The 144,179-nt window shown below is 41.3% G+C and overlaps 2 protein-coding genes and 1 non-coding gene across 5 annotated transcripts; all 3 read left to right on the top strand.

The window, feature by feature from the left end:
* Window positions 1-32,964: 32,964 nt before the first annotated feature.
* Window positions 32,965-33,101, top strand: LOC121315210. The gene has a single exon (XR_005950216.1). It is a non-coding gene; the product is annotated as a small nucleolar RNA SNORA9 (small nucleolar RNA).
* Window positions 33,102-34,459: 1,358 nt separating this feature from the next.
* Window positions 34,460-46,259, top strand: LOC121314668. The gene is made up of 5 exons (XM_041248153.1): window positions 34,460-34,590; window positions 35,191-35,225; window positions 36,150-36,347; window positions 41,910-42,007; window positions 43,319-46,259. Exons 3-5 carry the CDS (start codon window positions 36,164-36,166, stop codon window positions 44,660-44,662), a joined length of 1,626 nt encoding a protein of 541 aa, XP_041104087.1. The 5' UTR covers window positions 34,460-34,590; window positions 35,191-35,225; window positions 36,150-36,163; the 3' UTR covers window positions 44,663-46,259.
* A 9,286-nt stretch (window positions 46,260-55,545) lies between these two features.
* Window positions 55,546-142,753, top strand: myo1g (myosin IG). Of its 3 annotated transcripts, XR_005950127.1 has the most exons (24): window positions 55,546-55,933; window positions 78,641-78,849; window positions 83,038-83,131; window positions 83,945-84,110; window positions 85,540-85,593; window positions 85,935-86,030; window positions 86,230-86,346; window positions 86,886-87,092; window positions 88,587-88,732; window positions 88,940-89,054; window positions 89,286-89,456; window positions 93,397-93,467; window positions 103,835-103,909; window positions 108,168-108,300; window positions 110,119-110,285; window positions 111,336-111,543; window positions 112,003-112,226; window positions 112,590-112,734; window positions 116,831-116,935; window positions 117,287-117,400; window positions 119,516-119,653; window positions 121,740-121,897; window positions 135,771-135,939; window positions 142,416-142,499. XR_005950127.1 is itself a non-coding variant. In XM_041248151.1 (23 exons), exons 1-23 carry the CDS (start codon window positions 55,839-55,841, stop codon window positions 142,573-142,575), a joined length of 3,168 nt encoding a protein of 1,055 aa, XP_041104085.1. In that variant the 5' UTR covers window positions 55,547-55,838; the 3' UTR covers window positions 142,576-142,753. The 3 variants fall into 3 exon arrangements, 2 of the variants coding, with proteins under 2 accessions (XP_041104085.1, XP_041104086.1); XM_041248151.1 differs by lacking the exon at window positions 135,771-135,939 and having other exon boundaries at window positions 55,547-55,933; window positions 142,416-142,753; XM_041248152.1 differs by lacking the exons at window positions 119,516-119,653; window positions 135,771-135,939 and having other exon boundaries at window positions 55,548-55,933; window positions 142,416-142,753.
* Window positions 142,754-144,179: the final 1,426 nt, after the last annotated feature.

The raw sequence follows: 144,179 nt of genomic DNA, 5'->3' as shown, positions 1-144,179 counted from the left end.
AACATTTATTATTATTATTATTATTATTATTATTATTATTTATTATTATTATTATTATTATTATTATTATTATAAATCAGAAATGCAGGCATGTTGATTTGCTGTAGTTTATTTTGGTGCCCGCAGCAGCACTCAACAGCTTCCATCTAAACTGCAGGATGAATCGTGCACACAGAATATAACTGAAAATGTCTGTGCTGAATAGTACCCCAAAACCTTCCATGAAGACGTGACTCATACTAGCCTCTGGGGGAAAAAAAGTTAGGATAATTAAGACAATAGCGATAACCGTTGGCACCACCCACCGACAGCTACAGTGATACAAATGTGTAACATCTGCAAATATAAATGGGAAGGATATTATCATTGTTAAAAAAAATAAAAATAAAAACTTTTGAACCCCTCTGGACCCCTCCGAGTGCAATTGTACCTATTGCAGTTGCTATTGCTCTGCCATTGGTGTCACAGCCTTATGCTCTCCCTGGTTAAATTGTATCATGTGAATTTAGCCTATGCTAATTCTCAGCCCGTAGTGAGAATTAGCCTAGGCTAAAATTCATGTAAATTCATACGGTAAAATGTGTAAGCCTTGTTCAATATACTAACGTTACATTATGTGATATTTATTATATTGCTTAAAAATGTGCAGAGTAAAATACTTCTAGCTCGCCTACTTTATTTCATTCATTATGTTTATTCATTATGTTTTGTGTGGTTCTTGGTCTGTTCATTCAATTTTAAAGTGAACTATTCCTGGCCATTGTCATCATGACACAACACATAGGAGTCTGCTTTTAAGTCATGCAGCCCCTCTTTGCCAAGTCTGGCTATGTTCAAGAAAAGGTGTTAAAACCATGCCTTGCCCAGGACAACTGGAAGCTGCTAGAGACTGGAAAACATTGTTTTGTGATCTGGATCAGCACACTTTGTCCATCTGGTGGAGTTAACAGTACCAAGGGAGGGTAACCGTGGATGAGACAAATGAGCAGCTAATATACTCAGCTACCTGTTGAAGCAGAGCAACGAGGATGGAGAGTCCGGATTTACCCAGTGGAGGTGGGTTGTCGAGGATTTGTGGCACACTCTACAACCCGGTTTCTCAGAGATGTCGGGTTCAATTGCCAAGAGTTATGTCACACAGTGAAGAACTTATCTGAAGCAACAGAAAGGAGCAGCAACTGGAGGTGGTTGAGATGGAAAAATTCTGGCTGGGGATCTCAAGCACAATAGAAAGAAAGTAATGCTGATATATGGGTAAGTAAGCTGGGCTGAGTTGAGTGAGGGACAGAGTGGGGCGATGCTGGGAGGCCAGAATCACTGTCTAGCCCTCTTGAGGTGTCGTGGGCTAGTTAACGAAACACAGATGATGGAAGGTGCCCACTTGAAGACCCCAGAGATGTACCCTACTTGGCTCAGTCCAGACAGTTGTCATGCTGACGTGCTGGGGAGACCGCACTATGGTTGATCCCCGGAGCCAGCATTGCAGCCGTTGTATGTGTTGATGCGCTGGGGAGGCAAAATAAGCTGATCCCTGGAGCCAGCATTACACTTCAGCCACCAACATCACACAGAAGGATATCTACATCATCAGATGGAAAGAAATGCAAATGGATAGAGATGCAGATGGAGAGAGATGCACATCCCTAAAAACAACATCACTCTAAAAGACAATCTCATCATACATACAATCTGGAATCAAAAACATTTACTCTTCAATAATTCTTGGAACCTACTAATTAAAATAAATGTAATAACCATTGTTCTTCATTTAGCTGAAAAGTACCCAGTGTAATTGCCTTCTACAATTAAGTGACATTCAATTTAAAGAAGCCAGTGACTGGCAGTGATGGCTGCTTTGTTCATTAGTCGATCCAATTTTTTTAATTGCTCAGCTCTGCCTTTAAATCATATACTGCCTCTTTGCCAGTCTGGCCATGTTCAGCTCTACCTTTAAATCTTGTTGCCCCTTTTTGCCAGATCTGGCCATGTTCAGCTGCATGTCAAACCACACCTTCGTCACCAGACCTGCAGCAGTGCTGGGTGACAGCGCTGGGGATGTTTTTTCAATTTTTTTAAAATCGTCTTCTGTGATCCAGGGGTAGTAGCATGCAATATCCATACAAGATTTTCAGTACAGCTTTTCAGTGGAAATAAACACATTGTTTGCACTCTGGAATACCGGGTCATTTATCAAATATATATAACTGACTTTGCAGTCTATGGCTAGACTATTTAAAAAGTGTTTTAGACCAACTTGTTGTAGGTTCACATAGCTTGAAACTGAATACCCCTGTCCCTCTAAGCTAGGGACACTGGCATAAAATTCCTGTAGCAGATTATTTAGGTCAGGCAGAGGAAGTACTCACTCTATTGATTTTTGTTTTATCCAGTCAAATAGGACACCCGATGCTCAGGCAGTGTTCCTTTGAGTATTGTTTTCTTCTTTTCATTTATCGATGCCCAGAAGCTGCGCTTCAATAAGTTCAAAATGCCTAGATATTTCAGGTTTTGTATTTCAACACTTGAATTTGTGTCATTGGTGTCTGATTCATACGAGTTGAATATCTCTCCTACAGTCTGATTACCCAAAAGGTCAAGATTAACATTAATCTGGTCAGTCATGTTTACTGCAATACATTTGAATATGGCTACCTTTTTTAAAATTCTAGTGGAGTATGGAAATCTATGAGTGATTTGCCCCTTTTTGAAAAGAAGTGCCGACCCATGATGATATACTATAATAGCAACACCACCATGTGACCTGTACTGACCAATCAGGATACACTATTTAAAATTTTATAATAGAATTCAAGATGCCTCTGGCCTCAACTGCCCTTTTCCCTTTGTTTGTTTCTACCACATCAATAGTTTCAATAGAGTCTGAACCATTTTAATCCTGATATTGCAGTTGTGACTAAAAACTGGTTGAAGAAATCTATCCCAGATTGTGAATTGCAAGTTCAAAATAGCTAATGCTTTTTTGAGCTGACTGAGCTTCCAAGGCTGGTGGAGTAGCAATATATGGAAAAGATCATTTAAAAGAACACTTTGCAAAGGGGAATGAAATCAATGGTTTGCATTTATACTAACTGCAATCACAACCCATGCTGATAGTAGTTTGTTATGGGCCACCATCTGCCCTATATTCTGTCATTAATGGCATTATCTCAAGATCTTTTTAGGCACTAGTGAATTGGTACTCGTGGTTCATTTTATTTACGATTGGCTTTCTGCAACTTGGCTGGTACATTTTGTAATGCTTTTAGCAACCACAATATGATTCAAGGCCCTCATTTTTCTACATTTAAATCTAAAATTACCTATAAAAGAACTTTCAAGAATTTTAATTTCGGACTATTCCAGATGTCAACATTGCTTGGAACTTTTTTTTGGATGATTTTACTTTAGCTATTCATGATAATGTGCAAAAACATACAACCATCCCTGCTTTACTCGTAGTTTAGAGGCTAGGGACCAATGTTGGGCTTGAGCATGTAAAACAAAGAGGAATAAATGTACACATTTAATTAAGAAAACTAAATGTAATTATTATGTCACAGGTGGCCTCGGCGTGTCCCTTTTGTTCTATAAATCACTGGAACCCTTTGCATGGCAGGGCTCAGTTGCTAGGGTGAGCGGTTCTTTAATGGACCCAGATTCAGTTACAATGAGTCTGCCCACTGATGATGTGCAAGAGAAAATAGGTTGGCAACCAAGTGATATGAAAAATAGTGAATTCTAGCCCACACCTGTGTTTTGGATGGAGGGTGAGCCTCCTAAAATAACCATCTGTGAACAACATGGCATGTGTCAAGGAAACTGTTACCAGAACCATTGTTCATGGTACAGAGCTGATTCTGAGCAGAGCAGTTGAAAGCAATCCTTTTCTAATGCGTGGATGTGACCAGTGCAGAGGCGGATCACCACTGACCAGGTGCAAACCTTGCCCAGCCTGTAGTCACTTAGTCAGACACTGTCAAATTCTGTTTAAATGTAATAGTCCTGAAGGGATATCATTTTCACACTTGAATGTGGATTCATGAGATGTAGAAATTGAATGTGTTGGTTGTGGCAGTGGTCATCCAGTGACATGGGCTCATTTGGTTAAGCTAGAATGTAAGGAGGGTGTAACTGCCAAATGTGTACAAGTGTCTTGCAGGTATCAAGTAAAGACCCTGGTCGCCCACACCTGTGACGTAAAATGCTGGATGCACAGGCCTGTTGTGGTGTTCGCAGAGCCACTTTGAGCTGAGCCAGGAGGATTTTTTTGAATTTTGCGGGGAATGAGCTGACTTATTAGATCTGAATTGGATGCTATACAATGACATACATTGCTAATAGTAATGTTGGAGGATCCTGTATTTTCTATCATTTTTAATAAATCAGTGTAAGGTCTAGAAAAGAGCGCTCCAGGTATCAAAAGGTCAGGCCTACCTGCTGAAAGTTCCAAACCTCCCTTATCAGGCAAAAGCATCTTTTTTCATTAGACTCAGAGTTCAAACATTCTGATCCAGCGAGAGCAGAATGGCAAACTCTATGGAACAGAGTTAATATGCCAGAAGCAATCGAACTAGAATAGGTATATGGTTTGATTATAGTAAGAAAAAACAAAAGTATTTAAATAATTAAGAAACCTAATATAATAAGATTAAGTAAATGTATGAGCAGTCCTACGTTTTAATATTCAAGGTTGCATTTGCTGCCAAGCAGGTGCCTAATTAAAATGAACCTCTTGCCTTCTGTGTATATCAATGAAGTAAAATAAAATTACAGTTTCTAGGAGAGACTGCTATATTGATGTATCTGAATTAGAAATACATGTTATAAAATTATTTAAACATTAAACAGTTGAAAGAACATATAAAAAGTGTATTATAACAGAAGAGTTGATCTGCTTGACACTGACAATGCTGTAAACAAATTGTTAAGACACATCTGAGATAATGTTAAATATACTTTATATTGGTTTAAAGGAATACTGTAAAGGATACTGTAGATTATATATATATATATATATATATATATATATTATAATATTATATATAATATATTTATATGAAAACGTTTTTGAAAAGTCCAGTATAACAGTAAAAAATATGTATTATAGAGTGTGTGTAATTCTGTGGCAAGAGAGCGCACTGGTTTGAGGTCACGCTGACAAAAAACACCACGTGTGAACTTTTACTCGCTTCAGATTTAATAAAATGCTGGTGACGACTGGTGCTGGTGCAGAAGCCTGTAACCTTGGCAGAAACAGGCATCTGAGAGAACTAAACACAGAGGCTAGGTATTGAAACTTGTCAAAAAGAAAAAAGTAACCCTTTCTAGATAGAACAAATGTTCTTAATGTTATACCTATTTGATTTTATTTGATTGTGTTGTTACTAAGCATAGAGGTTTTAAATAAAAAAAGTATTCTGATCTAATAACAGAGTTACAGATTATTTCTCTAATACAAATAGACTGTAAAAGCAGGAGCGAGCATTTAAATTAATTAATTTAAGAATTAGTTCAGTTTTTGTCTTCAACTAAACAAAAAGTCTTAGACATTACAATATAAATTAAACTAAAGAATATAAATGTTTAGTTTATATAATGGTTTTAATGTAATAAAAACAGAGGAACTGTTAAGTTTGAATATAAAACAATAAAGTGTAAACTGTGTTTAATAACTTTAGTAAACAGTAAACTGACTGAAGGAAAATAACTAATTTTGTGACCTTGTTTTTACCTGCCTGAAGTAAAAGCAGTGTTGGAGATGACTAATTGGTTTTGGCTGTTGAAGCGGGAATTTTTGGTGATCAGAAACTTAAAAGCCAAGATACTTTCTATAATGAGTGATCTTGTTAATATTAATAAACAAAATACCTTTTGGTACCAGAATAAGGGAGTATATGGGGCAATGTCCATTCTCTTCATTATATTATAGAAATTAATGAAAACTTGGCAGCCGAAGCGAGCATTTCATTTAAATTAGAAAAGTTGTCTACAGTAACAGTTCTTATCAGAAAGGTAGTGACTTTAGTTGGGATGATCTTTGAGACAAAAATGACTTCATGCAGTGAATTTGGAAAAACACTAACAGTAGAGTTTCATATTCATATTCATTAAAGCACTAGCCTTGGCAAGTAAATAGGGTGTCTGAAACCTGCTTGTGCATGGGAAATTTTTAAAAACAGAGAGAAGTCAAGCTTAGTCCAAGCATGATAAGTTAATATGAGACTATTATACTTAATATGTTAATATATAGCCTAAATTTAAATTAAAATAACAGACTTGCCACTGTATGCTTAGTGATAAACCCGTACAGTCTTTGTCCAATATTGTGTTAACACACACCTGTATATGAAAGTAAACTCATCTGAAAAGGTAACATAATATGCTGCTAAGAGTGACATAAATTGTAGACCCAGGTTAATATAATCAAACAAAAAGTTGATACTATATATATAAGAAGAACATAAGAAGAACATAAGAAAGTTTACAAACGAGAGGAGGCCATTCGGCCCATCTTGCTCGTTTGGTTGTTAGTAACTTATTGATCCCAAAATCTCATCAAGCAGCTTCTTGAAGGATCCCAGGGTGTCAGCTTCAACAACATTACTGGGGAGTTGATTCCAGACCCTCACAATTCTCTGTGTAAAAAAGTGCCTCCTATTTTCTGTTCTGAATGCCCCTTTGTCTGAACTCCATTTGTGACCCCTGGTCCTTGTTTCTTTTTTCAGGCTGAAAAAGTCCCTTGGGTCGACACTGTCAATACCTTTTAGAATTTTGAATGCTTGAATTAGGTCGCCGCGTAGTCTTCTTTGTTCAAGACTGAACAGATTCAATTCTTTTAGCCTGTCTGCATATGACATGCCTTTTAAGCCCGGAATAATTCTGGTCGCTCTTCTTTGCACTCTTTCTAGAGCAGCAATATCTTTTTTATAGCGAGGTGACCAGAACTGCACACAATATTCAAGATGAGGTCTTACTAGTGCATTGTACAGTTTTAACATCACTTCCCTTGATTTAAATTCAACACTTTTCACAATGTATCCAAGCATCTTGTTAGCCTTTTTTATAGCTTCCCCACATTGTCTAGATGAAGACATTTCTGAGTCAACAAAAACTCCTAGGTCTTTTTCATAAATTCCTTCTCCAATTTCAGTATCTCCCATATGATATATATATATATATATATATATATATATATATATATATATATATATATATATATATAGTAGCAGGGAGAGATCTGTGCTGACTCTGTTGGCGTGTTCACAGTACTGCAGGAAGAGGGCGGCAGCCTTCCAACAACCGCCTGTGAGTCATGCCAGTGACATGGGGAGGTGGGAAGGTAGGTGTGTGGACTTTCCTCTTCTCTGAATGGCTGAGAGGCGAGTCTTGGCAGATTGCTAGCCCTATATAAAAAATGCTCTGCTGTTTCCTCAGGTCTGCCTTTGTAGACGCGCTGCGTGTGAGGAAGCGCTGGTCGAGGACGGAGAGACCAGCTGAGAACAGCGAACAAGTCAGAGAGTGACAGCAGGGAACCCTTGGGCAGACCCTGAACTATTGTTTAGAGCAGACAGGGAGCCGACAGAGTAGGACAGTGATCCGGGTCATGCGGGTAGCGACGACCGGGATAACACTGCCGAGTGCATCACCTTTTATTTGTAGTTTTATTACTGTTTTATTTTCCCTTGTTCTTTTCGCCTTCTGTTTTCATTATTATTTCTTTGAGCACCTGTGAGAGCACTTGCTGTTCGCTTACCAACTTTGGTATTTCCGTGGTGCTGTCTATCATCGTTGATAGGCAGCCCACGGCCAACAGTGCCCTCTGCCGGGGAAAAATAAGAACTGGCCTAAAAATAAAACTGGGCACCTGTGTGATGTTTTCAATTACACCTGTCTGTCTCCTGGTCAGTGAATTACCCACACCCCTTCCACACGTGGTGTTAGAAGTGGGATTTACTGGCACTGCCCCAAGCAGTGCATATTCAGAAGGAGCAGACTAGCATGGATGCTACCCAGTTTGCCACAATGATGGACCTCCTGTGCCAGATGCTCACCGCGGCAGTGCAGGGGGCAGCTAGGCCCGCAGCTCCAGACCACTCCATCCAGAGACCCACCAAAATGACGGCCGAGGATCGACCGGACGCCTACTTGGAGGTGTTTGAGGCTATGGCAATCTTGACCAGGTGGCCCCAAGCCCAGTGGGCTAGCTATGTGTTGCCCCAACTCACCAGGGAGGCTCAAGCAGCTGTGAGGACACTGTCCCCAGAGCACATGGTAGATTACCCCCGGCTGAAGGCAGCCATCCTAAATCGTGTCTAGCCTAGGGACCTTGGCTGTGGGTCCAGCGGCAGGCGCCAGACACGCTGAACCTGGCGGTCGAACTTGCCGAGCAGTACCAGGCAGCAGAGCCAACGCATGTGAAACTGCTCGGGAGGAGTGAGGCTACTGGATCATCCCCTCAACTGGCCCCAGAAAGGGCGAAGGGACTGGGGGGAAGGGGTAGTCCAAGATTTGGTTGGGGGGAGCTCCCAGCCTGGGAACTGGGGCAGGGTGGGGATACCCACGGGCTGCTGCAGTGTCGGATCGGGGTCTCGCACGGATGCCTTATCGGCGCGCCCCTTTTATGGCTCCAGTGTTTCCCCCTTTTGCCAAAACTTCGGGTAGAGAAACCAGCCCACCGAGGTGTTGGATGTGCAGGGAGGTGGGCCACCTCTCCCGGGACTGCCCCGTGATGGAGTGTGACCTCAGCCGACCAGGTAGGCGCGTTCAATTACCTCAGTCACTTCAGCACAAGGGTTATGTTATTCCTGTGACAGTGGATGGTACAAAAACCCAGGCTCTCCTGGACTCAGGGTGTGGTCAGTCTCTAGTACAGGAGAGCCTAATCTCACTGGGGCATAAACGAATATTGGGACGGGTGCATATTAAATGTATTCATGGGGATGTCCGCTCCTATCCCAAGATCAATGTGTGTATGGCTATTGGCCAGCAGGTGACGCATGTGCAGGTAGGATTATGTCTTCGATTGCCGGTACCAGTAGTTCTGGGATGGGACTGTGAGCAGTTTAAAGATTGGTTGGCTGTCCTGACAGCCCCGTCCTCTTTATTGGCTAAGAAAGAGGAAGTAATTGGAGAGATTTTTCCCTTTCGCGATCCAGAATGGTTTTGCCATAAATTCAAACCTCTGAAAACTAAACGGGAGCGCCTGATTGCTAAGAATGAGGGCTGGCAATGGAGGGAGTCGGAGAAGTTTCAGGTGGGGGCGGTTGGTGAAGAGTCCGGGGGGGAGGTCGCGGAGCCAGCGCAGGGGTCTGGCTCGGCTGCCTCTACTCGGGATCTACCTGACCCCGAGTTGGAAGCCATGGGAGCTGATTTCTTAGCTCGCTCCCGTGACTTCCGACTCGAGCAAGGGCGTGACGACGTGCTGGGCAGGCTCTTTGACCAAGCAGCGGTGGTTAATGGTCAGGTGGTCGAGCCCAGACGCGCTGCCACATACCCCCACTTTGAAATTTATCGAGACCTGCTGTACCGTGTTGATAAATTACCCCAGACCGGTGAAGTGCATCATCAGTTGCTCATTCCTCAGCCCTTTAAGGAGGATTTGTTGCAGCTGGCTCACGCTATTCTCCTGTCTTCTCATTTGGGAAGGGATAAAACTAAAGCAAAGCTTGTGTCATGGTTCTTCTGGTTGAGGCTGGATGGCGATGTCAAACTGTTTTGTGAGCGTTGTGGGGAATGTCAAAAGGCCAGCCCTAGAGCCGTTCCACGAGCCCCACTGGTGCCTTTGCCCCTAGTGGAAGCTCCGTTTGAGCGTATTGGGATGGACATAGTTGGGCCATTAGAGAGGAGTGCGGCACGATACACCCACCTACTTGTCATTCTGGATTACGCTACGCGTTATCCAGAGGCAATTCCCCTCCGATCTATGTCCGCTAAGTCTGTTGCCAACGAGCTTGTAAAGGTTTTCTCCCGGGTGGGGATTCCCAAGGAGATACTAACTGATCAAGGCACCAATTTTATGTCCCGGCTAATCCGCGGAACATGTAAGCTTTTGGGAATTAAGACCATTAGGACCTCGGTGTTTCATCCTCAGACCAACGGTTTGGTGGAAAGCTTTAATAAGACCCTTAAGAACATGTTGCGCAGGTTTATTCGTAGTGATGTGCGTTACTGGGACCAGCTGATTCCTCCCCTTCTCTTTGCGATCAGAGAGGTTCCCCAGGCTTCCACAGGGTTTTCATCATTCGAGCTGTTGTATGGGCGGAGACCCCGGGACGTGCTCGATCTGGTCAGAGAGATGTGGGAGGAGAAGCAGGACAATTCGACCAATACCGTCCGGTATGTGTTGGACCTGCGCAAACGTCTTGAGTCTGTAGGGAAATGGGCGCATGACAATTTGCAACAGGCACAGCACAGGCAGGAGATACAGTATAACCGAGGAGCCCGGTTTCATCAGCGCACATTTCAGCCGGGGGATAAGGTACTTCTATTATTACCCAGTTCTGAGTCGAAACTCTTGGCTAAGTGGCAATGACCCTTTGAGGTTACACGCCAGGTTGGGAAGGTAGACTATGAGATCTGCCAGCCGGAACGACGGAGAGAGAAACACATTTACCATATCAATCTCTTAAAGCCTTGGTTACAACCAGAGGCGTTGTTAGTGGCGCATGCAGATGACGCCACGGACCTGGGACCTGATCTTTCTGTGTTGGCAAGAAAAGGATCGGTACAGATTGCTGAGAATCTGACACCAAAGCCGAAATGTCAGGCTTGCAGTCTGGTGGCGAAGTGTTCTCTTCCGTCCTGGGGCAGTCGAGTAGCCTATCATCACATTGATATTGAGCCGAGGGTGCTAGTTCGCCAGAGGCCGTACCGTATACCTGAGCGTGACAGGTAATAAAAGCGGAAATTGACGAAATGTTGAGACTGGGAGTAATAGAAGAGTCCCAAAGTGACTGGAACAGTCCGATTGTTTTAGTCGATAAGCCAGACGGGTCAACTCGATTTTGCATTGATTTCAGATGAATCAATGAGAAATCGAAATTTGACGCTTATCCAATGCCCCAGGTAGATGAGTTGCTGGAGTGTCTAGGCACAGCTCATTTTATGACGACACTGGATTTAACGAAGGGGTACTGGCAGATACCCCTGACTCCGGAATCTAGAGAGAGGACGACGTTTTCGACTCTCTTTGGGTTGTACCAATTTAGGACCATGCCCTTTGGGTTGCACGGAGCACCCGCCACTTTCCAGCGGATGATGAATTGCATCTTGCGGCCCCATCAGCAGTACGCCGCTGCTTACATAGATGACGTGGTTATCCACAGTGAGGATTGTCCGAGTCATCTGTGTAAGGTGGCGGCAGTGCTGCAATCCTTGCGGGAGGCGGGGCTCACTGCTAACCCAAAGAAGTGTGCCATTGGGAAGAGTGAGTCGGAGTATTTGGGGTATCGGGTAGGGGGCGGCCAGATCAGACCTCTAGTTGCTAAGGTGAAAGCCTTGACTGACTGGCCGGTTCCTACAACAAAAACCCAGGTGCTTGGGACTAGCGGGCTATTATAGAAAATTCATCCCGAGCTTCGCTATGCTCGTTGCTCCCTTGACAGACCTCACCCGGAAGGCTGTCCCAAATACGGTTCAGTGGACGGAGTCGTGCCAGAGGGCCTTTCTCGCCTTGAAGCGGAGGCTGTGTAGTAAACCAGTGCTATGCAGCCCAGATTTTGGTAAGAGGTTCACCCTGTAGACGGATGCGTCAGAGACAGGTCTCGGGGCAGTGTTGTCGCAGGAGGTTCGGGAAAGCGAGCACCCAGTCCTGTATATCAGCAGGAATCTCCTTCCCCGCAAGAAAAATTATAGCACCATCGAGAAGGAGTGTCTCACAGTAAAATGGGAAATCGAGGCACTCCGGTACTACCTCCTGGGGCGACACTTCACCCTGGTTACAGATCATGCCCCTTTAGCATGGCTTCACCGGATGAACGATAGCAACGCCAGAATCACACGGTGGTACTTGGCCTTACAGCCCTATGCCTTCAGGGTAGTCCACCGAGCAGGAAAGCTGCATCAAAACACAGACTTTTTCTCTCTGGAAGGCATGGGGGTGTAGGAGTTTCGAATGAACCGGTGGTGTCATTCTGAGGGGAAGGATATGTAGTTTTTTTTAATTTTTTTTATTGTGTTTGTACTTTGCAATTGTTCTTTTTATTGTTTTCCAGAGCCGCCTTGTAAATGAGGCCTTGTCTCCATGGGTAATTCTCCTGGTTAAATAAATAAATAAATAAATACAAATACATGAGAACCTACTGAATTATCCCCTGTGATATCTATATTACTTCAACCAGCAGTCTTCTTTTGAATATGAATGACCACCGGGTTGATTTGTTGATTGCTTAAATTTTTCCAGTCATTTTTAGGATCCTCTTTAAAGAGGGTCGATAACATGCTGGGCATGTTTTTCTGTCCATTCATCATGATGAACACAACAACTGCCTTGATTTTGCACAAAACCAAGACGAGACTCTGTCATTGTGACAGCAATATAATGAGTTCTGGTTGTAAATCTCCCTCCTGACCTGTGAGGGCGCTAAGTAGCGAAAGGGGAAGTCTTTGGAACTGTCTGTGTTTGTGTATCACTAGACAGCTGGCTGGATCATCACTGCACTAAAACTGTCATGAGAAATAATAAATTGTTATCACCCACCACGAGCATTACTGCACGTACCGGGATGGGTGAATGTGGCAAGTATTGTCTTTATTATTTAGGGCTATAATCCCTGTTTTCTGTTCTCTGTGTTTTACACATTACTGTGTATTAACAGAGCTTATTTGGTCACCAGACCAGGATTACAAATAAAGTGATTACACCTTGTCCTTTTTTTCCCAAACTGGATTACAATTGGTAGATTATTTCTGCACTGCACCACCTCTGCACCTGTTCACTATCAGCAGCCACTTATACACCCCTACCCTCCTATAGATGTGTCAGATTGCATCTGGCTGTAATCCAATAAGCTCTTTATTTATGCAGATATTTTTTACCTTGTGCAGTTGTTTTGTGATTGTGAGAACCTTCTGTATTGTATGTCTGGTTTAATTTAAGATGTTCGTACTCTCATTGCCTGTTCCAAAAACTTCTCTTCCCACAGTGATTATTATTATTATTATTATTATTATTGCGAGCAGTTACGTTGATGTTGCAGCATTTCAGATTTGTTCTTCATTAAGAAGCACTTCTCCCTCTGGTTCACAACTGAACCAGTTCCCTCATTTACGAGGTCAAAATCCTATACCATGCCATGAAAATGCCCCCAATAAAGAGATGTAATATCACAGCATTCCAAACCTATTTCTTCAACCTCACAGACAGATCTTCCTCTTCACTCTGCAGTGGAAGTGGTTTAGCTGTCAGGCATCTGTTCACAGAAGCAGCAGCACCACTGAGGCAGGCTGCAGGACTGGAGCCCAAGGATATGGCTGGTCCCAAATCTGTCATTGCAGGTTTCCATTTCTTTCACTCCACTATTTCCTTCTAATGGCTTTCTTTCTTTCTTTTTCTTTCCAGAAGCCCTTAAATACATACTGTTGTACAGTAAAACCTGAATTAACCAGGTCTCTTTAGCTTGCAGTGTGCAAGGTCACTGGTTCACGCCCAACCTCTTCCCTTTTTCATATATATATATATATATATATATATATATATATATATATATATATATATATATATATATACACACACACACACACACACTGTATGTATTTTTTCTGAAAATACATTGTTATATGTTTAAGATACAAATATATTGACAAAATATTTATAAAAGTAAACATATATTGGAAATTTCTTTCAATAAAATACAGTAAAAATTGGATTTAGAAAAATATATATTGTAGATATTTTTTCTTCTATTTAAAAAAAAAAAAAAATATTTGAGGAAACCTTTGCACTGCTTATGTTTCTAATAAATTGCAACACTTAGAACCTGGTTATTTTCAATCGTCAATTAATGCACACGCCTAGCACTGTCCAGCTGGCTCCCAATGCTTCTGTGGGTCAGGAGACACAGTGATGACACAGGCACTACTTGGAGCTGGCAGTGTGAAGTCATGAGTCAGCACTATGCTGTACCAAGGCATAGATAACACAGGAGGGGAAACAGCTGATTCAGAGACTGAGCCTGAAGGTGACTCGACAAAACCAGTATGGATTTTAACAGAAAGGGCTTGCTCCTCTAACCTTCATAGGTGATTTCACTCTTTATTGCCCATCAGTTATCTAGAATTCATTTTGTAACCTAAAACAGTTTGATTTCCCTTTGATTAATCTGCCCTGTAGTATCATTTGATTGATCTCTTTTTAATTCAAAATCGATGTTATTTTAATATTACAATTGTGGGAGTTTTCACACCACAGCCACGAAGATCGTTGTTGTTTAATATTATTTAACCTGAATACCTTTGGTGTGTTCAATCAAACAGGCAAACAGAGACTTGGACAGACAGCACCCCCTGGTGGCTAACATCAGGAAATTAACTTGCACAGGAATTAGTTTTAAAAATGAGTTTTGAGAAAAAGTTTAATTCTTTGTTTCAGTTGTAAAAAATCCTTCTGGATGAGATATGCATATAATGACAGTAATAAAAGGACCGGAAGCTAACCATAACCCTGGCTCTTTTGACTAAACAGACAGAGTATCAGTCTCAAAATGAGACCATATTTTTCTTAAATTTTATTTAATTAGAATTTAATTTAGAATGGCTGGTGTCTTCTTTTAAAAACACAGTTATAAAAAGCTATGAAAATGGTCTGTGATGCAGCAGCATGTCCTTTACCTCTGTCAATCCACTGTGCTGTACACTCCCTCAATCAGCAACTGCCTGCCCTGTATATACTGCCTGCCCTTGGATATAAGCCTGTCCTCAGTGATGGGAGAAGCTAGTCTGTTGTGCTTGTGTCTGTGCACTGTCCCCCAGTACCCTGTGCCAGTCCAGCTCGTCCACTCTGCCAGCTGAGAAGTGGGTCTCGTCCATCTGCACCTGCAGCCAGAAGAGGCAGAAGTGTCCGTTGAGCCTCTATTCCATGGACTCGCCCCCGATGGACTCCTCTGTGATCAGGACAGGCTGCTCAGATTCTTGGAGCTGCAGTGGGGGGTGGGTACCTCCACAGTCTTGCTGAAACTGTCAGGGGAGCAGAGAAGAGAGGAGGAAAATATGTCCTCCCTCATATTTTCAATTGAGTACCAAATGGTGGCAATTGACTTCTGCACTGCAGGACCCTGACATTGTTACTGCCGTACTGGGGTATCATTGTATGGAAGCCTATTTTTTCTACAGAATCTCCCTTTCTTTGTAAACTTTGAAACACATATTGAATACACCATCGACTTTCCTCTATTCACTGCCTCTACAGGAATGCAATCTGCAGAGACTCAATGAACTGCCCCTCCCATTCCCAGCCCCCTCTCCCTTCCCTACCCTGCCTTCCTGACCTGGTGAAGTCGATTTGGAAGTCCATGGTTGTGCTGGCCTGGGACAGCTTGGGGATGAATCTGTGCCCCCTCTTGATCTCCCCGGGCAGGTAGGAGATCACGCTGTAGCTGATGGTGGTCTGCATCTGGAGAAGAGGAAAGGTGCAGACGGAGGTGACACCCGTTGTTGCCCTGCTGTGGGGCTGTGTTCCCCCTCTGGAACACGATGATCCACCAGATCAGACCAGACACCATCCAGCACGAAAGGTGAGCAGGAAGGAGGGTCAGGACATGTCCATAAAGGTGCTGAAGGGGTCCTGCAGCGAGTGCTGGTGCATCTTCATCTGACCCGTGTTCTCCTTGCACTGCAGGTTGCTGCGGCCTGTCTTGCTGATGAGCTGCAGTGGCCCAGGCGCGGATTTAGAGCGGGTCACGTGAACCAGCCAGAAAAAATATAACTCAATTGACTGTTGACATTTGAGATGTTTTTATTCATTTATTTTAAATGAAGTAACAATTCGGATATGGTGTGTTCCAAAAACAACATTGCACCGGTGCTTTGCTTCATGATCTCACCTCTTCTTACCTGTAGTCTGAGAAAGTTGATCTGACTGGCCAGTTGTAGAAAAGATCTGGATCTCGAGCATGATGCAACCAATGAGTTCAAGCAATCAGAACGTGTGTACTTTGTTTATACTAGGTAGCAGCAAGGCAAGCAGCTCCTCAGACTGAAGCGTTCTCGGATAAGAGGGAGTTCCATGGAAAACGTTACTGTGGCACTCTGGCTATTGAACGCACCCCTGGATGGTTGTGAAAAGATCCCCTGACAAGGCACAGAAAAACAAATTACACTGCTTTACACCTTTAAGGTTTTTAAGCTATTAAGTCTTATGAACCTGAAATGAAACCATAAAGTTAGTTTAATAAAATTTAGTTGCCAATGTAATAGTTGATTAGACTAGAAAAAAAAAAAAAAAAATTTATTTAAATGCAAAAGATTTTTTTTCTTTTAAAGTTTTTTTTAAACACATGTCACTTGCATATTATTGATATTTGGCTTTTTACCATTTTTACATATTTTAGATTTAAAGTTTAAATACTATTTTGGAATATATTAAGTGTGAAATTACTGTGGTTCTCTTAAATCACTCCACACACGCTCTTACACTGCCACAAATAATATGCAAAAATATATGATAAAAAAAAAATAATTTCATATGTTTTATTTTATTATTTTTCTAAATAAAATATACTGTAAATCTGATGGCATTTTTATTTATGCATTTTTCAGTGAAAGTGCACTGAAAGAATGTTGCCCTCCCAAAAAACAATACCGGGCTTCTAGGCATTGTGAGCTGTATAATTTACTAAATGTTTTTATGAAATAAATATATAACAGAAGTAAACAAAAGAAAAACAAACTTTCGTCTTTGTAGAATTAGATGCTGAGAATGGAAATTGGGCAGATGAAAAGCGATATGAGCTTTTTATGCAGTCATGACAGCCTTATGAGAAATATGAATTCCCAAAGTGTGTTACAACAAAATGGCTTACAATTTCCTTACTTGCTTTATTCAACAGTTGATAAATTGCAAATATTGTGTGATTTTTGGCAGAAAAACAAGAAAAAAATGCAGAGAAACTTGAAAGGTTATACAGCCGTCCTTTAAAAATATGAGGCTCATCAGTTATAAAACTGAAAGAATGCCAAGAAAAATTAGAATTCCAGAAAGCAGCAGTAATATTTGGCAATAATTTAATATCTGTAATGCAACACACTAATACACCTGTACATCAGTAGTTGAACTAGAAAGAGTGGAAAAAAACAGACAGATGCCTAAATATGTATTGAAAACAGTGATTCTTTGAGGCAAACAAAATGCATCTTTAAGGGGTGTGGCAAAGTGGCTGCTGATTGTGTACAGGTGATGGGGTGATGCAATGCAGGAATAGCCACAGGCTGGCAATTGTAATCCAGTTAGAAAGACTTTATTTTTGTAATTTCCGGTCTGGTGAACAAAACAATAAACCTCCTGCAATACAGACTTTTGCGTAAAGCATGGAGGATATTTACCCAAACAGTTCTGCACAACCAAAATAACACGGTATTTATCTGCCCTACAATAATACAAGACACGGTCACCAGTCCGGGTGCGTGCTGTAGTGCTCGTGGTGGGTAATAATTTATTAAAGACAGTGAGTGAAAAGTGCAGCGATGATCCGGTTTAGTGCTGACTCAAGGCGACAACTCCGGATTCGTGCCTAGCTGTCTCGTGATTACAAAAAGACACAGGCAGTTACTAAACACACAAACAAACAAAACACTCACAAATTATTTTATATTTCAACGGACAATCTCCCGGTCCTTCCTGTTCCTCGTAAACCAAGCGAAGGAAAAGATTAGCGTTTACCCCTTGGTAAACAATTCCAGCTGCGTTTATTGCTTGCAGCTGCTACCTCATTTACCTTCCAGGTCAATACGTTCCTGCAACAGAGTCTCGCTTCCTTCCAGGCCGACCGACTTCCCGATCTTGGAAACGAATTGTCAGGCCAGTCCGTCCAGAGATTTCTCCTTTCGCTATTTAGCGCCCTCACAGGGCGGGAGGGAGATTTTCAATCAGAACTCATTGTATTTCTGTCACAAGGCGTCACAGAGATGATGCAACATGTGATGCAGAGAATGGGAATGTCCATGCCCTGCTAAACTTTAGAGTTGACGCAGGTGACAGTCTTGGAGGAGCACTTCAAAACAGCCAAGAAGAATGCCACGTATCAGTCAGTCCAAGACAATACAACATGAAATCATTAGAATCTGTGGATCTTGGATTCAAACATAAATTGTCAGTGATATATAGCAGTGTGGCCAATTCTCAGTTGTTACTGACAAAGCCATTGATTCAAGCAACACAGAGAAACTGCCTCTTGTTTTACGCTATGTAGACTAAAACAATGATATCAGATTTTGTGGGATTTTGGGAGCATGGAGATGGTGTCTCAGGCAAGCAGCTGCAAACTTGATTTTAAAAATAATTAGGATTTTTGGCCTGGACAAGACATGCTGCGTAGATCAGTACTATGGGAGAGCTGGAAACATGGCAGGCACGAACAAAGCTGCCTCAGCACTCACTGGGAATCAGTATCCACATGCTTTATACACTCATTGTATACACACCTTTGTGTAGTTTAGACTTGCAAAGTTCAAAGCATTAAACACATGATAGATTCAACTGGTGAGCGTCAGTCCCTGCTACAGGAACGAATACTGGAATTGCTTCCAAATTCGAAACTAAATAAAATTCTTGATGTAAGCCAAACCAAATGAGTTCAAAGACTGAATGCCTGTGTATTCCACACTCTATGAATCAATACTAAATACTAAGGACTGGACCAAAGGAAGTGGAGACCAAGAGTGGAATGCTGAATCCAAATTCTAAAGCCAATGGATTTTACTATTCAATGATGAATTTTGAATTCATCACTGCACTAATACTGGCATAAAAATTTCTAGCTTTTACTAGTGGCATCACCACCAAGTTACAGAGAACATCACTGGATAAGACCACTACCTACATCAATATTGAGGATATTAAATCCACCATATTAGATGAAAGAGCAAACATTGATTTTCACCATTCAACCTATTTTACTTCAGCAAGTAATCTGGTTGAGAAGATTGTAACAGTAGTTACCCAGCCTAGAATTTGTGGGAGACAGACACACAGACGTAACACAGAAGCAGAAACAGATCAGTGTCAGCAATCAGGAGGCTTAAGACATACATAAGAAGTACCATGAGTAATGAAAGACTGACAGGTTTGGCCTTCATGCATGTCCATTAGGACATGGACATCAATTTAGAACATACAATGGATATGTTTGCAAGACACCATCCAAGCCGCCTGGAATTAGTCAACAAACTCCAGGACAAGGAAAGCTAAACAGGAAGGATGTAAGTAGAAAAGAAAAAAAAAAAATCCTATTTGAATAACTCCAAGTAATGTCCTTGTAAATTTATTCTTAGTATGTTACTGAAATTTGCTTGAAAATTATTTGTGGGATGGGGTTACAGACAGTGGTTCCCCCCTCTGGGGGTCAGCGTCATCTCCAGGAAGTGTAGTGAGGGCAGGCTAGTGGGAGAGTTGAGGGGGAGATGGGACAGGAGGGGGAGAGGGGGGTATCAATGCAAAATAAAATCATCTGTGGAAATGAAGAGGTCTTAACTAAGAAACTAAGTCATGTAGCTCCTGACTCGCCCCTGCCCCATAGCTGCTGTTACTGGTGATGGTACACAGCAACTTATGAGCCGTGGAGCCTCTCTTCAGGGTACACAATGGAGTCCTGGGGAGAGAGAGATATGCATTAAGAGAGGGAGACTGAGAGTGAGGGTGGATAGCCCTTATAAAAGTTTACCACTGTTCATTTTGACAGTAATTACATAGTTTTCCCATGCTTTATCCTATACATTTAACATAGTTTACCATGGTTTGCCATATTTATTATTATGCTTTACCATAGCTCTCTGGCACAATGCTAACATTTCATTATGCTTTCACTATGCTTAGTAAATGTCGCTATGCTTTTACTATGGGAAACTTTTATAAGGGGCAGATTGAGTGAGCGCAGAAAACCACTGGGGGTCTAAGAGGGAGTGTTTATCTGAATGGCAGGACAGTCTATTTTATCTTCTAGTCACTGACACTAGCCAGCCACTGAGCAGCGTTTCACTTACTTCAATGGGCAGATAGATGCATTACACATCCATCATGTGTTCTCTGTATTTAATTTATTAAACAAATGTCACCTGTCTGACTTTTCTTGTACACCAGTGTAACCACCAGCAGACTGACCAGCTGAAGGTTTTGACATTACAGCTTTAACTGATTACAAAAAGTAAAACATTTGTATTAAATAAAACCAATATACTCACAGTCTGCATTGAAAGGACTCAGTGACATTAAGCAGCTCTCTAAAATAACCATCAGTAGTAGATACTGCATTTAATTTGAGCAAAACTGAACCCATGCCAGCGGACTGTCTGGCTATAGACCTCACAGAGTGATCGCTAGAAACAGCTGGATGTTTCCTGAAGCTCAGGACTAAAACTGAAAGCAAGCTGGCAAGAGAAGAACAGCCTTACCTCCAAACCTCTATCCTGAGTCAGCCTGCCCAACAAACAACACCCTGAAGATTATCGTTTCAGTCAGCTGTAATACAATGCAGCTAGATGATCTGCTATGATGTCTTGGTGCAATTCCATTGCACCCAAAGCACTTCCTGTCTCCATCATGATCGCTCATTTAATTTGGACTTGCTCCCCCAGCAAGGGAGCAGGCTCTCCTGAGACTCACCCTCCGCAGCTCTCGCTCACACGCAGGGCAGGAGGCCCACCGTACTTAACAATCATTTTGATATAAAGGAGGGATAACCAAGGCTTTGAAATCCATTATTATTAGTGTGGGCAATCTTAATGCTGGTGCCTCTTTCACTGTGACTGAAATTTATTTACACTCCATGTGTTATTGACAAGTGATGTAGCCCTGCTTGCTTGTCTGAATGTGATTAAATTTTACGTGCATGTTATGTCATTTTTTTATTATGCAATGGCTGGGTACAGTCCTCTATTCCACCACCCGTACCTTCTATACCTTTACACCCCTCTACTCCATTCTTGATTGCCCACTGTTAAAAGACTTATAATAATGCTGTCCAATGGTGGGCCTATCCCTCTCTAACTGACATAAAAACACCAATATGTACAGTTTCTAACTAGTACACGAAGAAAGCTCTAGCTGAAGCATTTGTCTACTTGACATTGTTTTTATAGTTGGGTACAGTACCTTTGTGCTGAGCTACACTGTCCTCAGTACCAGCATTCACACAGATGCTTCAGTGTATTCAACATGTTACTGGCCCCATTCATATTAATGGCCATACTTTAGACTTAGTCATTACTCACGGTTTAGATATTCAAAATCTATTAATTACAGACCTCGTGTTTTCAGACCATTCTGCCATCCTTTTTGGAATATCACAACCTAGTTCTACCAGGCACACAATGTGCTAAAGTAAATTTCATCCTTATAACTCACTAACTACTGATATATTTTTGGAAGCCTTACCTACTCAAGCTCCCATTCAGTCAGGATCAGTTGATATGCTAGTAGATAATTATAACACTATCCTAAGCGATAGTTTTCATACTGAAGCACCTATCAAAAATAAGAAAGTGGTTTTTAAAAGATTCTCCCCATGGTTTAATGAAACTACACATTCACTTAAACGTACATGTTGGAAACTGGAACATAGACGGAAAGACACCAAATTACAGGTCTTCTTACTCTTCTGGAAAGATAATATCTTGAAATATAAGGCTGCTCTGTCTTCAGCTAGATCAGCCTATTACTTAAATAGTATAGAAACAAATAGAGATAATCCTCGATTAACAATAGAGAAAATAACAAACCAGCAGAAGGAGCCCTCGTTGGGTGCACTGTCACCAGCAAGTAGTCTTGATTTTGTGAACTACTTTAATAAAAAAAATAAATCCTTGATATAAGAAAATCAGATATTTAATAGTACAGGCAATTTAAACAAGCCGTCCTACAACACTGACAAAACTACTTCTTTAGGTCCTGCTACACCGGAACAAACCTTTGAATACTTCACTTGAATTAATCAGCTAGATTTAATTGATTTACTTGGTAAGACAAAATCCAGAACATGTGCTTTAGACCCCATTCCTACTAAACTGCTTAAAGAAGTTTTTTCTAGGATTAATAATACAGCTTTAAATATTATTAATAGCTCTCAATTCCTTCAAGGTTGCGGTAGTACAACCACTGCTTGAAAAACCAACCTGGATCCCAAAATCCTTAACAACTTTAGGCTTATTTCTAATCTCCCCTTTCTATCTAAAGTTTTAGAGAGAGTGGTAGCTAACCAACTTAATACCTTCCTAGCAGTACATGATTTATGAGGAATTTCAGTCAGGTTTTAAACGATTAAAACGTTCCACCAGACCGTTCGATTGTGGATGATAAACGGATGTCCTGATGGGAATTATTTTCAATATTTTGTACACCTGCTGTAACGTATTGGACAAAAAATTGGTTCTGTGATCGGTCAAAATCTCCTTGGGGATCCCTACTCTAGCCATAATCTGCACTAACTCGTGGCTATTGCAGCGGCACTAGTGGACCTCAATGGAACTGCCTCCGGGTATCGCGTTGCATAATCCACCACCACTAGTATATGCATATACCCGGAGTCAGAAGGTAGCAAAGAGCCCACTATGTCCATTGCAATGCGCTCGAAAGGAGTGGAAATAATCGGCAGTGGGACCAAAGGGGCGGGGTGCACTCGAGCTGGTGCTACTTGCTGGCAGTCTGGGCGTGTGGCTACATATTTCGACACATCAGTACAAAGACCTACCCAATAGAATTGAGCCAATATCCATTCCCTTGTCTTGTCAGCTCCGAGGTGCCCCGCAAAAGGCATATCATGCACCAGCCTCATGACCTCGATCCGACAAGACTGGGGAACCAACAATTGTGTTACAGGCTGTCCTATGCCTGCGGCTAGGTTTACCCTATACAGTAATTGCCCCTTGATACTGAAATGTGGATATACTAGCACCCCAGCGCCATCAACATCCTTACCTTCAATGGACTGGACCTGTCCCCAAGCGTGCACCAGTGACGGGTCGTTATGTTGGCCCCACACTATGTCCGCGCTTGAGTACCACAGGTCCGGTACATTGAGAGGGGCTGGAATAACCTCTTTCCTAGTTGGTCCAGTAACCTCGCCCTCTCGGTCGCACTGCGTTCCCACTCCCTTCGACTGGCGTTTGTTACCATTGCAGCACTCTCCCCCCAGACCCCAGCCTTGTCTCAAAGACGTTCCCTCCCATTTCACAGTTCGTCTCTCCTTATTTGTTTTTCTAGGATGGAAAAGAAGGAAAAACATTTCAGTATGAAAAGGAAACTCATCACCAATCTGTTCCTTTTTTCTGCCACGTTTACGTGTGTGGCTAAGACTGCCACTATTTGCATCAATTGTTTGAATTTTGGCCAGTCTCAGCCCAGAATAACTGGGTGTGGCAACCTTTCCGCCACCCCTACTACAAGGTGACGTTTTATCAGTCCTACTGATAAATATACTTTTAATGTGGGGTATGCCGCCATGTCTCCATGGATACAGAAGATGGCCATCTGACCTTGTGGCTGCCACGACACACCGCCCAAGAGAGCTGTCCTAATCAAAGTTTGCTCACACCCTGTGTCCACTAACGCATGGGTTTTCACATTCCCTAAAACAACGTCAATCAGACAGGGCCCCTCCCGACCATTTTCCCCATGCTTACCAGTTTCAAGTGCCCAATTGCACGCAGCCACGTCACACTCCATGGCAACGGGGCATGACCTGGCCCTGTGTCCTGGCTGGTTGCATCTGAAACAGAGAGGGGGGACAGAAGGAACATAGGTCAAATATCTGTCCCGCTGCTGGTAGGGCAACGGGACAGGGGAAACACCTCTACCCCAGCTGGGGGCCAACCTCAGTCTCCATGGGGGGGCGGCAAGGGGGCCCAATGGGGTCGGCGTTCTTGGAGGTCTTGGTCCTGGAAACGAGGGTGGTGGTGCTGGTGCTGGAGGAGAGGGAGGGATAGGTTGGTTACTGCAAAGGGCAGGGACTGACAGGATCCTAACCCAGGCCGACGTCAGGGAGTCCTCAAAATCTTCGGCCAATTTGACCGCCTCCCCCAGGGTGTCAAGGTTGTGGCGCTGTATCCACGCCTGGGTTTCGACGCCGACCACATGGCAGAATTGCTCCACCACAATTGCTTCCCCCATCTGTGAGCGGTCTTCTTCTCGGGGGTCAGCCAATGGACCACAAGGTCGCACAACCGCTCTGCGACCACCTTGGGGAGTGTCTCCGGGGCTCTCTGGAATTCCCGGAATCGCGTCCGATGGGTCTCTGCAGTTATGTTGAGGTGGCGGAGGATAGCCTGCTTGACCAGGTCATAGTCGGTGGCGTACTGGTCACTCAGGGCTTGGTAGGCTGCCTGAGCCTCTCCAGGCAGGCAGGGTCCTACCTGGCTTGCCCAGAACTCCAGCGGCCATCCCGCCACTGTAGCTAGCTGCTCAAACGTCACCAAGTACACCTCCGGGTCATCCTCCACCGTCATTTTCATCGCCTGTGCCTTCGGGGGCGACATCAGCGATGTTGCGGTAGGGGTCGCTACTGTTGCAACGGCCAGCCCTACCTGTTCAATGAATGCTGTGTAGCGCTCCTCCCTCCTTCTCTCCTCTGCATCTCGCTTGCTTTCTAGAGCCTGCAGCAGCTCCTCTAGTGCGTTGTGGTCCATCCCGGATCTGACACCACATGTGGCAAAGTGGCTGGTAAGGGGAACAGGTGTAGCGGTGATGAGGTGCAGGAGTGATAAGCAGACAACTGTGATTCGGTGAATATGTGTTTATTTTGTTCTCTTTTCCAGGTCTGGTGACCGTCAAAGAATAAATTCCCGGCAATACACAACAATGTGTAAAGCACAGGGATAACGAAAAACAGGGCACAGACCTGAACAAAAACAACGACATGGTCACCAGTCCTGGGTGAGTGCAGACATGCAGGTGCTCAGTGCAGTGATGCTCCGGACAGTGCTTATTCCTAGCGACAGCTCCGGGGTGTGCTTTAACTGTCTATTTGTGAGACAAAGAACAGACAATTACACTGACAGACAAAAATAACACATAACTCGTATTTGTTTTTTTAAACTCCGAGAGCTCCTCTCTCAGTCCTTCTCTCTCCCACCGTTTAACCCAAACGAAGGAAAAGATCAGCGTTACTATATGTACTCCCACATGACATCTAGGTAAACGGTTGCAGCTGCCTTATTACTTGCAGCTGCCCGTCGTTTACCTTTCAGGTTAATACGGTCTTACAACAGAGTCTCGCTTGTTTCCAGGCTGAATGACTTCCCGGTCCCAGAAACGAACTGTCAGGCCAGCCCTTCCAGATACTTCTCCTCCCGTTCTTTAGCGCCCTCACAGGTCGGGAGGGAGATTTATCACCAGAACTCACTGTATTTCTGTCACAAACCTCCTCCTCATATAAGTGTTAAGTTTAACCATTAGAGCTTTGAATAAAGTAAGTTAGTTTGAAAAACTGTACACACGTTATTTGTAATTCAACAAAATGTGACATTATTGGTATGGGGTGAATACTTCTGCAAACAACTGAAATAATAATAAATAAATATATATATATATATATATATATATATATATAGTGCCTATAGAAAGTCTACACCCCCTTTCAAAATGTTCACCTTTTATTGTCTTATAGCCTGGAATTAAAATGCATTAAAACAGTTTTTTTCTCATTTATCTACACATCCTACCCCACAACTTCCAAGTGAAAAAAATATTCTAGAAATTTGTAGAATATTAATAAAAAATAAAAACTGAATTAGCTTGGTTGGATAAGTGTCCACCCCCCTTGTATTAGCAATCCTAAATTAGCTCAGGTGTAACCAATTGTCTTCAAAATCACACACCAAGTTAAGTGGTATTAAATTGTAGTGATTCACGTGATTTCAGGATAAATTCAGCAGTTTCTGTAGGTTCCCTCTACTGGGTAGTGCATTTCAAAGCAAAGACTCAACCATGAGCACCAAGGTGATATTCAAAGGCCTTGAATATCCATCAAGACGATTGTTAAGGAGTGGAAGGTGTATGGCACCACTAAGACCCTGCCTAGATCAGACTGTCCCTCCAAACTGGATGACCAAGCAAGAAGGAGACTGATTAGAGAGGCTACCAAGAGGCCAATGGCAACTTTACAAGAGCTACAGGCTTTTATGGCCAAGACTGGTCAAAGTGTGCATGCGACAACAATATCACAAGCACGAAGTATGGTCCAAGGAAGTCATTACTCAAGAAAACCCACCTTGAATCTAGTTTGAAGTATGCAAAAAACCACTCAGGAGATTCTGTAGCCATGTGGCAAAACGTTTTGTGGTCTGACGAAACTAAAATGGAACTTTTTGGCCTAAATGAAAAGCGTTATGTTTGGTGCAAACCCAACACAGTGCATCACCCAAAGAACAACATCCCCACTGTGAAGCATGTTGGTGGCAGTATCATGTTATGGGGATATTTCTCATCGGCAGGGACTGGGGCACTTGTTAGAATAGAAGGGAAAATGAATGGAGGAAAGTACAAAGAAGTTCTTGAGGAAAACCTGCTGCCATCTGCAAGAAAGCTGAAACTGGAACGGAACTTCACCTTTCAGTTGAGAACATAAGAACATAAGAAAGTTTACAAACAGCAGCTTCTTGAAGGATCCCAGGGTGTCAGCTTCAACAACATTACTGGGGAGTTGAACTCACAATTCTCTGTGTAAAAAAGGTTCTGAATGCCACTTTTCTAACATCCACAGTGTGACCCAAAGCTACACTGGAGTGGCTAAGGAACAAAAAGGTAAATGTCCTTGAGTGGCCCAGTCAGAGCCCCGACCTAAACCCAATTGAAAATTTGTGGCATGACTTGAAGATTGCTGTCCATCAATGCTCCCCAAGGAACTTGACAGAGCTTGAACAGTTTTGTAAAGAAGAATGGTCAAATATTGCCAAATGTAGGTGTGCAAAGTTGGTAGAGGCCTATTCCAACAGACTCACAGCTGTAATTGCTGCCAAAGGTGCTTCCACCAAGTATTAACTCAGGGAGGGTGGAGACTTATCCAATTATGATCTTTCAGCTTTGTATTTTTAATATAATAATTTCTCAATAAACACCTTTTTTCCCCTTAACAGTGTGGAATATGGTGTGTAGGTAAGTGGAAAAAAAATCCTTATTTGAAACTATGAGGCACTGACAACAAAATGTGAAAAAAGTTCAAGGGGGTGTAGACTTTCTATAGGCACTGTGATGTGTATATATATATATATATATATCTATATATTATATATATCATAGATATCTATATATATAATATATTATCTCTATTATAGTAACGAATTGCCTGCTGTCTTTCTGGTTAATGACCTTGTGTGGTGTATTATATAAGAATATAAGCTGCCCAAGTTTGATCTGGAATGTACACTCCATCACAATGTATCGTACTGACTTATAACAAGCGGTGTTATCTTGCGTTACACCTTATTGCTGTTTCATGGTTGTTTTCATGGTTTTTGCAGTTGAAAACTGTTGTTTTCTGTTAAGCACCTTGAGATTGTTCTGCCATGAAAAGCGCTATACAAATAAACTTTGATTTGAATCAGAGATGAGTCACGCATCTCCAGCTATAGAAACCTGACACAGTGACACACGGGAACCTAGAATAACATGTCTAACATCTGTATACCGTCCACCTGGATCACATCTGCGTAATTGTTCTATTTTTTAAAAACTGGCTTTTTATCTTAGTTTTTGTTGTCTTTTCACAGGGGGAAAGATTCAAGCAATAAATAATGTGTCAGTGTTTTTTTTCCAGTGCTATGGTGGCGTTATATCAAACTTCCTACAGGTGCAGCACAGTATATGATTAAAAGAAGGGGGGTTTGGAATTTTTAACATAGCAGTGGTGTGTTTGGGGGATGTTACAATACAATATAATACTGTAGCTGCCTTCTCCCATGCATGATACACTGTCCCCTGCTAGCCTCAAGTCTGCCCCGGACTTGCTCACCAGGCTGGGTACCTACGTCCACTTCTGACACCAGTGTAGCAATCTTGGTTCCCGCAGGCAGGAGCATCACACAATGCGAGGCAATCCACACACAGGAGGAGGTCGGGCTCGAATCCTGGACCTCTCGCACTAAAGCATAGTGCAGATACCGCTGTACAAAAGAGTCTGCTCCTTTGCAAGGAGCGTACAGTATATCGGGCTTATGTCTTTGTATGTGATTACGGCACCTACCAGCCCTGCTGCTGCCTTCCCCCATGCAAGCTACAATACATCTCACATTTCTATATCCCCTTTCATCACAAGAATCCCATATAGTGCTTCACACAAAAAAATTAACAATTAAACAATTAAATTAAAAACAGTATAATTCAAAATTTAATAAAACAGAAATTCTAAAAATATGATAATTAAGAGTAAAAAAAACATAATACAACTGGAATTAAAAAAGTAGTATAATTAATAACAATCAAAAATAGTATAATTGTAAAATTAGAAAAGCTGAGATAAAGTCTAATTTAAGAAAAAAGAAAAGAAAAAAAAACATTCATTGGAAAACTAGGATAAAAAAAAAAGCTATTTTGTAAAATTACATTATAAATCTCGATTTAAAAGAGTCTCAGCTTCCCTGACAGAATTTAAGAGAGTTTAGGAGCTTTACAAGACAAGGCCCTTCCTCTCGTATTATTTTTATTCACCCTGGAATAACCAGCAGTCCTGCATCCTGTTATCTAAGTCTGCGATTAGTAGTGTACAGGGTCAATAATTCTAGGTGTTGAGCTTTCTCCCCTCGCTCCCCAAGTAACCGTTTGCTAATCCATTCGGGACTTTATACGTAAAGCTGTATTTTCTTCATAGTTATCACGAATTTCACAATTTCCATTAAATGTAGTATGTAAATCTCCATAAAAATTCCCATTTCTGAAAGAATAGTGTAAAGATTATATATATATATATATATATATATATATATATATATATATATATATATATATATATATATATATATATGTAGTGTAAACATTTCTTATCACTTAAAAATAAGTTACATTGCACTTAGGGACTTGGCAACTTCCTGTAAATGATTGAACTGCAGGATTTCTTTAAAATGATGTAGTATTGAAAGAAATGTTTCTGTTAAAAATTGTTCTGTCCATTACAGGGGACCTGTTGTTATTTTTTACATATATCTTTGTTTTTATTTTGTTAGATAATTCACTTGATGGAGAAAATAGAATGTGTTTAAAAGGTGAACATAAATATGTGCAATATTCTACAATTTATCAGTTACTGATTTTCAGGTAGGCATTTCAGTATGTAGAAACATATATTGTATAATAACTCTAGAGAAAATGATCAATTTTTAATATGAAAAGGCTATTTCTTTGGACCTGTGCATGCAAGCCGTTCAGCGAGCCCATCTGTGGCACTGTCCTTTCCTTGAGTGCTGGCTGGAGAGACACTGGGGTGGTTTGAGGCCTTGGCATGCCTGATCCGTGACAAGGTTATAGGTAAACCTCAGACAACATCACTTGTTCCTAGATTGTCAGATTGACAATATAAGCTAAACTTCTGAAAAGTCCAGTTTTGAATAGGTCACTTTCATGTCTGACCATCTTTGTCCTTGGCGAAGTGAGTAGAAATTTCACCCAACTGTATTGATGCTGGGGTGACTGAACCCAAAACTAACATGTGTTTTGTTTTCTAGGTTGAATTGCATTCAAGTTGCCAGCAACTGCATCTCATACAGGAGCACAGTAATGTTTACAAGGTAATTTCTTAAAGGTTTTTAAATGTGTGTGTGTGTGTGTATATATATATATATATATATATATATATATATATATATATATATATATATATATATATATATTAGCAGCATTTGGTTTATGCCTTTACTGAAAGGAGCAGAGCTGGATAAATGCCCTTTCTGGTTAGCAGGCTGTAGGGTCTGTAGTAGCGTTGTGTGCAAACTGCTCAACAAGAATGACTGCTGTGTTCAAGCTGGCTTAAGTGTGCATCCTTAACAATTATTACTGTAACTGCAAAACTGACTGAATCTCTTTTTTGCAGGTTGCTCTCTCCAGCAAGAGAATATTGAAGAAAGTGCTGCCTGCACCCCCAATGCAGTAGTGTGAAAATGGAACACCAATTGGTAAGCTTTATTGGAGAATTTGAGTGGCACCCCAACATGCCTGCTGAAAAGTGCAATGTGATTGCCATTCACGTAACGTGACTGACTACCAAGAAAAGATGAACAAATACATCACTGCCCAGAATACACAAAAAGCAATGCGTTTGACCAATCGGAAATGCTGATCAGACCCCTATATTTTTTGACATGGCAAGCGACTGATATGCGTCTTATATACGAAGGAACACAGTAAATTGGAATGTAAATTACTCAGTGATCCAAAACCTGGAGCACTGGATGCATTTTTAGGTGAATATGTGTAATGCAACTTGGATGAAGGTGCTTTTACTATAGCTTATATGGTAGTATTAGTTTTACAGATTTATTATGTCCCTTGGGTGGGCTGTTTTGGTGGGTGGTGGTGGGCGGGGTTGATGTCGGAGCCCCCAAGCCTTCTTTGGTTGAGGGGGCCCCGGATCTCCAAGGTAGTATGGCGACGGCGGTCAGGCTCCCTCTGGTGACAGAGGCGGCGGCAGCGGACCCTCTGGAGGCGATGGCGGCAGCGGACCCTCGGGAGGCCTAGAAAACTAAAAGAAGACACCAGCGGTCCCAAGTGATGCGGAGCAGCAGGCAACCCCAGGCGATGTGAAGCAGCAGGCAACCCCAGGCAATGCGGATGCGTCATCCCTGAACGGTGCAAGGCAGGCATCCTTGGGCGGTGCAAGGCAGGCATCCTTGGGCCATAGCTCCTCCCCTCTGGGCTCTGAGAGCGGCGGCTCCTCCCTCTCTGGCTCTGAGAGCGACGACTCCTCCCTCTCTGGCTCTGAGAGAGACGGCTCCTCCATCTCTGGCTCTGAGAGAGACGGCTCCTCCTCCCTCTTTGGCTCTGGGGACGGCGGTTCCTCCACCAATCTCTGGCTCTGGGGACGGCGGCTCCTCCTCCCTCACTGGCTCTCGGGAAGGCGGCTCACCCCTCTCTGGCTCTCGGGAAGGCGGCTCACCCCTCTCTGGCTCTCCAGACAGCATCTCCACCCTCTTTGTTGGAGTGACCGGGACATCTCCCTTGTCTACCGCCAGGTAATTAACCACCATGTGGGCAACCTCTGGGAAGGACGTCGGGTGGTGTTGTTCCTCCCACTGCTCCCACTGCTCCCACCTCTCCCCATCTCGACACCACAGCATATTGATCACTATGGGGAGATCGTGGATGAGGTCTGCCTCAGGGTGCATCAACCAGTCCCAGATCTCCTGGGACGGTGGTGAAGGTGATGGTGCTGGAGGTAGTGGGGAGGCCCCTGATGCCCAAGGTGAACACTGCACCTCTTCCTGGGCCTGGTTGTAGGGGCATCCTGCCCAGTTGTGGCCGTCCTCACACCGGCCACACTAGTTTGCCGGTGGCACATCTGGGCAGGACCACCAACGATGGTCCTCCTTCCCGCACCAGGAACACCAGGGTAAGAGTCTGGCCGGGTCCTCCTGCAGTGGCTGCAGCAACTTACATTTCTTCAGCTGCTGCTGCTTTTCCTGCCTTTGCTGCTGTCTGCTCTTTCCCATAAAAAAAATAAAAAGATAATCCCCAAAATTCAAAAATAAAATAAAAATACTGTTCTGAGCCTCTAGGTGGCGCTATCCCACTGCTAACACCAAATGTGGCAGGTTGGTGAGTGGATAGAGGCCCAGAGACAGTTTATTATAAATAAACACAAAAATGAAAGGGCACAAGGGCCAAAACAAAGCGATTTAAACACAAAAAGCAAAACTAACAAAAATAACAATTTCCAGGCTGGGCAATGCCTTCACTGGATTTATCAAAATTCAAAAAATCACACACAAAAAAACCACCCACCTGCTTCCTCAGCTCCCTCCTCCTTTACTGGGAGGCTGAGGCCTCCTTTTATGCCAGGTGGCTAAAATCCACCCCTGCCAGTATTTCCAAAGGCAGAGCCCTGCTCTGCCACACGACTATTTCAGCAGAAACTGTCACGTGACCCTGTCCTACCCGTTTTCTCCCACCCAATCCCACACAAGACTGGCGGCCCATTCACAACACCACTCAAACAGCACACAGACTACAGACAAACACGCAAAGCCAACACACGACGTCACCACACATCCAGGAGAGAGAGGTCCTGCCGACGGGTAAAACACACAATCACACTCACAGTAATACAACACAATACACTGCCGGAGCCCACAAACCAGTACACAAGCAACTATTTACATATTTTCCCCTGTTTGTCCACCCTCTCCCACAGTCTCAACAGTCCATACTGTATTAAAGCTGTTGCAGGTGGGGCTTATCCTGGAACTGGGGTTGGGGTAGGGATTGGGACTGAATCCGGGGGTGTGCCTGGAGATAGGGCTGAAGCGAATCCTGGGTGTGGCTTTTCTGAGTGGGTTGGGAAATTGACTTTGCTTCTGATTGTTCCATTTCACTCTAGTCACTCGTGACTGGCGGGGGGGAAATTAGAACACAGTTGTATTCCTGTAGAGTTGCTCACTTCACCCAGACTGGCTGCTCGCAGTCGATGCAGACACAGTCCTAGATTCCAGTCACTTCTAAATTGTTCACTCGTGTCCAGTGTAGATCTACCTTACGATTGCAGGTATAAACTATAACCAGCTTGGAAATTAAATTGCTTTGGGAACGAACAGTCATCCTGATACTGTGCTGCAGACTGTTGTGTGCAAGCCATTCAGCGAGGCTGAGCCTGTCTGTGGCACTGTCCTTTCCATGAATGCTTGATAGAGAGACACTGGGATGGTTTGAGGCCTTGGCATGCTTCATCCATGGCAAGGTTATAGGTAAACCTCAGATAACAACCAGAATAAGCAAGTACGCAGTATCCAAACCCCAAAACAAAAAATGTAGCTTGAAGGACCCAGCAGCTTGTTTGCACATTAACATATGTTAAACTAGTAAGGTACTGATAACATGTATTGCTGCAATTTACTTATCTCTATCTATCGGTCAATCATAACACATCTGAATTTTCATTTTCCCGGATCAAAGTGTGAGCTCTGTATCAAACCACATTGAGGATCATGGGATTTGCCAGTTTATTGAGCTGAAGAGAGAAATAACAGAGGTCATTAGAATCTCACTGCACCAGAAACATATGCACTGTATTTCAAAAAGCAACAAACTTTATAGAATTAATTTGTTTGTTTCTTTACATGCACTTGACTACCTCCAGAACTGAAATATAGCCTAGGTAGCTGTGCTGGGGGGGACAGGGGCGGCTCAGGATACTGTGTGCCCAGGGCCCTGAGAGTTCTTTATCTGGACCTGAAAGAGAGGATCTTTTAAATCATACAATTGTGGGAGTTAAGTAGTATTTAATAATAATAAAAAAAAAAATTCAAAAAAAGGGAGATAAGTGGCAGTTTTACAGTTTAGTCTATACAGAGGCTCTGAAAGATTAAGTAATACATCACTAACCAGAATATGATGTCAAAAATTGATTAATCTTTGCATGGGGATTTACAGAAAGCTTTATTTGGGAACGCTTTGAGCCCTGTAAAAACAAACATGGGTCAAGCTGGAAGGTGTCTGTCAGGGAAGTAGGATGCTTTCCAAGACCAAGGCATTAAAACAAGCTTGTCTTGAGAGGGAACTGCTAAAACTGGCTGTGTATGCATTTGAAGTAAATGTATGATTGGTTTAAATGTTGCACTCGCTAGGAGGTCTTGCACAAACTTATTCTTATTAAAACATAAAATATGTTAAAATGATTAGTTAAGTAGTGGTGTGTAGCAAGACCCCCACTGTTTCGGAGGTCTGTGGTGTAATAGGCTACCCTATTGGACATACACTGTACCGAAACAGAAGAGAAAGATGCAAGAGGCACTTACAAAAGTTTAAGTAAAAAAATAAATAATTAAATTGTGGTAACATACACCATAGGTATAGTAAACCATGATAAATGCAGGGTATACCAGTTGTAAAATGTTAGCCATGGTGGGATATGATGTTTTGTGTCCATTCCAGGTCCTAAAATGAGATCATGGCTATTTAAGGTTCTGGATGGAGGTTTAATTGGTTCAATTAAGTAATACAGAACAGGATTGGAACAAAGACTTTGGCAACCCGTGTTCACCGGAGAAGTCTTACCCAGTCAGTAAGTACAGTAGTTGAACGCTGGGCTGGAATCCCAAGCTCCGCCTCTAGATTCGAATAAAAAGTTCTGACGACGAATCGTGGGAGAGTCAGTTTTACTTTCGTTTTTGTTCTGGTCTTTACAAGTTCACGGGTTTAGACATTGACAAGGGAGAAACACCGCTGCTGCTGGTTGGACCTATTTGGGAAAGGTAGACATTTTAAATTTCCGGATTCAATTTTTATGTTTTGGAGTTTACGTTTTACTGTAGTTTACCGTATGTTGTTTTTTAACCATGATGACAGTCAACATTTTTTATCCACCAAATACAGCAATAGTGTAGTTTAGTTTTCTTAACCCATTTTTATTAAACTTGACTGAAGTTTGATCCCGACATACCGAAACTGGAAATAATTATTAACTTTGATGCATAGTACTGCCTGGTCCTACAGTACTTTGATATCCATGTTGTGTGGTTTTTAAGGTCTCACTCACGTCTATTAAAACAAACAAACAAACAAACAAAATACAAATTACAGACTTGTTTTGTTAACCATTTCAGGTCCTGTTGACTTGCAGAACTAATTCAGACTGTCTCTGTGCATTGGAATGGAAGTAGACACACCTGACGTACATGCGCACTTTTTAGTTTTTTTTTTTTTTGTGTGTAATTTATTATTATTATTATTATTATTATTATTATTATTATTATTATTATTAAACGGACAGATTCATGTGTTATGATGAGTACAAAGGGTGTGTGAGAATCCTGTTTATAATAATGCATGAACGTGTGCCAATTTCTCACCAGGTTTCGCTTTGTGAAAGAGCAGCTTTTAAGAACAAGTATGGGATCATTTTATTTATATACATTTTATTTCCTAAGACAAGGCACAAAGTTTATTGTATGTATGTCTTTCCATGAGTCAATATAATGCTGCTTCTTTTGAAAAACAATCCAATACATGATTGAGATGCATCTTTAAAATACAAAGGTGCAGCCACACCCCATAAATATTAAAATATTAGCCCCATAATGCTTTTGTAAAATATTTTTAGTATACAGAAACACCAGCATTTGTTTACATGTTTGTTTTTCTTCCCTGAGATGAACTTGCATGGCACTCCTGCTCCGCTTGCTTGCTGCTGAGTTTATTAGCATGTTTAATTCAGTCACAGGGTGGTCTGAAAGCTTTAAGCAGGGAGGAAGATTCCCTTATAAAAGTTTACCATAGAAAAACACATCAAAGTGCATAACAGGGAGGTATGGTAAACCCATGTTAAACTGTGGCAAATGTACTATATAGTACAGTAGTATTATTGTGGGAAAAGTATGGGAAAACTGCAAAATTACAGTGGAAATTTACTATGGTAATCTTTTATAAGGGAAGCTACCTTCATAATGATGACTGGTAGGTAAATCAGCAAAGTCTTGTTCTGGGTGCTGATGGAGTTCACAGAAGGCTAAACTATAGACTATATTTAGGTTGTAGCTCACACAGGTATCATATTGTTTGGGTAGAGCTGCAGCTTTAAATATTGATAAATATGTTTATAGTCCTGCAACATGTTGATGATGATGTTTAAGCCTTCTGTGTAAACAGCCATTTATACATTAAGACTGACACATCCATTTTCAATGAGAAGTATACTGTACAACCTGATTTAATATTAATAGCTTTTGTATTTATTTCAAATGTTTCATTGATTACCGTGGTTTACAATGTATAAAGACACCTTGGAAAGTCACTATGTATGATTGCCCTGTAGCCAGTGGGAGGACCATGGCTGCAGACAGACGCACGCTCCAGGTCCTCCGTGTTCCCAGTGTCCTCTCCGATGAGTGGATGATCGACAAGCTGCTGATTCACTTCCTGCGGCCTCGGAATGGAGGAGGGGAGGTCCTGGGGGTGAGATTCCCCACCGGCACACCAGGAGAGGCGCTGGTCACCTTCGAGCAGGAGGAAGGTGCAGCACACTGAGCTTCTTTATTCTTTATTATACTACTTTCCCAGCTAATGTGTCTCCATTGGTCCTCTGGTAGAAAATACGGTAGTATAACACTGACCGTTTGTTCTGTGGCTGTGGTGCACAACTCTGGTTATTGAGATTTGTTCCAGTCTGGGTTTTTGTTCTACTTAAGTCCTGCAAATAATGAATTGACCAATAATTGGTTCAGTTACCTAATTTTTGACCTGCATGGCATTAAAGGGAACCTGTTGTGGTAGTGAATATAGAATCATGTCAATAGAAAACATGAGGTTGAAAACTTTTGACGCTATTTAAAGCCCCTGCTTGACCAATTTCCGATATAAAGGCATTAAAATGATGTTAAGCTTCTATGCATTGGGTCTCTCATGTGGCGCACAGGATATGACGTCGGGTCGTTGATTTCACTAGGATATGATGTCGGGTCATTGATTTCACTATTTCCGAACACTGCTAGTCTATAACTGCAGCTAACAAAATAATTTGTGACAGCATTTATCCAATTATTATGAAAAAAGTCAAATAGAAGGGCACGTCTATGACCCGTCGAGGTCGGACTACTCCAGTTCAGTAGAAGTGAATATTCAGACAAGATAACAAGGATGGGTCTGCAACCAGCCTAATCCAAAAAAAAAAAACGAACAAAGAAGGCTTCAAATACTTGGTGCACTTGTAGTAAGAGTGTTTTGTATAAAACTGACAAGGAATGTCTGTGCTGTCAGGAACACAGACTGCTTGCTGACATTTTAAAGACATTACATTTCAAATGCATTATTGACAAGGCTGAACTGGACACCAACATCTTTCACAAACCAGCACTGGAAATGGCCTACACTGACGCCATGATCAAGCGGCAAGTCAAGGGACCTGCACCCGAGGGAGAATTATCAAATTGGTATAAATGTGCTAATATCACATCATAAAAATATAGGCTTAATTGCATAATAACGGTTTGGCAAATGTATAGACAGTATAGGCTAATGGCCTATTGTGTGTTAACTAGATACACCCACCACGGCAGCTCCTAAGAAGGCATGTAAGAAGTCCCCTAGCTTTTTGTGTGGAGTATAGCCACAGAAAATAATAACACAAATACACGAAAACAGTGAAAAACTGAAGCGTAACAATTTCCAAACTGGAAAACGACAATAAAAAGAGAAAGCAGAATACTGATCTCTTTGTTCTATAAATCATATAAGTGTTCTACGTTTTTATGCTTGTACAGTGGCTCTCAAAAGTATTCACCCCCCCCCCTTGGACTTTTCCACATTTTATTGTGTTACAACATGGAAAACGGATTTGATTAGGAGTTTTTGCCACTGATCAACACAAAAAAGTCCATAATGTCAAAGTGAAAAATAAAATCTACATATTGTTCTAAATTAATTACAAATACAAAACAGAAAATAATTGATTGCACAAGTATTCACCCCCTTGAGTCAATATTTGGTAGAGGCACCTTTGGCAGCAATTACAGCCATGAGTCTATTTGGATAAGTCTCTACCAGCTTTGCACATCTGGACACTGCAATTTTTGCCCATTCTTCTTTGCAAAATTGCTCAAGCTCTGTCAAGTTGGATGGGGACCTTTGGTGAACAGCAATTTTCAACTCTTTCCACATATTCTCAATTGGATTGAGGTTCGGGCTTTGACTGGGTCACTCCAGGACATTGATCTTTTTGTTTTTAAGCATTCACACCGTGGCTTTGAAATTCCAAAATTTTTTCCAATATTACAACAGCAAGAGAACATTCCAGTGGAGATTAAATGTTTAAGAGATACAAATGTTTAGGGAAGAAAAAAAAAATCAAATATGTTAAATGATTACTTTTCACAAGTTTTTACAAAGGAAGATACTGACAACATGCCCCACATGTCATCCAGTTCCTATCCAGTTTTAAATAACTTTAGCATAACTGAGGCAGAAGTGTTAAAGGACTAGGAGCTCTTAAAATAAACAAATCCCCTGGGCCGGATGAGATCCTCCCAGCTCAAAGAAATGAAAGAAGTTTTACAAACCGCTAACCAAGATCATGCATTTCTCTTGACTGTACCGACAGACTGGAAAATTGCAAACGCATCCACAAAAAGGGAAACAAAACTTTTAACTACAGACCAGTAAGCCTCTTCTATTATATGCAAACTTATGGAAACTTTCCAAAATGGAAAATTACCTATATGGTAACAGCTGGGAGAGAAGCATCCCTAACATTTTTTTGAGGATGCAACATCGATGCAAAGCATATGACATGGTTTATTTAGATTTCCAGAAAGCTTTTGACAAAGTCCCGCACAAAAGATTAATTCTCAAACTGAACGCAGTTGGGATTCAAGGAAACACATGTACATGGATTAGGGAGTGGTTAACATGTAGAAAACAGAAAGTACTGATTAGAGGAAAAACCTCAGAATGGAGTGTGGTAACCAGCGGTGTACCACAGGGATCAGTATTAGGTCCTCTGCTATTCCTAATCTACATTAATGATTTAGATTCTGGTATAGTAAGCAAACTTCCACACAAAAGTAGGAGGAGTGGCAAACACTGTTGCAGCAGTCTCAGACAAGATTCTCATGGCCACATTTAATAGAGAAAAGTGTAAGGTACTGCACGCAGGAAATAAAAATGTACATTAAAATATCTATGGGAGCTTGAAATTGATCTATGAAAAAGACCTGAGTTTTTTTGACTCAGAAATGTCTTCATCTAGGCAATGGCTATAAAAAAGGCTAACAAGATACTCGGATACTTTGTGAAAAGTGAATTTAAATCAAGGGAAGTAATGTTAAAACACAATGCACTCTCCATAAAGTTCTGGTCACAGTATTGCTGCTCTAGAAAGAGTGCAAAGAAGAGCGACCAGAATTATTCCGGGCTTAAAAGGCATGTCATATGCAGACAGGCTAAAAGAATTGAATCTGTTCAGTCTTGAACAAAGAAGACTACGTGCACAAGCATTCAAAATTCTAAAAGGTATTGACAGTGTGGACCCAAGGGACTTTTTCAGCCTGAAAAAAGAAACAGCCAGGGGTCACAAATGGAAGACATTCAGAACTAGGAGACACTTTTTTACACAGAGTTGTGAGGGTCTGGAATCATCCCCAGTAATGCCTGGGATCTTGAAGCTGCTTGATGAGATTTTGGGATCAATAAGCTACTCCCTGGGCCGAATGGCCTCCTCTCGTTTGTAAACTTTCTTATGTGCCTTATGTTTGGGGTCTTGCCCTGCTGGAAGATGAATCTTCTCCCAAGTCCCAGGTCTCTTGCAGACTTCAGCAGGTTTTCCTCCAGGATTTCTCTGTACTTTGCTGCATCCATTTTGCCCTCTATCTTCACGAGCTTTCCAGGCCCTGACGCAGAGAAGCATCCCCATAGCACCAGTTGTTTTGGTCTCATCAGACCATAGAATCTTCTTCCACTTGGTCTCAGATACATGCCTTCTGGCAAACTCTAGCTGAGATTTTATGTGAGTTTTTTTCAACAATTTTCTTTTTGCCACTCTCCCATAAAGGCCAGTTTTGCACCCGGGCTATTGTTGCCGTATGCACAGGTCTCCCAGCTCAGCCATGGAAGACTGTAACTCCTTTAGAGTTGCCATAGGCCTCTTGGTGGCCTCCCTGACTAGTGCCCTTCTTAGGACGGCCTGTTCTAGACAGATTCACAGTTGTGCCATATTCTCTCCATTTCTTAATAATGGACTTTACTGTGCTCCGGGGGATATTCAATGCTTTGGAAATGTTATTATATCCTACCCCTGATTCTTGCTTTTGAAGAACTTTATTCCGGATTTGCTTTGAATGCTCCTTTGTCTTCATGATGTAGTTTTTGTTAGGAAATGTACTACCCAACTGTGGGACCTCCCAGAGACAGGTGTATTTAACCTGAAGTCATGTGAAACACCTTAATTGCACACAGGTGGACTCCATTCAACCAATTATGTGACTTCTAAAGACAATTGGTTGCACCAGAGCTTATTTAGGTGTGTCATAGCAAAGGGGGAGAATACTTATGCAATCAATTGTTTTCTGTTTTATATGTGTAATTAATTTAGAACAATTTGTAAATTTTATTTTTCACTTCGACATTATGGACTTTTTTGTGTTGATCAGTGGCAAAAACTCCTAATTAAATCCATTTTGATTCCATGTTGTAACACAATAAAATGTGGAAAAGTCCAAGGGGGGTGAATACTTTTGAGAGCCACTGTATAAATGGCTACAACTGACAACAAATAAAGTAAATCAAAGTGTGCAATTAAAAGCCTATAATACTAGAATCTCGGGCTTCTGGTGACATTTGGTCTTGTCATTTATCTTGCCCACTTTGATATAGTTTATTCTTTATTGTTATAAATACAATTGAGCTATACAGTGTACAATGTCCTACTTTTTGATGATTTTGTCGTGCTAAACGATGATGCCGGCTTATTGTGTGACTTTTCTTTTCTTGTGGGCAAATGTTGTTTAGTCTCGTATTGCATTCATACCCCAGAAGCTCTGCCTGCATGATCCTTTCTTAGCATTCAGGTTTAAAGTGGTTCAAAATTTTAACGAATGGGAAGTTTTTCAGTGTATGCCCCTTTCTGAAGTTATGTAGCCATTTTTTTGCTGTAATTGTCCATTCTGAATTAATAGGCTTTGGCACACGAAATAACCTTTTCGTCTTGTTTTTATGCTTATTATTCAAGTACCCCAAAGCTTTGCACTCTGCCATGTCACATGCTATGGGTTTTCACCGCTGTATCCCATAAACCCATGCACGCAACTTTTGGCCTCTCAGGGAAATCAATCACTTGACGTCATGTCGCTGCCTGAAAGGCTCCAATATGTGAACTCCCTTAAGTGTTACTTGACCGAGAAAGTTGACAAAGAAATTGAAAACTTCGCTAAACGCGCGACTTGTTGACCAAATCGGTGCAGCAGGAAGCATTTATTTGATATGCAGAGCATTTACAGAGCTTTGCTATTTTTGGGTACAGGTACCCTTTAAGACCTGGACTGGAATTCAAAAACCCACAGGATTAGAAACTCACACTAGTGCTACAACCAGTCCTGGCATGCATTGGTATGATATTGAAATGAACAGTGATCAGACCCTTGCTAAATCTGCTTGGAACTGAACGCACTTATCATAGCACAAATAAGTCTCACCTGAGTAAGATTAACCCTTTACTGCCCTGGGTATGTTCCCATACCTATTTAATGCTTATTTCCATAATGTCAAATATATTGGACAGTAGGCTTAATATTAAAAGCAACATGGGGAATAGCACTGCAGAGAAATTATATTTTGTGACCATGGAGCAAATGGTAGGACCACAAATCGGTGTATAGGAAAGGTTTAAGTACGCACTGTGCACAACATTTACTGTTTTACTGTTTTTGCTATGTGACTAACACTTCAAAAATCGTGAAATATGGAGGGGAGCGAATTAATGAAAGGCTCCGTCCTTTACACAACTTCTAACCAACAGTGAACCAAACTTTTGCAATAATGAGGTAAGACTAGTCTAAAGTGTTTCTCCCTCTGATCTCCCCTCCAGTTGCAGACAGGGTTCTGCAGCGCACTCAAATTCTGGAGCTACAGTCAGGGAAACACCCCCTGGAGGTTAGGAGAGTGGGGAGTGAGGAGAGTATAGAGGTGGGTGCCACACTATATAAGCAACAGATTGAACACAAGTGGGCTGCTTTTCTTGTAAATTGATCAGGACTTTTTATCCTGGTTCTGAGGGTGAAGATTACAGCAGTCCCTGTAGGTAAAAATCTGACCTGTAAAATGAATTTCACCATTGAAAAGACATCTTGCCATTCTTATAACTTGTTTTCAGAGCCTTGCTAGCAATAGAAATGATGATACAATGGAGTGCAATCTCAGGTACACACAGTGATAAAAAAAACTAAACACTTGCATGTCTTAGAATGGATACAGAAAAACTTGTTTTTGTTTTTCAGACAAGTTTATATTTGTAGCTGACAAAATGTATATTTCTTATCAGTTTTTGAGGTTGCAAAAGCACACGAAACAAACAAAACGGTTGGCCCTGTAATTAAAAATAGTGTCTAGTAGCATACATATGTTAATGCAGATCGTGCTGTGTGTTCAGTAACTTGATCACAGTGTGTTCATAAAGTTTCTTCAAAGTCTCCTGGCTTTGTTATAGGAGAGAGCACTGTGCCTGTGTTGTTATGATATGCTAAATAAAGTTGCTGAAAGTAATGACTGCATCCAGTTGTCTGATTTCTACAACTTGTTATTCAAACTGGAGACCAGTTCCTATTGCTGTTGTAGTTACTGTATTGCTGCAAACACTATTCTCGATTTTTTAAACTGCATTTTCTATACTAAATGTAAATAGACAGACTTAATGTATAGGACAGCTAGGAAGAGGCGTTTTAGTCTACATTGAAAGACAATGGGTATTTACCGGGAGATTTTTTTTCATCAAGCAGAGAAAAGGTAAAATTACATAAATTAATACTGTATTTACATATTTTCCAGCAGATTGATTTGCAACAGATTAAACATAGTTTGAAAGATAGTATTCAATGTCCTTTATCAAAGATTGACCAGTCAGGTTAAAGAAAATCTCTGATCCATTTCTAATATTGTGGATTAAATATAATCAAAATGGAGGGCTATGAATTAATTACATTGTCAGAGAAATATTAGAAGCAGGTGAATTGATTTACAAATGGAAATTACACCAAAAGTGATACATATAGGCGATAGTAAACTGCAGATGAAACCAGCATCCTTAGTTCTTGTAACAAGATGAGATTGAGTTGTAAAGATTGTTTTCATGGTGCTATTGGAAATGTGGCATAAGAAACAGCTTCTGGAAATAGTGAAACAAGACACTCTGCTAAATAGTTACATTAGCCTGGAGTCAGACTCTGTCTTGATGCACCTTTTCCGTTGAAACACTTCTAACCACATCTCAATTGTTGGCAGGTTGATATGCCCGTGAGAACGAGCCTAAGACTGGAGATGTTCTCAGACCAAGGCAGGGTGAAAGAGCTTCTTGAGGAACACCGCTTCAGGGTTACTGAACTGCCAGGACGAAGACCTGAGGAGCTGCAGATTGAGGGCTCCTTCACAGAGCTAAGGAAGCTGAGGACTAAACTCTGTGAACTGCTGCCTGCGTCTCCCAGGGATGTCCGGGGACCTCCGGCCAGCCGATACCTTTATACTGCAGATGAAGTGAAAGGGCTGGAGAACAGCACTGGGGCCAGACAAAACAGGGTTAACGACTCGGGGAGTGGGGCAATATCCAAAACAAAATTCTCAAATTCTCCAGGGCAAAGGAAAGATCCATATTCTATGGGAGAGAGACGCTCCAGAGCACCGCTAGTCACCTTACCTTTGTCACCTCAAGCCAGTCAAACCCCCAGAAAAACCCAGAGAGTTTCGTTCAACATTGACAAGCATGTGCTGAGGTATGCAAAAGCTTTCCATAGGCAGGAGATGTCAGAGATCCTGGATAGCCAATGTGTGGAAATGAGCGAGGAGGAGAGTGATGAGATCAGTAATGTGATCTTAACTCCACAGATTGGCCGTGACAGCCCTGAAAGTGTTTTAAAAGTAGCTCAGGAACTGCTGTCCAGTCTGTTATTTGAACTAGGACATACTCTACGGACTCAGGAAATTGATCTCTCTTCCTATGACCGTCAGCAACAAAGTCAGATTCTGGAGCGGTCCAAGATGTTAAAAAATATTTACAAAGTTCTAGTGATCTGGCCTGACAGGGGGAGCATACAGCTGGTGGGACCTTCGCTGGAGAGCTATGAGTTGAGGCAGCGGCTGCTGGGGCAGGCAGTTAATTCCTCAGTGGGGGAGCAGCTTGCCAGTAATCGTCAAGGACGATTACTAAGAGGTGACTTCAGGCGCAGCTCTTCCCTCCCCCGACAGCCGAGCAGAACGGACCTCAGGAGTCCCATGGAGGGGACTGCCAGTGCTCAACAGTACTCCCCAGAAAAGTACGAAGGGGAGGGACGGCTGGATGTGGCAGGGCTGGAGAAGGCGAAGGCAGGAAGCACACCCAGTCCCAAAAAGATAGAGAAGAGCCTCCAGAAGAAAAAAGCCTCCTCGGAAAAATGGGGCAAAACAAAGGATAGCCAGCGACCCAGGATAGAGCGCAGTGTAGAAGAAGAAAGAGAACCTCCGTCTGGACAGGGCGGGCTGGGTGTCGAGAGCAATGTGAAATTAATGAACACTAAAAAAAAAAAGAAATGGCCAACTTTGAAGAAAAGTATAATCAGTTTACCAGCCAAAATGTTTAAGCAAAAGAAAAATTAAGAACATAAGAAAAGAAGATGAAAGCAAGAGCAGCTTGTCCGGTTTCTAGTAGCTGGTTGACTCAAAACTTTTTCATGTTGGGTATTGAAGGATCCAAGGGATTAGTTCTTTAAAGTTGATTCTTAAGTCAAGGATCTGCCTATAGAAAAAAGTACCGGAGGATTTGCTGTGCACGATTATTTGATCACTAACCTACACGTTAGATACCAGTTTTATAGTAGTTAAGGAACGCTATATGATACTATACAAATAAGGTACAATGAAAATACAGTGTGTTTGAAGTAACCTGCATATTATGTATCAATTGTTATTTATAACTCTAAGCTCATGCATGGTGGTGGAATGCACGGGTCATAAATGTTGTCATTGTAGAGCTGACAGTAGATGTCACTACTGTTTATAACCAGAGTGATGATTGTATATAGTTGTAGTTTTGTGACAATGAAGCAAACAAAACACATAATCTGGTGTACAATATTTTGTTTATAAGTTTATTATATATATATTGAAAAGGGATGGCAGCAAAATTTCATTTGCCTAGGGTGGCAGAAATCCTTGCACCAGCCCTGATTGTGGACAGCAAAGTCTAAAGAAGGTGTTGATAACACCTGTGCATTTGGGGGGAATACTGTAGTTTACTACAAAAATACATGGATAGAGGGCAGCCAATAACAGAACCAGAATGTAATTTGCCTAGTAAGTGCAGGGTTCCAGAATGTCATTTGCCTAGTAAGTGCAGGGTTCCAGTATGTCATAATGCAATGTGTCGATTGGGTTAATTTCAGACCTTTTCTTTGAGTGGTAGAATTCTTAATGTGTTGGGGTGACTGGGTTCAAGCACATATTCTGAAGATGTGCAGGCCCACTATGTTTTTTAACCTTGACCAGCTTTGTTTTATGTGGCTTTAAGATACTTGCATCACATTTGGAGTACAACTTTATACAATACGTTTTTTGTAATTCTACAGCGTGAATAACCAGATCTAATTTTAAAATCCATCTCGCATTTCTTCAACTCCAATGATGGAATGACTTAAATTCCCATTTCTGAATCACATATGAAGCTGGTTTATAACCACAGCACTCCATCAGCGGTATATAGGTATCGTCTCTGTATTTATGGTTCTCTTAATCGTATGGATTATAAAATAGAAATTCATAGAACTCATTTGACAGAGCTGGCATTGCCTAACTGACTTCAGCTTCAGGTAAAATGTATCAATAACCTTGAACTTGATCTCCTGACGGAATAAGGCAGAGACTATTCTGATTATTTCACAAAGCTTTAAATTATTAAAAATATTATTAAAAGATCACAATGTGTTTTCATAAATAAAATTAGCTAGAATTGTCTAAAAAGCCTAGTAAAAAAAAATTATAAATGATGAAATGAGTCTTATTTGCTTTTTTTTTTTTTTACAGTATGAGCTATTGTATAATAGGAATAATGCACTCCAGGTTGTGTGTTGTGCTGGGATAACATCACTTCTTCGGTGTTGGATGCACTCTTGCCCAACCACCTGAGGCGTGATGTTATCCCAGCACAACAGACAATGTGACAGAAATACAATAATTCTTGGATGTAAATCTCCCTCCCGACCTGTGAGGGTGCTAAGCAGCGAGAACAGAGTTCCCTGGGCGGGTTGGTCTGACAGTTCTTTCCTAGGGTTCAAGGGAAGTTGGCCAGCCAGGAAGGGGGCGAGACTCCGTTGCAATAACGCATTGACCCGGAAGGGAAATGACGTGGCAGCTGCAGATTGGAAAGGCGGTTGCACTCGTTTACCAAGGGGTCATGTGTGACGGCATAAAAGGAGATGGAGAATCGTAATCTGTTCCTTAGTTCCTTAGTTTTGGTTACCATATTAATAACAGAAGGACCTGTATTTTGTATCGTGACTGTTTTGTGTTTGTTTGTTGTTTGTTAGATGGCTAAACATCACTGCACTAAAAAGCAAAATTCACCACGAGCATTAACTAAAGGACTGGTGACCGAGTATGTTTTGTCTGTGTTTGTCTATTTGTGAACTTGTATGTTTATATTTGGGACTATCCTGTGCATTGTTCATACAGAGCAATACCAAGCATTGTGTACTGCCTGTATTTCTTTATAAGTTGCTGTTGGTCAGTTTCGACTGCTGGAATATAAATAAACAACCATCATATCACCAGAACTGTGTTTGTCGTTGTTTGGAGTACTGCATCACCTCTACACCTGTGCACTATAAACCACTTTGCCACAAACACCTAATATCCACACTGGTTTTTTTTCTTTACAAACATGTAATGACTGCAGCTATAATGTTGCTTCTTACAGAACAGCTTCTGTGTGATCTGTTTCAATATTATTAGCATCATTAGAATTATTGCTGGTGCATAAAGGAGCGAGAATCCCAGAACTCATTCCACAGGATTCCCAGATGGGAGAGCATTCTGACCACTACACCACTTACTCATTGTCAGTGAAAGAGAAGAAAGTGGGTACCCTCCACAGCAGGGTTTAACTTATTACAGTATTTGCTTTACATTAACTTATTACAGTACATCACTGTTTGTTCTGGTGTATTTCACGTTACCTGCATTTTTTTGGCAAAGGGAAAGAAATTCTGTGACTTGGAGGTTTATTCCTCAGAACAGGGTACCTATTAACTAATTATAAATCACTTTACTTAAAATAAGGTGCACTGGAATGTTCACAAATCTGGCATTTTGATTGGCAGAAAATGGTTTCATGATTTATGTGTGTTAGGGCTGCAGTTTTCTCTGTAATTGCATTGCATTGCTATAGTTCTGTAGTCAGCATTGGAAGAGTATTCTGCAGTCTAACTTTCCAGTGTCTTTAAATGGAACCACAGGAACTGTGGTTGTGGGATGTATATTTTTAGGCAACATGTTTTACATTAGTGAGGTGAGTCACTTTCCAGCAGGACTCCTATTGTTGAAACATGAGCTCTGAAATAAATTTGGAAACTACCTTCAGAGGCCACACGGAGGCAGCACCTGCCAGCAGCTACACAGTCACAGTATTGAATGTCTGGATATTAAAATGCACCGAGTGAATAGCAGGGCAATGGCTTTCTAGATTCCGTGTTCAGGTCAAGCCCAATCCATGTAGCATAATAATACTATATTATTGTTAACTGTTTTCATGTTTCAAAATCTGATTACATTTTGAATCTAGAAAACAGGTTTAATTGAGATGTATATCCTGACATGCACACCAAATTAGGTGAAATCTTTTTCAGTTGTATTGTGAGCTTTCATTTAATACATGTAGAAGAAAAAAAAAAGACTTTTCCTTGAGTACAATAGCTATACAGCATTAGTGAAAACGAAAAGCCTTACTAAAAAGGCTGTGATCCTACTGCGAGGTTCCAGCAACAATATTAAACATAGGAGCATTGTTTGTTTACTCAAATGCTACTGAATGGCTTGACAAAGTATTCCTAAATACTCTTTTTTATTTTTACGCCGTCACTTCAATGACAAAAACACACAATTACTGAACTGTCAACAGGACCCCATTTAAAGATATAGTAAATGGACGGCTACCGGTACTTGGTATAGGGGAGGTTTATAAATTTGGCTGGCTTTCTGTGTCTTTGGTGTAAAACAATGAATCTGGAACTCAAAAGCAGACCATCAAACATGCAGACTGGAACATCCTTTGGCCTAAACACCAAAGGAAGTAAATTATTGCAGAAGTTGCAGTTGTGAAACTATTCATATCCTGCAATTAGAAGCAGAAGGTACTGTAACTGCGACTGAAGCAGGGAGATCTGATCAAAACACAGGAATAATGTCAGAGAAGTAGTAGACCCCCAGGGGTCCACGGCAAAGCTTCAGGGGGCAGCAAATATGTAAAATTATTGAACAAAAGAAAATTACGTGTGAAATATTTAAAAGCAAATCTTAAAATTTAAACAAATCTTAAAATTCATGCCCTCGCGGCCCCTGCCCTGCATATGTTCTTTGAGTGTCGTTGGTTGCTTGTTTCGTGCTTAAAGTATGTATCTTTATCACAAAAGCAGGGTGAATTGTAATTACAATTTAAATAAACAACTATAGCCGCGACCCTCACCAGGAGAAGCAGATCGATAATGGATGGATGGATGGATAAACAGCTGTATTAATGCAATTTACATAATGAGACTACAATTAAATATAAAGCAGAATTTCGAGGTATGACACAGGCCTGGTTTTTGGGATGGAATCGCATAACAGTCTCATGTTTTGATTGGTCCTTGTCTGTCACATGAATGTTGTCACATGTGTGGAAAAGCTTGCAGGCATTTTTAACATTATGATCAGAGAGGGAAAGAGAGCGAGAGATCTGCTTTCCACAACCTGTCAATTAAAATATAACGTGGTATTTTGCTGAACTAATATAACAAACTATGGTTTATTACTTTATATGAATTATCATGTTATGTATGAATGTAAGAATTGTTTTTTCTGTAGTAGTGTACCCCCCCCCCCCCCCCCCCCCCCCCCCCCCCCCCCACCCCCCCCCCCCCCCCCCCCCCCCCCCCCCCCCCCCGGTTATTTAAATAAATAATTTATGTCACACCGTTGTGACAAACCACTGTTTGTTTGCCAAACCCTGTCGGGGCCTCACAAACAGTAGCCTTAATTCTTAAAACTTTTAATGCAAGTATTTGGATGCACAGAATTAAAAAGACAAGTATTTTGGTCCTCCTGTCATACCCCATAAGTCCACAAATCCTGGGCCAACAAACTCGGTAGTACTCTCTTTAGATGCACAACAGTCTTAGCTAAAGAAATTGGGTTCCTTCAAGTTCGTACGACCCACGACTGCCATTTGCCGAGCCTTACCCAGATGGTGTTTTTATAATGGGATTTGCCATAGGGAGGGGGTGGTCTCATCGTACCTCATATCTCCACGACCCCTGGGGCAAGGAACTAGGGAGCACTCTCTTCATGTGCACATGACTCTCAATTAAAGAAAATCACCAATCACCAGCCAGGGTGCTATATCTCAAGTTTCAGGGGTCGGATATAGAGAGTTCCAAAGTCCCGTCGGTACTGGGTTCCACCTCGGGGCCCCTGTCGATCCCTCCAAGCGACGTTTCCCCAGCTGTAAAGGATGCCAATTTAGACTTTTTTTTTTTGCCAACCTACAGTTTAAAAGCTTTTGGAAATCCAACCTTGACATGCCATCATGCTGCAAATGTGAAAATTTGTTGAAAACGTAGCATTTCAAAATGGGTGGCTCCCTGTGAAAGAGGGGCCCCAGACATGACCCTAGGAAGTTTAACCCGGGTTCTAGGCCCTGGGGTCATTGAGATATGACCCCGTGAAGGGTCGTTTTTAAACATTTTTGACAGGGCATATCTCAGGTTCTGTGGAGGTTAGGAACTTGATCCTCAGGTTCTGTGGAGGTTAGGGGGTGATCCCCCACGGTGCCCCCACACAAGGAGTCACCGTTTTCAAGGTTCTAGGTGCCAGGGACAGCTCAAAGCAGCAAATTCTTTTCGTCACAACTTGAGTTTTTGGGGTGTGAACCACTGCATCGTTTTAGGAGGGGTTGGGGGCGCTTCCCTGAGTCTATATCACTTTCAATGGTGATTCTACACGCGAATTCAAGAGATATGCTATGAAAACGATATGTTTTTACAAAAAGTGGGGATAGTATCTGAACTTACGACTTGTGGGAGTTATTATAAAAATAAAATTGTTACTTAATTCATGGCATGTTACGTTTCCGGCTACAATTCAGTCTAGAACCACGTTAAGGGCTGGTTCAGATGACCACCAAGATGTACTTGACCACCAAGGGGGTTTTGCTACGCCGTGTGCATGCGTGGGTTGGGTTGCAATGGTGGTCTGTAGTGCTATGCAGGGGTGCATGCCCCCCCCAAAGGGGTTGCATGGTGGTGTGTGTGTGCAGGGGTTGCACGGTGGTGTGTGCGTGCAGGGGTTGCATGGTGGTGTGTGTCTGCAGGGGTTGCACGGTGGTGTGTGCGCGTGCATGCAGGGGTTGCACGGTGGTGCGTGCGTGCAGGGGTTGCATGGTGGTGTGTGCCTGCAGGGGTTGCGCGGTGGTGTGTGCATGCAGGGGTTGCACGGTGGTGTGTGCGTGCAGGGGTTGCACGGTGGTGTGTGCGTGCAGGGGTCGCATAGTGGTGTTTGCTTAAAAACTCGGCTGTCCGCTGAGTCCCAAAAACTGGGATGAATTTGAAAACTATCTAAAAACCAAAGCGGCCCAGAATTTGGGACGTTATCTGAAAAGCAAAGCAGCCCAGAATTTGTAAATGAAAACAGGAGCAGTCTATATTTACAACTGTGATTACATTTGAGATAAACTAATGTATCCTGTAGCAAAACTGTAAAAGTGTATATATTTGATATAAATTACATCGTGCAAATGATTAGAGATATATGCTATTTGAAAGAAAAAAGTACACAACTACAGAAAAAAAAAAAATTCTTACATTTGTGCATAACATGATAATTCATATAAAGTAATAACCCACAGTTTGTTACATTAGTACAGCAAAATACCACATTATATTTTAATTGAAAGGTTGTGGAAAGCAGATCTCTCGCTCTCTTTCTCTGATTGCAATGTTAAAAATGCCTGCAAGCTTTTCCACTCGTGTGACGACATAGTCATGTGACAGACATGGACCAATCAAAACGCGAGACTGTTATGCAGTTCCATCCCAAAAACCGGGCCTGTGTCACAAAAAAAAAAAAAAACAATTATATAAAAGGAAGTTGAAGATTCTATAAAATAGGAGGGGGGACACCCCCCTCCCTGCTGTTGATAAAATAAAACATTCCACTTCTGCACATGTACAGTGAGAACTCGACAGAGTATAACAGTCAAAATGGAGCGGTTTCTGAAACGCCAACGAAAGGAACCTGAGCAAGAAATGAATGAAGTGATGCTTCCATGAGTACCACTGCCACAAGTACCACCTGTACAAACGAGCAGTCATCCTCAGTGAAGGCATCAAAATCTCAAAAATATGATGCTGAGTACATTCAGTTCGGGTTTTTTACAAAGAAAGACGGCCTTGATTACCGTGATGTGCCTCGAAATCTATCTAATGAGTGCCTCAAGCCGTCAAAGCTAAAACGGCATTTACAACAAAAACACACAAATGAAGCTGGGAAATTTATATATGTTTTTAAAAGAAAGGAATCCCACATTTTAAAACAAGTGAGTACTTTTAAGCAGCACGTTCCTATTCCAAAAAGGGCCTTAAAGATGTCTTTTCTAGCCTCATACCACATTGCTCGCACAAAAAAAAAAAAAAACAAACAAAAAAAAAATGCATAGAATTGGGGAAGAGTTCATTTTGCCAGCGACTGTTGATATTGTTTGTGAAATACTAGGTGAGGAAGCAGCCAAAAAACCAGCCAGGATTCAGAATGTTCTGAGGGGCCTTGAGCTGAGAATGTTTGGGAACCCCTGGTCTAGGGTCCCTTCATATACTCAATAAGAATGCTGTAGAAAAATAAGCCAGAGACATGGAATAGACAGAGATGACCCAGCCTTACCAGGGTCCATGGGATGTTCAGATAGAGACCTCATGGCACTACTGTAGCCTATGGTGGCCAAGGCAAAACCAACCAACCAAGAGCAGCTGTGAATCATGCATCTGCAAGTGGTTCAGCTGGCGACATCAGACCATTTAATACTACTACTAAACACAGTGCTCCCGGCCTGATTAGTTTGCAATCTGATGTACAGTACAAAGCAGAAGATCATGAAATATTGAAAACAGCAAATTAAATAAATTTGTGCATTATATATACACTGAGTGTACAAAACATTAGGAACACCTTCCTAATATTGAGTTGCACCCCCTTTTGCCCTCAGAACAGCCTCAATTCGTCGAGGCATGGACTACAAGGTGTCAAAAGCATTCCACAGGGATGCTGGCCCATGTTGACTCCAATGCTTCCCACAGTTGTTGGCTGGTAGTGGATCTCTACTCTGAATAGCTTGTTCCATCTCATCCCACAGATGCTCAATTGGATTAAGATCGGGTGACTGGGCAGGCCACTGCAGTAAGCTGAATTCACTGTCATGTTGGTGGAACCATTCCTGGACAATCCTAGCCTTTTGGCAAGGGACATTAACCTGCTGAAAAAATTTCCATTAGCAGATGGATACACTGCTGCCATGAAGAGATGCACCTGATTGGCAATGATGTTGAGAAATCCTGTGGCATTCAAACGTTGCTCCACTTTTATCAAGGGGCCTAATGTGTGCCATGAAAACACACCCCACACCATCACACCACCACCACCAGCCTGCAATGTTGACACGCGGCATGATGGATGCATGTACTCATGTGGTTTTCTCCATACCCTAGTCCTCCCATCAGTGTGAAACAGCAGGAACAGGGATTCAACAGACCAGGCAATGTTTTTCCAATCTTCTAGTGTCCAGTGTTTTCGTTCCTTAGCCCACTGCAATAGCATTTTCTTGTGTTTTGCTGAAAGAAGTCGAACTCTGTTAGGTCGTCGGCTGCCATACCCCATTCGTGTCAAGGTACAATGAGTTGTGCATTCTTTCATGGGTCTTTCGGCACCAGTGTTGTACTGGACTGTCAGTTGACTAACTGTAGCCCGTCTGTTGCTCTGCACAATTTGTGTCAGCCTCCTTTCGCCTCTTTCATCAATGAGCTGTTTTCGACCACTGGCCTGTCATTGGCTGGATGTCCTTTGGGTGGTGGACAATCCTTGATACACACAGGAAACTGTTGACCATGAAAAACCCAGCAGCACTGCAATTCTTGACACAATCGAACCAGCGCCTCTGACACCTACTACTATACCCCGTTCAAAGGCACTTAAATATTTTGTCTTGCCCGTTTACCCTCTGAATGGCACACATACACAATCCATGTCTCAATTGTGTCAAGGCTTAAAAATCATTCTTTAACCTGTCTCCCCTTCATCTACACTGATTGAAGTGGATTTAACAGGTTACATCAATAAAGGAGCATAGCTTTCACCTGGATTCACCTTGTCAGTGTATTTCATGGAAAGAGCAGGTGTTCCTAATGCTTTGTACACTCAGAGTATATATATATATATATATATATATATATATATATATATATATATATATATATATATATATAATCCTGTGTTTTGATGTTGACACATTCATGTTTGAATATGTCGACTGACATCAAATGCCTTCTCATTAGCTTGCTAGTACAGAGAACAAGAAATGGAGATAGGAAACTGATGTCATCAACCTGGGCCACATACAGAGACAGCTCTGAACAGGATGCGAGTCTGTACCTGCAGTCTCACCTCTGTACTGCATTGTCACCCACATCCACAAAACAGAGCGGAACTGAAGGACAGCATCACAAGAGATGCAAGCAGCCAAATACAGACTGAATGCCGAGGTAGCCTGGGCATCTCGATGGGCTGAAACACCAACCTTTCACCACTGAAAGATGGGTTCAAATCTCCATTAGGTCATATATTTAGAGGGTCTTAATAGACAGTAGTCAACTGTACAAACCCCCTCCCCCTCACAATCTGGTGAGAATGTTCATGAGAAACCAGCACTAATAAGCAGCGAAGAAAATGGGTTTGTATTATTTAGGTGTATTGGATTATTGAGGTGTATTGGCCAAGACTTCAGAGGATCCTCCAGAGGATCTTAAATATGAAAATGCTGACGTTCATGACCATTTGCGCTAAATGGTGTCAGTGCCTTCAGTTGAGGCTCCCCACTTGCTGATGAAATGAGCAGTGCAGACTCACTATGATTCATTTCCTTTGCATGTCGACATAGGCAGCATTTCCTGTCAGAAAACCAACTGTGGTTAACTGCAAATAAGGTGCTGAATTGGAGAAGCAGGGTGTAGCAGTGGAGTTAGATTGCACTGTAACAGCACTGTAACTGCATTGCTGCATTTACACAATACTGTATGTTACACTTACATGTTTCTTATTAAAACTGAATTTAAAGAGCAACTTGTTACAAGGATAAACTATCTGAAATATCTCAATTTGTGTATCTATTTGTTTCAGTCATCACCTACTGGTGACTTTTGAAAACTCCCCTGTTGTCTCTATAGAGCTTTCAGAATCTTCTTTATTCAAATAGACCAGCTACACCCCCCAGGGTAACCATTAATCTCCCCCATTGTAACACTCTGCCATTAGTGGATCTAACAAATGCATCAGTACAGTGTAATATGCCTTACACCCACTAAGTTCTAAGTGTTGCATTGGTGGGGGCATCTCAGGTTGTTCACTCTAGTGTACCAGCTGTACTTCGGGACAATACTTGTTTGAGAGCTCTACAGAAGCTACAGAGGTGTTTTTTTTATTTCTTGTTTATTTAGTCTCCAGGATGTGATAACTTGAACAGAAATTATCTCAAAAGTGATTTGAAACACGAATACTTTTGTTGTGATATATTTCAAACCTGTAAAACATCACTCTCTATGAAGAATCTGGTTACGAGTAACTTAACAAATAATATGTTAAGTCTGCTTTAGCAGTATTCCCTCAATACACATTGAACTGTTAAAATGCAGGAGATTGGGAAGTGTGTAACCCAGTAAGACGATATGATACTGGATAAAAATAGGATGGAATGTAATAAGAAAATTCAGACACTAAATAAGCCCTTATGCCTCAATCTTTACTGAACTTTTAAATTGCTTTGCCATGTTTTGCCAAAATGTATCATGTTTTCACTATTCATTAGTAGATTTAGTAAAATCTATTATGCTTTCGCCATGGTAGAACACGTCAAAGTAACGTTTCCATGGGGAGATGTATGGCTACTCTCAAGTTCTACTGCAATACACATCTTTGCAGGCATGAAACTAGAAAGACAGTGACAGGGAAAGACTGGAGCAGAAGGCTTCCGATCTGCCTATCTAGCAGCAGCTTCTGTCTCTGACCTCAGCGTCTTTTTTTATAAATCTATGTGACATGCTCTAGCATGTTACCACAAACTACTGATACTAGCTCACTGCATAGCTCAGCCCAGATATATCACAAACTTTTTGTTACACCACACCCACTCACACACCACAAGCAAGCCCATCAGCAGTCGGCACACAAGCCCTGTGCGCTCAACTGACAGGGCCCTCCGCTATCGCTCGCTACAAACTGTCTGTCTGCCAGTGTACCAGAGTGCTAAAGCTGGGCGAGGGTAAGAATGGCGGAGCTAGACAGCCTGGAGTTTGGGAAGTCAGACTTTGTCCTGCTGGATGAAGTGAACATGGAGCAGTTTCTTGACAATCTCAAGTTAAGGTAAGTGAAGTTTAGCTTTGAGTGTTTAGTGCTTTGGATAAGCGGGGGTAAGAAATAGGGTAGAGGGAAGTAAAGGATAGAGATAAAAAGTTAGAGAGAAAGAAAGGGGGTAAAGGAAACATAAAAGTAAAGAGGGAGTAAACAGTGCCTTGCTGGTTTCACTTTGTCTTGTCAGAGATTACATTTCTTTTTGTGATTAGTGGGTGCAGTAGCTGGATCTGGTGCTCTAAAATAGAATTGATAACTGGTAAATGTTTGTCAAACAATTTCACAGCCCCATACTCTACATAGTAAAAACCATTCTTTCATTTATGCCTGGTTTCACAAACCGATTAGCATTAATCTTGAACTACTTAACATGAATGTCTTGTTTCATAGACCCAATTAGCTCTAATCTAATGCTACATTAAGTAGTCCAAGATTACTGTGAACCTGGACAGATGTAGTCCAAGGTTAGTGCTTATCATGGCCTGTGAAAGCAGTCACCAGTGTTTTCATTGTTTGAATAATCCCCTCCAGATCACTGGGGCATGTTAGCACAAAGAGGGGGTTCCCCAACCCGACTTGTTGGTGATATTGGTGGGGACTGTCCCCCTCGGGTCTCAATCCTTGACCTTTTACTACAGGGACAGTTGGTGCTGTCTGTTTTTAAAATGCTTTGACACATGCAGTGCAATAGGGCCTCAAGTTTGCAAAGAAAGCAATGTTGAAATGAGTTTTGGTTGAGATTTTTGTCACTGGGTTATTCGTTTACAATCTGCTAAGCAATAACTTAAAACTTGTTTCAACACTGAAGACATTGAGAAATACTTTGGTATTTTTCACCTTTGGTTGTTTTGTAGTTCTGAATGATTCATCAAGAAATCAGACTGTTTTCTCTGCAGCTTTCTGAAAGGGCAAACATACCTTTTTCATTTTAATGAATTTATAAATCTACCGCATATTCAACCGGTCATATCATATTTGTTTAATGTTATGATGAACTATTGGAAGCTATATTGAGTCAATATGACTTTTTTTTTTTTTTAGGTTTAAAGTAAACCTTGAAATAATTGGGTCTATTGAAGTAGTCTTAACAATGCAGGGTTTTCAATTCAAGTATGTGGTGCTTACAAGGCAGTAGGGGGCACCAATGTCATGTTCCAAGTAACGCATTGGGGGGGGGGGGGGGGGGGGGGGGGGGGGGTGCGGGAGGGGATTCAAATGGTGCATTCTGCTGCATTTTTGCATGGTTTAAGCATGTGCTATAGCAGTGGCCTGCTTGTAGTGTCTGACAAAGTCCTCCATTAATATAACAAAGGAGCTTTATTCCATCACTGTCCATAGTAATGCAAGATCAACAAGAAGGAAAATGGACTTCGAGCATCAAACACAAGACTGGCTGAAAATGTGTGTGGAATTGGTGATCGCACCTTTAATTGTGTCCACTTGTAATATGGGAAACAGCATGCTGCAGCTCCAATGCTCATTGTTAGTGAAGTCCTGATCTGTTACTGTTAATTTTTCTGTAAAAAAATTTAAATTTCATCAAGTTCATTCTACTATTTACAATATTAAATACACCACAGCAAGAACATGTCAATACATTTGAGATATTTTCATTAGCCCAACCCGAGAGCTAAATTTAGTGATTTGATTTTTTTTATGCAAGCAAGTAAGCTGCAGTGCTTTTTGTTTTTAATTCCCTAAATGTTTATTTTTTTCTCAGCAGTACAATTCCAATGTAATGTTCAAATTCACAGGGTGTCTGCTGGGCTGTAAGGACAGAGCAGAGGAAGCAGAAACAAGCTGTTAGTAAGACAGTATCGAGTTGAAGATGCTCGGCTAAGGACAGAGGAACAAGCCCATAGCTCGGAATTAGGTGCGGGCTTAGAGAGGCCTGGGCTTGAAATTAGGATAGAAAAGAGATCCCTCTCCTGTTGCCAAGGACAAAGCTTGGTCGAAGGTCACGTTCCTTAGGATCTGAAAACATACAAAAGGGCTCTGCTCAGCAGAAAGTGAACTCACATTCAGAGATTTGGGTTTCATAACTCCAGTCTTCTCTTAACCCTTTGCGGTCCTATGTCAGACCAGGTCCTACATTACAATTTTCCCTTTCCAGTCTGATGTCGGACCCTGTCCAACATTATCAAAAAGTTGTCAAGCACAGGTCTCTGGTTGTTTTTTCCACTGGAAAAAGCAGAGAAAACCTTTCAATGGCCAAGTGAGACCGATAGGAGTCGAGAGAAGCCGATAAAAAAGGGGGCGGATCTCACCACTAAGGGTTAATAGTGGAACTCCTTAATTCATAATCAAGACAGATTCCAGTCTTGTACCACATCTCTCACCATGTGTTAACGTTTGTAGTATTTGAAAGGATGAGCAGACATAAGACTAGATTGCTGAGGAAGTCAAGCGGAAATGGCTGCCATGATCTGAGTATTGGAGGTAAGCTGGAGCATTGGAAGCTCTGGAGGAGGACAGTTGTAGATTTAAAATGGTAAACTAAAGCACCTTTTGCCTGCTGCAAAAGTGAGCAGATCTGAAGAGGGAGCTGAGATCTGCTGTAGAGGAGCGATTAAGAGTAGAGGGTGGAATCGGCTGAGCAGTGCAGAGATCTGAGGAAGTAAACGATGGAGTGCTGTCAGTAGTGTGCAGTGGCCCAGCTGTAGAAAGCAGAGATCTGCTGAAGCAATTAGCTGTACTAATGAATGGTGGACTGCCATCGGTAGTGTGCAGTGGCCTGCTGTAGAACGCAGTGATCTGCTGAATGTGGATATTGGTCTTTGAGTGTTAAGGCAGTTTAAATGGAGCTGAAGATGGGGCTGGCTTCGGGCAGAAATGAAGAATACAAAGATCTGAGGCCACTGCAGAACCTGAGAATGAATGCATTGCTCCGAGGCTGCTGTGAAACCTATTGATTTGATTAGGAGCAGTCTATGAGTGTATTGTCCATTGCAGGGTAGGAGGGCGCCATGACTGAAACGTTGATAATAGTAGCACATGGTTTCCATATCCAACATGTGTCTCACATCGAATGAAATATTAACCTCTGAAGTAAAATTGATCCTGACTTTCACAGTGAAAGAGGACCCGCTAAAATATATAGAATTTGAGGTGTTATACTGCCATCTAGAGGTTATGATTAGAACTAGAGTTGCCAGCAACGTTACGGCTTCCAGTAACAGTACCAGTACCAAACACTACAGCAAATTGTACAAAATGCCAGTACCAGTACCAATCACTTTAGCAAATAGTGCAGAATGCATTCATGGGTTACTATATGTATTCCATAGTAACCATGGCCCTATCTTCACCCTACAAGGAGATATTAGCCAGTTTTGTAAGTTGATGATGTCATCCAACATGGCTGCCATTTTTTTTTTTTTTATTGTAGCAACTTCCCTTGACCAAATCTTAAAGACAACCATACTAGGATCATGTGTGTCAGTTTTTAGTTCAGTCTCACTTTCGGAGAAGATCTTGACGTCATGCAGCATGGCCATCATACCACACAACCTATCAGCTTCTTACGAACACCAGTTACTCTTGGACTATCTTGGAGATGCCTGTTTTAAAAAATAAACTTGACAAAAACAACAGTCAGCCATTTGTTTTAGTACTTGCAAGCAGTCTTAAATTAGAACTGTACTCTCTTTCAGAAGAATAAATCAGAAGGAGCTGGAAAATAGCTTTGAGAATCTAGCTGTTAATGTTACAAAAGTATTGAAAGTAGAAGCCATATGTGGTCGCTAGGGAAGAAACGATTTTTCGATATGACTATATATTGTGATTACGAATATTCGTGATAATCGTATCAGTTTTTAATTATTCGATAATCGTTGAAAACGATAGTCACATACTCGCTAAACGTGGCTGGAAGCAGAACAGAGGGCTGCTACGATTAAATCAAAAGGCTATTTTTCGATCGATTCCATTCCTCATTATATACATGGGTATAAATACTGGATAAATGATTCAATATGACTTTTTTGTAACGCGTATAGTTAAGACAATTAAGTTTATCAACGAAACTGCACCGAACGCCCTACCTTGCAGTATTTCTACCAGACAAACAGTGGGCGTGCTCTTGTTTTCCTGCTCGTGTTAACTAGCATCTGATTAGCTGGTCCAATCCTAGCAGCAAATCAGTTTTGAGAAAATTCTTTGTAAGTACGCCCCTCTGTGTGTTCCATGTGGAAACCCCCCCCACCCAAAAAACAAAAACAAAACAAAAAAAAAAAACAAAGAAAAACCCAACGTGACATTATTATTAATACTATTATGTTTTAGGCCGAAATTTCCGCATTGTGTTTCACAGATAGTAAAGGTTAGGTTGTACAGTATTAAGAAAATGCAATGCGTGATGCTGCAGCTGTCGCTGAATTAAAAAAAAAAAAAAAAAAACTGTTTTACATAAACTCGTGTTTAGTTTATATAGCTTACATTCCAAAGTACTGTAATCTGTTTGGAATAAATATATTAGTAACACTCCTGTAGAATGTTAAACTTGCTAGACTTGTTGCGAATGTTGTGTGTTGTTTTTCTTTTTCTCTTGACGCTACCCAGGCGTAATTACACCTCACATTCAGTTGTTGTGCACACGCTTTTACTAAACAGCAATGGTATTAAAATAATAACGTCACGGGGAGAGGAATGCACCAAAAATGTGTGGTGCAATCACCGATATTTACTAAAACGATTATATTTTGTGCGCCCATATTAATCGATTGCTATTTTGAGGCTTAACTGACAGCCCTAGTGTGTACTTTAACTATATATATATATATATATATATATATATATATATATATATATATATATATATATATAATAACCCGAGATCCAAGATGCAAGAGTATAACTTAAATAACAGTGTCTTTATTAGAACCATCTCTGTTGAAACCTACACATCAGTGTTCTCTAAGGACTTCCTCGACCCCACGGTATCCTAGGTAGAGGGTAAGTATGTAGGGCGCTACTGACCTCTAGTGGCATAACTTGAACTGCATTAGATACATAAACATTCACATTACTACATTCCCCCCCCCCCCCCTTAAGATTTCAGCTTCTCTAAAATTTGGAAACAGTTTAAACACAGTTATAAACAAAATGTAATGCTAATACACTAGATGTCTCTGAACTATTGCTGTAACAACAACTACACAAAATAGTCCATCCTTAACTGTACATAAACATTTAATTTCAAACTTTTTTTAAATTTTTTTATTTACGAGTCAAAGTCCTTCAGGTAACCAGGCTTTTTGACAGTTCTTTGGGAATGATGCACAGCTTGTGCCATGCTTTGATTGTCCCTGCCCACCTCTGGGGAACTCCCAGTTTGTTCCTCTGGTTTCAAAGCAAGCTGCTCTGAGACAGTGTCCGCATTGTTTGGAACAAGTTCATCTGGCATGGTTACTCTAGCTGGTGGTTGTAGAACCTCTGCAGGTGTGTCCTGCACAATATCCTCTGACCCAATGGTGTTGTCCTGTTGTCTAGACAGGATCTGATCTATGTGTCTGCGTACTATTCTGCCATCTCCCAGCATTACCTTGAAAGATACAGGACCAGTCACTGTTACAATGACTCCTGGTATCCACTTGGGACCGTAACTGAAGTTTCTTGTCATCACAGAGTCTCCGTCTCCAAAACTCCTCCCCTTTGTGTGCTTGTCGTGGTGTTCCTTTTGTTTATTCTGCTTAAATTCCACTTTTCTCTTTAAATCGGGATGCACTAAATCAAGCGTAGACCGAAGTTTCCTCCCTAGTAACATCTCTGCTGGGGAGAGTCCTGTGGTAGTTTGAGGTGTTAACCTATAGCTGAATAGTACCCTTGACACTTTAGTTGACATACTTCCTTCTCCCGCTTTCTTCATCATCGTCTTGAATATTTGAACGGCTCGTTCTGCGAGACCGTTGGAAGACGCATGAAACGGGGCTGATGTAACATGGACAATGCCATTTTTGTTCATGAATTCCTTGAACTCTGAGCTGACAAAACAGGTGCCGTTATCAGAAACTACCATTTCTGGTAATCCCTGATTGCTAAAACTTTTTCGCAAACAGTCAATTGTAACAGCTGATGTTGCTGAAGTTACCGGGTAAACATCCATCCATTTGGAATGAGCATCTGTGAGTATCAAAAACATCTGCCCGATAAATGGTCCTGCATAATCTATGTGTAATCGCTTCCAGGGTCTGTCTGACCACTCCCAGGGATGTAGCGAGGCTGTGGCTGGTGCTTTCCGGTGTTCCTGACACTTGCTACATGCCTTTACCTGTGTCTCTATCTCCTCATCTAGTTTGGGCCACCAGAAATAACTTCTGGCCAGAGCCTTCATGCGCGAAACCCCTGGATGGCACTGATGCAGCTGTTCCAACACAGCCTGTCGTCCTCGCTGTGGGATGATGACACGTGCCCCCCACAAGACACAACCATCTTGCACACTCAATTCTGTCTTCCTAGCAGAATAAGGTGTAAAATCTGTTCCTTCCCCCTGCTGTGGCCACCCCCTTAAAACGTACTCTCTCACCCTAGACAGTATGGAATCTTTACCCGTCCACACTCTCACCTCCTCTGCGGTCACCATCGCTATGTCTTCCATCATCAGCACCCTGTCTTCCAGACCTGTGGATTGGGAAGTGTCCGGCAGTGGCACACGACTCAAGGCGTCTGCGTTGCCGTGGTCCTTACCCGCCTTGTAGACTATCACGTACTCATACGCCCGCAGTGTCACAGCCCACCTCTGGATCCTCGGTGACACCATCTGTGGCACAGCCTTCATTTCGTTGAAAGAAGCGGTTTATGATCTGTGCATATGGTGAACTTTCTACCATAGAGATACTTGTGAAACCGTTGCACCCCGAAAATCACAGCCAGTCCCTCTTTATCAAGCTGAGAGTAGTTTCGTTCAGCTGATGTGAGTGTTCTTGACATAAAACCTATGGGTCTCTCCCACCCATCCGGCATGAGGTGTGAAAGTACTGCGCCTATCCCGTAGGGGGAGGCGTCACAGGACAGAATCAGCTCTTTCTCACTGTCGTAATGCACAAGTATATCTGTGGATTGCATGAGCTTTTTAGATTTCTCAAAAGCAGCCTCCTGCTCTTTTTTCCATTGCCATTTTGTGTCTTTTCTCAACAATTTGTGCAGTGGAGCCAACAGTGTTGACAGGTTAGGTAAAAACCTGTTATAATAGTTCAACAGTCCTAAGTAAGCCTTAAGCTCTGTTATGTTGGTAGGTGCAGGTGCATTTTGGATAGCTTGTACCTTGTTCTTAAGTGGGTGTAGTCCTGTGGCATCCACTTTGTGACCCAGAAACTCAGCCTCACTTCCCAGAAAGGTACACTTACTTCTCTTTAGCCGTAGGCCTGCCTCCTCCACTCTCTGAAGTACCTCGCTTAGCATCTGCAGGTGCTCCTGATCATTCTTGCCCGTCACCATGATGTCGTCCAGGTAAATGGCTACATGGGGAATTCCCTGCAGCAAACCCTCCATAATTCTCTGAAAGATAGCTGGACTGGATGAAACCCTGAATGGAAGACGGTTTACAGTAAATAACCCTTTGTGTGTGTTTATAGTTACGTACTTTTTTGATTCCTCATCCAATATTACCTGTTGATAGGCATGACTCATGTCCAATTTGCTGAATTTTGCCCCTCCTGAGAGCTTTGCAAAAAGATCTTCAATTCTGGGAATGGGATACTGTTCCAGTTTGGACACCCGATTTACAGTAAGTTTGTAATCTCCGCAAATCCTCACAGAGTTATCAGGCTTTAGCACTGGGACTATGGGAGCTGCCCACTCAGAGAATTTCACTGGTTCAATTATTTTGTCTCTCAAGAGGCGGTCCAGCTCAGCCTCCACCTTCAGTTTTATAGCATAAGGCACAGGTCTTGGCTTAAAGAACCTTGGTGTTGCCTCTTTATCAACATATATTTTAGCCGGTGGGCCTCGCAATGTCCCCAATTCCTCTTTGAATACATTCTCATGTTTCTTCAACACATCCTGGAGTGTTGTTTTGTCTCTACCTATCTGGTTTACAGTGCCCCAGTTTAATTCCAACTCCTTAATCCAACCGCGGCCCAGTAGGTTTGGTCCTTTGCCAGACACTAATACTACTGGCAGCTGTTTAACGGTCTCTCTGTACTGTACAGTTAAGTTTGCAGTACCCAATGTTTTCACTCTTTCGCCTGTATAGTTCTGAGATGCAGGGAACATGTCTTTAGCTCAGGTACTTTTGCCCCATTCCTTAGTTTGGAGTACTCTGTTTCATTCATAATTGTAACACTGGACCCCGTGTCAACCTCAAATTGCACATCCGACTTGTTCACTTTTAACTGTAATGTGATAGGCGCTACCTTGGGAATGCTTGTCTCTGTTACGTTATTCATAATGAACACGTCTTCACCGTCACTTGCATCTGTCTCAGGATTTTCGCTAATGTGATGAGCCCCATGTTTTTTTTCCACTTTTCCTTGCTTTTGTTTTCCTCCCCCTCTAGGTTTGGTTTTCTCCACAGGTGAGTTCACCCTGCACGCCTTCCTGATGTGCCCCTTTTTTCCGCATCTGTGGCACATTTCCTTAAGAAAACGACAGTCATTCGCCATGTGCTCACCACCGCATCTATAACATGCCCTCATAGTTCCGCCAGTTCGTGGTTCCCTCCACGTTTTTAGCTTTTGCACTGTAGCCTGGCTAGCACGTTTCCAGTTAGCACCATTGCTTCCTTTGCTTTGCCATTGTAAATCCTGAACGTCTTTGTTCGCTGTCTCCAATGCCTGAGCAAGTTTCAGTGCTTTTTCAAATGTTAACTCGGTTTCTGCTACCAGCCTGCGCTGAATACGATCATCGTCTACACCACAGACTAGCCTGTCCCGTAGCATTTCCTTTAGCCTATCTCCATAGTTGCAATGTTGAGCCAGTTCTCGTAGCACTGCCACATATTCAGTCACACTCTCATTCGCCTGTTTGTTTCTCGAGTTAAATTTAAAGCGTTGAACAATTTCGCTGGGCTTTGGGTTGTAGTGCGTTTTCAACAGTTCAACTAAATCGTCAAACGATTTGTCCCCTGGCTTATCTGGGCTTAACAAATTTCTCATCAGACTATATGTTTGGCTTCCTACCGAACTTAAGAGAATCGCTCTCTTTTTATTGCCGTTGTCAATCTCATTTGCTTCAAAAAAATGCGACAGCACTTCGCAATATTCCTCCCATGTCTGTATTTGACTATCAAACGGCGCGGTTGTTCCTACCGTGGCAGCCATGTTCTGTTGTCTGTGAGCGCTCTTGCTATTGTTAGCAGGTTGGGCCGAAGATATGCAGCTACACTTTTCTCCTTCGTTGTCTCTGTTTTCAACAACCTAAGACAAGTTGTCCGATTTCCTCGTCGCCATATGTAATAACCCGAGATCCAAGATGCAAGAGTATAATTTAAATAACAGCGTCTTTATTAGAACGATCCCTGTTGAAACCTACGCATTAGTGTTCTCTAAGGACTTCCTCGACCCCACGGTATCCTAGGTAGAGGGTAAGTATGCAGGGCGCTACTGACCTCTAGTGGCATAACTTGAACTGCATTATATACATAAACATTCACATTACTACATTATATATATATATATATATATATATATATATATATATATATATATATATATATATATATATATATATATATATAGCAGGGAAATACAGTACCATAGGATGTATGAATGTGGCAAAAGCACAACAACAAAAGCAGGAACAACTTCAAACATGTCCTTCCGTACCCGGTTGAGTTAAACAACGTCAGCAGTCAACAAGCAAGGTCACTTTAATAATATACTTTTTCTTTCCGGTGTGGCACCCTCCCTATACTGTCTTCTGTTGCGCCCTCAATTATCAGTATATAATTTCAATACGTTCATTAAAATCTACACGTTGCAGGCTATTATGCCACCAGAAAAACTGGCTACCTCGGGCAAAGTTGATAACGGTATTGAAATGTGTTTTCTTAAATTATAAATTAAATAACGACAAAAAAGGAATATGCATTAAGAACCCCACGCCCATACTGTTTTATTCCATACTTACAGGTTGTATAGTACAAAATCATTTATTTATTTTGCAGCCTATTTGAAAAATAATTGAGAATAGTTAGCAGTATGTGTGTAAAGCAAGTACTTTAAATATATTGAAAGAAATACAGATGCTTCTTATTTTGTAATTATGTTTCTAAGTACATTTAAATACATAAATAAAATGTGTAAATAAAGCAGGAGGAGAAATAAGTTTGCAGTCACATTTTGACAGACTTAAATAAAGGTACATATTTTGCAACTATTAGATGTTAACGTAAGGACCATTTCATTAAGATTATTTTTCTTCCTCCTGTGTGCTAGTAATTTTTTTAATTCTTCCTAGAATCTTGCTCTTTTTTAAAGTCTGTAGCTTCCTTGTGTTGCAGACAATATTCCACAGTGAAGAAAAAAAAAAACCAAAACAAACATAACTTGTTATTTTTTTCTTTTTATTCAGTTAAAAAAGTAATTGAAAAATAACATCTACTATCGCGAAAATCGGTGTATCGTGAAAGAGTGGGCTTGCAACTATTTGTATTGTGTAAATTTATTATCGTTTCATCCCTAGTGGTCGCTGGACTTGATTTCTAACTACATGCGTGGGCTAAGGACTACTGAGGGCGGCTCGTGCCAGGTTGTAAGTGGGAACGTCAGCTGTTGGGACCGGTCGTGCTGAACCGAGACAGCTGCCATGACTGGAGTGGCGACACTGGGCTTGATAGAGATTGCTGCAGTGTTAGAAGCGACCTGTTGTCCTTATCGCTGTGTATTAATTGAAGCGATTGAGATGGCGAAGGGGTGAATGAGGGACTTCATGTCCTCGAAAATGTTTATGAAGCTGAAGGGTGGGATCTGTTTCTGCTGCGCTCCTGGTTGCTGCACTGGGAGGAGACAAGTGATTATGACTGGAGAGCGGTGCTGCCACCTGTTCTGAAGCTCTGGGCGAGCGAGTGTGTGCAAGTGCGTTTGAGAAGCAGGCAGCAGGGTGTAGCAGATAAAAAGGCACAATAAATATTGAACAACGCCAAACTATCGCTTCCAGCCAGGATGTTGATATTGTTTTCGGTTTTTAAAAGTTAGGCGAGTGGACAATCCTTATTAAATAGCTGCTACGGTTATATTTTCTCTGTTAATGCTGGGTCAGCGAGTCTGGTTGCTGGGAGAAGTCGGGATTGAGTTTTCATCGGAGACATGAATGAAATGTTGTTGAGGAGAATCCGGCAGAGAGGTTTCTTGATCTGAATTGAAGTTGATTCATGTTGAAAATTAAGGTTAGGGTTAATTTTGCGCAGAGAACAGGTCGCAGCATACGCAAGAAAGCAAAACACCAGACAGAGAAGGAGTGTGAGATTGAGGTTTGAATAAGAGGCTAATGATGATAGGCGTTAATTAATTAAGCTGCCCAGCTCCCGCCCCCTCGAATTTAACTGTAAGGCTAACATTTATTTCTATGCGTTCTGCTTTCGCCTTAAAATGGTCAGTTTGAGAAATAAATTTAGTTTTCCATGCAACAGCTGACCCTTCTTTAGTCCAAAACTCAGCTACATACTGTCTTTCATTATGGTAACGTCGTAAATTACCGTGAATGCATCTTTACTGCTCATTATCTAACTAGGTAATCTGCTGCGTAATTAAATCATCCTTAAACTCCTGACGGTAAACAATCTAACCAAATCTGTTTTACCTGGGGTAGTTGTGGCTGCTAAGAAGATGCAACAGTTGACTGGTTTAGTTCACAAAGAGAACTTTCTTCAGCTTGATACGGTAACCGCTTCCTTTTTTTGTTTAATTACTCGGCCTTTTTGGTGCATTACAATTGCATTGTTTTCACTGCATTTTGTTAATGTCATGTATCCAGCACACAAACCTTACTGTACTTTTATTTTTGTTTTTCACTGTTCTTGTTCTAAATTTCTTGAATGCAGCTGTTCATTTTAAGTTAGGTATTTACACAACAGTACTACTCGCACACTTTGTCACCATCGCAGCTGTTGCAAGAAACTGGGGATACCGTGCTGCTCTACACTTGCAAGCATTTGTATATCATCACAGCCCACCTTTTTTCTTAAAGGAGTACATCCTCTATACATGAACTCCCAAAATGGCAAGCATCTATGGGTACATCTATTATGATTTGATAAAAGGAACACACTTTTTTGTTGGATGTGTATAGCTATTATGTACTATGTATAACTTTTATGTATTGTATCTTACAGTGCGATAATATGACCTTTTTTTTTTTTAGTAACGACTGGCAAAAATATCATTTTTGATGGTGGATTGCGCCAGTCACCAGTTTTAATTTGAAAAACCTGACAATGGCAACTATAAATACTGTACTGCCAACGAGACATATATATATATATATATATATATATATATATATATATATATATATATATATATATATATTATTATAATATTATATAATATGAAAATGATTAATCTTATTATGTGTGAGGGAAGTATTTGGGTTGTTAAAAAGGTGTATCTAGTAGAGGGAGTATTTGGTGTGTCTAGTAGAGGGAGTATTTGGTGTATCTAGTAGATCGAGTATTTGGTGTATCTAGTAGATGGAGTATTTGGTGTATCTAGTAGATGGAGTATTTGGTGTATCTAGTAGATGGAGTATTTGGTGTATCTAGTAGATGGAGTATTTGGTGTATCTAGTAGAGGTAGTATTTGGTGTATCTAGTAGAGGTAGTATTTGGTGTATCTAGTAGAGGGAGTATTTGGTGTGTCTAGTAGATGGAGTATTTGGTGTATCTAGTAGATGGAGTATTTGGTGTATCTAGTAGATGGGGTATTTGGTGTGTCTAGTAGATGGAGTATTTGGTGTATCTAGTAGATGGAGTATTTGGTGTATCTAGTAGATGGAGTATTTGGTGTATCTAGTAGATGGAGTATTTGGTGTATCTAGTAGAGGGAGTATTTGGTGTATCTAGTAGATGGAGTATTTGGTGTATCTAGTAGATGGAGTATTTGGTGTGTCTAGTAGATGGAGTATTTGGTGTGTCTAGTAGATGGAGTATTTGGTGTATCTAGTAGATGGAGTATTTGGTGTATCTAGTAGATGGGGTATTTGGTGTGTCTAGTAGATGGGGTATTTGGTGTGTCTAGTAGATGGAGTATTTGGTGTATCTAGTAGATGGAGTATTTGGTGTATCTAGTAGAGTAGTATTTGGTGTATCTAGTAGATGGAGTATTTGGTGTATCTAGTAGAGGGAGTATTTGGTGTGTCTAGTAGATGGAGTATTTGGTGTATCTAGTAGAGGGAGTATTTGGTGTATCTAGTAGATGGAGTATTTGGTGTATCTAGTAGAGGGAGTATTTGGTGTATCTAGTAGATGGAGTATTTGGTGTATCTAGTAGATGGAGTATTTGGTGTATCTAGTAGATGGAGTATTTGGTGTATCTAGTAGATGGAGTATTTGGTGTATCTAGTAGATGGGGTATTTGGTGTATCTAGTAGATGGAGTATTTGGTGTATCTAGTAGATGGAGTATTTGGTGTATCTAGTAGATGGAGTATTTGGTGTATCTAGTAGAGGTAGTATTTGGTGTATCTAGTAGAGGTAGTATTTGGTGTATCTAGTAGAGGTAGTATTTGGTGTATGCAGTATCTAGTGCAATACCTGAGACTTAAAGGATGGAAATTTAGTATTTACATAATGGATATACATAATAGATATACATAATGGATATTTTAGACCCAGGATGCTGCAGAAGGCCTATATGTCACTGAAGGGATGTTTAGAGAGTCTGTCTGTCTGTCAATAACTTTTGGTACCTTAGGGGTCAATTTGTACATGACCACGGTGGCTTGGCTTGGGGTTAGGAACACATTACATCAAGAAAGATGAACAGCCATGTTTGATGGGGATATTGTATTTACAATTTCCGAGCAGAGATGATTAAAATATGTTTTATGTTAAAACTGCACATGCAAGCCTAAAGAAAGGAATATAATAGGAATGTTAAACTATATGAAGCTCTGTTTTGTTAAACTTCCACATCTGTAAATATTCACTTTAAGCATCTGATCAAGTCCACCCCACAATGCTGCGCGTGTACGCTGATGGTGATGGCTACTTTCAAGATGGTAAAGAACATATTCACCATATTGAACTGTTTGAAATGACAGAGACTTGGCTACCACAATCCAACTAAGCATGTCTGGGGGGAAACTTGAGCAACGCATTCATCATCGCGATCTTCTGCCCTCCTCTCTGCCTGAATTAAGTGAATTTAATGGATGGATTAACATCCCTTGAGGCTCTTCCAGCACCTTGTGGAGACTGTGCTGTAAAGGCAGCAGTAACAAACGAGCAAAAATCAAATCCAATTACCAAATTAACAACCAATTGAATCTGGTTATCGAACTGGTTTCAATTAGGAAGAAATGTTTGACTTGTCAAAAAACTAAAAGGTGTTTAATTTTGTAAGAAAATAATCCACACTAATGGCACTCGAAAGAGTGAATGCTTTTAACCGATTCAACACTTGTAGCTTATCCCTTACATAAAATTGTTTCAATTAGTTAATTGAATTTGAAAGTAGGTAACACCTCCAGGGAGCTGAGATGAAGTCCCCCAGCCAGGACTTTCAAGGTTAGGCTACAGTATAAGTAAATGCATATAGCACACATTTATTGAATTTTAATCTATTTAATAAAATAAGATATTCATTTAAATGCCTTTGTACACATGCTAAAAATGAACAAAATAGCCATTGCACTTATTGTCCTGCCAATTTCATTACTTTTGTTAACTATGCACTTGTAAATACATTATTCCATAATATCTTATTTTGTGTTTTATGTACAACATAACTTGCTTTGTTGATTGATAAAAGGGAAGAGAATGATCCATCCCAAATATTTTGTGGAAATTATGCTGATATCTAACACTTTTCAATAAAAAGTGTTTTAAATTGCAATTTGTAGATTCTGCAACATTATTTAAAGTAAAAAGGGAGTTCTTTGACAACAGTTATTTTATGTTTCAAAAACTGTATTTAGGGACATGGTATCTGTCTACAAAAATTGATTTAAAATTTAAACAGCTTGAACACTTTGTCAAATTGTTACTTACACGTCCGTAACATAGACGCAAAATCTAGTTTAGATTGGGATTTATAGCTTGTTATTCACATGTTTTCTGCTGTTAAGCTCAGCAATAGTGTTGTTTGGTATATATATATGACATGGTTGTGATATGGTGCAATGTCTTGCTAAACCTCACAGTTGTGCATCTGGAAAACCCCTTCAAACATTATTTCAGTAGTTCATGACAAATAAATGCATGGTATTTGTTTGAATTGTGGAATATGGTACAAAGTCAAACATTTGGCCTCAGACGTTTGAGGTGCTGATTGGGGAGAGGTACAGTGGCTTGCGAAAGTATTGCCCCCCTTTGGCATTTTTCCTATTTTGTTGCCTTACAACCTGAAATTAAAATGGATTTTTTGGGGGTTTGTATCATTTGATTTACTCAACATGCCTACCACTTTGAAGATGCAAAATATTTTTTATTGTGAAACAAACAAGAAATAAGACAAAAAAACAGAAAACTTGAGCGTGCATAAGTATTCACCCCCCCAAAGTCAATACTTTGTAGAGCCACCTTTTGCAGCAATTACAGCTGCAAGTCTCTTGGGGTATGTATCTATAAGCTTGGCACATCTAGCCATTGAGATTTTTGCTCATTCTTCAAGGCAAAACTGCTCCAGCTCCTTCAAGTTGGATGGGTTCCGCTGGTGTACAGCAATCTTTAAGTCATACCACAGATTCTCAATAGGATTGAGGTCTGGGCTTTGACTAGGCCATTCCAAGATATTTAAATGTTTCCCCTTAAACCACTCGAGTGTTGCTTTAGCAGTATGCTTAGGGTCATTGTCCTGCTGGAAGGTGAACCTCCATCCCAGTCTCAAATCTCTGGAAGACTGAAACAGGTTTCCCTCAAGAATTTCCCTGTATTTAGCGCCATCCATCATTCATTCAATTCTGACCAGTTTCCCAGTCCCTGCCGATGAAAAACATCCCCACAGCATGATGCTGCCACCACCATGCTTCAATGTGGGGATGGTGTTCTCGGGGTGATGAGAGGTGTTGGGTTTGCGCCAGACATAGCGTTTTCCTTGATGGCAAAAAGCTTAATTTTAGTCTCATCTGACCAGAGTACCTTCTTCCATATGTTTGGGGAGTCTCCCACATGCCTTTTGGCAAACACCAAACGTGTTTGCTTATTTTTTTCTTTAAGCAATAGCTTTTTTCTGGCCACTCTTCCGTAAAGCCCAGCTCTGTGGAGTGTACGGCTTAAAGTGGTCCTATGGACAGATACTCCAATCTCCGCTGTGGAGCTTTGCAGCTCCTTCAGGGTTATCTTTGGTCTCTTTGTTGCCTCTCTGATTAATGCCCTCCTTGCCTGGTCCGTGAGTTTGAGGGCAGCCCTCTCTTGCCAGGTTTGTTGTGGTGCCATATTCTTTCCATTTTTCAATAATGGCTTTAATGGTGCTCTGTGGGATGTTCAAAGTTTCGGATATTTTTTTATAACCCAACCCTGATCTGTACTTCTCCACAACTTTGTCCCTGACCTGTTTGGAGAGCTCTTGCTTGGTGCCACTTGCTTGGTGGTGCCCTTTGCTTAGTGGTGTTGCAGACTCTGGGGCCTTTCAGAACAGATGTATATATACTGAGATCATGTGACATTTAGATTGCACACAGGTGGACTTTATTTAACTAATTATATGACTTCTGAAGGTAATTGGTTGCACCAGATCTTATTTAGAGACTTAATAGCAAAGGGGGTGAATACATATGCATGCACCACTTTTCCGTTATTTATTTTTTAGAATTTTTTTAAACAAGTTATTTTTTGCATTTCACTTCACCAATTTGGACTATTTTGTGTATGTCCATTACATGAAATCCAAATAAAAATCCATTTTAATTCCAGGTTGTAAGGCAACAAAATAGGGAAAATGCCAAAGGGGGTCAATACTTTCGCAAGCCACTGTATATGAATCGAATGAACAAAAAGAGAGATTGGTGACGTCATGTGTGTGGGAAGGCAGTCCTTCCAAATGAAGTTAAAAACTTAATATCAGCCATATGTGAGGTTATTCTATGAACATTAGTTTGTGTAGGCAAGACAAAAATGCATGGTAAAATATGTTCAGAGCAGATGTCGGCCAGCTACCAGCCTCTTTAGGGCAAAGACCAATACTGCAGGTATCAAACGTAGCCGCTTAGATCCGCTGTAGTGAGGGGAAACAGTCTTGACCCACGGGAGTACCTGAGCCAGTGTGTCATGCTTTGTAGAATCCCCAGGAAACTATGCACTGCCAGAATACAAACCTGTGCTTTCCTGACTGTATAACTCGTCCTGCACATCACATGGTCTTGTCTTTACCGGGTGACCCACTTGGGGACCCTCTGTAAGATATGTGTTTGGCTATAGATTACTACAGTCATTCTTCATTTTGTGTAGTTCAGTGTTTGTGCAGGCCTTTACTTGATAACTGTTTAAATGAGACAAACCTTTAAAATATTATGCAGATTTCAAGTTTAATAACCTTTCTAATCCGCCCCTATGACAAACGGCATTCTACAGTTCTGCTATAAATACTATTGGTCTTCTAATTGCAAATATATATGCTGTCCTCCAGTAATCTCTCATTGGTAACTTCAAGCACAGAACAGAAAGTCAGGATCAAAATGTCCCGAAAATCTAACAAATAAAAGATCATACCCAATTAAGATCTTTAAAAAAAAATAAAAATAAAAATGCCAAAAAACAAATCCTGTTTACTATGTGTGAAACCCAGAAAGGTCTGGTCACACCTAGCTGAAGAGTGAACTCCATTTGAACTTTGTTTCACAATGCCTCTGTTAGGTTACAGTATCTCTTCAAAGGAAGCTGGCACCTTGATGAGTCTAATGAAATGGGTCTTAAACTGATCAATACATTTAAATGGCCATACATAAACACAGATGCACACTGCAGTGTCTTACTAAGTTTATGTATCACTTGCAACAATGTGTATTCATGGCAAAGTGGAGTTTTTGATGTTGATAGATTAGTTTCTGTTTTGTTTCTCTGAAGCAAATCTATAGTTTTACTCATGTTTTGACCGAAAAATTCCGCTGATATGTAACAGTAGGTAACATTGTTATGAGGCTTTAACTATAAATGATAATAAAAACAGCAAGTCTCCGATTCAAGTGGAAACACTGGCATTCTGCTGTTGGCTCCAGCTTCTAGGCCAGTGGTTCCAATCTGCGGCCCGCTGGCTACGTTCAGGTGGTCCGTGGAAAGGTTACAGAATTACAGAAAGGAAGCGGCAGCAAAGTTTGTAGATCCTGTTGCAAATTGCAAAAACTCAGCTACAGAAGCAGGAACAAAATGCATATTTGGAGAATATCGTCAAAAGTCTAAACTCTCTGTCATCTATAGTTTTGAAGTGCCTAAAATGTAGGGAGTTTTTGTGTTTGTCGCTCACGTGTACTCAACATAGCAACTTATAAAGTAAGGGATCACACATGACATGGCTTGCGGTGTTGCATAACATACAGCTGTAGTTGGGTTAGAGCAGTGGTCCTCAAAGTAATTTGGGCACGGGAATAAATTGATCTTACTTGGCTGTTTGCGGGCACGCTGAAGATTGCATAGGTTCTTATCTTAAAAACTGCATTCATGCATTCATATATAGTAAGAGTTTTAGTGGAAGTTATTCTTGGCTCACTCTGATAAGGCCAAGTCTCAGGCAGTAATTGTGCATGCTGTGTTTATTCTTTAACTAATTTATACAAAATATTCAATGCAAATATTTGTAAATAGCGTGTTTACACAGATAGATAGCGTCTCGCTTTGTTTCAATTTGGCAGATTTGTCTACACTACTCTGCTTTAAAGATCGCTCATCTCCGGTACAATTATTCAGAGGAAGTGGATTTGTAACTAAATCTACTATGGAGTTTCCCTTGTCTGGTGAAAAAAAAAAATAAAAAATAAACATACAGAGCAAACAAAATTCTGTTAAGCTGCTGTTCAGTTATTTATGCTGTATAAATGGGTAATTGTATGTACAAAATAATGTGATATATTGTAACAATTGTAAGTCGCCCTGGATAAGGGTGTCTGCTAAGAAATATAATAATACAGAACGTTTGGCCAACTTTGCAGTAAACCGGAGCTATATTTGTGTCTTGCACATTAGCTATGTCCCAATAAATTTTGTAAAAAGAAAACGAACCGATGATCAAAAAATGTGCCAGTAATGTAAATACCTATATTTAATTTTAACAATTTGAATTCAGTTGACTGATGCAGCTGAGATGTTATGTTTAACTTATGCCTCTATTCCTGTTTTGTTTTTGTTCCCATATAACTGACACTTTTCTAAAGCTCAAAGGGATGTATTGACATTCACTTTTAGTCACCGTATGAGAGCTTTAAATTTAAGCTCACTTTGGGAAGTCGAATACACGTTTGAGAGCTTTTGTCAGAAACTAATTTTCTTTATGTGTGCTAGGTAACCTTATAGAAGTTGTGCTAGTATGCCTGTTGGTGGTAAATCGGATGTCTGACTGTCAAAGTGTTTTGGTAAAGTGTGCGTTCTTGGAGAATGTGGTGCTGTTTCTGACAGTATAGAGTGTCCATTACGTCATTATGTTTACCTCATTAAGTCATAAACAGCCCCTCCGTGAAAATTTGGAGCCCAGCCAGGAACTAAATCCTGCCGCCACCACTGCGAAACGAGTTTCTGCCAATCCATCACTTTTCGCACTGAGGATTCACAGCAAAGCCACCAGACCTATAGTGCCGGAGAACAACACAGATCTGAATTTCTCTACTGCAGACCTGCAGGCGCTCTATCAGCCACAGGGATTGATGAAGCATGGTGAATCATGGATTGCCCTGCCGACCTAAGCCCTCAGTACCCAGGTGGAGCTCGGCCAATTGTACGCCACCCCCTAGGAACCCCCAGTCAGAGTCAGCAGTGACATAAACATAGCAGCAAAGTCCTCTTGGTCCACGGTAAAGAAAAGTTTCTGAGAAGGAGCTGAGGTCAACATCAGTTATGTTAGCATCCATAGGAAATTATATGTATTGGCCTGCCCTTATCAGCATGTCATCCAGAAATGTGCCTAGCACTCTGGAAAAGGTGGCTTGGGCTATCTCTCCAGACATTCCAAATGTGGTCTGAAAGGAAACAGAGACTAAGTAGTGTAGAAAACACAGAACTTTCACATGTGCAGGGTTAGTGGTTCCTAGACTGACGCTGGGGTCTAACTCTTCCCTTAATTCAGCTATTAGGTCTAGAATGACCTGTGGAGTGAGACAATAACGCTTTAGCACCGCATCCTCTGGCATCCCAAACAAAGTGATCCTGGGATTGAATATGTAGGGTCATCGCCTCCAAACGTGTTCCTGCCTCTCCTCAACAAGAGCCAAGTGTCGCCTCATCAGGAAGTGCACCACAGCAGCCATCCTGAAGCCAATGACAGGTCTCTGCAGGTGTGTGCTTTTGTACAGCTCTTAGTTACTCGCTTCTACAATGGTTTGCACCTTGTAAGAAGAAGTGTAAAGTTTTTGGAGGGTTAGCAATTGCCTGTGCAAGGCAAAATCCTTACATCACATTATAATGTTTAAGTCCATATCCAGATCCCACCCAATGCCATGCCCTATTCTTTTTTTGACTGTATTTCAATATAATTTTAATGGATTAATGATGGCTAAGTGCAAATTTGATAGCGGATGCAGAACAGCAGGTCAACACCATTCTTTACATAAGCCGCATTTTTAACGGACGCTAAAATCTGACTTTACAGCTGGTAAAGACAATTTACGGCAGCATTATGGAGGGTTTGCACCTGCAAGTCACTTTGCGCTTATCCTTACATCTACCCCTATAAGCATTTGACCTAACTCATTGGTTGCTGACATTGAAACTTGCGAGTAGCTATAACACATTAACCGATGCAAGGGAATCACATTGCAAAATACATGTTTAAACTTTGTGAGCTGACTAAAATCTATTGGTTGATCCTGTAAAATCGCATCGCAAAGCATAATACACTATCTGGCGTGACTGAAAATTGTGTTGCTGTTGATTGCATCGGGCAGGGTGTCCTGAGTCTTGTGGTGTCAATGACGCCCTGCACACCTAGTTGTTCAATTTTCTTTTCCAAACTGGTCAGTTCCACCTGTCCGGATGGTCCTCCTCCTGTGCGTTCCTGCAGACCGGTTCTGAGCAATCTTCTCTTTAGTTTTCCTTTTCAGCTCAGTGCATTTTGCGGACTCGTGCATTATCGTGCACATTACATTACCGCTCACAATACATGCGCACATTATGGTATGTAAATTAGCGTAAAATGGTGTTCACGTAAATGAATGCGTTCTCTGTTGGTAAATGGGCAGTAAATTTAGATTTATGGTGCACATTAGGCTCACTCCTTAATGTACATGTTACAGCTACATTCAGTGCCCTTTCATAAATGAGGCCCATTGTGTGCAAAGAAAAAGGTTTGAGAACCACTGCTCTAGACTTAACTGTCTCTCTATATGTAACTGTATCTACATCTAACCAATGAGAACTACTTTTAAACCAGTACGGTTGATTGGTAGTTAATATCAGTACCTTGTGAGTACATTAGGGTGTCTCTTATTCTTGGGAGATTTTATCTTGCGTAGTATCGTTTCTGACTGCTCAAACTGAGAGACTCCCTACAGTGTATTAACTTATTATAAATCACAGAAATAAAGATTGTACTCAGGAACTACTATTAAACATAAAACAATCTGAAACTATGCTGTATGTTCTATGCATGGGATGACATCCATACACAGGATACGTTGTACTCGAATCTTGACAAATCTTTAAATAGTGATTGGTTGATTTCTCATACAGTGATTTTAATGTTAACTAACAAATTAATAATCCCCATAATTACTCAACTGAAGGGTGTGGCCTTTTCCTGTCTTACAGAGATGAAGATAATAGATGATACCCAACAGTTTTGAGGGGGTTTTAGTGCAGAGTTTGCTTAGGGAATTGCAATTAATGCCTGTGTAAACAAGTGTGGATGTAGTTTGTTAATATGGGGTTAAATAGTGGGGGTTACCTCTCCTCCATGCCAGCTTTTTCTTATGTAATGCAATGCTAATTCTTCAACAAGTGGATTTATAATACTGTAATAGGAAAAGCAGTTTATTCTCCTCATCCGCCTGTGACAAACTCTGACTCTCTTGCCCTTTTTCTGATCCTAAACTGTGTTTCTGTCCTCCCACCACACTGGATTGACAATCTAATCAAACAAGGTTTGAACAATGAGCATGGCATGAGAGTCAAGGGCATGGGCTGCTGAACACTTTTTAATAACCAATGCAACATGTGCTCTAGGTTTTATTAAAAAATGTATTTTGTTTAAGAATGTTTAATAACGTGCTTTAAGGTTGGAGAAAATAAACATTACACTTTGGAAAGGGTTCATGAATAACAAATAAAACCTAAACCAGGATGGTTCCAAACCCAAGATAAAAACAAACACCACAATTAAAAAGGCAGGGGATATTACTCCCTATATAAAAGTATAGCAAAGTAATAAAGCATAGTAAAAGCATGTAAAGCATGAGTTGATTTGTGCGTGTTTGTGTTCTGGTGTAGGTTTGAGAAGGACCGAATCTACACCTACATTGGAGAGGTTGTTGTGTCGGTGAACCCCTACAAACAGATGGATATCTTTGGGAAGGAAGTGATCGAGTCGTACCAGGGCCGCGAGCTGTACGAGCGCCCACCGCACCTCTATGCTGTCGCAGACGCAGCCTACAAGGCTATGAAGAGGAGAGCCAAGGACACCTGCATTGTGATTTCCGGTGAGCTCTGTGATGATTCTCTTCTTACTGATGACTGTAGTGTGTACTAATGTATGCAGTTCTTTAGGGTTACCTACTGTACTCTGTGAAATATCATTCAGTTGCGAGGAGGGTGGAGAGCTGTGTATCCCAAGTATCCGAAGTAACTTGGGTTAACTAGTGGGATAAATAATACCTGACTGTGGCAAAGTCCCCCGAACCCTGGGATATTTATTTGTGTTGTATGTTACGTGTAGTGTGTTAATGTTGGTGTATAGTCACTGGTACACAGGATATAAATCGGTCTGTGTAACACGAGTGGTTTAAAATATATATTTGTATTTAGGCACGAGGATTGCACAGCACTTCACGTACCGGGACTCCAATTGAATGATTGATTAGCAATCGAGTCTCGGTACAGCTGCATAAAAGCAGCATGTTTTCACTCACTCAGGGTTGTGTGTTCGTGATTGGAGAACGGGTATGGAGAGGAGAAAGTTAAATGTAAAGTAAATCATAATATCAGCTCACCGTGTTTGTCTGTGTAGTCCGTTTTGTTTGTATATTTATTTTAGCTAAAGTGCTATGTCCTGTGTTTTGTTTGCCTTACAATCTTTTATTTTCTGTATGTTCATTTATTAAATGCTGAGCAGAAGCAAGCACTCAGCTTCACCAAAACTCCACCTCTCTGTTTATTTTGTGTTGGTTCCTGTTTGTGGTCTGACATCGCCCACTGCAGCTGTCTTTGTGACACATGGTATCATTGTGGGATTACCAGCACCTCCTAGATGCAGATCACAGCAGGAACCGCAGTTTTTTTTTGGGGGGGGGGGGGGAAGGTTTGCTGTTTTTTTTTAGTGTTTTTTGAAAGAAAAAAGGAAGGCTGGAGAGACGGCTGCACTGAGCTGGAGGAGCTCCTCAGTGGTCTGGAGGACCAAGGCTGGTGCCTTGCCTGCAGGGTGTACAGGCATGTGGTGGCATTCTGACCCTTCCAGGAGGAGGGAAGAGGAGGAGGAGGAACCAGCCCAGGAGAGGAAGGTGAGGAGAAGGAGTGGGAGAAGAAAGCTGCAGCAGCAACAGCAGCAGAGCAAAGGGAGAAAGGAGCAAGCAGGGCTGTGGTGTTTCGTCTGTGGCAAAACCTGCTACGAAGCCAGGACCCAACCGGCTTCCATTGCCGTTGTGCCCATTACTTTGCCTCCTGTCCCTTCCGCAGTTATGAGAATGAGGATCCCGGTCGTCCTACGCCTGAGTGGGAGGAGCCTGAACGTCCTACGCCTGAGTGGGAGGAGCCTGAACGTCCTACGCCTGAGTGGGAGGAGCCTGAACGTCCTACGCCTGAGTGGGAGGAGCCTGAACGTCCTAGGAGCCTGAGTGGGAGAGTGGGAGGAGCCCTAACGTCCTACGCCTGAGTGGGAGGAGCCTGAACGTCCTACGCCTGAGTGGGAGGAGCCTGAACGTCCTACGCCTGAGTGGGAGGAGCCTGAACGTCCTACGCCTGAGTGGGAGGAGCCTGAACGTCCTACGCCTGAGTGGGAGGAGCCTGAACGTCCTACGCCTGAGAGGGAGGAGTCGGTGCATCCACAGCCCAAGAGGGGGGAGTCGGTGCATCCACAGCCCAAGAGGGAGGAGTCGTTGCATCCACAGCCCAAGAGGGAGGAGTCTGTGCATCCATAGCCCAAAAGGGGGAGTCAGTGCTTCCACAGCCTAAGAAAGGGAATCCCACGGCCCTAGGACCCAAGCAGAGGGAGAATGCCTGCTGTTTCCACCTCCACCAGCAGAGGAAGAATGCCTGCTGGTTTTGCCCCTTGCAAGTGAGGGAGAGCCGCACCAGTCCCCCTGCAAGTGAGGGAGAGCCGCACCAGTCCCCTGTAGCAAGTGTAGACTACACGCCCCTCCCACCTATGTCGCCAGGAGACTACACGCCGCTCCCACCTCCGTCGCCAGGAGGCTACATGCCTCCCCCACCCCCACAGCTGCCACCAGCAGGAGAAGAGCAGCAGGCCTCTGCCTCCACCACCTCCACCAGCAGAGGGTGCATGCCTGCTGGGTCCCCGTCCACCAGCAGAGGGTGAATGCCTGCTGGGTCCTTTTCCACCAGCAGAGGATGAATACTTGCGGGTATCACTTCCCCCACCATCACGAGGAGAGGAGCTGGAGCTGCCTCTGCCTCCATCACCATCAGGGGGAGAGGAGCAGGAACAGGAGCTGCCTCTCCCTTCACTAGAAGGACCAGGACTAGATGCCGGCGGTCTTCATCAGCCCTTGCATAGGCAACTGAGGGAAGCACTGGGAAGAATCACCTGGCCGCAGTGACCAAAACCCGCACCCCAGCTTATCCTGACTAACTGCACGACATCACCCAAGGATACCTGCCTCGCTTCACCCAAGAATGCCTGCCTGGCATCGCCTGGGGTTTCCTGCCGCTCCGCATTGCCTGTGGAGCCACTAATTTCAGGGTACGAGGGAGAAGCGGAGCTCCCGCTGCCGCATCTATGACCAGGGGCTCCCCTCCTGAGTTCGCCTCCCGAGGGTCAGCTGCTGCCTTCACCTGGGGTCGCCGGAACTGCTTCGCTAGGGGTCACCGTCAGCTCTGCTCGGCCGCAGGGGTCAGTGTGGCTGGAGCCCCACCAGAGGGAGCTGCCACCTATGAAGGGGGTAGAGGTCAGGAGACAACCTCTCCCCGCAGCAATTTCGCTGCAGGAGTTCTTGTGGCTGGAGTCCCACAGGACGGAGCTGCCGGCTGAGAAGGGGGGAAAAGGTCAGGAGACCACCTTCCTCAGCAGCCTTTCCGTTGTGGGAGTGGACTACCATACTGTCAGCCGTACCACTACTGGCAGGGGAGCTGCCAGCATTTTCAGCCATGGACCCAGCGGAGGCTCATAAATTAAGCAAAACAAATAACAATTGCTGTTGGTTTTGACCCAGCACGATACTTGTTTGCTGTGTTCACTTATTGTCTGTTTTGTTTTGGCCATCGTGCCATTTGCTTAGTAAAGTGTTTTGTTTGTTTAAAAGTTTTATTTATTTATTTAACTGCGCTTCACGTTGCAGTACAGTGTGTGTCTCTTCCTGGTCTGATGTCACCCACCAAGACATGCGGGTGACGACAATCTATAAATGTAATCCATCAACGCTCCTCCAGTCACTCTGCTCTGACCACTAAGTTATAACTTATTATGTTATTAGCACTTAATTAGAAAACTATTTAGTATCATCAGCCAATCATTTTCCAGCTATAGCAGGCACTAGATGCCCACTGGACCATCACAGCATCACCTGTGAACCAAATGTAAAATCAATCCACCCAAGTGCTGGCTTTTTCATTTTGACTTTCTATATTGAAAGCTCAGTTCACATCTATTTGACAGCAAATACTAAACAGAGACACAATTGGTCTACATTTATTTTATTATCCACCAAAATCAGCCAATCAATACTTTGCACCGACGAAAGCAACCAGTCCTGTACCTGCAACTGCCTTGTCAGCCAATCAGCCTGGAGAAGAAATGGAGAAGTGCTGTAAAAATCAGCCCATGCAGTAAACCCTTTTAATGTTAATGCAACAGGAACTGAATGTAGACATTTTACACTGCATTTAATAACCATTTATAATGCAGTAATGTGTTCCCAATGTTATTGGTTGCAGCAGTAGATATGCAGTCTGGTGCAGTCACAAATGCCAGATTAGTAGATCAGTGTATCATTTTTTTTTTAAGTGCTTTACTTTTTGTTTCAATATAAAAAAATAGCCTAATATAGCCTTGACACAAAACCATGAAGACAAGTGAGAGGAAGTTGAGAGAAATGGCTTGTAGTCAGAACACACAGAGCAGTCTCTGTAGACAGCTACCACTTGAAATTAAAGAAATGTACATGATAATGATAGGCTAGATTATCAAATCAATCAATATTTATTTTATACAGCACCTTTCATAGTGGACCACCATTACAACTACAATCATTGTACGTATTATTAATTAATGCATTATCGGGTATATATATACATTAAACAAATAGTAAAAAAAAAAAAAAAAAAAAAAATATATATATATATATATATATATATATATATATATATTATAATTATAATATATATATAAATTCTGTACGTTGTATAGTTTTTAGATCAATTGGCTACCCCTGCTTGAAACCAGGGCACCCCAGAGAACTAAAGTGCACCAGTGACTGTGGTTTGTCCTTCCGTTGCAGGTGAGAGCGGTGCTGGGAAAACAGAGGCCAGCAAATACATAATGCAGTACATTGCAGCCATCACCAATCCCAGCCAGAGGGCAGAGGTGGAAAGGTGAGGGCTCACACATACAGCTGGCATCTAGGTTTTTCCAAGCAATTCTCTTTAACATGTTTTAAGTCAGCAGGTATAAACTAAAATTAAAATACATTGTACAAATGCTGCTTTCCCATTCATTTACAATTTATGTATATTATTGACTGCTGATTTAATTATAATCATACAGGCCTTCTGGCTGCATGGTTTTATATAAAATTATCTTATAGCTTATCAGGACCCAACCCATTAACTTTCTTTTATCTCACTGATGTTTAAAAATGAATATTGATAAACTCCCTTCCCTTGACAGGATGCTAAGACCCACCTCCTCTGCACAGCGTCCAGTAATTGAGCAGTTTTAGTAACTCGTATTCAACGCTTACATCCGATTATATTCCACATTCAGTGATCCAAGAGATATTTAAGTCAATCGTTTGAAACACACATCTATTCACATGGATCGCTATTTTCTATCCGAGATCACACTAGAGATATGTATATTTAGATTTTCAGCAAAGAAAGTTAATTTTGACTTTAACTGAAAAACTGTGGAAATGTCCAGGTCTTTCTTAGATACAAATAAGTCAGGCACATTGACAAACTTTTAACTAATGCTTTCATTAGTGCTCTTGTTGTTTCTGAAATATTGAAGTGCCAGGTTTGCCCAATTTTATATTACAAAATAATTTATCAAATAAGTCTTGACGGTGTGCACTGTTACCAATAATCACACAAGTGTTTTGGATGGTTTTCTTATGCACGTACACAGGAATTCAATGTGGAGGTGTAAGAGCATCATCCCTCTGCCTCTTTCTCTTGTTTCTGAAGCGTTAAGAATGTCCTGCTGAAGTCCAACTGTGTGCTGGAGGCTTTTGGGAATGCCAAGACCAACCGGAACGATAACTCCAGTCGATTTGGGAAGTACATGGACATCAACTTCAACTTCAACGGAGACCCGACTGGAGGACACATCAACAACTATCTTCTGGAGAAGGTGGGGCACTGCTTAGCCAGATCTTCAACTCTGTCACCATTTTTATTGAACCAGTTCAAACCATGTAATGACTTGGCCTCTCAGTCCATTGATTTAAATTGAGAGGCAAGAGCTAAGCATGAACCGCTAATTCCTGGGTTCAAAGTCAAATTTGTCCAGAGGCAAGTATGGGGTCTTATACTTATGTTAGTATTATTAACCCATCAGCTGCTACGAAGAGATAAATTATGACCAACAGAGAACAGGTTTTATTTTGCACCTAAATTCAGCTTTGGAGGGTGAAAAAAGCTTCTCTCGAATTCGAAAGTTGTTAAGCTTGGGTTTGTTCAACATGGGATAATAGTTGGTGGCACGATTACATTGCTCGTTGGAAATGTATTTGCAAATGTTGGGAAAAAAAATGAACAATCAACAAGCTTTGCTGCCACTAAATGGTTGCTTTGATGCAACAGGCAGTATGGTGTGATTCAATGTCTATTTTATTCTGTAACAAAAAATTAAGTAGCTTCAAATGTCATTGTATTAATTTTTTTTTTAGATTTCCATTACTGTTTAATAGTGTTTTACCAACACACAGTCGTTACCATTTTTTTTTTTTAAATCTGCCTATACCAGGCATTGAGCTTATCTGGAGAATCGTAACTCTTTCGTTATTCAATTTAAATCATGTGGTAATACAACCTTTCAGCTGTGGCAGCCCCACCTCATCTGTCTGTTATATAAATGTAAAGGCAGATCACAACAAATTATAATAACACAACACAGAAGTACTCAGATGACATCTGAAGGAGTTTACTTTTTACAGCTGTATTAAAGTCATCAGCAACTTAAGAAAAGGGGAACTAGTAGTAATATTGTTAGTGCTAATAAAGCCAATCATTTATAACTGCACTCTTCAAAAAACAGTCACCTCTTTCACATCTATATATGGTCTCATATGAATGAATCTGCACGCTGTGGGTTTGGTGAAGTGGGTTACTATCTACTGCAGCCAAGTGCATCTTCCATCTGCCCTGGTATAAAGTTAATAATACACACTTAGGTTAAGTAATTTCCTGTACGCAGTTCATATTTTTTTCTCTCTTTTAAAGGACTGTGTCAAGACGAACGTCTCTGTATTTATCTCACTAATATTTACTATTTTCAATATTGTGCTTTTCTGCTGAACCTACATACAACACAGATAGGATATTGACCATTTACATTGTGGAAAAGTATGGCTGAAACATAGGCCAGTGAAGAGTGCCTTGGGGAGGAAATACATGTTATTAATCTGAATAAATCAGCATGAGAATATCATCTTGCACTGATGGTTTTCATCTCTTTAACCGGAACCTCGCCATCAAGGAGAACTGGAACTAATATTCATACCTCTATTTAATAACATTAGCTCTATGCTGTGTATTTACTGTTTGTTTTGTGTTTCCAGTCTCGGGTTATCAAGCAGCAAGAAGGGGAAAGGAATTTTCACTCTTTCTACCAGGTACAGTTACTGGGATGCTGAGAACATCTTAAGAATCTACAAATACCCAATTGTGAAAAAGATGGAATTCCATCGTGGGGCTCTGGCAACAGGATAAACTACAGTACCAGTAGTAGTAGCGGTAGCAGTAGTAAACCAAGTCAGTGCTCACTCAAACTGTAATATTTGATGTAAGTACTGCACAGCGGTCAAATGCATCAGTTTACTGTGCTTACTATAAACAAATACAGTACTTATTGCAGTATACTGTAGTAAAGTTCCCCAAAATGCATTTTTTAAACAATGAAATAAACAGTAGTACATATATCAATAGTAAAAAATATGTCTGTCAATCTCTGCAGCTGCTGCTGGGAGGATCAGAGGAGATGCTGAGGTCTCTGCACCTCAAGAAGGATCCTGCAATGTACTGCTTCACCAGAGAGGGCACTATTTCCAATGTGAGTATTCACACTGCTTCACCAGAGAGGGCGCTGTTACCGACGTATTCACAATGCATCACCAGAGAGGGCACTGTTTCCAATGCGAGTATGCACACTGCTTCACCAAAGAAGGCACTGTTTCCAACATGAGTACTCATTCTGCAGACAGTACAGGCAATGACCCGTGACTAACACTGTCTTCCTGTTTCCCTCACAGATGTCCGGCGATGACATGTCCAATCACAAAGCTGTGATGAGTGCAATGAAGGTGATCGGGTTTAGCTCAGAGGAGATCAATTCTGTCTACAAAATCCTAGCCATCATCTTGCATCTTGTAAGTGAATACACCCTGAGAGTTTCAACTCGACAGATCTGAACAACACTTTCATTTCACAATCTTATCCTTTCAATACAAAGTTTTCACCACGCTTACCAGTCCTGCTACACTTTGTTATGCCTTTACCACAGTGGACCACAGTTCTATTGCTGCAAAAAAGATTTACAAGTAATGCTCTCTGTCAGAAAATGAGTTTCTAACACATGGGAATGAGGTGGGAATGCTGGTCCTATTCATTAACAAAAATATGACAGCAGAAATGTCCAAGTGATTCCTAAGAATACAGTACTATGGCAGGAGACATGGTCACCTGCAATGATGCCTGTCAAACTGCTCGGGATCCTCAGAAAATACCTTTTTTTGTATTATGATGATGGTAATGTTTGCACTGTTTTTGAATAGGTTATAGATTTGTATTAATTCGTACAACCTATAGAGAATGTGATAGTTGTAACAAGCTGCATGACATCACACCAAGGAATAATAAGACAGAAGTCCTGAATTAGTCTGTCTGCCTCTTGACTGTGTGTCTGCAGGGTAACCTAGTGTTTGAGAGCGACGGGGACAGCGTGCTGGTGCACAGCGAGGACTTGGTGTGTCAAATCGCAGAGCTGGCATGCACGCAGCCGGACATAGTCAGGAAGACTCTGCTGTACCGCACCGTAGCGACAGGAGGGGGGGATGTTATCGACAAGGGACACAGCATTCATGAGGCCAGCTTCGGCAGGGATGCCTTTGCCAAGGTAAGGGACGACCAATGGAGGGGTAATATGAGGAAAAAAAAATCTCTCGGCAACACAACTGCAGGTTCAGACACTGGACATTTCAAGTCCAACACATTTATTGAACATCTGTGTAAAATAAAGGATTTTCAGTTTTAGTTTTCTTACGCTCTGCATTACGTTGCGTGTGGTGGTTATCACACTGTACACACTGAGGTATGTAGTTACCTTTAGTTACAAATTCCACTTTCAGTTAACAAGTGTACCTAACATTTACATACAAAAGTATATAACCAGAAAATGCAATTACCCTTAGAGAATAGGCCAGTACAACATATTTAAAAACATCAACTTTCACTGTTTAGGTATTCCAGTATTACTAATAATTCTTAATTTTGTATTTAAGCATTGCAAGTCAAAATGATAACACATGTATATTAGTACTGGCCTTAACCTAACAAAATAATATGCCATAGGTACTTTTTCATACAGCCATAAAGAATTGTATCACGTGTATAACGAACACGTTTCACCACAAGTGCTTATGTCTACTACCATACAGGTTAACAACATATACTAAATATAAAACGAGAACGGTGAAAGCAATGTTGTATATTACTACTGACTTTTTACCGTAGTTATATTTACATAAAAAATACTATAAGCAACCACAATCACCATTTCAAAACTGTCTCGTCTAGGCCTTCACTTTACCCATTGATCTCCATTACAGTGAGTAAATGGAAAACAAACTACGTTTTAATCATCGTTTTATATCCTTTAATACACAATGAACGTTACCGATATCTCACCCAGATTACCCAGAATATATTTACATGACATGTATGTTAAAGTGGGGTGACTATCTTACCTGTAAAATAAAACATTTACAGTTTTATTTTATTTTTCTTGCGCTCTGCATTAGGTTGCATGCACTCGTTACTTATCATCATAAACTGAGGACTTGGCGCTAGTACTGCCACCTACTGACAGAAACGAAACACTGCAGTTGAAGTATTTAGCTAACTGGTAAACAATACCTGTTGCAAATAGATCTAATTTGAATTACTTTTTAAAGGGGGGGGGGGGGGGGGGTGGGGGGGTTGGTAATTAAAGTTAGATAAATTTGATAAGCACTGTGACACGATGTATACGTATGGTGAGCATACCACTGTCATAGAAGGATACTTTATTAAAAATTTTTTTAAATCAATAGTTTGAAGATTAAGTTAGGTTAGTGAATTCGCGTTTGATTGAACAACTGTAATGAGGAGAGTGATGGACTTCTGTCAGACCTGTCAACGTAAGAAAAACACTGTATAACACGTAGTCCACTATGTTTAGGATATAAATCGTAGTAGTTTCATCATCAAACCTACATAAGAAAAAAAAAACTGCTACATTGCATTCATTTATCAAATTAAAGCTGTTTCAATTGCATTGGTTGTATGTTTTACATTGTGCCTGGAAACACGACCCTTGTTGACTGTGCCGAAATGTTGCTCCTGCCTGCAGGCGCTCTATGAGAGGTTGTTCTGCTGGATAGTAAGCCGCATTAACGCTGTGATTGAAGTGAAGGATTACAACCCCCTGCTGCATGGCAAGAATACCGTCATCGGAGTACTTGACATCTACGGCTTTGAGATCTTCGACAACAACAGGTACTGAGAGCAGGGCAGGGTGTGGTTAACTAACTGACAGCACTAGAGCAGGAGACCTCTGTGTCTGTCTGTCTTGTTTGTCTGTCTGACAATGGCCAAGTACGGGTTAAGTGCCTGAGGTGTCTGTGTGTCTGTCTGGTCAGGAATGGGTTTAGTTGATCTGTCTTAACCCTTTCTCCTCTTCACCTCGCTCTTTCCTCACTGCAGTTTCGAACAGTTCTGCATCAATTACTGCAACGAGAAGCTGCAGCAGCTGTTCATCGAGCTGATCCTGAGACAGGAACAAGAGGAGTACCAGCGCGAGGGCATCGAGTGGCAGCATGTGAGCACCACGGCCACCTGTTTTTAGATAATCGCTTCTGACAATCTTAGTTTTAAGAACTAAGCTTTGTGCTCATTTATAATTTCTTTAGTACACTATAGTATAGTAAAACTAATATTTTAGACAAACAATTTCAGTTTATTATCATTAACTGCAGTTTTGGGCAGAAAAACTTATTTACACTAAAGATAAGTTGTTAGTGTAAGGTTTTAGCTCAGGTGTCTGTTTCAGATCGAGTACTTCAATAACCAGATCATCGTGGATCTGGTGGAGCAGCCTCACAAGGGAATCATCTCCATCCTGGACGAGGCCTGTCTGAGTGTGGGGCATGTCACAGACACGCACTTCCTGGAGTCCATGGACAAGAAGCTGAGCAAGCACCCCCACTACACCAGCCGCAAGGTGAGGGAGAGGAGAGGAGAAGGGGGGGGGGGGAAGAGGGACGGGACTAAACTATATGTCAGAAGCTTGGTTTAGAGGTTCAGATCATGTTTGAAACTTTTTTTCTGTTTGCCACTGTTCATTTCCGACTGTGCTCGCTCATCTCAGTCACTTAGAATATAATATCTTGGGATCTCTGAGTGGCTCATCCAGTTAAAGCGCTGCCGTCAGGAGTGCAGGATGAGTCTCTCAGCTTGGACGATGCCAGTTCACATATAGGCTGTGCAAAGAGGCTGAACTTTGCTGGGGACCCTGAGGGGGACGTCACATTGTCTCTGACGCTCCCAGGGTGGGGGATGAGAAACCGGCAGGGATTGTTTCTCCTCATCACACAACGGTGAACCCTACTGGCCAGACACTGAGCACATTCAGAGTGGATAAAAAGCAGGGCTAATCTCTGTTCTCTGGAATCGGTAGCGCACCTATATCTACTCTGGATTGCTCCATGTAAAAGGGGAAATAAATAAAAATGATAATTGGTCACTCTAAATTAAAAAAAAAAAAAAAAAAAAGATTATACTATATTATTGTACATTGAGGATTTGTCTCAGCCAAGTGGTTAAAACCTTACCTGTCCAGAAGGGGGTGGTGTTTCTGTGTAAGCCTTTGCCTCGATGTGAGGGAGTGTTCTCTTGCTAAATAAACCCCAGAGATCATTAATCTAATTTGTTTCAGCAATAAATGTAAACGATGAGAAACTCACCGTTAGGCATGAACACACTCCCTGTATAGAAATGGAAATTGTCAGCTGTTCATAGTGGTCAAGTCAATGTTGTTGTTTTACCAGCAGGGGCCACTCTAACATAAGAACACAAGACACATCAGATTATTTCTTGCATCATGAAAACTTGTCTAGAGGTGTGAGAAGAGGTTTTTTTTTCTGTTTCCATGTGTAAGGTACTCCAGTATATTTAGATGTATTAAGTTAAATGTTAGCATTAAGTTTCACAATGTGTTTACTACTTAACGGGCAGCTATATTGGACTTGCAGGAGTTGTTTGTTACCAAGAAACAGCAGGAAAATATAATCAATACAGATGCACACATCAGCTTAGTTTACTGCTATGATAGATATCTGATTACAGAGCAGTTTAGTAAAGGTATGAAGCACTGTATCGTAGTTATCTCATGTATATTCTTGTTGAGTAGGTTCACTTTGAATATCATTTTCTGTTTCAGTTATCGCATCCTGGTGACTTAAGTTTAAAACACACCTGTGACCACAATAGAGCTGTTAGAAACACGGCTAAAATACCAGAGTTTAACAGTTAACCTGCATCCACTAGTGTCAGTGTTACGGGGGGACACATTCATTGTTACCCGGTGGTGTACCAGTTTTACTGAGGGAGAAGACATGTTTGAGAGCTCTATAGTGGCCAAAGATTTTCTGTAAAAATGTGCGTTTTAAAAAGTCACCAGGATGTGATGACTGAAGCAAGGAGAAGAAATACATGAGTTAAAATTAAAGACTGAAATAATACCAATATGGGGAAAATATCAGTATGTTAAAACAATGAATTAATATTGTTTCTAATCCTTCTGTTGGTGGTTGAAAAAATCAAGTTGGCCTAACAGATGTATAAAAAGTTGAGAGATTATCATATCAAATGACCATTTACATTATTGTAAGTTACATTTTGCTGTTTAGATGGAATCATCCGTTAGGGTTAATAATCAAAATGAGTTACTTAACTTACGGTAATGTAAGCCATGAATTTCTTTTTGATACTGTATCTGACCAGTGTGTGGTACTTTCATGCTGTCTTGCATATCAAAGCCCTAGCCAGACTGCTGCCTAATTGAGACCAGTGGGAATTTGTATTTGGAACGTGTGCTCTGCCTATTAATTAGCATTCATGTTCACTGAGTAAATAAAGAACCTGCCTCTTCCTTTAATGTTTCCTGGAATCAGGCTGCTTCTCATTGACACTGGAGCTCACTAACTCGTCTCAGCGGTACAAAAACTAACACCACAAGACCCTATCAATTAATTGCAGGTCCTGTAGAAGTGCTTTGGGAAATAAATTCATTCAACAACAGGGGCAATGTAAATAAATGCATTCATGCAATTAATTTGTATACAAATCAAAATAAACCCTCATAAACTCAGTTTTTTACTTATAATTTCCCAGGAAAAGACAAAACAAATGGGTGAACTGGGCCTAATACAACAGGGAGGAGAACATGCTGTTAAGGGCCACAAAACCAGGATACAGAAGTGTGTGGGGTGAGGGTTTAATTGTCTCTAAGGGCCATAACCAACAATAGAATACAGACATTATGTTAATGTGAGTTTACTTGTGCATCTGGTTTGTAGCTGTGCGGTGTTTTCATGCAGCAGCTTGCGTCTCTGTGCGTTAGTGGCTTCAATTTTGCATGATTTTGTAGTGCTGATTGACGTACAGCAGCAGACAGGCTGGTGCAGCTGTGATGGGAAAGTCGTACTAATGAGGACTGTACATTGCCTGCAGTCTTTCATCACTGTAAATAAATTACTTATGTCCTGAATCATTGTGGATACATAATATGTCATTTTTAAAGCTGTTCAAAATCCTAGTTTGTCACTTTCATTTGAGTTATTATTTAGCTAAGCGCAAAGCAGAAAGAGGCTGTTTCTCTTTCTCTGCTCCACTGGCACGGAGCAGAGGGAGGCTATAAGAAACCCTCAGAGTCTCCTGTGTTGACCTGGCCTAGTTCTCCCTGTGCAGCATGTGAAATGCTGGATCGTGAAGCACATGTTGTGTCCTGGAACAACGTCCTGAAATAATGTGTCCTGGAATAATGTGACAGTAATTCGTGGCCAGAATCCAGGAGAACAATTAAGCAAATGATGTCCTTGAGCTGCACTTGTAATGAACTGCAGATAATGTGTTTTATCCTGCCTTTTATATCATTCATCTGGCTTTAAGTCTTATTGCTCCTGCTGCAGTCTGACAGGTTATTGTGTGAAACCTCAGTAGGATTTTTAATTAAAAACAAGTAGATGTCCTTCAGGACAGTTCAACATCTCATGTGCAGAGTGAGTGCAGGCGAGTAACATTTCTAGACGGTTTACATGACCATGCATGCAGTAGGTATTGTTTATCTGCCACTATCTGGCCAGGGCAATCTTGTGTAAAAGGGTGGAGGCTGGGCACGAACAGGTGACCCTGTGCACCGCAAGCAAGCATCTTAACCACTATCCAATAAATAATCTCATCGACAGGGAAAATGCTTAGCAGCAGATTCCCAAAGGCTCTTTACATTCTTTCAGTAAAGAAAAATCACAAAAAGTTACCAAACCATAAATAAACAAACCAGACATTTGATTTAGGTGGTTGTTAATGAGATCTGAGATTCTTACTTGTATTAGAAGATATATATATAATCTGTGTAAAATAAAACATATTTTCAAGGAACAATAAAATACAAAAAGTTGATATAAATTAATAATTAAAAAAAAATCAACCCTGAAAGCTGCTCTCTAAAGCTGTAAAATAAAAAATACAAATCAGGTCCGGCTTTGAGCCTTTGCGCCACACTAACAATCTCTTTCTCCGCTACGTCAAAGCTGACGCTTGGACACGTAATAAAACCATGAAACCACAAAGAAGCCCAGTTACCAGAGAGGCCAAGGTCAGAACATCCACATGAGGGAGATTTGAAGTGAGACTTGAAATACTCCATCCAAATGCGAAGTTGGTTCCTTTGTTTTGGGAGCAAGACTGCTAGAATCGCTGCCAAAAAAGTTCTTAAAATGAGAGACCTGACATGTTTGAGTTCCAGTCATGCCAATGTTCACAGAGTGATTCTGCAGTCCCATAGACATTGTGCTTCTGAAGGAGTTATCTATTTTCTGGACTGCTCTTGAAACTCACAGTGGATGGTGCTAATTCATAATATATTCCTCTGCTCTCCTTAGCTTTGCGCCTCAGACAAGACGATGGAGTTCCTGCGAGACTTCAGGATCAAGCATTACGCTGGCAACGTCACGTGAGTGCCTTGTCCATAAAGATCTCTTACACTGGAAATGGGGGCTGTGGGGTAGCCTTTGTGGAGAGTCATTAAAATTTTACCAAAATCATAGAGTGTAGTACTGCACAGTGAAAGCATGGTAAAAACTTACAGCTATGGCCAAAAGTTTTGCATCACCTAGAATTTTAGGATTGAGACATAATTTAGATCTTTTATTTTACCAAACTACAAAATTATATCATAACAGTATTCTGGAAGCCATAATAGTAGTACAGTAGCTCAAATGAGAGGGAAGAGGGGTCTAGCAGTGTTTGAGAGAGAGAGAGAGAAAGAGGGGTGCTTTCAAAACCTTCAATCGGAGATCGTCGACTTCCAGACTAGGGGCACTGTGCTGCTGTGTGGAGATCTCAACGTCAGGACAGGCAAACACATTGACTACATCAGCACAGAGGGTGACAGCCACACAGTGGCACACAACCATCACTACACAGAGGAACAGCTATGACAGTGTGACGAACAAGAGTGATAAACAGGTACTGCATCTCTGTAAAGGCCTGGGTCTGTATATTATTAATGGCAGGATCAGGGGGGATTCTCTGGGCATACACCTCAGCCCATGGCAACAGTGTGGTAGACTATGCCATTAGAGACATGGACCCAGAGTTTATTAATGCATTTATAGTCCGGCAACAGAACCCTTTATCAGATCATTGTCAAACAGTTCTGTATCTAAAAAGTGATCAAAATAATTTCAATCTGAACCCTGCCACCAAATTACACAACCTCAAACCAGCCTATAAATGGATACAGAGCAGTGCAGAGGAGTATAATAAAACAATTTATAGTACAGAAATAGAAAGTATGCTGAACAGCTTTCTAACCAAAACATTTCAATCAACAAAGATGGAATAAATTTGGCCATAAATTATATAAATTATATATTTGAAACAGCGACAAATTCAAAACTCAGGAAAACAAACAGAAAAAAAACTAAACTTAAAAGATAAACTAAATGAAAAATGATTTGACACTGAGTGTAAAACAACTAGGAAACAGTTAAGATAACTAACTATTCATCCAAAAACACAGAGAACCCAACAATATTGAAATACGCCTCACTGCAAGAGTAAAAGATAAACTCCAAGCCCTCAAACCCAGGAAAGCCTGTGGGTCCGACAGCATCAACAACAAGATGCTGAAACGCAGCAGTCCCAGGCTGCATTAGGCCCTGTTCAAATTATTTAACCTCACTCTGAGTGTGGGCTGCTTCTCTGACATCTGGAACCAAGGGTTTAGAACCCCAATTCACAAAAGTGGAGACAAATTAGACCCCCCACAATTACCAAAGCATCTGTGTGAGCAGTAATCTGGGGAAGGTGTTCTGCAGTGTCATTAACACCTGGATACTGGCCTTTCTTACTGAGCACAGTGTACTGAGTAAGAGTCAGATTAGCCACCTATCTCAGGGAAATAGGTGCCACTTCACTCTGGGCAACACAACACTGAAGGACAGCACCAGCTATACCTACCTGGGTCTGAAAATCAGTGCTTCAGGGAACTTTAACCTGGCTATAAATGCATTAAAAGTCAAGACATGCAGGGCTTTTTATGCCATAAAAAATCATCTTTACAAAATTAAACCAGTAAAAATATGGTTAAATAATTTTGACACTGTCATTCAGCCAAATGTGAAGTATGAGGTCCCCTTATGAACCCTGATTATGTCAAATAGAATCAAAGCCCAACAAAAACCTCCTGCAGGTTCACAGGAGTGCAGCCAACAGCGACTGCAGGGCTGAACTGGGCCAGTTCCCCTTACTCCAAGCCATACAGAAACAAGCGCTGAATTACTGTGTCCATCTACAGCAGGCTGATCTGCAGTATTACCACCACACAGCACTGTGGCGCGCCACACGTTCACCAGAAGAAAATCCCCTCAGCAAACTGGTACTGAAGCTCAGCCAATTGAGCCAAATTAACACCATAGAGCTTCAGAACAACTCCAACAAAAACTCCCAGCTGCAAAAATGAGAAAAATCTATTTAAACTTGGAAAACAAATATAAATCCCATTGAAAATGTTAAATCGCATAATAAACTAGAATGCTATCTGGCCTTAAAAAAAGAGTTTACCCTGGCAGAATATCTTGTCATTGTCAGAAATACAAAACAAAGGCGGATCCTAACCAAATACTGGTACATTGAAACTGGCCGGCACAAATAATCTTGAATAGGCAAAGAAAAGAGGATGTGCTGTCACCATGACCTGGGAGAGGTGTAACTTCCTGTTACACTGCCCCCAATACAAACAAACCAGGGACACGTTCTTCCCAAAATTGTCCAATTAAGCCACAGACTTTCCTTTACTCTAACACAGAGAAAATATCAGTCCTGTTAGGAGAAGAGCAGCAGACAGCAGAGCTCACTGCCCAGTATGTATCAGTCTGCCACAACCTGAGCGAGACAGCCTAGACACTCTGCATGGGGATCAAATGTGATTTTTCATGGTTGATACTGTAAATATCTGTTTATATTGTGTCTCTATGTTTCTTGTTTAAGTGCTTTTGCAAAACCTAATTTTATTTTGCCACAGAAAAAAAAAAAGATTCCCACTGCTCCTCAAAATTAAGAAGCGAGCAATAAATTACTGGGTCTATCTAAACCAGGCAGAGCGACACACTGTGTCAAGAACAGAAGTGGTGATGTAACCACCAATGGAGGGTTGCCGGTTTGCACCCAGACTCTACCCGGTTACACTGCCTTTTTCTAGGAGATTGCGTTCTGTGGATCCACAGAACTAGAGCACCAAAACTTGTAAAATGATCTGCTGAGGATTGTCTATCTCTCTCCACCTCTTTCTGTTCTTTTTCCCTATTCTCTCTGTCTTCTCTGCCCTCCATAGTCCTTCTCCATTTGTCCTCCTCTCTTCCCTATCAAATTCAACTTTATTAAAGTAGCAAATGCATAGAAAAATGGAACTTCATAAATATATGGCCTGATTTTCAAAGGGGGCAAAATAAGAACTAGGTGATTTCTAAAACTTGATTTTGGGTGACTAAACATATGGCTTTCAAAGGGTTAATAGAAAATGTGTCATGTATCCACCTGTTGAACCCTTAAAAATAAAAATAACTTGATTCAGTTACATTAATCAGGTTTTTAAAAAAAAAAAATTGCGACCTAGTTCTTATTTGGTCCCTTTTGAAAATCAAACCCATAATGTAAAAAATAACAGTATAGCAGTATGAGTAGGCTATACTGTGATAATGTAATATGGAGAATATACTGTGCAAAGATTTCTGCTACCTCTTTCAATTTTTTTTTTGTCTCTCTCTATCTCACTTTTTCTCCCCCATCTCTCACTAAATTTAGATCAGCACTCCCTCAGGTAATAATCTGTGTGCTTAAATTAGTGTTACTGTAAACACCCTCGGATCTCACCCCTGAGTTTCTTTTTAATGTATAATGTATCACAGCTCAGAGCTAGTGTGGGACTCATTAGCTGTGCTTTGAACTTGGATTTTCCTGCTCTGCGTCAGTCCTGTACCCTAACCCCCAAGAGGACACACCAGTAGTCATCTTGTTTTCAGGGGTTACCCAGGGGCCACAGTTACCAAAAATTAAAAGCATCTACCAAACATAATTCGATGGGTGGCACTAATTCAAAGTCTGAAAGTTGCTGAAGCATGCAGCCTGATGATTTGTGATTTGTTTTTTAAGCAAATCAGAATTATTTTTGTTATGTCTTAAAAGATGATCTATATTTAAGGTAAACCTGGAACGGAACCCCTGACTGCTGAAACAAAGGTGTGCGCTGCATTGCATTTTATTCGCCAGTGACATGCCAAGCCACATAAATGTATTGCTTGTCTCCGTTCACTTTCTCATTTTAGTTTAATGTGTCGCTTATTTTTCAGATGCACTTTGATTGTTAGCTTGAACATGTAGCTCAATGCACCAGTAATTGCAGCGCTATGCATCCTCTACCTCATCTGACCCACTTCTGCTATTTTTGCTTTTTATATACTTTGAAACATTTGTTTTCTTTTGAATATTCATAAACTGATTTATGTTTTCTCCCCATTCCTCACCAACTAAAAATGTTATATTTTCGTGTATTTCAATTTAGTTTTTGATCAAGCTAGTAGTTACTACGCCCAGCAATTGCCACAATAAATCAGAGTTTGATTGGCCAACATAATCAGGTGATCGTGTGTTTGTTCAGAGAACCACAGTTGAACATTATTTGATTGTTTGACATCTAAACATCTGTTTTATCCAAGGATACAATGTAGGGCTGCTTATTACAATGTCAATATAGTGTCAAAATAAAACAGCATTTTAATAAAACTGTGTATTTCCCAGAAAATAGTACTGGATTAATATTACATTATAGACAAAAATCGGGTATAAATCAGTAAAAACCGATATCCAATAAAAAAAAAAATCGATAAAATTCGGAATAAACCGGAAACACGGAACACTGTGCATGAAGTACAAAACAGCACATTACCATCGATGTGAAATTTGCCCTTGCCAAAATCTTTAGGGGTGATTTTGATTGTTTTCGACATCTTTGAACAGCTGTGAATACTGAAGTAAACAAGAGTACGGGAAGCACTTCTATTAGACAGGAATTTTTACATAAATCTAAAGCAATGTTGATATGTGATACGTGTATTGATTTGGTTATTATCAAACAAACCAAAAAGCCTTGCATGTTTTTTTACCCCGCCCCAAGTGTAAAATAAAAAAATCTCCGGAAACATACAACATCTGCGTTTTTCTGTGTTATCACAGAAAATCTGCATTCCCTTTCAAGTCGAAGATGACCGCCAATGATACTTTTGGGATATGCCTGCTTGTCAGGTGTTCGCTGAGCATTTTATATGAAAGCTGCCAATAGTCCCCTCCATGGAGTGACATCCTCGATCCCCCCTCCCGAGGAAATAAATAGTCACTGCATTCATCTCTTTTGCCTTTCACAGACAGGTAGGTAAGATGCATATAACCCCATTTCCAGCTGTGATTGACTCTTTCAGATCTCCTTCTAGTTTTTCTGGAGTTCCCTTGCAATGAATTGCTGGAAGTAGACTCTCCACTTCCCCGGAATCGGAAACTCGGCAACTGCGTTTCGTTAAAAAATAAATAATTAAAAAAAATCTTCAACAGCCTACAACGCTCGGCGGTTGTAGTCTGTTTCTAACCCTGCAGCTTGCTGCGTGTGTTTTCTTCTGTTTCCTCTGCTTTTCAGCTGTGTAGACAATATTAGTAGGGAGTTCATGATTCCAGCGAGGCACAGCTGTATTGTGATCCACTGTCGACTCGAAGCCCTTGGGCAGCCTCGCTACACCCACTCGGTGTATGCGGCCTAGCTCCCCTACAGGCTGTAAAAAAAATAAATAAATGCTTGCTACATGGAGGGAGCTAATGTAGGATCACTGAAGCCCGCCTTAAGAAGGCTTACGCGTCTGAAGTGCAGGTAACACTTCTGGCGAACACAGGAGGCCTCTTAATGGCCTACCTTAATGGAATGCTGCGCTCTGTAACCCTTCCCGAGCCACTAGCTTCAGAGTTACGTGCGGTCTCGGCCACTCTGTTACAAATCTCAGGCTTCGAAGGGCAAGCCCTGGGCAGAAGCAAGCTTGGTGGTGGACAAGTCAGCATTACTAGATGCGTCTATCTCCAATACCCATACATCATCCTAGACCTGAGACACTTCAATGGGTTCTTGAGGGAGAGGATGTTCCAGATGGTCACACATCGCCACATCCTCCAGTCTGTCTAGTTGGGTGACTGGTTTACAACAGTGGACCTGAAAGACGCATATTTTTACGTTCCTATCTGTCCAGTGCACAGGAAATATCTCCGCTTCGACTTTCAGGGGAGCGTCTTCAAGTTCTCCATGCTGCCATTCGGCCTCTCCTTAGCCCCCCTGCAGGGGATCAGGGTGATGAATTACCTGGATGACTGCTTAATTTGTTCCCTGTCCCAGGAAGGAGCAGTGGCCCACACAATGATTGTAACAGAACATCTGTCAAGACTGGGTCTTAGCCTCAACAATGCAACGATTAGCCATTCAACTTCACATGCGCCCACTCCAAGCGTGGTTCAATGCCTTTTGGCTACAAGCACAGCAGACACCGATGGCTGAAAGTGTCTCGCCTGTGCTGGAAAGCGCTACGCTGGTGGAGGCAAGCCCCTCACCTGAGCAAAGGCGTAAGATCTACTAGAGGCGGGTAAATCCCCATCTACGTTGAAAGTGTACCTAACAGTCATATCTGCTTGCCATGTTCCCATCGACTCAGTATCCCCGGGTGCTCATATACTGTCCAACCGTTTTCTAAAGGGTTAAGTCCACCTATAATGGACGTCCTCCCCGAATGGAGTCTAGACGTGGTACTAGAGGCTCTCACTAAGCCTATAGATTCCACAGAGCTGAAATATCTCTCTATGAAGACAGCCTTACTGTTAGCTATCACCTCCGCTAAGCGGGTGAGTGAACTACAGGTACTGTCCATGCACAGTTCCTGCATGTGCGTTTGGGACGATGGAAACAGGGTATTGTTGTGCATGAACCCTGCTTTTCTCCCTAAGGTGATTACAACGTTTCACTTGAATCAGTCAGTGTAACTAGAGGCTTTCCATCCCCCTCCCTTTATGGAGGAATCGGATAGGAGATTAAATTCCCGCTACCCAGATCAATATACTAACAATACACTAACCCCCTTTTCTACTGTATTTAAGTTTTTAACTTACGTAAATAAAAATCTATTGATTGAAATAATAAAAAAAAATGAGCAAAAACGATTGAAACTATTTTAGACTAAGTTTATTTTAGTTTGGAATTTTCAGTGCTGGCAGGATGCAGACTGATTATTTCTCTCCCTGTCTACTCCACAGTTCTTGTGAACTCAACGAGCGCAGGTACTCTAGAGTTACCTTCCATGCTGCTGACGCTCTTCTCTCTGGCTCTATGTTGTCACTTCGTTCCTCTCACTCATAAAGAGGCGGGGCTTGTACACATCAGAAGAAGGGCTGCGGTTATTGAAAACTAAACTGATCGTGCAATTTATTTTATCATAAAGATTATGACTCAAGTCAAGTGGAAACTTTTGGGCCGGATTCGAGTCGAGTCACTGACTCTAGTCATTACAACTCTGCATTCTGCATATAGCAGGTGTTTCTAACTTTCTGTCCAGCAGCTGTGTATCTACACATTTACCCTTAAGGTGGTCATTTTTGTGATATATATGGCACCCTCGTGGGAAGTTGGGTTTGTATATTTCAACTTTAAAAATCTGCAGCACATGCTTCCATAATCTGTATTTACACCCATAGGAGGAGTCCTGAATATTTCAATAGTCTGAAGAGTGAAACCGAATGCAATAGATTAAGAGTTCTCTGTGCTCAGTGGAGAAATGGGAACAGGCAGTCAGGCCCACTGTCTAGTGACTGGATAACAAAACCATTCAGGTCCTACCTCCTTTGTCCAACAGGGGAACTCTGGCAACAGGTTGGAGACTGAAGCCCTCTGTCCACCTGTCTGTCCGTTTGTCTGTCTGTCTGTCTGTCTAGAGTATAGAGCATTGACATGTAAAATATACAGTATTGACTGATATATAAACAAGGTATAGAGTATTGACAGATAGAGTATGGGATAGTTACTGTTATAGGGTATTAGCTGGTAGAGTTTAGAGTATTGACAGCTGGTATAGAGCACTGTCAGGTAGAGTATAGATCAGTGAGGGGCTTATAGCTGGGGGCTAGATCATTGTGGATGTGAACTGGGCTGTGAGTCACTGAGGTAAAAAAAGAAATAAAAAAACATGCGTGACACAGACTGAGACAAACCCAGCAAATATGAAGGCTGGTCTCTGAGAATGCACACAGGAGAAGAGCTTCTATTTCTGTAAAATAGGATGACGATCCGCTCAGCAACTGCACTGTTAGAAATTACTGCAGAACGGAGATTTAAGTGGAGCAAAGTTCTCCCTCGTTGGCAGACTAGGTAGACAATGTATGGCACTGATTATTACAACTAGACACATCCCACCCACAAAGGAATTAAAAAACGCACTGCAAATATGAAGCACTGTGATCGTCGTTCTCCTGTAGTCGTGTCCCATTTGTTGTTTTACAGTTATGTTTTATATTACCAAGAAATCATTAATTGCAATTACATAGTAATTAATTTAGATAATGATCAATAAGCAAAACAAATGGGTGTACCCTCTTAACAGAACTAATCCAGGAAAGGATTCAATAGAAAGAAATAACACAACACAAAATAGCTTAATCAAAATAGGCAATAGAAATAGAGCCTTGATTAGAAGTTATTACCTTTGGAAAGCTGGCTGTGCCAGGAAGTACGACACAGACGGGGTCAAATACCAAGTTTATGGCCAATACTCAGGGTTTTTATTGTAATTAGAAACCAGTTGTTTATTAAAAGCTGAACATTCTATTTGAATGTCCTGCAGTCATCTATTATTGTGTGGAATTGCTCAGGAAAAGAGCTAGCTGATTGGCGGAGGAAAGTTCTGAGGGTTCTAACAAAACATTAATTTCCTCTGCACTGATCATTACTTGCTAGATAACTTGCAAGCCATAGACAAGGAACTCTGCAAAAGGAAAGGGCAATTAGCTGCAGGTTATGATAGCACGGAGGGTATTTTTTAATGGGTATTTTTTTTTTTATTTTGATCTCGATTACTCAGGTTGGTTGTAATTGATGTCACTGTGTGAAGTGAATTTCTAAAGATCTGTTAGCCTTTAGAGGGGTCAACCTGTGGGATAAATACACATTCTGGAATCTGATTGGCTGAGACAATAGGCAAAGTTTAATATCAAATCTTAACAAACAGAATACCAAGACTTTGAACCTTAATCTGGATGTTTGTTTTTTTTTAAACATATTTCTATTTATATATTTTCCCCATAAAATGTCATACTTTCATACACATTCACTGCAGAACACAATTCAATATAGCACTTGAATCATCTGGCAAGTGGACTTAAACAAAGTCTTTAAAGATATAATTCACTTCAATTCAAAATTCAACTTTTTTCTATTTTCACACCTGTGTCCTACTTTGTGTAGCTCCAGCTAGCACTGCCTCCCAGCTAGATAACCTGCCTGATGGGAAACTCCTGTCTGTCTGTCTACCACAGCACTCTGTCAGGGTCTAATAGTGTAATTGTGGTTTCTTTGACTTGGATTTTAACAGAACACAGTTCCACCTCCTGGCAAACTGAATATAGTATACAGTAGATGCCAAATATGATCAGTGTTTTTAAGATTTGATTAAGATGGAAATGCAGACAGTTTACCACTAATTCTTTCAGGGAAATTTGCAGCAATGCTTATTCTCAAGAAAGGCCCTGTCAGTAATTGAAGAGAGAGAAGCACCTACCTACCAAAATCACATCTGCTGTTGTGCCCCTAATGACTGAAACCGACTTGCAAAAGGGAGATGCAGCTTTTATATATTAAATATATTTAATATATTAAAAAATATATGAAAACATTCCAGGGACACAACACATAAATCAGTCAAGCAGAGACAGTTTTTTAACAGACATTTAACAAAAGTGTGTGGCACATGTAGCAAGTGTTTCTATTACGTTTGCTGGAATGGCTGCTATTCAGTACAGGGGCAGTTTGATGCATTGCATTCACCAGGCAGTATTTAGGGTTTGGCTCAAATCGTATCCTACCTTGGCATGTTTTTGAGATTTTACAGGAATACTTTCTAAAAGTGTCATGTCAGACATGTTACAGCTGTACCATACTTTGACCTCCTTTTACCACGCAATATGAATTACACACCCCTGTTCTTTACTGTGTGTACTATTACCAAGCTTGGTATTCTTTTCCTTACTTCCCTTGTCTGTACGTACAAATGACAACTCTTTTACTGGGTTGCGTCTCAGTAAACTTATAAATCAGGGCTGTTCTGCTGACGGCTCTTGCCCAAGGCTCATTGAGCATCACAATATGGCTTTTTGAATATAGAGGTGAACTATCTCATTAATGTCAATGAGTTCCAAAGAATACAAGAACAATTGGTTTTCTTTGGCAGATGATACAGTATAAAAATTTGTTTAACACAAAGGACGACTAAAGGAGTGGCCTACTTTAATTTGTAAAAAAAAAAATCCTTTTTAATTTCTTTGCTGCTGTTTAGCCAGTCAGTTTTGGCAAATGACACCCAACTGAGGTTACATTTTATTCAATTTGTGCTGGTGGTTTTCAGGCTTTTTAAGACCCTTCTGGTTGTCGGCATGGCTCTTTAACCCAACGCTCTGTTGTAAATAAAACGTGTCAGACTCATAGCAGTGAAGCATCTGACTGACTGCGCCTCTCTCTGTTCGTCTTTGCAGGTACAGCGTGGAGGGATTCCTCGACAAGAACAAGGACCCTCTCTTCCAAGACTTCAAGCGCTTCATGTATAACAGGTCAGAGCCACATTCACACTCTGATAGAATGAGATATAAATGTTTTCTATAGTAACAGCATATGTAAGTGTAATAAAGCGCAGAGAAAGCATGGTAGGGCATAGATAAGTGTTGTAAAGCCCAGACAGGTATTATACAGGATATTCAAAAACATGGTAAGCCATAGTAAACCTCTGTTAAAAGATCCTCATGTGACCCTGTGGCAAAGTGGTTTGCAGTGTGCAGGTGTAGAGGTGATATGATTTCAAAACAGAAGACAGACAACAAAGTTCACAATCCAAACAGAAGTGTTTATTTATAGTCCTGGTCTGGCGACCGCAAAGAATAATCCCAGGCAATACACTTCATGTGTATTGCACTGTTTCATAAAACTGTTCATGCACAGTTGTGAAATGTTGTCTGGGTTTGGTACGGGTTGTGTTAGCCATCTAACAAGAACAAACAAATATGTTTAGACATGACAAAAACAAACAAAACACTCACAGAACAAACAAGTAGAATTAGACAGACAAATAAACAAAACACTCTCAGTAAGTTTACAGTTCTCCTTTAGCGGTTCGCTCTTAACCATAACAAAGGAACAGATCACCTAGCCACGTCCCCTTTTGTACCCATCAGTCACGCCCCCTTGGTTAGCGAGTGCAACCACTTTCTCCTCCAATCCGCGGTTGCCACATCGCTTCCCTTCCAACGATGACTTGGTGTACTGTAGCTCCGCCCCCTTTCTAGATGGCCAACTTCCACCTTTCCCTTGGAATGAATTGTACAGACCATCCAATCCGGGGCACTCTGTTCCCACACAGTGCCCTCACAGGTCGGGAGGGAGATTTATAACCAAGATTCATTCTTTCTCTGTCACAGATCCATAGCAGTTAACCTGTACATCTGTATTTTAAGACTTCCATTAAACCCGATTGGCTACAACCTCTCAGAAGAAACAAGAAGATAGAGGCAGTGTGTTTCTTAAAGAGACTGCATTTGTTTTGTTGGAGATTAAACACTGTTAAAACCTTAATTTTTTCACAATATTTCTATGTGGAGTCATGACGGTACAATTGATGACACCTCTCATTGAAGGCACTGAAAAGGTTAACTACCCTGTAATCTCCTACAATCAGACACCATTTGAAAATTCTAACATTGGCGTACATTTCTTCTGCTGTACTTTTCTTACTCATCTTATAATTTACTTACCCCAGTTTTAAATAATTTTGTATAAATGGAGCAAAATGATTAGAAGACGATTTTCTTTTTCAACGTGTCCAAGTTATACAGCTACATTGTTTAAAAGCTTTTAGTTACACTCAAGTACAAAATGTTTTCAAAGCAACACTAGTAAAAACAAAGCTTTCCAGCTCTTTCTAATGAAGGAGAGAGAGAGAGAGAGAGAGAGAGAGAGAGAGAGAGAGAGAGAGAGAGAGAGAGAGAGTTGGAGATGGCATCATTCTGTCACTCTGTGTCACGCACCTCTGATCACAGCATCTTCTATAACGGGAAAGTCTCACTGGGGCTTTTCAAGGTACTTGACCACATCCTGTGTTATGGACCAGTATATCACCAATGTGACTACAGCGCAGAATGTGATTTGAAACAGAAAGAAACTGTTTGATTTAAAAAAATAAATAAAAAAGAAACAGGTCTTTATCCTATGCACATGAAAGAACAGTATAGAAAACTACTCTACTGCTGTGTTCAAGGTGCAGTTTTCTGCAATAGAGGAATTGTGTGTTCTATGATTCCCAGCGGTGTTGTTATGTCAGCTGAGCAGACCTCAGGGTACACTTTTGGCGTCTACAAAAAGCTGGGAAATGTATAAAAATAAACACTGGAAAAGAGAACACAAAAAAAAAACCAGTAGCACTAAATACAGAGAAATTTAATCTTCAACAAATGGTTTAAAAACACTTGGTTAGCACGCCTTAACTAACCATTAACAAATATGCAGCATTATTAAAGTAGTTATTGTAGGCAGTGCCTGGTTCTGGGTCTCATGTTGCATGCAGGTAGGACAGAACCAGGTGTCAGTTAGATAATTGTCACTTTACGGAGCTAGAACAGGATTGGCTGTTTTCCAGGTCAAACTTTGCAGGCCAGGTTTCTAGATATTTCTTATTCTAGAAATCTTAACGGTAGAAATACACTGCACCCTCAGGACCAGCACGACCTTTCAATTTGTGAGCTCTTGTCTCTCTGTCTCTCACACACACTTCACTCGCACACACACACTAGCACAGACACACACTCACACAGACATACAGGTAGTGGACAAAAAAATGGAAACAGCTGGGTAAATGAGGGACACCAAGTATATTGAAAGCAAGGGCTTCCACACAGGTGTGGCTCATGCGTTAATTAAGCAAATAACATCCCAGCATGCCTAGTCATGTATAAAAATGCTGGACAGGCCTGGTTGCCTATAATTATGGCTAGCATGGCTGCAAGAGAAGACCTTAGTGACTTTGAAAGAGGGGTGATTGTTGGGGCATGTTTGGCAGGAGCTTCAGTGACCAAGACAGCTAAACTTGTCGATGTTTCACGAGCAACGGTGTCTAAGGTGATGTCGACATGGAACTCCAAGGGAAAGACATCATCAGCAAAGGGCAACAGTGGGGTGGAAGCGCATACTCGAGGATCGTGATATATGTGCATTAATTCGAAGTGCAAGGCAAAACGGGCAAGCAATTGCAGATCAATTGACTGCAAATTTCAACCTTGGGCGCAAGCAGCCAGTTTTATCAAAAACAGCCTGCTGAGAACTCCACAGAGCGGGATACCATTGTCGGGTTGCAATGCACAAAACTCTCATCACACCTGGCAATGCACGTCTGCGAGTCCAGTGGTGCAAAGAGCACAGGCAGTTAACTACCGAGCAGTGGAGAAATGTGATATGGTCAGATTAATCATCCTTCACTATGTTCTCAACAAATGGACGAGTGCACGTGTGGAGCCAACCTAAAGAACTCTGCAGCCCTGAGTGCTTGAATCATACAGTGAAGGGTTCTGGTGGTTCCTTAATGTTGTGGGGCACATTTTCCTGGCATGGTTTGCGTGCACTCATTCCCTTAGAAGGCAAGGTCAGTGCTAATCACTACTCAGTGGTACTGAGTGATCATCTTTACCCCATGTTGCAGCATTTCCTTCTGCTGGGGGGGTGTCTTCCAGGATGACAATGCCCCCATTCACAGAGCATGTGTGGTCGCCCAATGGTTTGATGAGCATGACACTGATGTTATTCATTTGTCATGGCCTTCTCAGTCATCAGATCTGAACCCATTTGAGCATTTATGGGATAGTCTTGAACGATGCTTGAGACAACGTTTTCCACCTTCATCAACTAGGCGTGAGTTGATTTACTTTCTTGTGGAAGAATGGCGCCGCATCCTTCCTGCAGAATTCCAGAGGCTGGTAGACTTTATGCCATGGCGCATACAGGCCGTACTGGCCGCACATGGTGGCCCAACACTCTATTAAGTGACTTTACATTGCTGTTTCCATTTGTTTGTCCGCTACCTGTACATTCACACGGACACACACACTCAGACAGACACACACACACACACACACACACACACACACACACACACACACACACACACACACACACACACAGGTTCTCATCTGCTTTGTTCCTTAAGAGCAGTACCAGACCAGCTTCAATGGCAATGTAGGCAAGCAGGACCACTACAATGGCAATGCAATGGTTCCCCACTAGGGGGCAGTGGGTACACAAGAGCAGCTCCAATCACTGTTGCAGCGTGGAGCACGGAGAGGATTCTGGAACTCAAGGAACGTGTAAGGTTGGGCAGGACCCAACATGTAGCAGATGAGTTGAGTGCTGAGTTTTGGATTATGTCATTAGTTGAGCTCCTGTGGAACTCTTCTTTGTTTTTATTCTGAGTCCAGTCGACAGGATCATTCAATACCATAGCATTGAATGGAGACCTAGTGGAGAGTGATTGCATTTCATTGTCATCATCACAGTACAAGCTATTGGCAGCACAGTCCCAGAGTGGTAACAGTTGTTCCATAGCAGCACCATGCTGCCATATCATGACCCATGTTACCCTCTATCTGGACCCCTGTGCCCAATGTGTACCAGACCCACTCTGTGCAACACATTAAAGGTTAAAGCTATCACCCCTGTGGGGTATTGACCCAAGATTAAGGAACCTTGGAGTCTGTCTTCTCTCTCAGTCCTGCGCTAGTCCAGTCCTAACTATGTGCTCACTCTCCACCTCTCTCTCCCTCTCCCACACAGCTTGGACCCGGTGCTGCAGGAGATGTGGCCGGAGGGTCAGCTGAGCATCACTGAGGTGACCAAGCGCCCGCTGACCGCTGCCGTCCTCTTCAAGAACTCCATGATCTCTTTAGTGGAGAACCTGGCCTGTAAGGTGAGCCTCAACTCCAACATCAAGCTCAACTCCCAGACACACAGACACTTACACTGCACAGGCTTACACACACACACACACACACTAACACAAATATTTTACATGGCAGGCCTCAGCGTTCCCACAAGGAACTTTCTCTGGGGCCTGGAACATTCTCTGGGGTCCCCTGCCCACATTACACCCACAGCTACAACAACTGAAACTAAATGAAAAGGTGTTAAGGAATTTTTTAAAACTAAATCTAAGACATAGGGAGAGCGTCAAGCTTACTGGAACATATTAACTGAACCTAGTGGTGAAATACAGAATGTGTATGTATTTGTGGTAAAAGCATAGCTAGGTGCTGTAAAGCATAGTGAAGCTTTGTAAAGTATGGTTAGCATTGTTAAGCCCAGATAGATATGGTAAAGCACATGAAAAAGCATAGTAAACTATGGTAATGCATAGTATAACCAAGGGAAAGCATGGGAAAACTACAAAATCACCATGCAAATCTACTGTGGTAAAGGAGTAAGGCACAGAGAGTGCAGCTGGGCACACAAGTGTTGTGCTGCACTTGACAGGTCGGATTGTGCTTGCATGATCTCTTCGATAAATCCTGCTTTGCCCTTTTTTAAAGTTTGTGTGTCTCCTTGAATTATCTACATTCACAGCACTGGCAGCAGCAGCTTACCTGGAGCCTAGATTTATCATATTTCTGTGGCTTCGCTGTGAATTCCCAGTCGCCCTGTCTTCAACTCTTATTAATGGAACAGCCCCAGAGTGGATAAGAAGCAGGTCGCTTGCTCCTCCCTCCTCCCCTATGTCTCTTCTCCCCCTCCCCTCTCTATTCTTTCACCCCCATCTCCCTCCCCCTCTCCCTCTCTCGTTCCATGTTCTATTCCTGTTTCTGGGCCAACAGTGAAAGAGGGGAGACGAGGCACCTTGAAAGATCCTTGATTCCGTGCTGCTGCCTTTAACTCCCTCCCTGCCATGCTCTCATTTGGCAGCTCTGGAGCAGTGGAAGCTGCGCACATTAGAGCATAGAACTGTTGTTGATGACCAAGCTTCTAATCAAGGCCTTTGGTGTTCAGTATAAAATTCATGAGGTACACAAGGGGTCTACTCAATGGGTTAAACACCGACCTGAACACTGTCATTGTCTTGGGGAAAACCAACTTCAATCACAGTGTGTCTCTAATTCTCTTTAGTGTAGTTTTGTCTTTGAAAGGAAGTGAAATGCAGGGCTTTGCACAATTTTAATATTTAAACAATGGCTATATTTGGATCCACTATTGTTTAGCTCAATTGCAAGATTTCAAACATAATATTTATTGATATCAGAATAAACACTGGTGTGTATCCAGTTGCAATACAGACCCTTTGTTAAAGAGCAGGGTTCTACATCATAGGTTTTCCCCTCAATGTGTTTGGTTGGAAGCAGGCTGTCCTGAAAGCTTCTTCACTGCCTGGCAGCTCATCCTGACATATTTTGAATTTCCTACACCCAGTTCTCATTTTTACCTTCTGAATTATTTAAGAAATAACATCCAAAGCCCAAGGCGTTTCTCAAAATGTAGATTTCAAAATAACACATGTCACAGCAAATAAGTATTTATTTTCATTTTGAAAGATGCTACAGTATCTGGGAATACACTAGGTTAAGGAAAGTTCTCGGTTTACTAGCTTGTGAGACCTATCAGTGTATGGAAGTGCACGACAGGGAAGATTTATGGAATCCAACCTTGTGTCAGGCTTTCCGGAAATTTACTTAGGAATACGTGGCCCCTAGCACTCTGCAGTTTGTTGTACCCCTGGTATCCTGTCTGCCCATCACAGGAGCCCTACTATGTACGCTGCATCAAGCCCAACGAGGTGAAGTCTCCAGTTCAGTTTGATGAGCAGCGCTGTCGGCACCAGGTGGAGTACCTGGGTCTGCTGGAGAACGTGAGGGTGCGACGGGCTGGCTTTGCATACAGGCAGCCCTACGCCAGGTTCCTGCAGCGGTGAGTGCCTCAGTGCTGGGTGTACAGAGCTTACTTTATAAGAGCTTACCATAGTAAAAGCAGTCTAATAACGAAAGAAAGGTGAAGCATTGGTTTGAAAGGCAAAGACCAGATAGGTATGGCAAACCTTGGTAAAGTATGGTAATTGCAAAGTATAAAAATGGGCAAAAAGCATGGGAAAACTACAAAATTGCAGTGTAAATGTAACAGGAACTGGGCAACAAGGTCACCTCAAGGCTTCATCAAGTGTTTTTACATTAATGGTCAATTACGAAGTTTGCAATGGAGAGCTTTTAGTTGCGGTTATTCAAATACTGTGTTAAGATGCTTTGACTGAGTTAAATACTGCATAAATTAAGATTCTGTATAATTACATTAAAAAAAAAAAAGTTATAGCAATAATAATAACTTGGAAGGAATTCAAACATCCAAGAAAGGTAAGGGAACTGACAAGATCTAAGAAAATGTCATTTGAAGCTACCAGCTCTTTAATACTTTGTTCTTAAAGAAACGTTCTTAGTTTATCCTTGACGTTCATGTTGTGGTGATCCATGATCTGTTTCAGAATCATTAATCTAGGTAATGAGGAGTCCATGGCATGCCATGCAGGTGAGGGTACAGAATGGTTTGCAGTCATCATGTTACTTATGTCTTATTTCTGTTTTGTCTAATGTTATGGGTTTCAAATCATAGGGTGTAACAATTAGTTTGTACAATATTAGAATATAAAGCCAGGGGCTAAGTGCTAAAGAAAAGTCAGCATCCAAATACTCCCACACAGTTCCTGGCTGCATATTGAATGGTTTGGTATAGTTCTGCAGGTGCACAAGATTCAGCTTGGCGCATATTCCTCGTGAACTGGTGTTTATACTTTTATACAAAACCAGTCCTCTAGTGCATTACAAACAGCAGGTTCTAAACAATCATGTCTCATCTCATATTTACGGAGGCTCATTGAGAACAGGAAAAAATCTGAGTAAAAATGAATCATTTCAAGATCACATAATTCACTTTGGTTTGAAATATCAACCCTGTGTCTCTGCCTGTCAGGTACAAGATGACCTGTGAGTACACCTGGCCCAATCACCTGATGGAGACCGACCGGGAGGCTGTGGAGGCCATCATCACACAGCATGACTTCCAGGGTGACGTGGCATACGGGCTCTCCAAGGTGTTTCTGCGCACACCCCAGACCCTCTTCACTCTGGAGAGTGAGAGAGCAGCCCTCATCCCCATCATAGTCCTCTTCCTGCAGAAGGTAGGGGGGCTTCATTCCATCTTCCATTTACCCCTCCCCCCCTGTCCCCACCTCCGTCACTCGGCTGTAACAAGTAGACCATGCTGCCTCACAGTTCCTTTAGCTCTAAACATTGGACCACACTGCCTCCCAGTCCCTCAGCTCTAACTGCTAGACCTCACAGTCTCCCAGCCCCTCAGCTCTAATCACTAGACCACATTGCCTCCCAGCCCCTCAGCTCTAACCACTAGACCACAATGCCTCCCAGCCCTTCAGCTCTAACCACTAGGCCACACTGTCTTTCTGCCACAAAGCTCTAACCACTAGACCACACTGAATCCCATCCCCTTAGCTCTAACCACTAGACCACACTGCCTCCCTCCCTGCCCCCCACTGCCTAATTATGTCTCTGGTAGTCAGGCTGGACTGGGAGCAGGTAGTCACAGACAGGCAATGCTGATGTGCTGTGTTGTTTCTCAGGTGTGGCGTGGAGCCCTGGCCCGGAAGCGTTGCCGTGGGATGCGGGCAGTCTACTGCATCATGAGCTGCTTCAAGCGGCACAAGGTAAAGGCTCACTTCAGAGAGGTGGAGAAGAGGTTTGCCAACGTGCGCAACATGAGTGACTACGGCAAGAGCATCGAGTGGCCCACTCCCCCGGCCGTGCTGCTGCAGTTCCATGAGAACACCAAGTACCTGTTCCGCAGGTACACACCTAATCGCTCCGTCTGCCTGTCTGCCTGTCTGTCTGTCAGGAATAGACTACCAGCTGTTCTGCTACCCCACCCTCCCTCCCCTCCTCTGCCTGTCTGATGGAATAGACACCCACATGCTATTGCAGTACTTCTTGTGTCTGTCTCTATTTCCCAAATCAATCACAAGTGAGCTAAGCAGCAGCAGCAGTGCCAAGCCTGGTCAGTACTGGTCAATATTTCATTATATTTTTTCATTATATTGGTCATTATATTTTTTCACTCCTGTGCTGTCTGGATCTCTCTACTGTAGCTGTGTAAAATGCATAACTGCGTAGAGTAAATTTAATGGAAGCTCTCACCGCCCCTCCTCCCAAGGTGGCGGGCTCGTCAGATCATCAAGAACATCCCCCCCTCCCACATGCCGGAGGTGCGCGCCAAGGTGGCGGCCATGGAGGTTCTGAGAGGGGAGCGACTGGACTGGGGCTACAGCAGGACCTGGGAGCGAGACTACCTTTCCAGTGTGAGTACACACTGACATACACCTTCATTCACCCCCACTCATTCACCCTTACTCACTCCCTGCAGCTGTGGTCTGCAGAGATCAAGACGCTTCCACCCAAAAACACAGACCACTCCCATAGCACCGTCAATAGGGTACAGAGCAGCATGGTCAGCAAGAAGGATGCGATGTGAAGGGTTTAAATAGTACTGCAGATACAGATATGTAAAGCGGTGTTAACACTGTCCAAAGAATGTTTACAGACAGTGAAAGGAAGTACTTCTTAGATGTAGGGAGGATGAGTGGATGACAGAAAAGCTACTGCCTCCACACAGCCAGTCTGCAGCCCAGGCCATCTGTATCAAGCACTTACACACTCACAGAGCTGCAGTACCACAGGATGACCCACTAGTGGCTGCTGTGGCCAATCTGTGCAGTACACTTTATAGAATAGAAAGAGATTGGGGGGCAGGCTGTGTATAATCGTAGTGTTCGTGACCCCAACCAGGTATTTCATATTCCATTAATCAGACATCCAGTGAGATTCAGAGTCTGCCCTCGAAAGCCTGTTGGAGTCACACTCCTGCCTACATTCCCAACTTCATTTTACCTGGGATTGTTTTTCTAGCAATACTAAAGAGAATTGGACAGCCATATAAGTAATTACTGTTTGTTAGAAAAAAAGCTTGACTGGAAAAATAAAAACTATGTTACCATCTTGAACATTTGGAGAGGAGAGAGAGTAGAGAGAGAGGATGAAAGAGGACAATAGATGATAAAATAGGAGATGAGAGGAGAGAGAGACAGGAGAGGGGATGAAAGAGGACAATAGATGATAAAATAAGGGATGAGAGGAGAGGATGAGAGGTGAAGAGAGGGAGTGGAGTAAGGGAGACTGAAGCAGAGCTCATCTGTATTGTAGTGATCGCCACGTTTATGCAGTGATAGCTGCTCTGTGATCAGTGTTATTAAGGCAATCACAAAATGAAAAATTAGCAAAGAAAAGTGTACTCTTCAGTTGGTATGTAGTGGTACAATGCTTTGCCCCACTGTACTTGAAGTTTTCTTATGGCAGTTACCAACTGGAGTTACAGATTACCAAGATCTACAATAAACTTTTTGTTTAATTCTGTATGGTCAATAAAATATATATTGTGGAACAGCAGTGGGTGGAAAGGTGTAGTCCTTGGGTTTTAGAGGAAGATACAGAACTACATCCTCCAGAATGCCCCAGGCTGATTATTAACCCTTTGCGGTCCATTTATTCAGCGCTTGTCGGGTGCGTCAGGTCCAATTTATTTTCACACACGCTGTTTATTTTACACGCGCTGTTTAAAATATTTTCCTTTTTAGAGTAAAACGGGTTTAAAAGGCACTGAATCGCAAAAGGACACTCAGTACTGTATCTCCAGCCAAGCCTCACCCCTTGTTTACTGTATTTTTCACATACCTCTTTATAGATGTGCATACTGATAAATCCTCTCCTAATCCTCAATAATGCGATCCAAGTCATTATTTTATTACTATAACATCTCAAAAAGCTCTGCAAATGTCCGTGATATTCTTTGAGCACTGGATGCAGAAGCAGCTGTCTCCTTTGATTATGTCCATGTTATATCTGTAGTGCATGGGGCTATCAGATAGGCCCTTTTTCCATTTCATTTGGCTCCTATCTGAGGTTTTCTCATCTTTTTCCAGAGAAAAAATGATAGAGACCTGTGCTTTACATCTTTTTGATGATCAGACTAGAAAGGGAAAATTGTAATGTCGGACGTGGTCCCACATAGGCCTGGAAAGGGTTAAGCCAATAACAAAGGACACCTGCCTGTAATTTAGGCAGGCAGGTGTATATAAGAAGGTCAAAATGTTGGTTAGTTGTCTGTGTGAAGGCTTAGGCCTGTGGCGAGACCTACGCCGTGGGTAAATAAAGGCCTGTGTGAGGCCTGCCTGAGTCCTTCGTATAGCCAATTTCTTTGAACCTGAAGAAAAAGGTAATATTATTGTGTATAACTTGTCTTGTGAGCAAGTAATGTATAGCTCAGTAAGTGGCTTAGCCATCCAGTTTTATAGTTTAGGACTGGGAAAAGTTTAGTAGCTCTCATTGGTGGAGTTAGGCTTGTTTTGTTTATTTGCGTTAATAAAAGTGCACAGAAGGCACTAAACTGCAGTTCCTGTGTCTGGATCTATTATTTCAAGAGAGCAGACCAGTCTTGGAAGGGATGCTACGCCACACGTGGTGTCAGGAAGTGTGATAGTGCCCCCTACTGACCCAGTATGGAACTGTAGGGAAAACAATAAATACTCTAAATACGTTGCTGCCACCGGAACCAGAGTTGCTGCTGCCAAAGAAAAAGAACAGACCTACCACTGGAGAGACTGCCATGATTTCCTGTCATATTGGTGTAAACTCTGAAGAGTTTGGATGTGGATGGCAAGATTGCCTAAAACAAAGCCAGAGAGACAGGAGCTGCTGCTGTGTGCAGAGCCAGTTGCAGAAAGCCTGCTGTCTCCAGATCCAGTGTCAGAAGGAGAAGCCTTGCAGTCTCCAGATCCAGTGTCAGGGAGAGGCCCCGCTGTCTCCAGATCCAGTGTCAGAAGGAGAAGCCTTGCTCTCTCCAGATCCAGTGTCAGAGGGAGATGCCCTGCTATCTCCAGATCCAGTGTCAGAGGGAGAAGCCCTGCTCTCTCCAGATCCAGTGTCAGAGGGAGAAGCCTTGCTGTCTCCAGATCCAGTGTCAGAGGGAGAAGCCCCGCTGTCTCCAGATCCAGTGTCAGAGGGAGAAGCCCCGCTGTCTCCAGATCCAGTGTCAGAGGGAGAAGCCTTGCTGTCTCCAGATCCAGTGTCAGAGGGAGAAGCCCCGCTGTCTCCAGATCCAGTGTCAGAGGGAGAAGCCCCGCTGTCTCCAGATCCAGTGTCAGAGGGAGAAGCCCCGCTGTCTCCAGATCCAGTGTCAGAGGGAGAAGCCCCGCTGTCTCCAGATCCAGTGTCAGAGGGAGAAGCCCCGCTGTCTCCAGATCCAGTGTCAGAGGGAGAAGCCCCGCTGTCTCCAGATCCAGTGTCAGAGGGAGAAGCCTTGCTGTCTCCAGATCCAGTGTCAGAGGGAGAAGCCCCGCTGTCTCCAGATCCAGTGTCAGAGGGAGAAGCCCCGCTGTCTCCAGATCCAGTGTCAGAGGTAGTTGCCGCACAGTTCCTGTGTATGGGTTTAATATTTGAAAGGCGTAGACCAGCTTTGGCCAGGACACTACTGTGATGTGGCGTTATATATATATTTTTATATATATATATATATATATATATATATATATATATATATATATATTTGCATCTTTGATATTGAACCCATACAAATCAATAGTGCAGCTCCAAGTAAAGGCATTCTCCTGATTTCTTGGACACTACTTTGCTGGCTCTCTTTTTTACTTCCCCCAGTCTTCTTTCAGCCTTTATTACTGAAAGAAGCCATTGTTGAGAGGGAGAGAGAGACATAAAGGGAGAGAGAGAGAGAGTGATAAAGCAACATCACAAGTTTCTTATTATCAATTTATCTTCCCAGAACAGCAGGAGCTTTTTTCCCCCTCGCAGATGGGTACCAACATTCCCAGTCCATTCATAACCTCAGGTCTCAAGTTCCGCTCTCCGCTGGTGGTTCTGTAAAAGGCTTTCAGGCTGAAGGCAGCATTTCAATTGAAAGCAGTTGAAGGTTTTATTTTGTCCAGTTCAGTACTGTATTTAAATTGTTTAATGCAATGCCAAGGCCAGGCCATTAGAAAGAGAAACTCCGGATGCAGAAGCTGGCACTCCATTCTGGATCAAATTGACTGCTCGCCCTTAATTATACATATCCGGTCAATCAAATTGCACACAGGTTGTGGACATGCTCAAACAGCCCCTCCACAATGCCTGGTCTGTGCAGCTTTTACACAAGGATCCCCCCTCACCCATGTCCTATTACTGTATGCCTTATGTCTTTCAGCACTAACTTTATAGACTACCCAAGGAAAACTAATTCTATTGTTTCACTGTCTTGTACTGAAAAATAAATAAAGCTGAGCCTAGACCAGTCTGCACCAGCAGCGCACCACCAGTATATTAATTATTGTTTGCTTGTTTTGCCAGGCGAAGGAGAACACACAGATGTGCACACAGTTTGTGAAGGTGGCGAAGGAGCTGAAAAGCAAAGACAAGTACAACACTGTTCTCTTCTCCTGCCTGATCCGCAAGGTATGAACATGGTATTGCACTACCACTGCATTAGACAACACCCATACAAACTGCATTCACTGAACTATACCTTTAACATCTAGATTACACCCTTACTAGAAAGTTCCTTTACCATCTTCACCATAGCATACTGCACTAATAGCACATAATCACTAAACTACACCATTATTATCTAGACTATAGCCGTACCCTCTAGGCTAGACTGTCGCCTCACTAGACTACACTCACCTTCTAGACTAGACTGCCAGCTCTCTAGACTACACCCTTACCAACTACACCGAATTAGCCCCACATTCACTACCCAGCATTGTCATCGCTCTCATCCCACTGCTCTGTGACTCTGCTCCCCAGGTGAACCGCTTCAATAAGAGTAAGGACCGGGCTCTGCTTCTCACAGACAGGCACTTGTACAAACTGGAGCCGCGCAAGAACTTCAAACTGCTGAAGAGCCTGCCTCTGGAGAGTGTGAGTGCCAGAGAGCCCTTCACTCTTTTTTATGTTTAATAGTAGCTCCAATCGTGTGTAGGGTGTCTCGTATTACATCAGAAATCATTTCACAGTTTGAGTAGTTAGCTGCACTTTGCGGCCCTGCATATGATGTAACCTCTTTTATGTCATCAGCACTGTTGAATTTTATTTAAAGCACAGTATACACCAGGTAAATCATACAAAAGACAACTGAATTGAAAGTTTTTTTTTTTAGTTTTTTTTTTGTGAGGAGGAACAGGAACATTAAACTTCACATAATGGAATGCCTCAAGCGGCTGTATACAATCAATAATTGGAGAGATTAAAAGCACAAAATGACCTCATGAGTATTGTAACTCCTGGCGGGCCTGTAGCTTTGAACATTCAGTTCTAAGACTTTCAGTGATACTTCTTATAACATCAAAGAAACTGAGAAAATGTTTAGCCAATTTTTTCTAAAAGTTACAAAATGATCTGACTTCTTGAAATGAAAAGAAAACTGTTTATGTTGCAAAACTATTAAGACATTACTTTTATGTTCATAAATTACAAATTTTTCTTTTAGTAACTTCAATATGGATTACAGACATCGATAAATCAGGCCAGATATACTTTGTCAAAGAATCAAATGTAAAACAGAAAATAATAATCTTTCCACACCTTAGGTAGTGCCTGTGTATCGGTGTAAGCAAGCATAACTTTGAATATCATGGAATGCGTGTTATTCTGTATGAGTTTAACTGTGTGTCATTGCTTCGACCCTGGACCCGTCAACCCACTTTAGCCCTGTCAGGTGAGGTGCTGCAGTCTCCTTTTTGTCTGTGTGAGAGGCCTGCCTGGTGTGACAGGGAGGAGGACCACCTGGCTTGACAAGGAGGAGGCTGCCTGTCAACCATGTACCCTGAAAGCGAGCATCTAACCAGGCTTATCCAGGCTTGGCTATAGAATTTTTTAACCTCATCTCATTGCACTGTTCCCCCCTTTAACCTCTATGAGATTCGAGTCACAGCAGTAGTTGGGCCCAAACTGGCAAGCAGTAAATACTGTATCACAGGTGCTAATTGGAGACAGCAGTGAGCTCTTCAGACTCCACTCCTATCTTCTTCCTGCTCTGTAATCACTGCACATTTCTGTGTTAAAAAAAAACAGCAATGTTATGAAAATTAAAATGTAGGGGACTATATTTTCACTGCATTTACTGCAGTCTTTAACTCCTGTTTTTTGAAAAATTAAAATTGAAGTAATGTATAAAACTGAGAAACAAACAATTTAAGAGTGCTTAAGAGACCTTCTATTACACTGCTTCAAGTCAAAAGACGTTTTTCTCCTTTCCAAAAATAGGAGTTAAAGACGCAATGAAGCGCACTTCTCGTAGACTAGGGTGCCCCTGAAGTGCGCTCCCTGTAGGGAAGGTAGGATGTCTCAATGAAGCACACTTCTCATAATGTAGGTAGGTTGCTCTGATCTCTCCATCTGCTCGCTCCACTCTCAGGCTCACAGCTGAGCTATTAATACACACTGCCTGAGTGGCTTTTCACACATAGTGCATCTTCTACATAGAGGCTGTGATAATCCAATAAGAGTGAAGCAGTGCCAGGGCTAAATCGCTCTCTCTCTCTCTCTGACAGATGGGTTAATTTTTTATTCTGTGATGCTTGTCAATTCTTTGACCCAACTGTCCGACTACTACAGGTTGTGCCCAAATATCACCTGGTCAGGTTTGAGTCAAGCCTGCTTCTAGTGGCCTGCAGGGATGCCAGGTTGATGAGGGCTACCATTTGCTTGTTTTTGTCTTCTTCATTTAGCAAAAGTAAATTGTTCATGATGGTTATGACAAGAAAAAAGCTTTGAGTGGAAAGTGTGAAAGGATGAACAGACTTTGAGTCAAAATGATGTTGATGGTGACTGCTTTTGAACAACATTTAGTGAGGTTTCTAATTCTCTCCCTGCATAACCCTTTGTACAATGGACAGATGCATATTTATAAACGTGGTCAATCATGGTAAACTGTGGTAAATGCATAGTATATAACCATGGGAAAACTGCAAAATGAATGTACAGATGTACCATGGTAAACTTTTCTAAGGGAGTGACTGTTCATTTCTCCACAAGTTGACCGGAAGGAAAAAAAAATATTGTAACATGACTCAGGAGAACAGAAGCATCTTTGAGAGAGTAATCAACAGAGAGAGAACACAGCTACATTACAGTACAAGCCTGGGGTTGTTTGTGTTCAGCTGCTTCCTGCATGTGAGTGTGGGAAACTTAATGTGTCTGTTAAATAAGAAAATGTTGTTATGCTGTGTATTTTTTTTAACTTAAGGTGGTATTAGGATAGGGTTAATAAAAAGAGTTTTCTATGGCCTCCTTAAGACAAAGGCAAGTCTGTGAAAAGTCACTGAGAAGATAGACTATGGTATGTGAAGGCTGTTTGAAATGTTTGCAGCAGCGTTAGCCAGCAGATGCAGACACAGAAATTTTGAACCATTTATATATAATCTTGTGTACGATTTAAACTCACATATTTAGAGAGTGTACTGAGTTTTAGGGGGACAGTGTAAACTGTTTCTGTACCTGCAAGGTTATAGCTTCTAATGCTGGTTTGAAACAGAATTATTTTGCTAGCTTACATGATAAAGATACAAAGCAAACAGAATGTTGAAGATAAGCAGATGTTAAAACTAAGGAAGTATTATGAAACTTAATGACTGGTGCAAAACAATGTGGGTTGTTGAGGAATGATGTAATGAAGTAAGTGCTGCATAAAAACAGGCATTTTAGAGCTCTTTGTTAAAGCAGGAATAATTAAGTAAGAACTGCAGATTGTCTCTCCAGAATAGGTAAATATCCCCTTATTCTGTATTTATAATGCATGTTGTTAATCAAGTCTAGTTTGACTTGTAGTGAGTAGATTCATTGGGTTTAATCCACAAATAACACTCACAAAAGTGAAACACAGTTAACATGTCTGTGGAAAGCCTGCACAGTGATGTTACAATGGAATTACATCAGGTAACAACAACATGTTTACAAGAGCATTGATGTGTAACTACACAGTGGTTGCACGTAAGAGCAGGAACCATTGATAGTCACCCAGTTATTGCCATGTTATTACATAACATACCATTGGTAATTTGATGGCATTTTTGAACAGGGTTTGCTCGGTGAATGCATAAGTAAGACGCAACAGTTATATTTTGCCCACACCAGAACTGAGTGCAGACCTGTAGTGTCCTGTGTAGAAGGAAGAGAAATAACATGCGTTACCTCACCACATGACTCAGTCCAAGATGACAGACGGACCTAGCTGTGATGGCGTGGACTGACCATCACAACCAGCAAGTGGATTGCTTAACCAGCTTGTTCGTGCTGGTCGCCTGAATCCCTTCCAGTATCATGGCAGGCATCTAGAACAAGACCCATTTTGCGGCCATTACGAAATGGCAACATGTAGGCCCCGTGGTAAACTGGGTGTGCAGCATCAACATTGTGACGCTGGCACCGGGCACTGGGTTAATTAATATACATGTTAACAGAGGACTGTTCCTGAAACAGTACTGTATCTTCTTTGAAACATAACCTTCTTGTTGTGTGCAATTCTATTTATTAACCACAATGTGGGTCCAATCCAATGCTTACTGCAAGCCTTCCTTTGATGTTGGTGCCAAATATGTATATTAATAACTCCCACCTTCTTCTTCTTCTTCTTCTTCTTCTTCTTCTTCTTAGCAGTAGCCGTTTACAGCTCTATAGATTATATTAGAACTATTAGACAAAAAGGTGTTTGTTGAAAATATCAGTTTATTAAAAGCATACCTGGAAGAAAATAGTGCAAACAGGAAAATTAATCAAATACCAGAACAGCATCTCGACAACATACTGGCGAAATGTACCTGTATCCGCGGTATACTGGAAAGCATAGACAGGTATTTAAATAACACAAATATAAATTCAATTTACTATGGTAACCAAACGGACTTCACAAAAACCAAACAAAGTTTAGTGGCAAAACAAAAGCATGACAAAAAACAAGGGAAGGGAAATGGTCATAAGTGCTGCTTTTTCAAGCTAAATAGCTACAACTAATTGTAACAAATAAACTATACCAAAGTGTGCAATAAAAAGCCTGTAGTTGTATCTCGGGCTTCTGGTGACATGGATACTCGACCTTCGGTCTCGTCATTTATCTTGCCACCAGAAGCCTCGATACGATTACAGGCTTATTATGCACATTTTGGTTTATTATTATTATTATTATTATTATTATTATTATCATCAGTATTTTCCTTGCTGTAGAAGAAGTTCAGTGTGTGTGTGTGCTCTGCTGTCTCTGCAGGTGAATGGTGTGAGCGTGACCTGCAGCCGGGACCAGCTGGTGGTGTTCCACACGGTGCAGAAGGATGACATGCTGACCTGTCTGCAGAGAGTGCAAGGCTGTGAGAATGAGGACCGTGTCGGGGAGCTGCTGGGTGTGCTCGCTGACCACTTCAAACGGTCAGTCCTCTACATCAATTGCACTCCACTGCAGGAGGACCTGCATATCTGCTTCGCTCTCTCTGAAAAAGAGGTCCTACCACACACACACACACACGCATACATACACACACTTACAGTCATTGAAACTGAATAAGGGTAGCACACTCTTTTACACTCCAGGTGGTAATCATACAGGATAAAACTCTCCACCTATATAAAAGGACTCTGATTCTGACCTTGAAAATGCAAGTTGTTCGATATGCTTTGTCTTACGGTCATGGTTAATAAAACACTCATCATGGAAAGCTGGTATTTGATATGTGACAGTAATATTATTTTCACTTGGAAGTGCTTTCAGCTTTGCTCTTTAACCTGCATGGTAGCTCCGATAATTGACTGCGTTGAATCATGGGAGAATCAAGTCACTCACAGGAGACACAGCGATTACTTTTGGCTTGCAAAGGCTGCTGGGAGATAGAGTTCCCAAGAAACGTATTGCAGTTAGTTGAGCAGCGATTACGAGGAACAATTAAGCGGTAAAGCAAGCGCAGTAAACCAGCATTCACACTACGGAGTTGTTGCTAAAGATTCCCTCCACATTTATTTCAGTTTCTAAGAGGTTGTTTTACAGGATAACAATGTGGACTCCTCTTCCACTGGGTCCTCTTGGGACAATCAGGGGCTGCGATCTTGGGTTATAGGTCATCGTTGGAACATTTAGAAATGTGAGAGTGATGCTGAGGCCATTACCCTGGAAAAGGAGTTAGCTGAAGTGTGTGTTCATGGTGCCTGGAGCATGAAGCAAGACATTGTGTTAATTTGTTAAACAGCTTAGTTTAAGGGGGCTGGCTCCCGAGTGGCACTCTGCGGGAGAAAATTAGTGGTAAAATAATTGGTGAATCCAAGTTTTTAAAAAATGAATAAATAAAAAAAAATATATACAGCTTAGTTTACAGTGGCAGAGGCCGGGCATGTCTTGTGAGTTCTGTGGCTGTGTCATTAATCATAAATGCCACAATTCTAAAGGTTTACTGGCAGTATCCCATGGTATACACATAGCAAAGTACTGTAATGCATAGTTAAAACATGGCAAAGCACCGAAGAGCATGGCAAACTCATATTTCAATGAAAAGTTTTGGGTTTATTGTGAACTGATGGATTTGGTGCTTGGGAAAGGGGAGGGACGGATAGCACTGGGGATTGCAGCTGTCCATTTGTCCGTCTGTCCCCAAGTTAAGTACATACACAGCAGGGGTTGAATTTAATCTGTTAAAGGGGAGGTACCCCAACATCTCCCCTTCCCTGCAGGTATACACAATGTTGTCACCCCTCTGCTGAGAGGAAGCTCTTCAAACCAGACGGATAATTCAATTGAGGATTCATGAGTCGGGAACAGCTCGTTCAGCCGACAGACAGATATAAATAGAACAGTTTCCAGCTGCTGTGCGACAGCCAGCCTCATAGATCCTAATTGTTGTGTTTTTCTAAACCGTAAATCCAACATCACCGTCCATTAATAATAACTTCTGATTCCAGCTGCCTAGGAAACATTGCTGTCATGACAGCAGGAAAGGAGGAGACTGCTCAGGATCTCAGGTCTCAATCCTGCCTCTTCTACCTGTGCCCTGCTTGGTCTGAGTGTGTGGGCTGTGTCAGTGCTGTGCCAACTGCCAGCACCTCATACAGTACTAATTACACTTATTTTAGACTGTCTAGAATCTTTCAGCCAGTCAGAGTGAATCTTTTTTGTCTGCTTTAGTCCAGGATATATCAACCAGTATTTATGTTATATAGTGCCTTTCATAGTGGACCACCATCACAAAGCGCTTATCACAAAGAAACCCAGTTCATGACAGCAACTGCAAAATATTAAGTTTCTACTGAGCTTTATTCTTAAAAATAACACCCAAAGCCCTCCTCAGAATTTCCTTCAATTGCAAAGTCAATTCAAAATGATGATATCACAATCGTCCATGTCCCTCACTTCTACTCATGCTGATACTCCCTCATACACAGTTCTATTACCCTTTATCAGCGTCCTTCATGTACAAGCATCCCAGGGCAGATTACAAAAGTAGGTCTATATAGAACTAGACTTAAACAAAGGCATCATAAGAACAAGTACGCAGGAGAGGATTCGGACCATTAGTGCTCGTCCAGTCCCTAGTAGCTTATTGATATCAAACTTTGTCAGGCTGGGTCTTAAAGGATCCCAATGATTCACCATCAGCAACATGGCTAGGTAACCCATTATATACCCTCACCACTCAACTGTCTCCTACCTTTTGTCCTAAGTCTGTCTCCAACTGTGTTCTCTGGTCCTGGTTTCTGTGCATGCACTGATGCAACTGTTAGGTTGGCAAAGGTGAACTTGAAATGTTTCCGATAAGTGCATAAACAAACATGCGCTGTAAACATGACATGAATAGAGTTGACAGCCATGTCTTTGATAACAGAAGCATAACATTTCTTCAAATCTGCGGCATTATTAGAAACAAATGCAGTGGTTTTGTTCCCATTCAATACTATTTGGCTGCTGGACAATTCAGTACAAAGTGATCTTCATTCTCTGTCATTTAGTCTTTAACAAACTCTAAAATGTGTTTGCTTTTAAGGTGCTTGACACAAGTGTCCTTTCTGATGTGGTCTACTGCTTCATTACACACTAAACAAAATAAAATATTGTCCAATGATTGAAACTCATCAGGAGGAAAATCTTTTTTGTGTTGCTTTGCTGTTATGTGTGAGGTTAATGTTCCTCTGGCAGCCATAGTTGCAGTTTCAAACATGCTTTTTTTCAGTGATTGACTTCCGTTTCACCAGAATATAGGAAGGATGCACAGTTAAAAACGAAATGCTAACAATCTTCCAAGAAGTGAGCAGCCTTTTCTAAGACTAAATGTGAAATTATTACATAAGATAGGCTTTTCACAATGCCCTCCCAAAAAATGTAAATTACGCGATAGAATCATGGCCCTACTGATGCAGTCTCCTCCTCCAGCAGGGGCCAGTGTGGAGTTCAATCTGGTGGTGTTGTTTGTATTGATTTAAATTGATGTTCCGCTCTCCCCAGCCGCCAGACTGCTGTTTCCCCACACTGAGGGGTAGGGGGAGTGGAGGCTATTGAATTTGAACTAATTGAATCCCCCACACCCAGCTCCCCATGGCGATGACCCCTTTGTCTGCACACTGTGCACCGTCTGCTGTCTATGTGGAGCCATCTGGGTGTATTACAGAGAGCACAACCCCGAGCCCTGATCTGGGGCGAATCCCAGCTTCGTCTGCTGGGTGACACAAGTTCACTCAATACAGCCACAGACAATAGCACAGGTAAAAATAAAACCAACCATATTTTATGTACAGATAAGAGGTGTACTGACTTCTATTAATGTGAGAGTCTGATACTAATTCTTCAGATGTTTCTATCACAGGTTCAGTACAGAGTTCAATATTAATGACAGACAACTGCAAACTATTCAGCTAAACGGATACCTCCCCAAACTACAGTATATATGCATATAAGACATTTACTTTCCTGATCTCTACTCCTGCAAGGTTTGAAAAGTGAAATGAGATCTTGAAAAGTTTTTTTATTTTTTTTTTTTTATTTTTCTCATCACACGCAGGGAAGTGTGACTGCAGGGAGAGAAAGAACTATTCATTTCATCAGGTCTAGGGAGCAGAGCGGGCTGGAAATAGCTCTGTACTCCATGCCTGGCCATTTTCATGGAAGATCAAACTACAGGGGTCATTAATAGAAAATACTTTCCCCGTGTTTAAAAATTGCTGTTATAATAATGAAAGCATATTGAAGCTGGCTCCTCAGAACTTCATTCAAGAAAAAAAAAAAACAACACTGCTTGTGTGAGCAATGGTTAGAAACCTTACAGCCACACAACACACAGGGCCAATTGTCCTGTGCTTGAAAAACTATTCTCAACACCCTATTAAAGGACATACTGTACATGTAATATATTAGTACACATGTTGGTGGAGCATGTTCTGGCTTTAGGCTTGTGAGATCGAAGGATGCTCACATGCCCTCAGAACGTCTGTGCTGTGTGGGGATCGCTGCGATGAGGAGAAAAAAGATAATTGGACATTCCAAACTGGGAAGAAAATAAATAAAAATAATAATTGGTCACTCTAACAAAAAAAAAAAATAAAAAAAAAAATGACTACGCGTCCATTTTAGTTTGCTGAGACCTGATTTAGCAAAGTCAAAAAGTCGTAACTTCAATGTCCAGGACAGAGTCCATGTCGAAAATTGGAGGAGGGGAAACTAATAATGGTTGGAAGGTATGATTGTGGAAAAGCATGGACAGTTGACTTATTCAGTTCGATTTAGTGACGAGGTCTGGTATGTCCATGTGGATCATATGCTACCTCCGAAAGAAGGTGCTATTCAAAAACCCTGAAACGAGACCCAAAGCTTTCAGTAAAGACACAGAATGGTGTAATTTTGAAATTGACAGCAGATCTATGATTACCCCAATGGCAGCCAGGAAAACATGAGTGAGACACCTCCAAAAACCTTTGTTTCACTCACTAGCCAGCTGGGGAGGCTCCACAGTTTCCAGGCCGTGCTCAAAGCTGTTACTTCTTCATCATCCAAAGTGGAAGATGTTATCTTTTTCAGCAAAGGAACCACCAGCAAAGCTAAACTTATAGAAATTCTGCTAAATATAAATAGTTCAGAGTTCTAAATTAACCAGTTCAACACCGAGCAGAATAATCCCTTGAACTGAGTTTCAAGGCCAGAGCAGCCTAGCTCTGCCTTGACTGTTAAATCTGACTGTTAGTTAGGTAATTATTTCAAGTTATGAAGATTAGAAGATTAGTTATACAGTCGAAACCACTTACAGCCACACTGAAGGGACTGAGTATAAACCAGTCAAAACTATGACAATAAACAGAGTTGACATTATCAGAAGTTAGCTAATAACTAATAAATGATTATGCTTCCGTAAGTAGAAGAAAACCCGAAACAGCTTTAATAATACTTTCTTTCAGTTTACCGTGTGAAAAACTCCAGAAACTACCACGTGCTCTTTTTGGCATTAATATACTGTACTTCCCCCCGCCCCCCCCAATATGCTTTATTAAACCAAACTTATGAAAATGCTGTTAACATTTAAATGCATCGGCATATCAATAGAAATGATAACATGTTTAAACAGGAAAGCATGCGCAAAAGTTGTTATTTTATCACCTCACTGTTCAATGCATTTAAAAAACAAACAAAAAAAAAAACATTGAAGTGTCAGTAGGCCTACTCACAAACAGCATGCACAATCCAAAACACTCCAACCTTGATATCGCTGTACAGTCTTTAAATTAAACAAACAAAAAAGCACACTTTTAACAGTATGTGTCCTTGAAGTTACAGAAACAAACTGGTTCTGGTGGCGAAAGCTCAGGAGTGAAGTAGTTATTTGAACAGTTGTCATACAGATTCTTATGTCATGTCCAGCAAATCCACTGATTGACTAACAATATATATATATATATATATAATATATATATATATATATATATATATATATATATATATCTATAATATATATATATAATATATGGTTCAGTGTCATAGAATGAAGGGTTTCTTTAAACACTAAAACTACACAGCTGAAAAGTCTTTGCGTCATAAAGATTTGAAATCTTTAACAGATGACGAGCAGTTGAAAACATTTTCAGACAGAGTTGTTTTTTCTTGGATAGAGCAATTATTTCAGCTTTTGTGGTCAAAGTTAAATCTAATCGTTTACAAGCTTTTTCCATTTTCATTTGAGGTGACGTTTTGTATCCACACGCTTACTAAGGCCTTAATTATTACAAAAGCAGTTATGGAATGTAGCCGCGTTGATCACGTGACCGAATGTGCCAAAATGGGTTGGTTATAGATTGGCAGTTGAAAGTGATATTAAGTAGGAGTGAAATTGGATTGACATTAACCAGAGTGTGACAGTAACAGACATGATATAATCAGGAGTTTGTTTCCATTGACTTACATTATATTCAGGCCTGGACATTACAATTTGATGATAATAAGTGGAGTGTGACATTAACAGAAGTGACATTAAGCGAATTTGATTGTATTTTTTGATCCACATAATTTAAGAGGGAGGGGTATAACGAGGGCTTCTGTTTTTTAGTTTTTATTCATTTTATTTTTTGGTGCTTATTTTTAACAAATTTCGAGTTTTACAGTGGTTTGCAGAAGTATTCACCCCCTACCAATAATGTCACATTTTGTTGAATTACAAATAATGCACAGTTTTTCAAACAAACTTTTTTTATCCAAAGCTGTAGTGGTTAAACTGAACACTGTTATATGAGGAGGAGGTTAAATATCAGCAAAACATGCAAAGAAAATGTACAAAAATGTACGAAATTTACTGGTTGCATAAGTATTCAGCCCCTTAAGTCAGTACTTGTTAGAAGCACATTTTGCAGTAATTACTGCTATGAGTCCTTTTGGATAGGTCTCTTCTAGCATTGCACAGTAAGATGGTGAAATTTTTGCCCATTCTTCACGGGAAAATTGCTCCAGTTCTGATAAGTTTGTTGGGGATCATTGATGAACTGTATATAATCTTCAAGTCTCGCCATAAATTTTCGATTGGATTCAAGTCAGGACTTTGACTGGGCCATTCAAGAACATTAATTCTCTTCTTGTTCAACTACTCCAGTGTGGCTTTGGCTTTGTGCTTCTGGTCATTGTCCTGCTGAAATGTGAATTTCCTCCCCAGTTCTAGAGTCTTGGCTGACTCAAAACAGGTTTACTTCAAGGATTCACCTGTACTTTGCACCATCCTTTCTCCCCTCTTTCCTGACAAGCTTCTAGTCCCTGCTGAAGAGAAGCATACCCATAACATGATGCTGCCACCACCATGCTTGACAGTTGGGATGGTATTGACTGGGTGATGTGAAGTGTAGTGCTTGTGCCAGACGTAACGCTTGGAATTTTTGTCTCATCTGACCACAAAACCTTTTTCCACATGTCTGCAGCATGATCTACATGCTTTTTCGCAAACTCTACACGTGCTTTAAGATTAGGCTTTTTGAGTAATGGCCAGCTTTGTGTAGGGACCGGCTTATTGTTGATGTGTGAACACTGACTCCCATCTCAGACACAGTCTTTGTAGATCTCTCAAGGTCATTGTTGGCTTCAGAGTGACATCCCGAACCAGTTTCCTGCTTGTGTGTTTGGGAGGGTCACCTGATCTGGGTAGTGTCTGGGTGGTATGATGCATCTTCCACTTCTTAATGATGGACTTCACTGTGCTGAGAGGGATAATCAGCGCCTTTGAAATTTTCTTGTACCCTTCTCCTGCTCTGTGCCTCTACCACTTTATCCCTGCCTTTTTTCGAAAACTCCTTGGTCTTCATGGTTGCTTTGTTGGATCAATATGTGAGTTGCAGCTTGAAAGTCTTTATATACCTGAGGGGAATTATCTACACGTTAAACCACTTTGAGTACACACAGGCTGAAATTCTGTGACCTTTCAAATAAATCATTTGTACCTGAGATGATTTAGGGCTGCAGTAGCAAAGGAGTTGAATACTTATGCAACTGAGATTAATCTGTTTTTCTCTGTAAATCTTACTTATTTATATTCTATATGCATTTTTTACTTAATGTGGAGTAGTTTGTGTAGATTCTACATGTAAAGTCTAATTTGAAACTGTGGAGTACGCTCAGGTGCCAACAAAATGTGACTTTGTAGGGGGTGATTACTTCTGCAAATGATTATATGTACATCTTGTTTTTTGGGGGGCTTTTGTTTTTGATATACTGTATGAAATTATTGTTTTTTGGTTACTTTTAAAATGCTTGAGCGTTTTGTTTTTTTTGTGCAAAATATGTATAGTAGTAACTCGACACACTTAAATTGTACCTTCTTTCCTTTACCACAATGCAATCCTTATGGTCACGGGCACATTATTCTGGGGTTTTTGTGTGTAGGCATTTTTTTTACATTTCACCACAATTTGTCTGTTTTAAATCCAACATTGTCCCAACTCAGAGAAAGTCCTTACACACACACGCACACACGTGTACAGGGTCATTAAAACACACACACTCTCTTGCGCACTCCGGCAGGTGTCAGATGGAAGCCTGCGCTCTTTACTTTTGTTCAGAGAGCTGAATGTGTAGATGAGGCGTGGCAAGGGAAAGGTCAGGCCCCTCCCCCACCATCTGCTGTGACAGCTGCCAGCATGCGCCATGTAGGGGGGGGTGTTAAAGACAACTTTATTCAGAACTGAAGCTCTGTGCCAGGACCCGCCTCTTCAACACAATTCAACGATTCACTTGTATCTCCAGCTGAATACCTCTGCTTGTCTGACAATACAGTTTTTTTTCTGCTTTAGTTCTTTTTTTTTAGCGTGACTAGAAATGTGCTGCTATAGCAACTATATTAAAGAAGTAACCATCATTTTTCTTACCTCTTGTTAGTGTTAGCAACATTATCACATGTATTTTTTATACAATTTCTTGTTTATTTTTTAAATTTGTATTTTGTACACACACATTTGGTCACATGAAGAGCAGGATTTAATCAGGAGTCTCTCAAGCTGTTTGTGTTTCTAATCCAATCCAAGATATCTAGCATTGAACCTAATCCTGTTACAGTGCTGGAAAGCTGAGCATGGAGTGTTTATGTAACCGGTCTGATTTTCACTTTGCGTTGTGTTTGATTTTTCATTGCTGAGGTGTCTGCCAGCCTGCAATGATGTACACAAAAAAAAAATAATGTCAACGCCCTTTTATTGACAGCCTCTTATAATTCTATCTCAGCCATAAGCATCACCGACCCAGTTCACATATATATATATAGAAAAAGGATCAAATTAATCTTTCCTTTCCATGGAAATCGCCAAGCAAAACGGCAATGTAATAAATAATATTTATTTTAAAATAAATTAGTTATTTAAATGAAGTGACCGTATTATAATAATGAATAAAATGGGGGTGTTTCTAAGGTAATACTAATGATTAAAATGAATACTGGGAATAATATCTTTTAAATTGATTTTATACAGCTGTTTTTACAGTTGCTTACCTGTCTCAGCCATAAGCTGAGACAGATAACATTATTCAGTCGTGCAAGACAACAATTGCAGGCCGTTGCATCTCTCGATTTTTAAACATGCCATACACTTACAGTAACCGAAGGCGAGGATTCGGAACAAAATACATTTTATTTATTCATGCTACATTTGGACTAGAGCTCGTCATTAAGGTGCAGAGTGATGATAGCGCTGGAGAGCTGAGGATGGAAGTGTTTTAGTGCTGATTATTAAGAGGTATTATTGGGACTTGTTATTATGGTCTTGTCAATGTGGTAAAACATTGGTCTACTTTTATGTATTTCTAGCTGTACTAAAAATCACAGTGCTGCAGAACTAAGCATCAAGAGCTGTAAAACCCCAATCCTTCCTTTCCAACTTGATGTGATGCTGAGCCCTGATTTATTTGAAGCATGTCCAAAAGAACAATGAAATTGCATCGTCTTGCAGGCTCATACACACACAGCAGTGACCAGTTTGTCTGCAAACATCTGCCGTGTCTTGGGGGTCAATATGAATATGAAAGCAGGGTCAGGTCATTGGCAATGAACATGCCAGTGCTTTGTGAATTAAGAGCACAGTGTGAAAAGAGAAGGAGAGGCTGTTTGCTTAGCAGCCTGGCTGTCAGGCTCTACAGCTGTTGATACTTTCTGAGGGTACCCTCCTAATGACACCCTGGAAATGGGGGTAGAGGGGAGTGCTTGTCTGCTCTGAACAGCTAATTGGCTCTGGCTTTGTTGCACGTACGATATTCCAATTGTGTAACACTGGGAAACCTTACAGTGTAGTCAAATGCGCATTCTTTTTTTCAAACACCTCTGAAATCCACACAGCACCACTAGTGACCTGCCCTGTTGTAAGCAATACTCTCTTGCCCTGTTGTCAAATAAACATTAGCACAAGTTCTCTGAAAAAGAAGAAACACCTTTTTTTTAAATTCTAAAACTAGTAAGAAGTGACTATATTAAAAGTGAGTTGTTTTTTTTTCTGTTTTTGTATCTTTATTGGGTGTGTTGTGCCAGTGGAGGGTTTGCGTCCACAGCTTCTCAATGACACAGAAAATCAATGTCATGAGATAGGGTCCTCTCTTTGAACAGGGAACATGCCTACCCATGCCTGTGCTTTACATTACTGGTCTATGCTTTACAGTGCTTTCACGGTACTATATCAGGGACCAGGCTTGTGCATTTACTGAGCTTGTAGGTTTTTTGCCATGCATTTACCATGTTGGTCGTTAACACTTTCTTATATGTTTATCGTGGAGTACTGCAGTTTTTAAAAGGTTTATAACTAATAAATCACTCCCAATTGGGCTTGTTTATTTTTTAGTGTGCATGAAAACATGGCTTTGGACGGGTGCATAGTTTTTGGGCTACTTCTGCTCATTTGTGCAGGTATCACATCCCTATGTTTACAGTTATGGCCAAAAGTTGTCCATCACTGCAAGTGTACATAGATAGTTTAAATAAAAGACTTTGAAATTTCAGTTCATATGCATAAAGGGTATTTTCTTAATGTTTTATACATACATGTTTGTATGATATATACATATATATATATCTATATATATATCTTATATATATATATATATATATATATATATATATATATATATATATATATACACACCTTAAGATAAAAATTTAGTACTGATAACTACTTTTGAGGTAGCATAGGCAACATAACATTGGGCTACTTTTGGGCTGGTATTTGGTTGACAAACATTTTAATTTCTGGCAACCCTGCCTACACAGTGAAAGATGTGTAAGATTTATCTATGCAAGCATTTTGCGAGCTGCAGTGTGCCCGCTTTGAGGATTTATCGTCCAGAGTCACAGACAGTGTTAGTTACAGCACAGACTGGAGAGAACAGCTTCTTTTATTCTGTATTTTGTGTGAGATTGGGATAGCATTATTGTCCTGTATTGTAGGTGAGGCAGTGCAGAGCAGAGGCACGGGAAATGACTGTGCAGTACTCTACAGTTTCTAAGCCATGCACTGAGGAGTGAAGCGTTTGTGACATTGAGCAGCACTTGTTGCAGTCCTGTATTGATTAACAGTGACAGGCCTCTTGCCAGGCTGCAGTGCTGTAAACTCAGGCTTCCCCGATCTCATTGTCCTCAGAGCAGAGTGCTGCAGGAGGGTTAACCCTTCTGGTGCCACATTGCATCTGAGAGAAGCCAAGGGCATCCTGTCTTTCTTCATGCAGTTTCAGTCAAACCTCAGAGCAGTGCATTTGCAGTTTTACTGTGACTGCACTAATTGTAATTTTACAATGCAGGTAACCCTCTGTGTGATAACTAATCACTGTTGCTTTTTTTAATTTACTGCACCTCAACTTGTTTTTCATATAAGCCTGAGTTAGCAATATTTGCATCTGTCTGTCTGTCTGTCTGTCTCTGGCTATACTCATTATTTCACATTTAGTTCTGGGTTACTCTTTGTGCCCTGTATTGTGCATACTGATCTTATCAGGTGTTCCAAAATCCTCCCCTTGAACTTTCACATTTTGTTGTGTCAGTGCCTCAGATTTTTATGAGGATTTTTTTTCCACTTATCTACACACCATACTCCACAGTGTTAAGGGGAAAAAAGTTTTTATTGAGAAAAAATATATATATCAAATACAAAACTGAAGGATCATAATTGGATAAGTCTCCACCCCCCTGAGTTAATACTTGGTGTGGAAGCCCCTTTGGCAGCAATTATAGCTGTGAGTCTGTTGGGATAGGTCTCTACCAACTTTGCACACCTAGATTTGGCAATATTTGACCATTCTTCTTTACAAAACTATTCAAGCTCTGTCAAGTTCCTTGGGGAGCATTGTTGGACCGCAAATTTTCGACTGGATTTAGTTGGGGCTGTTACTGGTCCACTACCATTTTGTTCCTTAGCCACTCCAGTGTAGCTTTGGCTGTGTGCTTTGGGTTGTTGTCATGCTGAAAGGTGAACTTCTGTCCCAGTTTCAGCTTTCTTGCAGAGGGCAGCAGGTTTTCCTCAAGAACTTCTCTGTACTTTGCTCCATTCATTTTCCCTTCTATCCTGACACGTGCTCCAGTCCCTGCTGATGAGAAACATCCCATAACATGATACTGCCACCACCATGCTTCACAGTAGGGATGCTGTTCTTTGGGGGATGCGCTGTACTGGGTTTAGGCCAAACATAACGCTTTGCATTTAGGCCAAAAAGTTCAATTTTAGTTTCGTCAGACCACAAAACTTTTTGCCACATGGCTACAGAATCTCCTGAGTGTTTTTTTGCATACTTCAAACGGGATTCAAAGTAGGCTTTCTTGAGTAATGACTTCCTTCTTGCCAACCTACCATACTTGGTGCTTGTGATATTGTTGTCACATGCACACTTCGACCAGTATTGGCCATAAAAGCCTGTAGCTCTTGCAAAGTTGCCATTGGCCTCTTGGTAGCCTCTCTGATCAGTCTCCTTCTTGCTCAATCATCCAGTTTGGAGGGTCAGCCTGATCTAGGCAGGGTCTTGGTGATGCCATACACCTTCCACTTCTTAATAATCATCTTGACCGTGCTCCAAGGGATATTCAAGGCCTTTGATATTTTTTATACCCATCTCCTGATCTGTGCCTTTCAACAACTTTGTCCTGGAATTCTTTAGGAAGCACCTTAGTGCTCATGGTTGAGTCTTTGCTTTGAAATGCACTACCCAGCAGAGGGAACCTGTGGGAACTGCTGAATTTATCCTGAAATCATGTGAATTACTACAATTTAACACAGGTGGAGGCCACTTAACCTGTTGTGTGATTTTGAAGGTGATTGATTACATCTGAACTAATTTAATTGCTATTACATGGGAGGTGGACACTTTTCTAGCCAAGCTATTTAATTAATTTTCTAGAAATGTTCAAGTTGTGGGGTAGGACGTGTAGATAAATTAAAAAAAACAAACAAACAAAAAAACAATTTTAATGCATTTTAATTTCAGGCTATAACAAAAGGTGAACATTTTGAAATGGGGTGTAGACTTTCTACAGGCACTGTATATATATTATATATATATATATATATATATATATATATATATATATATATATATATATATATCTGTAATTTTTAACTAAAGCTAACAGCTAACTTCTATAGGTCTTATAACTAGCTGTTAATCACATGACATCCTGCATGTGATGCACGGTATAACATTCTGTATATCTTAAATTCCCTCTCTCCCCCTCCCTCGCTCCGTAAATTTATAGTAGCTGAGAGGATTATGCCTGTTCTGGTTCTGCCCCTGCCTCATTTCAATATTATTGCCTCGCTAACCTCAATAAGAAGTCCACAGACTGATGATTCATGGCTGAAATGACATTCACTGCCAGTAACACTCACAATGATCCCCTTTAACAACTTCCCCTCTCTCTGTCTCTCTCCCTGTTTCTTTCCCAGCAGTATCCATTCACTCACCCTTTACTATTGCTGGTACTGCTAACCTGTTTTCTAAAAGCTAAATTAATTTGTCCATAACTTTAATCACTCTGAACTTTGTAATACATTTTGGCAAACATTTGACAGGGCATCTTTGACAATGTCTTCTTGTTGAAACATGAATCTAAAGTATATTTTTAGTACCATGTGTGCTGTGTATTTTAATAAATCCCCAATTGGAGAGAGCTCAAGGACTGGGAGGCAGTGTGGTCTAGTGGTTGGAGCAGAGGGACTGGTATGGAGGCAGTGGGGCGCTAATAATTAGAGCTGCGATATATGGAGGGAGGCAACATCACTAGTGCTGAGGGACTGGGAGGGAGGGAGGCAATGTGATCTTCCTCTCCAGTAAATCTCTCCATTTCAGTCTCTTCACTGTACAGATGCTATGCAGCCCTGGAGATGGTCGCTAGGCAACCACAGCAAAGCTCATTAAACAGCTCAGAATGAAATAATGAGAGGAGTGAGATGGAGAAAAAGGGAGAGAGAAAGAAGGATGTGGAAGAGGACTGGAATTGTAGAAAACAGAAAGAAAGGTAAAGGAGGTCAATGCAGCAAAGTGAAGGAAATAGTCTATTTTGAGGCTGGTATGGAGTAAATGTATTATGTGAAATAAATTATTTAACATAATTCATGAAACGTATAATTGCAAACACAGTGCACTTCCAGTTGTGTATTTGCTATAGATGGTTAGGCACTGCACAGAATGTCAATCATTTAACACAAAGTCATTTGAATGTAGGAGCAGCAAGGCCATTTTAATGGTAAGGAAATTGATTCTCAGACCAAAAAAGATCTAACTGATTGCAATGGGAATTCAAAACAAAAACACTAAAGCAGCTGTCAACACACAAGCAGAGTGACACACATGTCAACTGAACTGTTTAATAAAGGAACACTGGTGGATATTTTGTTAATCCCCTTATTTGCCTGTCATTGATCACACTATCCACACTTGAAGTTCAGTCCCCATTGAGTGTGGTCCAACGCTCCAGAAGGGCTCAGCTACTGCTGGTGGTAGGTTCCTATGATAGGACTCTGGGACTGCTGCCTATGGTTGAAGGGTGGTTTATGTGCTTCCTTCCCACATATTTACCAGCACAGTGTCGTTTGTGTTGCCCTGAAGGATCCGGGGCAATGCCACCATGAACGAGATGGTAGAAGAGGGCTGGTATATGGGCCAATCCAGGTTGGGTTTCGGAAAGGATTCAGATTCACTGGTGGACTGACTCTGGTCAGTGTGCTCTATAAAGTTTCCCATGCTTTTCCCGTGCATAAAAAGTGCACTCAAAGACCTGCTTTATGGCTTACCGTACTGTGGCTGTTTGTAAGCAGTTATTTGAAGTAAAACAGTTCTACTTTGTAGCTATGAGCTCAAGCCATTCGCACAAGCTGAAAGCTGCGCAGGTGTAAGTGAGATCCTGGGACCTCCCTAGCCGAGACCCCCACTCCTGGAGAGCACCGGGATATTAATCATTGAGGCGGAGATGGCTTTTGGTGGCATTTTCTCACAAATTGCTCTGGGGATGATGTGCAAAGAGACAGTTTTGCAGACTGAGTCCCCCCGGGACCAATTAAATGTCAGTCAGCTGCTACAGAGACGGCTGTGCGAGGTGGGGGGTCACATTTGTATGGTGGTGTTGCAGAACGATCATATCATACAAAGCATAGTTACCAAGACTCTGATACTAAAAGGCAAGGGTCTCACGAACACTCCAGTACACATACCACAAACCACAACAATGTCACAACATACGTTGTACAGCTATGACCATCACCCTATAGAATTAACAAATTTTGCTTCACAAAGTCAAATGAAACCTGCTGAATAATGTTACTTTTAACATGTTGAATTACATACCGCTTTGTAGTTTTCCATATACTTAACGAAAAACTGACAAAAATGGAAAAATGTGACATTTTGAAATCTTTAACGTAAAATACTGGCTTCCAGTAGAATTTTGCAATATCATTTTGTTCATATAGTTATTTATTTTTAATTATGTCTCAATTCTAAAATGGTGATGCAAAACTTTGGTCTATAGCTGTAAATGCTGTAGATCAAGCACTCTGCTGAATCACTGTACTGTGTATGTATTACTTACATGAGGGGGGCGAGTGTAGTGGGGATTACACACAGGACCTTTGGGCTAAAAGTGCAGACCCACTAACTGAGGTCAACAGATAATCTCTGAACCCTAGCCTTGATCTTCACAGTGTTGGGAACGAGGGGGTCAGCAGGTATTACGTCTTCCTGGTCTGATTAGGACATTCCAGTTTTGCTGGGGTGAAGCTAGCTGGTTCCTAGGAACCTGCAGACTTAATCCAGAGAAATCCTAAGATAATTTTTAAGCCTGTACTTACTTTAAAAAAACATGCACAATACAGGCTTGAATCATCATAACATTATCAGCATTTTCATAATTCATTTGTGTTTAACATCATTTCATCTCTTTTCTATTCTGTGTGGTTTGGTTTTGCTTATTTCATTATCTGATAAGATTACTAACTACTCCAGCAAAAAAAGGCTTCTGGAAAAATACCTTAAGTGAGGTGGAAGGGGCATCAGTGCTGTTGAGTGTTAAAACACACATCTGATAAATTCAGCAGCTCCTCAGTGCAATCACTTATTAAAAGTAGAATTTAGAAATGAAGCTCTGTGCCAGTGTCTGGGAGTAAGAGACAGGATAAGACACAAGCTGTTGATTTTTTCACACAGCTACAGGCACCATTAGTGTGTGTGTGTCACAAGGTTTCTGAGTCTGTGCTGGATTGCATCTGTTATACATTGACATTAAGAAAGTCTCCTTGTAAAAGCTTACTGTGGTATTCTACATTAAAATGCAAGCATGATTTATTTTTTTTTAAATTTGGAATCACACGAAGATGAGCACTCGCGTCCTCCGAAAGATGTGCTGTCAGCTTTGATACTGTAAGCTTACCGTGAAGCCATTACAGAACTATAGCGTGGGAGAGCTCAGCCAGCCACAGGGGTTTCTGGTGCACAGTAAGCCAAGGATTCCCCAGCTGACCTAAACCCTCCCTGCTCGGGCAGTGCTTGGCCAATTGTTTGTCACCCCGTGAACTCCCGGCCACGTTTGGCAGTGACATAGCCTGGATTCAAACTGGCGATCTCCAAGCTATAGGGCGAATCCTGCAGTCCGGGCAGAGTGCTACTTGGGAGCCCGCTGTGCAGTTAAACATGTTTTAGCAGTCAAGTAAATTGTGAAAGGAGAAAATGCATCAAAAATACATTTTTTTAAATACCAATCCTGTATAAGGGGACTAGCACAACAAAACCACCTGTTTAACTGTACCCATTGTAATGGATCTCTTCCTAGAGACGGATGAGTTAATAATACTGACATCAGCATAAGACGCATACATGCCGCTCAACTACAGCGCTTCATTTTTAAGTGAATTGTAAGGCGTTTGCCTTTGAGCTGTATGGTTCGTGTCCAGCCCTTGACTGTCAGTTCAATTCAATGGACTGAGATGCCAAGCCAGTACACCATCATAGGTTATACACCCTGGTTTGTTACAGTACACAGAGTAGTATTTGCTAAAATGTGTTTTAGGTGTTTGCTGACAAACTAGGGATTTACCTAGTTTTCTTGGTGTGGTTATCAGTCATTATACTACAGCTAAAGCATAGTGTCTACCTCTACTGAGTTTTATAAGGACACACTCTTGGACTGTCTCCCAGAGACATTTAACAGCACCTTGCTCCACATTGCCTTCCAGACATTAATTACAATGCAACACATCTGCTGTAATGATTCGCCGGGGGGAGTCGCATTATTACCTCATAAGTAAACCTCTCACCATGCTGTCCTTTCATTCTGCCAGTGCCGTTAATGACTTTGACCCCAGTTTCAATGTAACTGATGTGTAGGGATACAGTAGTTTGTGAGTTGTCATTGGGGTAGTTCAATGTTTCTTAAATGAGATCAGACAGCTAGCTGCAGTCTTCCGATTTTTTTTTCCAAATCCCCAGCTCATCCCTGTGAGGAGAGACTGAGCTCAGGTGCACCTTGAGCCCCTTTTTTATGACCCAGTTCTGTCTGCACTTTTTTGTCCTGATGAATAATTCACAGCAATGGAGAAGACCGACTCGTCTCTGGAATCGGCAGTGACAGAGCCTTTTTTCATTCCCAAACTTATTTTTCTTAGGTTCTTATATTCCATACAGCTATAGTTACAGAAAAATCACCTTTTATTGGTTCAGAATTAATCTGAGCTAAATTTTAACATTGTCCCCTTCAGCTGTAAAAGCACACACCTTTCCCTTTCATGATTTTGCAATCATTCTTAGCAGTTTGAAGTGCCGTTGCTCAGATATTGAAGTTTTTTTTATGTGACCTGGGAGGAAAGTGCTTTGTACTTCCTCAATCCTGTCTCCATGGCTACCTTGAGCACCCCTGGCCACTCAGTGGCTCCAAATTCAAAAGAGATTCTGCCATATAAAACAAGTACAACCTGGACTAGATGGTACATGTGATTGTATAAACACAGTGTTATGAAAACACTGATTCAATTGACATGTCTTACTAGCGTTACAATAAACCCATTCAAACTAGAAACTAGGACTAAACTACTGGTAGCTATGGAGATTACTGGATTGAGGAAGCGTAAAAGAAACCAGGCTTTTTAAAACAGTTTAGACACTCGCATGTCATTGTCAAAAACATTTCAAATAACATTTTTAAAAAACTACCCAGAATTCTAATTCGATAAGGGAAAGTAAAAAGCAACCATGAATGTGTCACTTAAAGCTACTTGCTCTTTATACAAATCAAGCCAGACAGCATGAGGGGTAGTGTTGAGGGTCATTCTGGTCCAGGTTAATCCCTGGCTACCTAACCCAGCTGGTGTCTCTTACACAAGTGTCCCATATTTAAATCATAGTAAAGTGTAACAATGCATAGTGAAGGCATGGTAAAACATAGGTAAGCATTGCAAAGAATAGTGAGGTATGGTAAAGCTTACTAATAAACAAGGCAAACCAGGGTAAACTTTGGTAAATACATAGTATAACCATGGGAAAAGCATGGTTGAACGTCAAAAATACCACAGTAAACTTTTATAAGAGGCGTTACACCAAGCCTTGAAATAAATGTGAGTCGGAGCTTGAAAACCATAGTCATTTCTTGGAATCAGGGACAGTGGGAACAGGCTCACATTGTGTAACATGCCTTGGTTTCAAGGCTGAAGTCTCAAGAGGAAAGGTTCAATTAAACAACAGAAGTAATTATCTCCTATAAATAGACAGTTGGGAACAAGAACAAATAAAATATATTCATGCATAACATGGCTAATCTCCAATAAAATCACATAGTCTTTCTGCAGGCCAATAAGCCCTTTGTAGCAAGTCATCACGCTGGTAAAGAGTGCGATCAGCCCCCTGGGCACAGCGAGGGGATGTCCTGAGAGCATGACATTTGGATTCTTCATTTTGTTTTTGGGTTTTCCCGTTACTCTCGTCTTTAATTTCAAAGTGTTTATTTCAGCCTTTAGAGGCTCTTGTTTCCCAAATTTTATTTTCACCTTCATTCTGGCAAAAAAAAAAAAAAGTTTCCTGCAACAAATTCTTCTGTCCCTTAGAAACAGTGTAGGGTCAGGATACTTGTGGCCCAGGAAGTGAAGTCATAGCTCTGTGGCAGGACAGTTGGGTAGGGGAGTAAGGGAGCTGGGGTGTGAGATCAGAGAGGGTCAGCCTAATTTAATAAGTGGCAGTAGATGAAGGGTTGAGTTGTTCCGCTCACATATTGACAATGTGAAGTGGAACAGGGTGGCTATTCTCCCCTGTCAGTATACAAAGCCCCTGAACGCCTAGTCCTCTATTTACAGAGCAGGTCTCCAGCTGGCTCTTTGACTCCACAGGAAGACGGAGAGAAACTTGTTGGCAGGAAGTTTGTGTGTAGTTCGTCCTTGGCGCACTGTTTAATCTGCATGAGTAGTGTGAGGCACTGTACTGCCGAGCTGAACAGTTCTAGTTATTTAGGGAAGATTCTTAATTATACCTTTTATTTCTTAAATAACTGTGCTATTCAACATGATAGGGTTAACACATAGGTGTAGGCTAGGCTTGTGTGTTGTTATGCTACATTACAGTACTAGACTTGCTTCTTTTCATCACAACGACTTCCTAAGGATTTTGAGGACACAGTTGGCATTCCCAGTGTGTGTCAGTTCAGAGCAGGTCACACCATTCACCCATGTTAGCCAGTGATGTAATGCAATAGTCAAGCCACAGCTGACATCATTTCTGGGACTGGAATCAAAGCCTAAGTGATTTTGTGATTATACGATTAGTGCTCCTTCCTGTCCGTCTGTCAACCCTTTTCTGTGCTTTCAGTCCTTGGATTGTATTATATATTTTTTTGCTTTTAATATTTGAAAGTTGAATTTGTTGCTTTTGTTCTGGGTATTTTTGGCAATATAATAATGCTTCAGGTACGTTGTGCTTGGGTGGAAGAATTTCCGGTGTACTTCAATGTTAATATGAGGTGCTGCTTCCAATCTATTTGACATTGTATTGAACATGTACTTTCAGTTCTCTTCTGATCTTTGTATGCTTACCACAGGGAATGTCACCCTCAAATCAGATCTGTCTCCTTCTCACTGTGAAAATACAAAACACGGAAAATGCATAGAGAGTAACAGAGCACATTGCAGACCCCTGGTAAATGAACTGATCACAACATGAATGTCTTACCTGCGAGTCTGTAGGTTTACTAATAGGAGATGTTCGTGAAGCTATAAGGGAGGAACCATTTAATTGACATCAAACTCCTGTCCATTTCAATAATATACTTAATTGAAGGTAGTTCAGAAACCCAGTATTGTGTGCTTTAGTGCGAGTTTCAAGACAGAAAGTTAACTCTATATGTCTTAGTTTTTATACTTAAATCAATTTTTGTTTAGGGTTCAGCCTCATGAGACATGAACAGATAAGTGTTTTGCTGCTTGAGAATCCTTTCTGAAGAGGATCTGTGTTTGTGTGTTTCAGGTTAAAGACACCCCTGCAGGTGACAGTGCAACGCTCAGCTATCCAGTTCCATATGCGCGGGCAGCAGAAGTGCGTTTCCGTGGAAACCAAGATTGGCCATAACCAGCCTGACTTCCGCAAGAGCCGAGGCGGCTTCACCCTGTACCTGCCAGGAAACTAAGAGCAGGCATGGCTGATCCGCAGTAGGACCTCTCTCCGCAGGACTGGAACACAAACCCTGGGAAGAGATTAGGAACTGGTGGGGCTGCCTATAGTGGAGTACTGTTCTTTTCATTTTTGTACACTGCAGTTATACTTCCTTTCAAATATACATAATATACATATATATTACGCACACACACACTGCTGTGCAAAAGTTTGACGTGCATTTTTCTACTCTGATACATTATGAGCATCAACAATTTACTCAAAACCTCCACTCGTGTTTTCTACTATAACAACCTTGACTTGCATAAAGAAGGAAAAACGTTGAGTGAAATAGCTCGCATCACTAGATTTAAGGTGTGGTATCCAAAGCATAAATCTACAAGTACAGAAAAACATCTGTAATTGACAAACCCAGGACTGGAAGACGTAAAAAGCTGTCTAACATGGATAAGCAATACTTGAAGATAATATCCTCAAGGAATAGAAATGACAAGCATTGAATTGACAACAGAACTGGAAGGCGGCACAGGTGTCATTGTCCATCAAATCAACAGTAGGAAGGTCGCTCTTGATCAGGACTTAAACGATGTGTTGCAGTAAGAATACCTCTTAAGAAAGGGGAACAAGACTAAATAGCCAAAATATACACCAGAACACAGAAATTGGACTATGCACCTTTGGTCAAAGGTGCTTTGGACTGTTGATGGATGGATAACGACACCTGTGACTTCTGTCAATTCTATTGTGAATTCAATGCTCTCACACAGTAGAAAAATGCAACTTTTTTAAAAAACATTTTTTAAAAGTAGATAAAGGTTAATTTGAAGATTAGTGTTAAAGGGATATAAATGTATGTGCAGTATTCTTACAAAAGCAAACAGTGTTGTGAAAGTGTAGTCAAATAATGACTATCACTGTACAAGGTATTGAATTGATATATTGCTATGCACACCTAATGACCTCATTGAATTCTCTTCACTTATGTTTACATTTTGTTCCAAGCCATTGCTTTTTTTAAGCATTGTTCTATGCGATTTCCTTTTAAAAAAGACCCCCAATTTCAAACGGCTTAGAGTCCATAGGTATCTGATGCTGTGTTATAGAAGTAATAAAAAATAGATGCAAAGAAATTGACTGAAATATTATGCTCGCACAAAGTGTGCAATATAACACACATTCTAAAACGAATTTAAAGTAGAAATGGTTTATATATTTATAATAAACAAATGCTTATGATTCTTGTGTATTTTTTACATTTACAGTTAACTTACATGTAACAAAAACGCTGAATACTGGTAAAATTTACAACTAAAGCAATTTTATAAAATTCAGTGACAAATGTTTCAACTAGACGTCATTCTCCACGTTAGTATAGCACACTGACTGATCTCAGCAGTTAAATTCATTGTACAATGAGTTTAATCTTGACGTGCTGTTTTTAACCATGTATAATTCCGAAAAGTTGACTGTGGTAAATTGTGGTAAAAGCACGGCAAAACTTCAAATATACTGTGGTTAACTGTTAACCGAGTTGTTTTAATATAGTATTTAAAAAAGGAAATTTGCACAGTCCTTCCTTAATGAAACATTCGCACAGTATATTTGCAGTTATTTTGC

This window comes from Polyodon spathula, chromosome 4, assembly GCF_017654505.1.
Source record: "Polyodon spathula isolate WHYD16114869_AA chromosome 4, ASM1765450v1, whole genome shotgun sequence".
In the NCBI taxonomy this organism is placed as follows: domain Eukaryota; kingdom Metazoa; phylum Chordata; class Actinopteri; order Acipenseriformes; family Polyodontidae; genus Polyodon; species Polyodon spathula.
The sequence above is the reverse complement of the archived record's forward strand: the minus strand, read 5'-3'. Positions and strand labels throughout refer to the sequence as shown.

Coding starts and splice junctions, on each gene's coding strand:
- LOC121314668 (XM_041248153.1), top strand. CDS start 36,164: ATGGCTGCAGACAGACGCACGCTCCAGGTCCTCCGTGTTCCCAGTGTC. Junction 36,348..41,909: donor CACCTTCGAGCAGGAGGAAG/GTGCAGCACACT, acceptor TCTCCCCTCCAG/TTGCAGACAGGGTTCTGCAG. Junction 42,008..43,318: donor GGAGTGAGGAGAGTATAGAG/GTGGGTGCCACA, acceptor AATTGTTGGCAG/GTTGATATGCCCGTGAGAAC.
- myo1g (XM_041248151.1), top strand. CDS start 55,839: ATGGCGGAGCTAGACAGCCTGGAGTTTGGGAAGTCAGACTTTGTCCTG. Junction 83,132..83,944: donor CAGAGGGCAGAGGTGGAAAG/GTGAGGGCTCAC, acceptor TTGTTTCTGAAG/CGTTAAGAATGTCCTGCTGA. Junction 88,733..88,939: donor GAGATCTTCGACAACAACAG/GTACTGAGAGCA, acceptor TCCTCACTGCAG/TTTCGAACAGTTCTGCATCA.